General features: G+C 41.5%; 3 protein-coding genes and 1 long non-coding RNA gene across 4 annotated transcripts; 2 read left to right on the top strand and 2 right to left on the bottom strand.

The window, feature by feature from the left end:
- Window positions 1–17122: 17122 nt before the first annotated feature.
- Window positions 17123–52213, top strand: LOC135463483 (TPR and ankyrin repeat-containing protein 1-like). The gene is made up of 20 exons (XM_064740740.1): window positions 17123–17292; window positions 18738–19070; window positions 20114–20347; window positions 22469–22716; window positions 23180–23330; window positions 24023–24355; window positions 25858–26128; window positions 26490–26511; window positions 26717–27002; window positions 28158–28369; window positions 37865–38072; window positions 38496–40079; window positions 40592–42072; window positions 42662–42773; window positions 44251–44469; window positions 44847–45175; window positions 45491–45655; window positions 47006–47231; window positions 47432–50325; window positions 50749–52213. Exons 2-20 carry the CDS (start codon window positions 18746–18748, stop codon window positions 50899–50901), a joined length of 9453 nt encoding a protein of 3150 aa, XP_064596810.1. The 5' UTR covers window positions 17123–17292; window positions 18738–18745; the 3' UTR covers window positions 50902–52213.
- Window positions 52214–54532: 2319 nt separating this feature from the next.
- On the top strand, window positions 54533–82056 carry LOC135464207 (failed axon connections homolog). The gene is made up of 7 exons (XM_064741712.1): window positions 54533–54710; window positions 72883–73021; window positions 74140–74336; window positions 76798–76994; window positions 77138–77254; window positions 79485–79565; window positions 81766–82056. Exons 1-7 carry the CDS (start codon window positions 54598–54600, stop codon window positions 81807–81809), a joined length of 888 nt encoding a protein of 295 aa, XP_064597782.1. The 5' UTR covers window positions 54533–54597; the 3' UTR covers window positions 81810–82056.
- Window positions 82057–87540: 5484 nt separating this feature from the next.
- Window positions 87541–101493, bottom strand: LOC135464110 (failed axon connections homolog). Its single transcript, XM_064741601.1, has 7 exons — window positions 101441–101493; window positions 98127–98219; window positions 97118–97250; window positions 94755–94951; window positions 92915–93111; window positions 91756–91872; window positions 87541–87677 (listed from the first exon to the last, which is right to left on the bottom strand). The coding sequence occupies exons 2-7, from the start codon at window positions 98201–98203 to the stop codon at window positions 87577–87579; spliced, it is 822 nt and encodes a 273-aa protein (XP_064597671.1). The 5' UTR covers window positions 98204–98219; window positions 101441–101493; the 3' UTR covers window positions 87541–87576.
- Window positions 101494–104567: 3074 nt separating this feature from the next.
- LOC135463676 (uncharacterized) lies at window positions 104568–107303 on the bottom strand. The gene is made up of 3 exons (XR_010443574.1): window positions 107215–107303; window positions 106362–106437; window positions 104568–104698 (listed from the first exon to the last, which is right to left on the bottom strand). It is a non-coding gene; the product is annotated as an uncharacterized LOC135463676 (long non-coding RNA).
- Window positions 107304–134007: the final 26704 nt, after the last annotated feature.

Below are 134007 nucleotides of genomic sequence, written 5' to 3'. Positions count from 1 at the left end.
AAAAAAAAAAACAAAACCCACCTACCTGCCCTCTATGGTTATAAAAGCATGTAATATCAAACTAGCAATATTTTAATTTTGGCCCTGGATGATGCCGGGTTGAATACATGCAGATGTATACAGGTTTGGGTGTACACAACAAAAACATGGCGGGATATAACTGGGGAGTTGAATGTTCGCATTGTGCGCTGCGAAACATTGTATACTTGCACAACATACTTTCTTTATTAACCTCTTGTAACCATGGTTACGTGACCTGCACCTGTATGTTTCTGTCAGAGTTTTATAGTCCTACTCCAGAGACCCCACCCTCCAGGTTTAGACACATTCTGTGGGTGTTCAGCCCATTAGCTTTGCAGGAGACAGGATGCATTCAGTTTGAGGCATGTCCAGGTATAGTGATTTGGTGACCAGTTTTTGAGGGAGGAGAAGAGTGGGGGAGGGAGGGGGGAGTGGACTGTTAGGCAGGGATTAAAACACAAGCCAGAAAAATGGATGGTGGTAGGTCTTTCCTGTCAGGCTTCCTCCCACCTTAATGTTGGCCGCTGTCATGTTAGTAAAATGTTCTTGAGTAAGGCATTAGATACCAATCAAATAAATAAGAAAATGCCAGTAATGTGGGTAGTTAGAAAATTTACCAATCCTAGCTGTCAGAAACATCTTGAAAGTCATGTAGACAATGTGCTGAAAACACAATGAATTATGAGTGTTTTATGTTGTTTTATTGTGTGAAATTTATAGTGTAAGCAATAATTGTTAAGATCACATTAGTCTTTACTGGTAATCAACACAATGATGAGGCTAATCCCAATGATGAAGCCAGCAGTTACACCCCAAAATGCGAGACTGTAATCAGTACATATTCTGCCTCTTTGTAATTAGGTTGAATGGATATTAATGAAAACACAACACCAATTCATTCAAAGGAAATTTGTACTTGTTTACCGCGGGTATTTTGCGGGTAAGAATCCTTCATTGGCTAATACGGATTACATCACTAAATTTTCACTCTTATCAGAACACCAGGTGCCTTTTGACAGTGTGTAGAATCCATAGATTCAAATGGTCTGTCATGGAGAGAGTATACCGCGACTTAGTGGTCAGTGTGGCGCAATGATCATGGAGAGAGTATACCGCGACTTAGTGGTTAGCGTGTCAGTGTGGCGCAATGATCATGGAGAGAGTATACCGCGACTTAGTGGTTAGCATGTCAGTGTGGCGCAATGATCATGGAGAGAGTATACCGCGACTTAGTGGTCAGTGTGGCGCAATGATCATGGAGAGAGTATACCGCGACTTAGTGGTTAGCATGTCAGTGTGGCGCAATGATCATGGAGAGAGTATACCGCGACTTAGTGGTTAGCATGTCAGTGTGGCACAATGATCATGGAGAGAGTATACCGCGACTTAGTGGTTAGCGTGTCAGTGTGGCGCAATTATCATGGAGAGAGTATACCGCGACTTAGTGGTCAGTGTGGCGCAATGATCATGGAGAGAGTATACCGCGACTTAGTGGTTAGCGTGTCAGTGTGGCGCAATGATCATGGAAAGAGTATACCGCGACTTAGTGGTCAGTGTGGCGCAATGATCATGGAGAGAGTATACAGCGACTTAGTGGTTAGCGTGTCAGTGTGGCGCAATGATCATGGAGAGAGTATACAGCGACTTAGTGGTTAGCGTGTCAGTGTGGCGCAATGATCATGGAGAGAGTATACCGCGACTTAGTGGTTAGCGTGTCAGTGTGGCGCAATGATCATGGAGAGAGTATACCGCGACTTAGTGGTTAGCGTGTCAGTGTGGCGCAATGATCATGGAGAGAGTATACCGCGACTTAGTGGTTAGGGTGTCAGTGTGGCGCAATGATCATGGAGAGAGTATACCACGACTTAGTGGTCAGTGTTGCGCAATGATCATGGAGAGAGTATACCGCGACTTAGTGGTCAGTGTGGCGCAATGATCATGGAGAGAGTATACCGCGACTTAGTGGTTAGCGTGTCAGTGTGGCGCAATGATCATGGAGAGGGTATACCGCGACTTAGTGGTTAGCGTGTCAGTGTGGCGCAATGATCATGGAGAGAGTATACCGCGACTTAGTGGTTAGCGTGTCAGTGTGGCGCAATGATCATGGAGAGAGTATACCGCGACTTAGTGGTTAGCGTGTCAGTGTGGCGCAATTATCATGGAGAGAGTATACCGCGACTTAGTGGTTAGCGTGTCAGTGTGGCGCAATGATCATGGAGAGAGTATACCGCGACTTAGTGGTTAGCGTGTCAGTGTGGCGCAATGATCATGGAGAGAGTATACCGCGACTTAGTGGTCAGTGTGGCGCAATGATCATGGAGAGAGTATACTGCGACTTAGTGGTTAGCGTGTCAGTGTGGCGCAATGATCATGGAGAGAGTATACCTCGACTTAGTGGTTAGCGTGTCAGTGTGGCGCAATGATCATGGAGAGAGTATACCGCGACTTAGTGGTTAGCGTGGCAGTGTGGCGCAATGATCATGTAGAGAGTATACCGCGACTTAGTGGTTAGCGTGTCAGTGTGGCGCAATGATCATGGAGAGAGTATACCTCGACTTAGTGGTTAGCGTGTCAGTGTGGCGCAATGATCATGGAGAGAGTATACCGCGACTTAGTGGTTAGCGTGTCAGTGTGGCGCAATGATCATGGAGAGAGTATACAGCGACTTAGTGGTTAGCATGTCAGTGTGGCGCACTGATCATGGAGAGACTATACCGCGACTTAGTGGTTAGCGTGTCAGTGTGGCGCAATGATCATGGAGAGAGTATACCGCGACTTAGTGGTCAGTGTGGCGCAATGATCATGGAGAGAGTATAACGCGACTTAGTGGTCAGTGTGGCGCAATGATCATGGAGAGAGTATACCGCGACTTAGTGGTTAGCGTGTCAGTGTGGCGCAATGATCATGGAGAGAGTATACAGCGACTTAGTGGTTAGCGTGTCAGTGTGGCGCAATGATCATGGAGAGAGTATACAGCGACTTAGTGGTTAGCGTGTCAGTGTGGTGCAATGATCATGGAGAGAGTATACCGCGACTTAGTGGTTAGCGTGTCAGTGTGGCGCAATTATCATGGAGAGAGTATACCGCGACTTAGTGGTTAGCGTGTCAGTGTGGCGCAATGATCATGGAGAGAGTATACCGCGACTTAGTGGTTAGCGTGTCAGTGTGGCGCAATGATCATGGAGAGAGTATACCGCGACTTAGTGGTTAGCGTGTCAGTGTGGCGCAATGATCGTGGAGAGAGTATACCGCGACTTAGTGGTTAGCGTGTCAGTGTGGCGCAATGATCATGGAGAGAGTATACCGCGACGTAGTGGTTAGCGTGTCAGTGTGGCGCAATGATCATGGAGAGAGTATACCGCGACGTAGTGGTTAGCGTGTCAGTGTGGCGCAGTGATCATGGAGAGAGTATACCGCGACTTAGTGGTTAGCCTGTGAGTGTGGCGCAATGATCGTGGAGAGAGTATACCGCGACTTAGTGGTTAGCGTGTCAGTGTGGCGCAATGATCATGGAGAGAGTATACCGCGACTTAGTGGTCAGTGTGTCAGTGAGGCGCAGTGATCATGGAGAGAGTATACCGCGACTTAGTGGTTAGCGTGTCAGTGTGGCGCAGTGATCATGGAGAGAGTATACCGCGACTTAGTGGTTAGCGTGTCAGTGTGGCGCAATGATCATGGAGAGAGTATACCGCGACTTAGTGGTTAGCGTGTCAGTGTGGCGCAATGATCATGGAGAGACTATACCGCGACTTAGTGGTTAGCGTGTCAGTGTGGCGCAATGATCATGGAGAGAGTATACCGCGACTTAGTGGTTAGCGTGTCAGTGTGGCGCAATGATCATGGAGAGAGTATACCGCGACTTAGTGGTTAGCGTGTCAGTGTGGCGCAATGATCATGGAGAGAGTATACCGCGACTTAGTGGTTAGCGTGTCAGTGTGGCGCAATGATCATGGAGAGAGCATACCGCGACTTAGTGGTTAGCGTGTCAGTGTGGCGCAATGATCATGGAGAGAGTATACCGCGACTTAGTGGTTAGCGTGTCAGTGTGGCGCAATGATCATGGAGAGAGTATACCGCGACTTAGTGGTTAGCGTGTCAGTGTAGCGCAATGGTCTGGGAACCCCTCACCAATGCGGTTGCTTTGAGTTCTAGTCTCCAGCCGTATTTGGGAAGGTCTGGCAGAAACCTGTTGATGGTCATGGGTTTCCGTTTTCTCCCACCATGACCCTGGCCACTGTTGTATAAGGGAAATATTCTGAAGTACAGCGTAAAACACCAATTAAGTAAGTATTCCTTTATTTGTAGTTGTCAATCCTATGCAGGATCTAGTATGCCCACTCTGTCACCCAAGTCTGAGGGGTGTGCCCTGGAAGTTGACAAAGATCATAGAGTTTGTACAAGTGGACATCTCACCCTGGGTGTGGAGTTTGGGGGAGAGGGGATAAGATTTATTGCCTCTCTCTCTCTCTCTTTCTCCCTCTCTCCCTCCCTCACTCTCCTGCTGAAGTGCTAGGCAGTGAACACACATACATCTGTAAATACAGCTACTGTGGTTCCTTGACCACTAGCTGTCTTTAGAGGATGTAAGCGTATATACAGTGTAGGTAAGACTTCGGCCCTGGATGCATCAGCATAAACACTAGTCTTTATTTATTTATTTATTTATTTATTTAATGGTTACTTGAATCATTTGGGATCATCATGCCTGTATTTCCACTTTTTGTGTACAAGTGGGACTGTACATACAAACATGTAGGCCTACATCTACATATTGTATCTCACCTGTATCTCACCTGTAAAAGTTTAACACCAGGTACATGTATGTAAAATACGCTTTCAGAGGCACATATATAATGTGGTATTAAAATGATGCAGTGTACTTTTAGTGCTAACACCTAAGTTTTTAAAATAGTAAAAGTTCATAAATAACTCCGGTGGCACTCTAAGGTGGATGAATCTGTCAGAATCAAGGAAAATTTATCACTTAAAAGCGCTGAAGTTTAAGTGAATTACAGTAGGTATAGGTGCACCTGAGATCAAAATCTGCTGAAGGTTACTCTGTGTAGCGATGAGAGTAGACCGAGTGGAGCACACGGAGCCTACAGGTAGGGGTGCAGGGGCCGCGTAGGTCCTCCTAGAGCTGTAAACCCTGGGTTTCTAAATTGATGCGTTCAGGGTAAATTTAGTGATCAAAAAAATCATACACAGGACATTAACATTTTTGAGGGAAGAATGAAGAGTTAAGAATAAAAATTTAATGAAAAGGGATATTTTTGCTTCATTTCTTGGTCTGGTGCAAATGTAACCTATGACCTTTCACATATTTACACATTTATATGAGTGCTTGATACATGTATGTTTAAAATGAAAAGATAAAAACAGTGACAGTATTCCGAGAAAATTGATCGAGTAAGCCACACCCAAAGCTTAGCTGGGGTAGACTCGGACTGTGGCGATCAAGAGGCAAGCAGGGTTAGTTGACCTGTCTTTGTTGTGTCTAATGCTGGAATTATGCTGTCCATGTGTCTAGTGCTGGAATTATGCTGTCCATATTGTGTCTAATGCTGAAATTATGCTGTCCATGTATCTAGTGCTGGAATTATGCTGTCCATATTGTGCCTAATGCTGGAATTATGCTGTCCATATTGTGTCTAGTGCTGGAATTATGCTGTCCATGTGTCTAGGGCTGGAATTATGCTGTCCATATTGTGTCTAATGCTGGAATTATGCTGTCCATGAGTCAAGTGTTGAAATTATGCTGTCCATGTTGTGTCTAATGCTGGAATTATGCTGTCCATGAGTCAAGTGTTGGAATTATGCTGTCTATGTTGTGCCTAATGCTGGAATTATGCTGTCTATGAGTCTAGTGTTGAAATTATGCTGTCCAGCTGTCTAGTGCTGGAATTATGCTGTCCATGTTGTGTCTAATGCTGGAATTATGCTGTCCATGTGTCTGGTACTGGAATTATGCTGTCCATGTTGTGTCTAATGCTGGAATTATGCTGTCCATGTTGTGTCTAATGCTGGAATTATGCTGTCTATGTTGTGTCTAATGCTGGAATTATGCTGTCTATGAGTCTAGTGTTGAAATTATGCTATCCATGTGTCTAGTGCTGGAATTATGCTGTCCATGTTGTGTTTAATGCTGGAATTATGCTGTCCATGTTGTGTCTAATGCTGGAATTATGCTGTCTATGTGTCGTGTTGGAATTATGCTGTCCATGTGTCTAGTGTTGGAATTATGCTGTCCATGTGTCTAGTGCTGGAATTATGCTGTCCATGTTGTGTCTAATGCTGGAATTATGCTGTCCATGTTGTGTCTAATGCTGGAATTATGCTGTCTATGAGTCTAGTGTTGAAATTATGCTGTCCAGCTGTCTAGTGCTGGAATTATGCTGTCCATGTTGTGTCTAATGCTGGAATTATGCTGTCCATGTTGTGTCTAATGCTGGAATTATTCTGTCCATGAGTCTAGTGTTGGAATTATGCTGTCCATGTTGTGTCTAATGATGGAATTATTCTGTCCATGAGTCTAGTGTTGGAATTATGCTGTCCATGTTGTGTCTAATGCTGGAATTATGCTGTCCATGTTGTGTCTAATGCTGGAATTATTCTGTCCATGAGTCTAGTGTTGGAATTATGCTGTCCATGTTGTGTCTAATGATGGAATTATTCTGTCCATGAGCCTAGTGTTGGAATTATGCTGTCCAGGTTGTGTCTAATGATGGAATTATTCTGTCCATGAGTCCAGTGTTGGAATTATGCTGTCCATGAGTCTAGTGTTGGAATTATGCTGTCCATGTTGTGTCTAATGCTGGAATTATGCTGTCCATGTGGTGTCTAGTGCTGGAATTATTCTATCCATATTGTGTCTAGTGCTGGAATTATGCTGTCATGTGGTGTCTAGTGTTGGTTTTATGCTGTCATGTGGTGTCTAGTGCTGGTTTTATGCTTCTGAGCTTCTCCATGTGTGCTATTCTGCATATACTTTGAAGTGCAACATCTAACTTCTGCAACATCATAAAGACAAATATTTATGTTTTTAAACTTCATGTGGGATACTTTATTAATGCACGTGTAAATCTTCAACCTTTTCAACCACTAAAGCACTTCTTTCCGTGAAATTTATGCATAAAACTATTAGGAAATTGACACCAAAATGACTTGTTCTTGTCATTAATAATGAAAGCTGCATGAAACTGTGCAAATTGTTTCTCTACACTCAGAATGTTTCAAAATATTGGTTTAAGAAGTGGTTGAAAACATCACCTTAATACGTATGTGTACAGACATGTCTACCAATACATGCACTTACGTGTACATATGTGTGCACCAATACATTACATACATGTGTACCAATACATTACATACATGTGCACCAATACATTACATACATGTGTACCAATACATGTATATACATGTGTACCAATACATTACATACATGTGTACCAATACATGTATATACATGTGCACCAATACATTACATACATGTGTACCAATACATTACATACATGTGTACCAATACAGTGCATACATGTGTACCAATACATGTATATACATGTGTACCAATACATTACATACATGTGTACCAATACATGTATGTACATGTGTACCAATACATTACATACATGTGTACCAATATATGTACATACATGTGTGTCAAGGCCATTGTTTGATTTCCTTAGCACATATGTTTTGCCATAGTTTCACTTTCTGACCTTAGTTGTATGCTTTCATTGATCACTTCCGGATTCACTTCTCACTCACAAGATACATGTACATGTACTTTCATTTACCAGAAGTACACACAACCATTTGTCTGGTCATGTGATTAGGTGCACATGACGGAAAATTTGGCCCATTAATGGTTCCAATTTTTGAGAGTTCTTATGATTGCAGAAAGTTCTGAGGTTTGTGCGTATGTTACACTGTATCCTACTGGAAAAATTTCAGAAAGGTAATTTTCGATGACATGTATTTGCCTCTAAAAAGGAAGTTTTGAGGAGAAATTTTAGGGCAGTTATGAGTGATTTTGTTCCTGGGCTGTTTATGTGCTGGTAATACTGCCTTCACTGTGTCAGAGTTATAGTCCATTGACATTCTGCATTCTGTATGTTGGTGTTTTTGTTCCTGGGCTGTTTATGTGCTGGTAATACTGCCTTCATTGTGCCAGTTATAGTCCATTGACATGCTGCATGCTGATGTTTAGGGACTGGCACACTAACAACATATCAGATAAGCGAGACCAAGTCCGTCAGATCTATTTCTGTTAGGCCACCTCAGGCCATCATTAGACAATTCTTTGTTGGACATAACCTAACTGTGTCACAAGAAATGGGGTTGGTTCATTGGGATTTCTCTTTTATTAGGCCACAAAAATTTTAATTTTTCTTTTACGTGTAGAATGAATCTTTGTTTATTATCAGAGGAGGGAAGTAAAAGTAAGAATAAAACTTGTGGAAAATGTGGACTGTCCCAGTAATTTTACCTGTTGAAGACATATTTACATGCTCAGAAAACTTTGAAAAACTGGAAAATCATAAAAATATGAATACAGGACAAAATTTATCTTTTCAATTTATGGATTTTTGTTGTTGTTGTTGTGTCACCAGTAAATGGCATAAAGTAAAGATTGGCGTTGCCTTTATGGAAAAGATAGGGAGTTTAAATAAATTAATACCGCGAGGATGAGAACAAATTCTCATCAAGATGCCGAACGAAAACTTTAAAGAGTAGGACCCTTTTTGTGGAGGATGGGTCGGGTTTTGCCCATCAAACATTTATGTGTTTTTAATGATAGCCTTATCTGCATACACACGTATGTTGTACGTACTAATACACCTGTACTGGACTACTTTCATTTTCAGCCATGGCCTGCTTGCATTGATCTGATGACCTACAAGTACATGTGTCTATTTACTGGTAGTATTCATAGACATTTACCAGAAGAAGGTGGGAGACTTCAGGTGTGATCAATTCTTGATTGTATGAAGGTATTAGGTGACTAAGATACATATTCATGTAGTCCACAGCATACCTGGCTGTCAGCATAATGTAGCCTGTACATGTTGGTAGCTTTGTGCTTATGATCAGATAATTAGATGGGATTATCAGTAGGTGTAAATATCATATGGTACCAGTGCCAGACTAGTATTGCAGACAGATCTATGTGGAATATACGTCATACCCTTGGAGAGTCTCACAGGTGCAAAGTGGTTTTAATATCCCTACTTCATGTACAGAGGACTGATTGGGATATGATGAACAGGTACAGATCTGTTAACACCTCTCCATCATAATATGTTTATTTTTTGTTTGATTGGTGTTTTACGCCGTGCTCAAGAATATTTCACTTATACGACGGCGGCCAGCATTGTGGTGGGAGAGTCTGGGTAAAACCCACAACCGTCTGCCGGTTGCTGTCAGACCTTCCCAGGTGTGGCAGACCCTCATTATATAACCATGCTTTATGACACCATGCAATTTTATATAACACGCAGGGCTGATGTAGCTCCGGAAAATCCTTAATGCAAAAGGCCTCTAAAAATTGAAGTGGGTATCACTAAATAGACCACTGAAAATTATGCATAAATATACTTTTTTGTGATTTAGATGTAGAAATTAGATTTTTGTGAAGAGAGATAAAGGTGTTCAAACATTTGAATTCTAAGGTGGGTTTTATTGACTATACTATCAGAGCTTAGGAACTCTGATGTCACATGAAGTTTTTTCAACTGTAATCACCACACTGAATGTTGGAATAATTATTTTACCCATGAGAAAAAGATTGCTGATAAAATATTTCCCACAATTCCTTTCTTCTGGTGAACATCAGAAAAAAAGGTGATGTGAGGTCCCAATTCCTAGATACCATCAGTATGGCTCATAAAGCCCACCATAGTATCCAGATATTTGAGCAACGCTTAAAAAGATCTGAAAAAATGAATGAAGGTATTTTTACACACAGTTTTCAGTTGTCTGTATGATGAACCTTACTTCACGGTTTTCAATTGTCTGTATCATGAACCTTCCTTCACAGTTTTCAGTTGTATGTGTGATGAACCTTACTTCACACTTTTCATTTGTCTGTATCATGAACCTTACTTCACACTTTTCAATTGTCTGTATCATGAACCTTCCTTCACAGTTTTCAGCTGTCTGTATCATGAACCTTCCTTCACAGTTTTCAGTTGTCTGTATGATGAACCTTACTTCACACTTTTCAATTGTCTGTATCATGAACCTTCCTTCACAGGTTTCAATTGTCTGTATCATGAACCTTCCTTCACACTTTTCAGTTGTATGTGTGATGAACCTTACTTCACAGTTTTCAGTTGTCTGTATCATGAACCTTCCTTCATAGGTTTCAGTTGTCTGTATCATGAACCTTCCTTCACAGTTTTCAGTTGTCTGTATCATGAACCTTCCTTCACAGTTTTCAGTTGTCTGTATCATGAACCTTACTTCACACTTTTCAATTGTCTGTATCATGAACCTTCCTTCACAGTTTTCAGTTGTCTGTATCATGAACCTTACTTCACACATTTCAGTTGTCTGAATCATGAACCTTCCTTCACAGTTTTCAGTTGTCTGTATCATGAACCTTCCTTCACAGTTTTCAGTTGTCTGTATCATTAACCTTACTTCACACTTTTCAATTGTCGGTATCATGAACCTTCCTTCACAGGTTTCAGTTGTCTGTATCATGAACCTTCCTTCACAGTTTTCAGTTGTCTGTATCATGAACCTTACTTCACACTTTTCAATTGTCTGAATCATGAACCTTCCTTCACAGTTTTCAGTTGTCTGTATCATGAACCTTACTTCACACTTTTCAATTGTCTGTATCATGAACCTTCCTTCACAGTTTTCAGCTGTCTGTATCATGAACCTTCCTTCACAGTTTCCAGTTGTCTGTATCATGAAGCTTATTTCACAGTTTCGCTTTTACTTTGAAAGTCATGGTATTTGTGAGCATTGAAAGTCATGGTATTGGCAATTGATTGAAAAGAAAATTTCCAAACTGTTTATAATGTGCTTGTTTTTTAAGTTTCAAATATTTGACATTTTAGTGAGGCAGCATTTAATTTGTTATGTCATTTATGGGTAAAAATGATCATGCCACGGGGCCTACCCAGAGTGTCAGCGTCGAGTAACAGAGAAAGAAATGGTAAAGTAAAATTTTAATAAACTGCATGTATCGAGCTGAGCCTGCATTCAGGTAGAGCACAATATTAAAGACAAGGGGTACATGTATGTTCAGTCATGTAACTTCACAAAAAACTCTTGAACTTCTTTTGAACCTTTATGATTGAGAGATCAGTCAGAATCTGATAAAAGTAAAATCATTTTCCTTCAAGCGGTTTTGTTTTACAACTAAGAGAATAAAGCAGATGACGAATGTACCAATCTGTGGAGGGACATGCATAAGGCAATTCCAGCTAAGCTGTGGTTTACAGTGTTCATACTGTCAAGGTTTTCTCTGCCCGGGCATTAATTTCTTTTTACTAACTACCTTCATCTTGGACAAATGATTTATGCACATGTTGAAAACCTTGTTTGAAAGACGGAGACTGAGGAGTATGTTTCAAGTTTCGTCAGAAACCGGATTCTTGCTGTACATTACAGTTATATTACTAATAAAGTCGAGGCCTCACCACGTAAATGTAAACGGTTTCACAAGATTTTGACTCGCATGCTGGGATCTTTATGAATATCGTGGTGATGCCTCGACTGTATTTGTCATATTATTGAATCTACTCATGACTAGGAGTCTTAAACAGTATACATGTAACAATTGCCATATTTAAAACTGGCACGAGAAAAATTCCTCTTCGCTCGTATGTGGGAAGGTCTTGCAGTAACGTGCGGAGGGTTGGGGATTTCCCCTCTTCGCTGCAGGTCTTTCAAGTGAAATAATCTTGAGTACAGCGTAAAACATCAAACGAAAACATAAATTAATAAAAAAAAAAATTCTAAATTGAATTCTTGAAAACTCAGTGTTGAGAAAGTTGCTTGAAAATTCCTTGACATATGTTGACCGGCCCAGATAGCAAGTTGGTAGAACGTCCGCTTCCGGAGGCGATAGATCCAGGATTAATCAAGGTTGGCTCTCGTAAAAGAGGAAGTGGTAACTTCCTTGCTTGGCGTTCAGCATTAAGGAGATAGTGCAACAACTGGTTGACCCCTATCAGTATAATGGGGCAGGTGGAATCTCAGTGAAGGAGCACTAGATAAAAGAGCGATGGAAATCCATCCTGCAACAAGGAGGCACATTACATGCACTCCAAGGAAGCCTTCATCGTCATATGCCTGAAAAATTGTTAAGTACAACGCTAAACCCCGAGCACTCACTCACTCGCCATGGATAATGTTAATGATGAGGTTAATGAGTGGAGAAAACCGGGCTGGGCTCAGAGCCTGACCCAGGGCAGTTTTGAATATGTGAAAACAATGTGGGTGTCACAAGTTTGGGATCCCAAAATGCTACAATTTCACATTTTTTTTCTGTTATTTGCATGTGTAAGAATTGTGAAATTGACAGCTGACAGTACCCAAATTACTCAGCATGATCTAGCCCTAGCACCCCCCCCCCCCCCACACCCACACTCCAACCCACACACCCCACACTCCAACCCACACCCCCCACACTCCAACCATCCACACTCCAACCCACACCCACACTCCAACCCACACCTCCACACTCCAACCCACGCCAAACACCTGAGACTGCAACTACTTATACTCCTGAGTTTAGCGTTCTGCATAGATGAGAAGGTCTGTCAGAAACCTGCAGATGGTCATAGGTTTTCCCCATTTCCTGCCACCGAAATGCTGGACATCAGCATAAAGGTGAAATATATTCTTGAGTACAGTGTTAAATACCAATCAAATCAATGAATCAGTGATAAGTCTTAGAAACCTACATGTATTTCCGGTGCATTTCAGTATGATTAGGCATCTCCTGGCCGTCCGGGCGTTAACGGTTTAATACACCAGGTGCATGGTGCAACCTGCAACTGCTTCTTAAAACGAGCCATATACATACAAGGAAGTTGAATATTATATTAGGAACAGAGAGTGCATGATTGCACAGGTTGACTGTTATTGAAGACTGAGGAACTTCAGTATGTACATTAATACTGTCACACGTGTATGGTGTAAGCATTGTGTATGGGCACTGGGTACATTTGTGTTGCACGTAGTTGACCTACTTCTTATCGCCATATGGCCACTGTGATGTAAAGCCAATCATGTTGGGCCATTCACTTATACACCTGTCACGTAGTCAGTAATGTATACCTGGACAAATACGCCTGCCAACAAAACTGTAATAGATCTCTTCGCAATGAGTATCTCACAGTGGGCTATACGACACATCAAATCAATGTAACTACTGCCTTGGTGTTGGCAAATCTCTGGTTCGCCTTGTACAAGGAAGTTACATGTAGCAACAGTAACTACATGTGCCCACACAAATGTTGTATCTACCACACTGGTTGATGTAGTTGACATACAGGTAACTGGTTGATGTAGTTACACGTAACATTACATACATGTAACTACATGTACCACAGAAATGTTATAATGTCTACCACACTGCTGATGTAGTTACATCGAACATTACATACAGGTAACCACATGTACCACAGAAATGTTATAATGTCTACCACACTGGCAGATGTAGTTACATCGAACATTACATACAGGTAACTACATGTACCTCGGAAAGATCACATTAGCATATTTGTTTTGGGTTTTTTTTTCCTTTAATTCTGAAGTTTTGTTTCAATTTCATTTTTGAACTTCCTGTCCACCTGCCTACTTTTATGTGCACCTGTAGCCCTAGATGACACCGAAAATGGACTGAATACCTGTGTGTGTTTCAGATTACGGACTGAAGGCAGCATAAGGCTGTGACCCTGATGCATCCGGTGGCCCCCCTAGAGGGCCTCCCTGGGCCAACCCGTTTGAGCCCCCTTACAGACAGCCCAGCTTGGAAGATGTGTTAGCCTTTCAACACATGATGACTGGATCCATGGGGTTTGGTATGTTTCAAGACATAAAAATCCTGGAAATAGGCACCTGATATTTTAGAAAAAGCCACTTTGGCAAATTTGTTTATTTATTGGTGTTTTACTCTGTGCTCAAGAATATTTAACTTATTTGATGGCAGTCAGCATTATGGTGGGAGAGTACCACCTTAACCATGAAGGCTTACCATATCAACACGGCACAACAACCCAGGAGCCCCTCACCAATGCAGTTGCTGTGAGTTGGTGTGCAGCTGATGTAGGCTTCCTCTTCTAAGCCTACGTGGGAAGGGTCTGTCAGTAACCTACGGATGACCATTGGATTTCCCCTGGCTCTGCCCGGTTTCCTCCCATCATTATGCTGGCCGCCGTCATAGTACCATTGAGTGAAATATTTTTTGAGTAAAACACCTGTCAAATAAATAAATAAATAAAGTGTTGTAAACAAATTTCAGTACACATATAGTATATCATTTTCATGTTGATGAATGAATGAGTTAATGACAGCGGCAGTGAATTCATCCCTATTGTGGAGAGAAAATATTGAAAGCAGTTAAGTGTATCTAGAAAGAAAAGTCAGACATTTTGATGTTCCAGGTGGCAATAAGTGGTAGTGTCTGCGCTCTTATGTCATCTTTCTTAAAGTTCACTGGATACCAGTTGCTGTTCATCAGTATGATTTGTCTGTTTACTTATTTGCTTCATGTTTTGAGCTGTGCTCGAGAATACTTCACACTTTTACGGCAGAGGACAGTATTATGGTTGGAGGAAACTGGGTGGAGCCATGGGGACACCAACAACCATCCACAGGTTGATGGCAAACCTTGGCAGTCACACCTGGAAGAGGTTGGCAGTCACACCTGGGAGAGGTTGGCAGTTATCTCACACCTGGGAGAGGCTGGCAGTTATGTCACACCTTGGAGAGGCTGACAGTTATGTCACAATCGGGAGAGGCTGGCAGTTATGTCACACCTGGGAGAGGTTGCCAGTTATGCCACACCTAGGAGAGGTTGGCAGTGATGTCACACCTGGAAGAGGTTGGCAGTTATGTCACACCTGGGAGAGGTTGGCAGTTATGTCACACCTGGGAGAGGCTGGCAGTTATGTCACACCTTGGAGAGGCTGACAGTTATGTCACACCCGGAAGAGGTTGGCAGTTATCTCACACCTGGGAGAGGTTGGCAGTTATGTCACACCCGGAAGAGGTTGGCAGTTATGTCACACTCGGGAGAGGTTGGCAGTTATGTCACACTCGGGAGAGGTTGGCAGTTATGCCACACCTGGGAGAGGTTGGCAGTTATGCCACACCTGGGAGGGGTTGGCAGTTATGTCACACCTGGGAGGGTAGGCAGTTATGTCACACCCTGGGAGAGGTTGGCAGTTATGTCACACCTGGGAGAGGTTGGCAGTTGTGTCCACACCTGGGAGAGGCTGGCAGTTATGCCACACCTGGGAGAGGTTGGCAGTTATGCCACACCTGGGGAGAGGTTGGCAGTTATGTCACACCTGGGAGGGGTTGGCAGTTATGTCACACCTGGGAGGGGTTGGCAGTTATGTCACACCTGGGAGGGGTTGGCAGTTATGTCGCACTCGGAGAGCTGGCAGTTATGTCACACCTGGGAGAGGTTGGCTGTTACGTCAACACTGGGAGAGGGTTGGCAGTTATGTCACACCTGGGAGGGGTTGGCAGTTATGTCACAGCTGGGAGTTTGTTTGCAGTTATGTCACACCTGGAAGGGGTTGGCAGTAACTCACAAAATTTAAGTGGTTTACTCTGAGATTTCTTCACCAATGTTAGGAAAACCAAGCTGCCATTGTCTAACCTGACCTCTGGCCAGAAGTCTAAAGTTGCAGGGTACGAAGACACAATGCTCAAAAAAAGGGGCATGGTTCCACTGCCTGTATATTAACATTGTGCTGGACAAAGAAAGAGGGCATGGCACACATTTCATGGGCAGGTTGCAGCACCATTCTAAAAATTGCTAAGCTAAACATATGCCTAAGTGAAAGAGCCTTGATCATAATGATAAACATCCAAAAAAATTTATATAAAACACACACAAAGTCAGACTGTGAGAACGGGACTACAGTTATATGTGAATAAGACAGTGGTGTAGGATATATACTTTTTTTTCAATCATCAGCGCAGTACATGTTTGCATTGGCGGAAGACTCCGTAAAGTCGGGGAAGACAGCATTGCTTGCAGGTCGGTATGACGAAGCCGAGCAGCACCTGCAAAAGGCGTACGGTATATACCAGCAGCTGCCAGTCGAGGTGGTGGAGCAACAGATATGTCACGTCTGCTGACCCAGGTGATGCTCTACCAGAAAATGGGCTTGTATCAATTGGCGCTGGAGAAGGCTTCAGAGCTGTCATATAACAGGGCCTCAAGATTTCCAGGTAAACTTGGTTGTTATTGGTTTGTGCAACCTCATGTCACTGAATTTCCTCGTCAGATTGGTTACTATTATTTCTTGTGAAGAGCTTAACCTTTGTCATATAATCTCAACTGTGCATTTATTCTTGCCATGTGGCAGTTGTCCTTCCTTGTCTACGTCTACAACTTCTAGACAAAGCAGAAACGTCCATGTACTGTTTCCACTGGGTTTCCACCATCAGTTGTACATGCTAAGTGTTATTGCCTACTGTGTAAAAGTTTATTCAAATAAATTCTTGGAGAGATAAGAAATCAACATGTTTAATGTCATTTTTTTGTTTTTTTTTTTGTTTTACCTTTATACATGTAGCCACATATCCTCATCATGTACCCACAGAGGGGTGCCCCCATGGCCTAATGATCACTAAGAAGTGGTTTGATGATACAGAAGCCTCTCCCCAAATGAGGTAGTTGTGAGTTCAAGTTTACCTCATGCTGGCATCCTCTCCGATGGTACGCGAGAAGGTCTGCCAGCAATTCTGCTGCCTGGTTTCCTCCCACCATGATTTTGGCTGCTGTCCCTCTAAGTAAAATACCAATCAAATAAATGCATAAATATTTAATCCACCTGTAGTTTGACCATTATCAGAACAGTTCTGGTTAGTGTTGAACATATGTATTGGGGCTTTCTCTGTGTTTTTTTAGGCCAACTGGCTGGTTGCAAAGAGCCTTGCTTTGCTAGGTGCCCTGGACCAAGCACTGACCTGCTATTGTTCCAGCAGTATGTTGCATGGAGTGACCCAGGGGCAGAGGGTGGACTGTCCTGGTGGAGATCGCACAGCTAGCAACTAAGGTGAAAGGTGAGTGTAGGTGACCTCCAGAACTGACAAAGGTCACACACAAAGGGGCATAGAGTGGACTATCTGGTGGAGATCACACAGCTAGCAACTAAGGTGAAAGGTGAGTGTAGGTGACCTCCAGAACTTACAACGGTCACCCACAAAGGGGCATAGAGTGGACTGTCTGGTGGAGGTCACAGAGCTAGCAACTAAGGTGAAAGGTGAGTGTAGGTGACCTTCAGAACTAACAAAGGTCACACACAAAGGGCCATAAGGTGAGGTGTCTGGTGGAGATAACTCAGTCAGTAACAGCTGAAAAGTGAGTGTAGACGACCTCCAGAACTGACAAAGGTCACCCACAAAAAGGCATATAGTGGACTGTCTGGTAGAGGTCACAGAGCGGGCAACTAATGTGAAAGGTGCATGTAGACGACCTCCAGAACTGGCAAAGGTCACCCACAAAGTGGAGGAGAGAAGGACTGTCTGGTGAAGAACACACAGCTGGCAACCAAGGTGAAAGGCGAATTAGACAACCTCCAGAACTGACAACAGTCAGCCACAAGAAGCAGAGGGTGAAGTGCTGTGAGGAGAGCGAGTTGTCATTTCAGTAGGTTTTGACATCGGGTTTGCTGATTGGCCAATTTGGACCTGTCATTATGGATGTCAGAATTAGAATCCTACTTTAAAGGTCAACTGCAAAGGGTTTTGCTCTGAAACTGAAGACTTCATATTGTTGACTGTGTTCCATCTTTCCGTTATTTTATGTGCAGTTCGTAGCTTGTGTTAGGCCTCAAGCAAACTGAACAAATCTGGAATAAAATCAGATTGCAGACATAATTTGCTCAAAACATCATGGCCACTTCCTATTCTGTTTGGGGAATGTTGTGATGCCAAAGCAGCCCTGGTGCATTCATCTCACCATCAACGACGTCACAAAAACATGCTAAAAATTTTCCAAAAATTTTAATGAAGTCCTTTTTAATTTTGAATACACTTTTGACTCACCTGATAACGGTGTGAGTTTCCCCAAATCCCATAGATTTAACCAGAATTTGAAATCAGGCGGTCCATTTCCAATGTTCTCCTACTTTCCCAATCTCTCGTGTGTTAATTTTGTCAAAATGAGGTGTTTCAAGGACACTGAGACATTCCCCTGGATAAATCCACGCCGAATACTGTCTGACTGGGGCCTCCATGGCTAAGGTCATTAGCAGTGCCAGCAATGCGCAATGACCAAGGAGCCTCTAACCAATACAGTCGCTGTGGATCGCTGTGAATTCACATTCAACGCATGCTGACTTACTTGGGAAGGTCTTGCAGCAACTTGCGGATGGCCGAAGGTTTTCCCCTGGCTTTCCCAGGTTTCTTCCCACGATAATTTCGTGTCAGTGAACTAGCCTTGAGTACAGCTTAAAACACTGATCAAATAAGTAAATCCTGTCTGACCATTTTGTTCTCTGTTTCAGATAATTTCATGGTGGAGAGCATCCAAGCCTCTGCTGGTGAGTGGAAGAAAGTTCTTAAAAGACTGTCACTCCACAACAAATGGGAATCCGTACGTATGCTGATGGGGCTGTCAGCTGTATCCTATAGCACTTTGAATGGCGTAGCGAAGGGCTGCAAAGCAGATGGTATCAATGTGGGTGCGCTTCTCAACTCCCTGAGCGAACAAGCATTGAACAGCTGGGGAGAGAAACTTGCGGTGGTTCTACTGAAGGAAGGTGCTGACTTGAAAACGGTGTGGATGAAGAAGGACGACCTGCCCCTTTTGGCCGCACTCACAGTGGGATTAAGATGTGGTGAGTTTCACACAAAATGAGGACCTGTTAAATGACTGGCAGAATGACTTTCATGTCATTTTAATTTTACCTTTTCCAGTTCACCATTATTATGTCACATCAAAGACATTATGATGTAACCATAGAATCAAAGACATTGTAGCATGGTAGATGTTGCGCAACAATCCATTTTGACGTAACACATAATCAAAGTCCCACCTTGCTGTGTTCAAAAATATACCACCTCTCCATTTTTCGAGGCTTTTGTGTGGAAATAGTGACTACCATGTTATAACATCAAATGGGCAGGGATTCATAAAAGTCATTTTTCCACTTACTGACCAGCACTATGTGGCGAAGTTGAGTTTTTCTTTTAGCTGAAATTGAGTTGTTGTTTTTTTGTTTTTTTTTTGTTTCGACCGACCTTTCAAGATACTTTGAAGTACATAATTTTCACGTGGAACTAATTTTCGTGGATTTATTTACCGTGAATGGGGTAGGATCACCCAGACAACCAGGCATAGACAGATGGGGATTTAGGATCCAGTTAGCTTGACTCGCACAAGGCGATCTGAGACAAAATTGGGTTGACAAAGGACAACATATCTCTTATTTTAGGATTGGGACGTATTGTGGCGAAAGTGTCACTTATGTATTTCATTAGTGTTTGATTGGTGATGTACATATAGATTCCGTCACCTGCCAACCTTTTCACTCATAAACCTGTCTGCCATGACATATTAAGTCAAATTCTTTTGAGTAACATTGTGTGAATATGTGAGGAAGAGCTGTGTGAAATGAAATGACTAAACTGTGTCTGATTAGGAAGTGACAGTGATATGTGCTAGATCAATGTGTGAAAAGATGAAATCAATTAGAGGACAAGAAGAACACAGGAAGAATGTGCAGTCACAAACTGTGAAAAGATCAAGAAAAACATCGCCCCACCCCCCAAACAACAAGAAGAATAGTGCTGTCATCCATAAAGCTGTTTGTTGCAGTTAGAATATACCTGTGATGTGTATCAGTCTTAATTGGAAGTGCTGTTTTGGTTTTTGTCACAGGGTCATTTCAACTGCTCAAATACCTTTTGGAAAGATTACATGCGGATTTCGAGGCGAAGAACGGAGTGGACGGTAATGGGGACTCGGCATACCACATAGTGGTGAAGTCCGGGAAGGCCAATACAACAGTTGGAGAGACAGCCGTAAGACTTCTTCTGAACAACGGCTGTCGCTGTGACATCCGGGACAAGGCCGGCAAGCTACCGTGGAATACCTTAATCCCACAGACCAAGTGTACAGTTTGCTACAGCGGAAATGCTTCCAACCCAGGGGACACTACCCACATTTGCCCGACCCTGGTATGTTGTTGTTTCTAGGGATATTATTTGCAAGGATGTACATGAATTTTCAGAATGAGACAAAATAGAAGAGAACTAAAATTATGGCTTTTTAAATAATAATTTTTTAATTTTTTTCATCTTCAGATGAAACAGTTCCCTTCATAACTTCTAACTGTTTTTGAACTCATTGAGACAATCAAAACTGCCACCTTGTTGTAGGTTCATGCTGTAAGATATTTGTATAATTTATACCCCATGGCACAGAGGCTTCTGCTTATGTCACCCAAACCCAGACTGCCTTTTATCCAATGCCTTTTGTCCATTGCATTTTGTTCCTTTTATGAATGGTGCAACATCGTGTTTCTGTTCTAATATGACACATCTGGTGGGCTCAGAAGAGTTTTTGATTAAATGTTGATTTACCATTGCACATCAGAAAAAATATGTCGGCAGCCATTTAGTCTGTTTCCACGCCTCTTCCTGACTAAATATGTCGGCAGCCATTTAGTCTGTTTCCACGCCTCTTCCTGGCTAAATATGTCGGCAGCATTTAGTCTGTTTCCACGCCTCTTCCTGACTAAATATGTCGGCAGCCATTTAGTCTGTTTCCACGCCTCTTCCTGACTAAATATGTTGGCGGCCGTTTAGTCTGTTTCCACGCCTCTTCTGACTAAATATGTCTGTGGGCGTTTAGTCTGTTTCCACGACTCTCACTGGCTAAATATGTCTGTGGCCGTTTAGTCTGTTTCCACGCCTCTTCCTGACTAAATATGTTGGCGGCCGTTTAGTCTGTTTCCACGCCTCTTCCTGACTAAATATGTTGGCGGCCGTTTTGTCTGTTTCCACACCTCTTCCTGACTACATATATCTATGGACGTTTAGTCTGTTTCCATGCCTCTTCCTGACTAAATTTGTCTGTGGCTGTTTAGTCTGTTTCCATGCCTCGTCCTGACTAAATATGTCTGTGGCCGTTTAGTCTGTGTCCACGCCTCTCCCTGACTACATATATATGTGGACATTTAATCTGTTTCCAAGCCTCTTCCTGACTAAATGTGTCGGCGGCCCTTGGTCTGTTTCCACTCGTCTTCCTGACTAAATATGTCTGTGGCCCTTTAGTCTGTTTCCACATGTCTTCCTGACTAAATATGTCTGTGGGCGTTTAGTCTGTTTCCACGACTCTCACTGACTAAATATGTCTGTGGCCGTTTAGTCTGTTTCCACGCCTCTTCCTGACTAAATATGTCTGTGGCCATTTAGTCTGTTTCAACGCCTCTCCTGGACTAATTATGTCTGTGGCCATTTAGTCTGTTTCCACACGTCTTCCTGACTAAATATATCGGCGGCCGTTTAGTCTGTTTCCACGCCTCTTCCTGACTAAATATGTCTGTGGCCATTTAGTCTGTTTCAACGCCTCTCCTGGACTAATTATGTCTGTGGCCATTTAGTCTGTTTCCACACGTCTTCCTGACTAAATATATCGGCGGCCGTTTAGTCTGTTTCCACGCCTCTTCCTGATTAAATATGTTGGGGCCATTTAGCCTGTTTCCATGACTCTTCCTGACTAAATATGTCGGCGGCCGTTTAGTCTGTTTCCATGCCTCTTTCTGACTAAATTTGTTGGCGGGCCGTTTAGTCTGTTTCCACGCCACTCCCTGACTAAATATGTCTGTAGCCGTTTAGTCTGTTTCCACGCCTCTTCCTGACTAAATATGCCTGTGGCTGTTTAGTCTGTTTCCACACCTCTTCCTGACTAAATATGTCTGTGGCCATTTAGTCTGTTTCCATGCCTCTTCCTGACTAAATATGTCTGCGACCATTTAGTCTGTTTCCACACCTCTTCCTGACTAAATATGTGTGGAGCTGTTTAGTCTGTTTCCACTCGTCTTCCTGACTAAATATGTCTGTGGCCGTTTAGTCTGTTTCCACACGTCTTCCTGACTAAATATGTCTGTGGCCATTTAGTCTGATCCCATGCCTCTTTTTGACTAAATATGTCTGTGGCCGTTTAGTCTGTTTCCACGCCTCTTCCTGACTAACTCAGGCTATATGATTTGTTATCTTTTCTTTAATTTAGGTGATCTCCGTGGGAGGTTGGAAGAGCTAAGGGAAATTGGCAAGACTTGTATGAAAAACCGAGCGTACGCAGATGCCTTAAGCAAGTATTCAGAGGGAATCAAGCTGGCTGGTAACAGTGGGGATCTGAAACAGGATGTAGCCATCTTGTACAGTAACCGCTCTGCTGTTTACACTAAGCTGGGTAACCTCAAAGCGGCCCTGAAAGATGCCGAGACTTGTATTCTCAATAACCCGTCCTGGCCCAAGGTACTATGTTTGCTCTAAAAATTGGTCTCCAGAAATACATGTTTAGAAGCCAATTGGCCCCAAAATATGCATTTTTAAAATGCAATAAATGTCATAAAAGATTACCTTTGGGATTAAAGCTTTATAGTTGGGTATGAACGTGCCATCCAGACCAACCTCAAAATGCCTTCCTAAGATTAATGGAATCAATGGATCAGTGACTTTTAGCTCAAATATAATTGAAGCTGATGGTCATCATATAACCGAAATCTTGTTGAAAACTGTGTTAAAACACCAATCAGTCAATAGTCATAAAACTGCAATTGTTGAGATAAATGTACTGATTTTCATTGTGTTGCGTTGTGTCGTGTTGTGTTGTGGTGTTTACTTTACATGTTATGATGTTTGCTTCATGTGTCATTTCTCCATGGTGACCATTGTGGGATATTTTTGCTGCATTGTTTATATTTTGACAAACTTTTAGGGCTACTGGAGAAAAGGCCAAGTGCTGAAATCCCAGGGACGATACACAGATGCCTTCTTGACATACCGTGAAGGATTTGAATGTGACAAACGTTCGGAGGAGTCTGAATTGTGTCTTGTTGAAGCTGTGACTGTGATGAGTCAGATCAAGGGTGAGTCAGCTGTGTCTTGTTGAGGCTGTGACTGTAATGAGTAAGATCAAGTGTGAGTCAGCTGTGTCTTGTTGAGGATGTGACTGATGAGTCAGATCAAGGGTGAGTCAGCTGTGTCTTGTTGAGGATGTGACTGATGAGTCAGATCAAGGGTGAGTCAGCTGTGTGTTTTTGAGGCTGTGACTGTGATGAGTCAGATCAAGGGTGAGTCAGCTATGCCTTGTTGAGGCTGTGACTTTACAGTGTATTCTACATCATTGTTTCTCGAGCTCTTGTCAACATAATCTGTCCATATCTGCTGGAGCAACATCAGGAACACTTTCTTAAGTAACAATTCGTGAGCTCTCCCCAACATAAGGACTGGATCGTAATGTGACCTGTCTTTAGGGTTTGTTATAGATTGCTATAAAATCCACACTACCACATTACAATCTCTCGCCATTTTCGCTATCCAGACTTGTGTTCTTTAAAGACTTCTTGTCTTCCACCAATATCCTGCTCATACTGTATCTGTTAGTCTCACGTGGCAAAGTTTGTCAGTAACTTGCCAAAGGTCAGTGGTTTATGCCGATCACACTGGTTTCCTCCAGCCATAAAACTGATGGCATCATTACTTTCATATAACAGAAAAATTCTCAAGTATTTCAGCAAATCAAATTACACAAATACCATTCATGTTTTTTTTCTCCCAGATTACAAACCATTTCTGAAGATGCTTGGAAGAGTGGCAAAACCCATCATCTCGTCTGTGATAAAACGGCTTGCTAAGCAGGCTGATTGGTGTGCTCTGTCATTGTTGATAGTGGGTGGAGCTAAATCTTTAACCAAGGCAGCCCAAGGGGGGACAGCTGAAGAAGTGAACCTCCATGAATTGGTGAGCCTTGTGGAGTCCAAACCGTCCTCTGTACGCTGGCCATTTAACCTGCTGTTGTCTCTGATGTTCATGGGAGCATCACCAGACACCATGGTGTTGCAGAAAGGTGATACGAGATACCACGCCGCTCTCCGACTGGCATTGCATATGGGTAAGTTAACCACTCGTTCATTCCTGAGGTCACCACTTTCGATGTAGTCAGACGCATTGTTCGTAAAGCAGCAAACAAGACTTGACAGTGCAGGTCAGTGAACATGGGGACTGATTAAGTGAAATAGAGAAAATTGTTAATAGCTTTAAATCCCTGACGAAACAGAAACACAAATTATGTAGCTTATTTCGTACCCTGAGCGTCAGCATCAGCGTACAATAACAAAAAGAAAAGTTAAACAAAGTGTTAGGGGTGGTATCTTAAGAGTACTGTTCGTATTGAGATCAGGGTTTGCATGTAGAGCACAGTGACATGAGGGGAATATTCCAGCGTTGATATGGTGTGTGCATATTATTCACGGTGAATTACCAAATTCTCCACTTCGTGTATTGTGTGTATTACAATCAAAGTTAAACAAACTTTAAGAAATATATTTATTGAGCTGTTTTACATGCATATAAAGCACAATGCCACAAGGGAGATGTTCCATCGCTGATGCTCTCTGTGTATGTTTATTACTATAAATTACCAAATTCGTGATTTCAGTACTTAATCTTTTGAGCTGAAGTTTTGCAACCATGTACTTCCTATAGGTGAGCTCTTTGGTAGCCGTACTACCATTTCTAAGTTTTTGCGCACATTTGTTGTACGATATTTTGTATGTCATTGTTACTGTACAATTGTCCTGTATGTGCGATTATTGTATGTGTACAACATCTTTGTGACTCTGGGCCCTAGTTATGACAGATACCATATAGCAGTTAGTTATAAATATGGTCTTAAATACTTTTTTCGATTTTCTTTAACGAGAAAAAGACTTGAAAATAGTTTTTGTATGGTTGGTATTTTGAACCACCATATTTTTTATAATTAGGGTTTCTGAGAAGCGATCTTCCAGACTCGGATGTTTAATAAATATATTTGACAAATGTTTTGGTTTAACAAACTAGAATTTGGTCTTTTCAGCTAACAAATGTGTTCAACCTGAATTTTGATCGTATTTATGTATTAATATATTCATAAATATGATCATAATTAATGTTTGTCTGTAGATATATACGTAAACCACAAATTTACTCTGAAAAATTTTATTAGACATGTATCACATTCTTATTTAGAACATTATAATTCAAAGATGATATGTACTAAGCGGTGGTCCCAAATTCTGAACAAATATATTTTCGAATACCCTTTCTTGTGCAAGAAAAAATCAAAAAGAAGACCAGGGCCCAGTTTCACAAAGATGTCGTATATGTACGATGAACACACATATAGGCCACGCACGTAGGTACGGTAAAAGTGACATGCAGATTATCGTTCTAAAAATGAATAAGAAAAAATGTTGTACGCCTGTTTGTGACACCAGGCCCATATGTGCAAATGACTTTACATGCTCTCTTATCTGAAATTTGCATCATTTGTTTGTTTTTTCTGGAAGGCAAGCAAAATACACTTATGTCTAAATGCTGATAATGCCAGAAGTTTCTGTCTCCCACTTGCAGAGGATTTGACTATTTTGGAAATTGTCATGAAAACTCGTAAGCGTCAGGAAGTGGCAAAGTGTGTTAACGGCAACAAAGAAAATCTTCTTCATGCCTTGGCCAAATCTCCAAAGAAGAATTACCAGATCGGCCAATCAGCAGCTGACCTACTTATCCGTCTAGGTGTTGACCGTCACCAGAGAGACGAGCAGGGCAAAAACACCAGCAGATTACCTCCCCGCAGACTCCAATCTTGCCCCGATGTTTGGGAAAATAACCGCAGTAAAGAATGGTGAGGAGCATTGTGTTTACTTTGACCGCTGCTGCTGCCTCTCCTGTGACCTGTTGGGAATGCTATGAGGCATCTTCATTTCCACGTTTAAGATGTAAATAACATGTTAATTCAACAATTAGGGTAAATATTTAGTTATCAATTGTGGCTTTAATTTCCACAAGATGTCCACATTTTAGTGCATTAATCCAGGAGCTATGGCAGCATGAAATCAGAGGTCAAGTATGGTAGTTCACAGCATGGGTGATGCTGGAGAAGAGCCTGGAGTGGGCAGTGGAGTCATGAGATTGTCTTCACTGTTCTAGATGACAATAAGCAGTATACAGAGCTCATACAACAGTTCATTCATTTCTTTTTACAGGAGAATTGCCATCAGAATGGCGGTTTTCTGTGGGTGAACACCTTTGTGTGTCATAATTTTTATTTTAGCTTTAATAGTCTGGATGTATTTATCTGGTTCTGTCAAGATGCACCTTTTGCTACTTATTATTTCAAACTACATTCTAATAATTAAGAACTACATTTTTCATCATAGTATATTTCATCAACATTTATTATTGAAGCAGGTTTTTCTCTCTAATATAAAAGTGGCTGGGTTTTTTTGGTACATTTTTAGGCACAACGCAGAAGGAGCCATCACAGAAAGCCAAGAAGAAACCCCCAGTTAGATCTAGGCCAGCTGATCCTTGTGATCGTTGTGTCTCTCACCTAACAGCATGCCGCAGTCTCCATCAGAAAGGTGACAGTGTGGCCGCCATAGAGAGCGCATGCAAGGTCGTTTGTGAGAAATGGCACTCTTCAGAGCGTCACAAGAAGCTGAGAGGAGAAAGCGTGGAAGAAATTTTGACTATCCTGGATCACTCGTTTAGACCAGGTATGTGTGCGCAGGGGACCATGGTAACAATAAGTGGTCGGTGACATTCTGGTAGCCGCTTCTGCAGACTGATGTCCCTTGAAGAGTGTCTGCCACCAAAATAGTGTTTATATGGATACCTCGCAGGTAGGCAAGTTCCATCAGTAACTTGAAGTGATACTCCTGGTACCTCCACCAGTGAATTCTCCCCACACATAAAGGATGTGTGAAGTTCTTTTGTTGTCAGGTTTTATCCCCATCAGCCATGTGTGCATTCAACCTTTACATGATGTTGTTGTTGTTTCGTCTGCTGTCCAGCAGCAAAACAACTATTTGATTGGAAACTGTATATATCATACAATCCTGGAAAAAACTTCAGGGGAAGGACGGTGACCGACAGTAAAAGAAATATAACAAAGGCCAGATGTTTGGTGCAGGACAAATTGTAATTTTGGGGGGAGGAGCAAGGGGGGCTCCGTGGCTCCGTTGGTTAGAGTGCTAGCGCAGTGCTTGTCCAGCTCATGCTGGCTTCCTCTCCGGCCGTACATGAGAAGGTCTGGCAGCAACCTGCGGATGGTTGTGGGTCTCCCACCATGATGCTGGCCTCCGTCGTATAATGAAGTGTAACTTTTGGGTGGGTAGCAGGAATATTTTCCAGTTACGTTCATACCGAAAATTATTTCCACGCTTGATATATGGTTACTCATTAGGTAGGTGTTATTCCTGTATTTTTGATCAAGGCAGGAAACATAGCTGGCTGTAAAGTATCTGACTCAATAAGATTAACCTGACCACAGCCAGACTCCTGTCAGTCTCCTGCCCAATCAGTTGTAGCTTCACATCTGGTAACTTAAGATAATAGTGAGTATCAAGTACCTTCTGAGATGCAATGGTCTGCACTGTTCTCCTTATCCACAGTTAGAAAGCACATGTGTCATATAGGTGAAATAAACAGCTGTACTGAATTGTACTTGTGCTCAGTATAGTGTGCATGTGTTTAATCTGCCTTGTAGTTGTTGCCTCTATGCTGGTTGTGCTGGTATGTATCTGCTTTCAAAGGTCTCTGATAGGTGGCTTTGTTTCAGTTAGTGTGTGCCATGTTTGGTGTATGCTTTCACAGATCTCCTCCTCTATGCTGGGCATTTACTGTATGCTTTGTTTCGTGTTACCCCTCAGAGATCCCAGTCTGTATGCTTGACCTGCCCCAGGAAACATACAGGGGGCTGATCAGGCAGCTGGCTATACGAAAGCGCTGGCTGGTGGTGGAGAGACTTGTGAGTAAGTGGAGAGACAAGCAACCTGGTAACAAGGACATGGCTGTTGGACTGTGTGTGGGTGACGTGATTCGCTGTGACCAGCTGCAGAGCAATGCCCTCTACAGGACTGAGGTACATAATTTTTTGGCAGAAAAACAAGGCGAGCACTGTAAATGACATGATATTTCTCCCATGACTAAGTTCACTCATTCTGGGTGTTCTTTGGACTTCAAGACAAGTGTTTGAGGTCTGTTTGCAAGGCTGGATGATTTTCTACTTGTGTAGAATGTAATTAATAATTTTTTGCCTGTTTTTTCCTCTTAAAGTGCAAGTGGGGGCCTCCATGGCCGAGTTGGTTAGGTTGCTGTGAGTTCAAGTCCAGCTCAAGGTGGCTTTGCGCAAGAAGGTTTGACAGCAACCTGCAAATGGTTGTTAGTTTCCCCCAGGCTCTGCCCGATTTCCTCCGACGACCATAATGCTGGCCATTAATATAGGTAAAATATTCTTGAGTAAGGTGTAAAACACCAATGAAATAAATAAAACACACAAGTTGTTAGTCTATTGTTTGCTGTGATGAGCTGCATGAGCTTGCATTGGTTCAACTGTTGTACTGCTAAGATTCCATAGTTTGATACAACCAATACATGTGAGTTAGTGTATAGATATCAAGCATCTTGAGCCTTATATTTAAGGCATATATCCATACATTATCTTTTCAGGATTATTAGACTTAAGGGCATCAAAATGTCCCCAAAACTTTATTGACCCAGCTTCATTGAGATCATAGCCCAGCCGTTTGAAGACATGGATATAAATGAGTTTATTGAAGTTTCCAACTTTTACGGAAGGTTGAAGTTTTTTGTCCCTTTACCTCTTACTGTATCTTCAGAATTGTCCTATTTTTACTGGTCATTGGCTGAAGTATTTCGTTCCTTTACCTCTTTCTGTATCCTCAGAAATGTCCTACTTTTACTGGTCATTGGCTGAAGTATTTTGTCCCTTTACCTCTTACTGTATCCTCAGAATATTCCTACTTTTACTGGTCTTTGGTTGAAGTATTTTGTTCCTTTACCTCTTACTGTATCCTCAGAATATTCCTACTTTTACTGGTCTTTGGTTGAAGTATTTTGTCCCTTTACCTCTTTCTGTATCCTCAGAATATTCCTACTTTTACTGGTCATTGGCTGAAGTATTTTGTCCCTTTACCTCTTTCTGTATCCTCAGAATTGTCCTACTTTTACTGGTCATTGGCTGAAGTATTTTGTCCCTTTACCTCTTACTGTATCTTCAGAATTTTCCTCCTTTTACTGGTCATTGGCTGAAGTATTTTGTCCCTTTACCTCTTTCTGTATCCTCAGAATTTTCCTATTTTTACTGGTCATTGGCTGAAGTATTTTGTCCCTTTACCTCTTTCTGTATCCTCAGAATTTTCCTACTTTTACTGGTCATTGGCTGAAGTATTTTGTTCCTTTACCTCTTACTGTATCCTCAGAATTTTCCTATTTTTACTGGTCATTGGCTGAAGTATTTTGTCCCTTTACCTCTTTCTGTATCCTCAGAATTTTCCTACTTTTACTGGTCATTGGCTGAAGTATTTTGTCCCTTTACCTCTTTCTGTATATTCAGAATTTTCCTATTTTTACTGGTCATTGGCTGAAGTATTTTGTCCCTTTACCTCTTTGTGTATCCTCAGAATTTTCCTACTTTTACTGGTCATTGGCTGAAGTATTTTGTCCCTTTACCTCTTTCTGTATCCTCAGAATTTTCCTATTTTCACTGGTCATTGGCTGAAGTACTTTGTCCCTTTACCTCTTTCTGTATCCTCAGAATTGTACTATTTTTACTGGTCATTGGCTGAAGTATTTTGTCCCTTTACCTCTTTCTGTATCCTCAGAATTGTCCTACTTTTACTGGTCATTGGCTGAAGTATTTTGTTCCTTTACCTCTTTCTGTATACTCAGAATTATCCTACTTTTACTGGTCATTGGCTGAAGTATTTCGTCCCTTTACCTCTTTCTGTATCCTCAGAATTGTCCTACTTTTACTGGTCATTGGCTGAAGTATTTTGTTCCTTTACCTCTTTGTGTATCCTCAGAATTGTCCTACTTTTACTGGTCATTGGCTGAAGTATTTTGTCCCTTTACCTCTTTGTGTATCCTCAGAATTGTCCTACTTTTACTGGTCATTGGCTGAAGTATTTCGTCCCTTTACCTCTGTCTGTATCCTCAGAATTGTCCTACTTTTACTGGTCATTGGCTGAAGTATTTTGTCCCTTTACCTCTTTCTGTATCCTCAGAATTGTCCTATTTTTACTGGTCATTGGCTGAAGTATTTTGTTCCTTTACCGCTTTCTGTATCCACAGAATTTTCCTACTTTTACTGGTCATTGGCTGAAGTATTTTGTCCCTTTACCTCTTTCTGTATCCTCAGAATTGTCCTATTTTTACTGGTCATTGGCTGAAGTATTTTGTTCCTTTACCTCTTTCTGTATCCTTAGAATTTTCCTATTTTTACTGGTCATTGGCTGAAGTATTTTGTCCCTTTACCTCTTTCTGTATCCTCAGAATTGTCCTACTTTTACTGGTCATTGGCTGAAGTATTTTGTTCCTTTACCTCTTTCTGTATCCTCAGAATTTTCCTATTTTTACTGGTCATTGGCTGAAGTATTTTGTCCCTTTACCTCTTTCTGTATCCTCAGAATTGTCCTATTTTTACTGGTCATTGGCTGAAGTATTTTGTCCCTTTACCTCTTACTGTATCCTCAGAATTTTCCTACTTTTACTGGTCATTGGCTGAAGTATTTTGTCCCTTTACCTCTTTCTGTATCCTCAGAATGTTCCTACTTTTACTGGTCATCGGCTGAAGTATTTTGTCCCTTTACCTCTTTCTGTATCCTCAGAATTTTCCTACTTTTACTGGTCATTGGCTGAAGTATTTTGTCCGTTTACCTCTTTCTGTATCCTCAGAATTTTCCTATTTTTACTGGTCATTGGCTGAAGTATTTTGTCCCTTTACCTCTTTCTGTATATTCAGAATTTTCCTACTTTTACTGGTCATTGGCTGAAGTATTTTGTTCCTTTACCTCTTTGTGTATCCTCAGAATTTTCCTATTTTTACTGGTCATTGGCTGAAGTATTTTGTCCCTTTACCTCTTTCTGTATCCTCAGAATTGTCCTACTTTTACTGGTCATTGGCTGAAGTATTTTGTCCCTTTACCTCTTTCTGTATCCTCAGAATTTTCCTACTTTTACTGGTCATTGGCTGAAGTATTTTGTCCCATTACCTCTTTCTGTATCCTCAGAATTGTCCTACTTTTACTGGTCATTGGCTGAAGTATTTTGTCCCTTTACCTCTTACTGTATCTTCAGAATTTTCCTACTTTTACTGGTCATTGGCGGAAGTATTTTGTCCCTTTACCTCTTTCTGTATCCTCAGAATTTTCCTACTTTTACTGGTCATTGGCTGAATTTTTTTGTTCCTTTACCTCTTTCTGTATGCTCAGAATTTTCCTACTTTTACTGGTCATTGGCTGAAGTATTTTGTCCGTTTACCTCTTTCTGTATCCTCAGAATTGTCCTACTTTTACTGGTGTTTGGCTGAAGTATTTTGTCCCTTTACCTCTTTCTGTATCCTTAGAATTTTTCTATTTTTACTGGTCTTTGGCTGAAGTATTTTGTCCCTTTACTTCTTACTGTATATTCAGAATTTTCCTATTTTTACTGGTCATTGGCTGAAGTATTTTGTCCCTTTACCTCTTTCTGTATCCTCAGAATTTTCCTACTTTTACTGGTCATTGGCTGAATTATTTTGTCCCTTTACCTCTTTCTGTATCCTCAGAATGTTCCTACTTTTACTGGTCATTGGCTGAAGTATTTTGTCCCTTTACCTCTTTCTATATCCTCAGAATTGTCCTACTTTTACTGGTCATTGGCTGAAGTATTTTGTCCCTTTACCTTTTTCTGTATACTCAGAATTGTCCTACTTTTACTGGTCATTGGCTGAAGTATTTTGTCCCATTACCGCTTTCTGTATACTCAGAATTTTCCTATTTTTACTGGTCATTGGCTGAAGTATTTTGTCCCTTTACGTCTTACTGTATCTTTAGAATTTTCCTACTTTTACTGATCATTGGCTGAAGTACTTTGTCCCTTTACCTCTTTCTATATCCTCAGAATTTTCCTATTTTTACTGGTCATTGGCTGAAGTACTTTGTCCCTTTACCTCTTTCCCTATCCTCAGAATTTTCCTTTTTTTACTGGTCATTGGCTGAAGTATTTTGTCCCTTTACCTCTTTCTGTATCCTCAGAATATTCCTACTTTTACTGGTCATTGGCTGAAGTATTTTGTCCCTTTACCTCTTTCTGTATCCTCAGAATATTCCTACTTTTACTGGTCATTGGCTGAAGTATTTTGTCCCTTTACCTCTTTCTGTATCCTCAGAATTGTCCTACTTTTACTGGTCATTGGCTGAAGTATTTTGTCCCTTTACCTCTTCCTGTATCCTTAGAATTTTCCTACTTTTACTGGTCATTGGCTGAAGTATTTTGTCCTTTTACCTCATACTGTATCTTCAGAATTGTCCTACTTTTACTGGTCATTGGCTGAAGTATTTTGTCCCTTTACCTCTTTGTGTATCCTCAGAATGTTCCTACTTTTTACTGATCATTGGCTGAAGTATTTTGTCCCTTTACCTCTTTCTGTATCCTCAGAATTTTCCTACTTTTACTGGTCATTGGCTGAAGTATTTTGTTCCTTTACCTCTTTCTGTATCCTTAGAATTTTCCTACTTTTACTGGTCATTGGCTGAAATATTTCATTCCTTTACCTCTTTCTGTATCCTTAGAATTTACTTAAGCCTGATTTAGCAACAGTTTTATGAAATATTGACAGATTTTGTGCAAGTGATTGGTTTAAGTGCACTGCAATTATTGGAGATCATCACTGTAATCACGACAATGGTTATTTCCATATTTGTACTATGATTGAATATGGGCCATGGTTTCATTGATGATATGGTCGGCCAAGTCATTTGTTTTTTACATTTATTAGCATGATAAGAAGGTTTAGACTCAAGTATTTGGCAGACTTGGTCATTGGGTGAAACAAAAAATTTTTAGTTAAATTTTTTTATGTTTTAGTTTCATGAATTGTTGTGTTGTGTTATCACCATTCTGGCACCAGTTAATGATAGTGTTACCCTATCAAGATCAAGTTTAGTGAAACGTCATTTTGACACAGCTTCAGCACATCTCCATTATCGAGGGCAAGGTGATGTAATGTTTACTCTAGCTCTCTAACATTGAAGGTATTTTCCGTATAATAGTATAAGCAGTAGCCTATGACAGATTAAAGTTGTGGAATTTGGCGATGAAGGCAATGAAGGTGATAAATATCGTTTTCTGCAAAATTGGGCGTAGTGGATGAAGATTTCAGGAGGCCTACATCATTTACAAGGAACTCCATGGACCCTGTTTCAATAGCCTAGCTGCAGATGTAGCTTCGGTTTTGTAGTGGTGGCTTCTAAGATGAAGGAAGTGCTGACCTAGTTATCATGGACATCAGAGAAAGCACACCGGCTTAGACACATTCCAATAATTTTACTGTGTTGGCCACAGACCCCCATTAATTTTTTTCCATAAGCGACAATGTTAACGTTTTGCACTGTAACTCAGCCCCAAACATTCCATGGCCAGTAAGCTTTGGTGCTTACCTGCCCCAGCCTGTGAGAAAGAAGCCATTAAAATCTTGACATAGGTTGACCGTCAAAATCTGGACCTTTGCCGGCAGCTGGGAGAGGTGCATAGTAACGCCAAGGGGACATCACTCGCAGGCTCATCACCACCTATATCCTTGTGTCCTCTCGCCCAGAATTTCAAACTTTCATGAGTAAAACTCCTGCCTGTCCAAATCTTAGACAATATTCAGCATTTTGATAGCAAGCATGCACCTGTGCACCAAAAACAGCAGGCTGGCAGCAAAAAAAGACTTTGCACCCTAAAATACACAGAATTACGTTCGTCCCTTCCGAAAAAAACGGAAGTTCGAATGGGGGTCTGTGTCCTCTTCTGTCAGACGTGTCGGAAGTTGGGGTCAGGGGGTCCACCCTTTCCTGTTTAAGACAAAATGGCCGCCAACTGTTAAAGCATTGGGGAAAGGTCACTTTTTGCCCCTTCACTAGTGACCAGTAAGGCCTAGGTGTACAAAATAACATCATGAAAGCTCTGCAGAAATACTCAGACTATCTGGAAAGCTAAAAATTATACAAATCAAACGGATACAAGATTGCTGATAGCGATTCAAAAATACGAATTTTCCTATGCAATCACGTTGGGAGGACTGTTTTCTTCATCCAGGCCCTTTGTTACTAAGGAGGTCACATGGTCTCCAGCTTCCAATCTGTCTTGCAGAAATTCTACAAAAGAAAACAGAAAAAACATCCCTTGTATGCGAGAAAGACAAAGGAGCAAAAGTTAAATTCTTCTGTTTTAATAAATGCAGAAAAAAAATTATACAACATTTTTAATTCATTTTAAGCGTTGTCTGGTGAGCTGCCATCTTCTCATTCCCATAAAACCTGGGCTTCCCTAATGAATTTAGCACTGACTTCGATTTTTGTTTTTTAGAAACTGCTGACTAAACGCTAAAATGAACAATTAGAAATGTATTCTGGGACATGAATGCGTTTGAGCCTAGACAGACTTGCCCCACAACACTGTGAAATTTCCCTTCGGCTGCACGTAAATAAATCGTTGTGAATGATCTCAAAATGATTGTCTTATGCAGTAGTTTTGTGTTGTAATATGTCACTTCATGGAGTCCGTGGGTAAAGTCTACGTCACAGTTTAGGCCGCGTAACCGGATAGCAACTTGTTTCATTGGATAAAATTCTCAAAATGGCTGCCTCTACTCACGCCAGCCGTTTGTGTTGCATTATCATTTTGTTCTGCATGTTATTCAGCGTAATCTCATTCAAATAATAAAGTGTTATACATTTTAGAATGCTTGAGTATCCTGCTTTCGATTGAAATGTGTTTTAGCCAGGTGTTGTCTTGTCCTTTAAAGGAGAAGAAAATTTAAATATTAATCAATACCATTGAAAGAGTATGCTTTCCTCACAGGTGCATACCATAAAAAAATTCTAATATTTAACTCAAGTTGATAAATTATAAATAAAGTCGGCGCCAAAATCCGATGTAGGCGACTCCATTTTGCCTAAGAACTAGTCATGAAGTCTGTGTTAGGAGGAGAATTGCCATCGGAACTGCCAAAGTGCAGTTCGCACATTTCCGGTAGAACTCTTCTGCCCTTTAAGTTAGTGAACAGTACAGTTCGTTTTCCGCTTGACGATTGGGAAACCGGAATGTTGGACATAGGTTCCAAGTTTACACGAACAAGCTGGCAGTTTCAACTACTTTCGTTGGCTGAGAGGCAACACAACCCCAGCATAAATTACAGGGTCTTAAAGATGGAGGACGTGATGGACTCACCGATTTATGCCAGCTTTGCCATTTTCAGACGTTACGTGTATGGCGAGGAAAATGGCCAAAATTATGCAGTAGGCACCACCAGAAAGAAAAAATGTGCTCTTTTCAGCCTGTAGTGTCATGTTTTAAGTTTTCTTCTGCTTTAAAAAAAAAGAGTCCCAACGCCTTTATTTTCATACTAAATGTTCCTAGACAATATTTGTGCCATGTTAGTGTGTAAACTGCCTTTTAAAACATTATTTTTACTAGTTCCACTTAAAAAAGCCCATTAAAGTGGACTGTCTGCCAATCTTATGGGCCGCGAAGCCCTGGTTGGTTTATGGCCAGGGTTATGTGTTGACAAGCCCTACAAAGCATTGGTAAATCCACCCATTAGACCATCTCACTGTGAGCTTTTTCTGAAACTGTTGTGTAACTAAATCTGTTTTTACCCCTACGTGTACACCTCTTAATTGGAACCCTGACGCACTCCTGGTTTGTCTGACACAAATTGGACATCCATGGAGTTATGGTAATATCCGTGGAGAATTTGGCGCGGTTATAGCCAAGTCAAGCGATAGGCTTACCGACTGCGACACGATGATCCATGCAGTCGGGTCAGCTGATCGTGATTTGCAGTGACAGAGAAAAGTTGGTCGCTCTACACCAGTGAAAGTAACAGTCGAGCCAGTCCTTCTATGTTTTAAAAAAGTGTCACAGCCAAAAATAAAGTTTGAATTATATTGAATGGAAACAGCGACTGGTAACACATAGAAATGCCAAATAAAATTTTTCTGAGTTCCCGTTAAAGGGTTCAAAGGCCTGTGGGCGAGGTGTAAACTGAGCTGGAGAGCCTGGCTTTGAAGGCAAGCTAGCAGTTCTCTGCAGTTCCTGTCACAGCCTGCTGTTTCAAACAAGCAAGTAACCTAACAACATATGCTTTCCAGGAGTGAAAATCTGGACTTTTCTTTTTCATTTGGGATGGGAGGGGATTGGGGGGGGGGGGGGCGGTGTAAGCCTCGTCCATCGGCCTTTTATTTCAGTAGGCGCAGCTGAATTAGCAAGTCTCAGACGACTGGTCGAGTCTGGTGTAATCAAAGGAACGGATTAGTTTGTTATGAGATCTGATCCATATTTTCTGAATCTGTGGCATTTTAGGCCATGTATGTAAGTTTACAGGATCCTGCGTTGTGTTACTGTAGTCGCAAACCACAATTGGGCTTGGAATAATCTCGAAATTAGTTGTAAAATTATAGCAGTTGTCTTCTGTGGTCTGTGCACATAGAGAAGCCTCACATGCCTGCAGGGGAATTTTCCGCCGTGAAGTCACAAGGGCAGTGTTGGCTCGATCTTAGTGGAGTAGATTTTCTGATGTTTGATCACCAATTTTGCTGTTTTTCTTCTGTTTTCGACGTTTTAAACGATCGGAATGGATTCAGGGAACTTAGCAGTATCTATATTCAGTTCAAAAGGTCCAACACTGGAGTTCTACATTAACAGTGGCTTCAGGAATGATGGGATCACCTTGTGTCTTTAGCATCTGACCCCTGTCTCAAATCCTGATTGTGAAAAACTAAGCACACAAAATCAGGGGCAAACTTTACCTTTCAACGACTTGTATGAAGGATAACCACTGGAAAATCCCACATGCTTATGAGCTACCATGAAAGCAGAAACCACTGGTCCGAAAAAATGTTACATACCGCTGGGCATGTTCCAATTTCATAATCTGGTAATGAATGACATCGTACAGTACTTGATGCCACTGGTAAAAACGAATGGTATACGAATGTCGGACATGACGCTTATATCATACAGTACTTGATGCCACTGGTAAAAACGAATGGTATACGAATGTCGGACATGATGCTTATATCATACAGTACTTGATGCCACTGGTAAAAACGAATAGTATACGAATGTTGGACATGACGCTTATATCATACAGTACTTGATGCCACTGCTAAAACTCCATGAATTGATACTAGTAATACCTGATAAAAACAGCTGTCCTGTTGACCGGGGAAACTTTGTCCTATTGATGCAAGTCTTACCCAAGGGGTTTCGATTTTCACAGCTTTATGGTTGGGCTTGTTTCTGCTAACTGTGTTGTTGTTGTTGCTTGACCGGATTTTCTGATCGTGTTGCTTTGGCCTGGTTTCAGGTAATCCGTATCCTGCTGGATAATGGAGCATTTCTGCAAGCCACCCCCGAGATCACTGATGAGCCAATTAGCATCGCCCTGGAGAGGAAATATTTCCGAATCATACCGGTTCTTCTTCAGCACGGTGCTCAACCCAAGCGTGTACGCTTGACACATGGAGATACCCCTCTTCATGCAGCACTTAAGGTGGCCTTAGAGTTGGATAAAGGTATGTGAGATACATGTAAGTTCGGTACCTGTATAGTTTAACCAAGCTCTGCCAGGTTTCCTCTTCCATTAATGGAAGGTCGCCTTATAAGTGAAATGTTCTTGAGGCGTAAAAAATAAAAGTAAAAAGTAAACTGAGTTTATTGCCAAGCTTATTGGGCTCAAATATTTGTGAGTTTCTTCCACATGGTTTTTTACTCAAATTGATGGTAACTGCCTAAGTGACATAAAATCTCTAACAGTCTATGTTGACCATTATCTTGGAAATAGGTCATTCAGAAGTTTACTGGAACACCCATGAGGGTTTATGATTGGTTTATGAAGTGTATGTGGCTACACCTATAATACACTTAGTCTCAGGTTCCAGACCCCAGTTCTCTATAGAGCAGCCTTTTTGGTAACTCTTTTTTGTATTGCTTTCCAGGTAATTTTGACTTGTTGGAAAGACTGCTAGAGATGTACGACCAGGATCAAGAAAAGTATCCCTACCTTGACCCCCGCTCTTTGGACAAAACCGGTAGCTCGCTGTACCACATGGCAGCAAAATGTCGCTACAGCTGTCACGCACAACGTGCCGTGGAGTTACTGTGTGCACGACGATTACCCGCAGGAGGAAAGGACAGCTCTGGGCGGGTTCCTCTGGACTACATCAGCAAGCAGAATGACCGCAGGAGAGAGTATCTGAGGATGGCTGCAGGCTACAGTCTGCCCTCAAAGAAAGCTACGTTCACACCCATGCCATCCAGTTCTTCAGAGCAATCAATGGATCCTTCAGGAGAACCCTTTTGTCCATCGCCGACCGCTGAGAAGGGCAAGGAAATGCCAGAGAATTCCGCACAGATCAAGCTGCGGAAGTCAAAGAAAAGCGAGAAGGAGCGATGCAAGGCGGCGTTGAAAAAGTGGATCGGAGAACTCAGTGACTTTGTCTTTCAAGAAGAAGACGATGATTCCTTTAAAGATAAGGTAGCAGAGAGAACTGGATTGGGCAAAGGTGGTGATGAAACAGAAACAAAGAGAGCATTGTCCTCTGTAACTCCCGATGAGAGTGGTGATGGATTACATATTGTAGAAGACATTGAACAAGGTTTGGAGGATTTGGATGGAGAGGATGTCGTTCAACAGGACGATGCCAGTGACGAAATAAATGCCGACATCTTTGACGACTTGGATTGGGAAGTGGAATGCACTGCAGATGTGTGGAAATTCCTGAAAAATAAGCGCATGCCGATGTTTATGAAGCAGCGAGCCATCAAGCGGATTCAGAAGCTGGCACGAGGTGAGTGGACTGATTCTCTGACAAAAATTGTCCACAACATGCCGGACACACTAAATCTGTTTGAGGCCAAGATTTCCAAAGGTGCGCGGATTCTCTGGGAGCGAGCCATCGCATTTTCACCGAAACTTTCTGAAAAGAATTCCACGCAAGCAGACATACCTGTGGAAGAACAAGCACAAATTTACACGGAGGTGATTCGCGTGTGGGACATTGTGGTCTTGCACGACAACCTGTACCATCGCATTCAGCGAATCGCACGATCCCATGCCCGCGGCAGGGACAGCATTTTGCTCCAGAAACTTGTCCGCATCTCTACTCAACAGACAACTGTCCGCGACAACATCAATTACTGTATGCCAGAACTTTTCATGGTGTCAGAAAAGAACACTGAACAAGCTTTAACCTTCTACCCGCCAGCCAGTCCGAGTGAACGCGAGTACCACATCGTGAAGTTCTACTCTTTCTCAGCTGCTTTGGTCAACCATATTCTTCATCAGACCGACACCAAGGTTGACTTTCCGTTCAAGGTCACAGACATGGAGCATGCCATCATCAGTCTGCAGTTGGGAGCCCCAGTGCTACTCTTGGGACGCAGCGGTACTGGAAAAACAACTTGTTGTCTCTACCGCCTGTGGCACGCTTACCTAAGGTACTGGACACAGGCCAGCCAGACAGGTGACCCACTGCTTCCACGCAGTGCCCACTTCACCAGGTGCAAGACTCCAGTCACAGGTAAGTGGATGATTATAGTGTACCTCAATACCAACATACTGTGCTCATTGTTTTGCTGTAACCCAAGTCATTGACTCTAGTGAAAGGAATATTTCACTTGTTTCCAAAAAAAGGCAAGTTAATTCCCAGCGACCACTGTTCTGAAAAAGGGTGATTCTGTTTTCAAACTTGTCCTGTCCTGATCTAGACCAGTTTGGAACCCTGTTGATAGAGTTTGGGCATCCAGGCAAACAGTTACACCTATTGTAATTACAAATTGCTTTGTGAGGAAGTTTTTCTTGAAAAGGCTCTAGTAGGATATGTTACAATATTCTCTTGTCTTGTCTAAAGCAAAAATGGCTGACTCCTTATTCAATAAAATGTTGATGTTAGAAAGTTTTGTACCGATGGCCAAAGTTTTATCCTAGCTTATTTTCTGCCAGCTCAGGTGAGAGTTCTAAGACAGTGGCATTGTAACTCCGGAGTTTGGTGTCTTGTTAATTGTGTTTCATGTGTTTTGTGGTGTGTTTCAGATGGCGAGGAGAGTAGTGAGGAGGAAGAGAGTGATGAGGAAGACTTGGAGGAGGAAGAGGATGACACCAGTGAGTGCGAGAAAGAGGAAGGCCCAGAGAGGGAGGATGAGGAGGCTCCCGAGGGGGAGGTCCATATTCTGGACCACCTCCAGCAAGTGTTTGTGACAAAGAATGGAGTCCTCTGTAATGAGGTCATGAAGAATTTCCAAGACCTCAATCACGCGTGCAGTCTGACAAACAAGCGTGCCGAAGGAGAAGATAGAGCCTTGCCCAACAGGCTACAGGACATCCCAAACCATACCTACCCATTGTTCCTCACCTCACAGCAACTCTTGCTCTTATTGGACGCATCGTTGCCAAGCAACCCGTTTTTTGAGAGGGAGGAGGATGGGAGCTTGAAGAGGGACATTCGAGGGTGGACCGACGCAGACAGCCCGTTAGCGGTCCTCTCCGATCTTGACTCGGACTCTGAAGGGGAGGAGGATGAAGTGGTGGGAGGAGCAGTGGGCAGTCCTAATGCACACTCCACCCAGCATCTGGATCCCCGCCAGGAAGTGACCTATCAAGTGTTTGCTGAGGAACTGTGGCCAAAGATAAAGATAAAAGGGTACCACCCCTCGCTGATCTGGACCGAGATCAACTCCTTCCTGAAAGGATCCTTCGAGGCTCTGCGTTCGTCGTCCGGAAAGTTGACATTGGAAGAATACCAGGAACTGGGACGGAAGCGAGCCACGAATTTCACAGGTGAAAGGGCGAAGGTGTATACGGTGTTCAAACGGTACGAGGTGCTAAAGAGGCAGCGTGGTTTGTTCGATGAATGCGACTTCCTATTGAATATTTATCGGCGCCTGTGTAAAACGGAGAAGCAGAACTGGGTTTTTCACCAAGTGTATGTGGACGAAACTCAAGATTTCACTCAGGCCGAGCTCTGTCTGCTGATAGGCTTGTGTCAGAACCCCAACGAGATGTTCTTCACAGGCGACACAGCACAGGGCATTATGCGCGGCATATCCTTCCGTTTCAGTGACCTCAAGTCGCTGTTCTTTTACGCAAGCCGATCGCTGAGAGCCATGGGCAAACACCAGGCTGTAAAAGTACCAGAGAAGGTGTACCAACTGACTCACAACTATCGCTCTCACGCCGGGATCCTCACGCTTGCCAGTAGTGTCGTCGACCTCATGGTGGAATTCTTCCCCGAAACCTTTGACCAATTGGGCAGGGATCAGGGTCTGTTCTCTGGACCTCTTCCTGTCCTGTTGGAATCCTGCAGTTTCTGTGATCTTGCAGTTCTGCTCAGAGGGAACCGCCGGCAGACCTCAGAAATTGAGTTTGGGGCCCACCAGGCCATCCTTGTCGTGAACGACGCAGCGAGAGAGGCTCTTCCAGAAGAACTGCGACTTGGGGTTGTGCTGACCATCTTTGAGGCCAAAGGTCTGGAGTTCGACGACATCCTCCTTTACAACTTCTTCAAAGATTCCCAGGTAAGGTTGAAATTTGGTTTATAGTACATGTATGTGGTTTTGCCTTACTTGCCTTACTCTCCATGCTGTACCGCTTTAATTATATTATATTCCTGCATAAACCAGGATTCTGCTGGTGGAATAAACATCCCCAAGGCCTGGTCCCTTTACATTGTTTCAATGTGATCGAATGTTAAATGTGATCACAACGCAGTATTTTGAGTAATTCTAGACCAGTGATGTTTAATAAGATGTATCATTGCATATTTTTTTAACCTAATTCTGCTCCAGCCTTGGCTCTAGGGGATGTGTAAATTGCTCCTATTTATGCATTTAGAGGTATGGTAAGAATAGAACCCTAACTGAGGTAAATTGATAACAGACCGGTTACATGTGACCATTTGCCAGCTTTCACACTATCGTCGCTGCACTGGTCTTACTCTCTATGCTGTATGTCTTTAATTAAAAGTACTGTACATAGGAAATCCACAGGCTCAACTGATGTTCAGAAACTGTACGTTGAATTCGTAATTATAATTGGAAAAGTGCAGTGGCTGTTGTCTTGGAAATTGAAAAGAAACTGAACTTCTGTTTTGTCTTCTTTTTTCAGGCCAAGAAGGAGTGGCGTGTAGTGACAGAATTTCTTCATCGTCTGTCAGGAGATGAGACAGAGAATCCGTCCCAGACTGCAAGTAGTCATGGTGTGATGGAGATAGACACAGGTAGGGAACTACCCTCTTTGTCATATTCCCTCATATCCTGTTTCTCTGAAGACAGTGCCAGAGACATATGCACGCCTGATTTTATACTCTTTAGCGGCACTCAGATTAAGAGCTGCTCAAAATAATGCTACAAAAAAATACAAATTACAAATATAAGCGTCAAGTCCGACATTCGTATACCATTCGTAGTCCGTAAAAGGCGTTCCAAGTCGATAATCGCAAGATCCATTTCCAAAACAGCGTTTAACACTAACTCCCAAAGACAAAGGTATGTAAGAAATTATACAAATAAGAAATAAAGCCGGTAACACACAAGAGAGAAGCGATCATCAGTTTTCAATGATGCCGGGCAGACAATGAATATTGCAGGCATGAATTCCATATCAAAGTTCTCAGTCGCGCTTTAATTGCAGCTGTTCATAAAGGTATCATGCTGATGTAATGAGCATGGCTACATTTACGACCCCTAGCCCCAGGTTAAGCAGTATTAGGTACAGTTTGAAAATGACGAACGTTACAGACCTTAACCGATCAGATTGTGATTCAAAAGTAACCACCATTACGTCTTTCCCGTTAATAAGTAAAGATCTCATGCTACAAGAGGCGCCATCTGTGATGTTACACATGACATGCAAGAAAAACGGTTACACTGGGCAACCAGCACCATCTATGTTGTTAAACACCATGTACGTGATAGATATGTACATAGGGATAACACCGCTGTCTGTGTGGTTGATCATAATGCAGATCGCCAGAGATTCTGAACGCTCTGTCCATACCTGCCAACGAGAGTGTTATAGTCATTGTAAAATTTGAGAAACTTAGAATGAAGGCGTTTGATAGAGCTCAGCTGATTAAAATGGGGACAGACAAAAGGTTTAAAACATGTAGTTAATTCACTGAAGGAGGCGATATTCCTAAACTCAAAAAATATGAACATTTTTTGACAAGGACACCGAAGCCACATTACGTTCGGAACTTCAGCAATGGAACTATTAACTCTGCACACAATATCTGCTGTATTTGTTTGATTCCCTCTGTTCATCATGATGTAGACAGACTGGCGTATCTAGTACTTCAGTAGAGATTATAAAAGTCGCAAAATGAAGACTCAGCCTGTAGCCAGACCAAAAATTCAACTGAAAATGCCACAAATCACTCCCTATTTCTCTGTTAAGTCATTTTTTGATAACTGTGTGGAGAACTGATTTCCGATTCATAACCGATAGATTGGTGATCACGCCCTGCTAAGAAAATTTTCACTAAGAATTCTATTTTGTGTACAGTGGGATGCACATACATTATCTGCATACACAACGTAAAAGTAGCAAAATAATGACTTTTAATATGAGTGAATGAACAACAAATTTGCTCTTGTAGATAAATAGGAGGTTATTTTGTGGAAATGGCAACAAACATACTGGGTTCAAATTTTATACAATATATATAATATCTTTAAGTTGTTGGTATTCCACAGAACTGTTGAGTGCCTCGTCCAGCCGACCTTTACCCTTCAACCCTGACCAGCACAAGGTGTTGTGCTCAGAACTCAAGCACCTGTACACGGCACTGACCAGAGCCAGGGTCAACGTCTGGATATTTGACGAAGACGCGGAAAACCGTGCTCCCATGTTTGACTACTTCAAGGCCAGACGTTTAGTCCGTGCCATTTCTGCTCGTGAGAACCAATCCGAAGGTACAATCATTACGACGTCTCGTGTAGGCTGATTTGGATAAGATGTACATTCCTGTTACAGGCGAACGACCTCTGACAATGAAGGTCGTAAACTCAATTCCAGCTTTTACTTCTTTCGCCTGGGTCTTTATGGGAGAAGGTTTCTGAGTTACATGTATGTCGCACAAGGTTTATACCTTCTCCATTGGTTTCCTTCACCCATATTCCTTTGTTATCAAGCAGATGGCTCATTATGCGATTCGCATTTTCACCACAGCTGACCACTGATGCATTATGTCGCAGACTTGACTCAGGGCCCACTTAAAGATTTGCCAGTTGGTGTGTCTTAATCCTACCAGGACGGAGATTTACTGTGATAATTTTTCTCACATTTGCAGGTCTGACAGACGAAATGTTTGCCGAAAGCTCGAGCTCTGCAGATTGGCTGAAGCGTGGGGATGACTTTATGAAACACCGTCTGTATGAAGTGGCCGCCAAATGCTACAGGAAAGCCAACGTGGAAGACAAGGAGAATATTGCTTTGGCCCATGCAGCTGCACTCAAAGCGACGCGCCTTCAGGAGAACCCTGTGCGGATGAGAGAGGAGTTTCTGTATGCCGCAGAGCAGTATCTGATCAAGTGCCACATGAAGGCAGAGGCGGCGCGGTGTCTGAAGAACGCTAAGGAACGCGAATTGGCAGCACGTCTGTACGACAAAATGGGAGAGGTGAGGAAGCCAGTAGTTTTTAGTTGACATTGCTGCTTTGTGTTGTTCAGGGGTTGTGTATTATCAGTAACCAAGGGATTTTGATTTCCACAATTGCATATCATCAAACATGCCCTTTGGAAGGCTATTTAGAAGACAGCTGCATCTTGCCTATCTCTTTTTAGTGGGCGCAATGTTAATAGATGAACAGTGGAAATCGCAACCGCGAGACTTTTTTTGAGAAGCGGACGTTTGCTAATGAAATAATGATAAAATGGAGGGAACATGTTGAAAGTGGGTCTGACACTAACATTCCCGGTTTTGGGTTGTATTTAGATGGAGAAGGCAGGAGGATTGTACAAGATGTGCAATCTCAACTACGAGGCGAGTCGGTGTTACGAGCAGCAGGGATTGTACCGACAAGCCATCAGCACACTCTGCGAGATGAACAGCTACGACATGGCCATCGATGTTCTCAATAGATACAACATGAGGCTGAAGGTGAGTCAGGATCAGGATGTAGATCAGCAAGGGACCATACAACACAACTTACGCGTGATCGTTTGCCAACTATATAACCCTTTTCATCGCTGCTCTGGTTTTACCCTCTATTGCCATAGTCTTTTATATTGTGTGTGAGGGGCCTCCCTGGCCGACAGGGGTAGCAGGCCAGCTTAGCGCAATGACCCAGGAGCCTCTCAGGAATGCGACCACTGTGAATCCAAGTCCAGCTCATATATAACGAGTAAAAAGATGTTTACCCACCTTCGCTGGATTTGAAAGAAACCACCGACTCTGCAGATGGTACATCCTTTCTGGACCTATGTTTGTACAAAGACGGTTTCCACTCTTACAGGCTGTAGTACAAGAGGGATAATTTCACCTGCATATGTCGTGCACATATCTCGCCTTGTGACATTTGTTAGATCATATGGTGTCACGATTTCAATCAACGTCACAAGCTATTACAGCAAAAACTAGTAAAACTAGTAACTAGAAACTTCAGTCCAAGTTTCTTAAATTTTACAAGCAGTATAATTCTCTTCTCTCTCAGCATATGATCTAACAAATGTCACAAGGCATGGTACACGATTTGAGTACTGATTTCACTCAGTCGCCTAGAACATACCTCTCCTCTATCATTGAAAACTGTTGACTGCTTCTGTTTGTTTGATTCCATCCTATTTTTGTACTTTATATACTTTCTTTGCTTTTCTCAGTCGGTTAGCGCGCTAGCGCAGCGTTATGACCCAGGAGCCTCTCACCAATGCGGTCGCTGTGAGTTAAAGTCCAGCTTATGCTGGCTTCCTCTCCGGCCGTAAGTGGGAAGGTCTTCAGCAACCTGCGGACGGTCGTGGGTTTCCCCCGGTCTGTGCCCGGTTTCCACCCACCATAATGCTGGCCGCCGTCGTTTAAGTGAAATATTCTTGAGTACGGCGTAAAACACCAATCAAATAAATAAATAAATTCTTTGTTCTTCGGTAGTGTGTGTGTTAAACGTCGTATGGGTAATTGGACTTGCGATTATTGACCCGGATCGTCCGTTCTGCTGGCTTACAGCTGGTATACGAATGTAGGTTTCGACGCATAGATTCCTCTCCAGCTGTAGGTGGGAAGGTGTGCCTGGGTTTCCCCCGGGCTCTGCCCGGTTTCCTCCCACCATAATGTGGCCGCCGTCGTATAAGTGAAATACTCTTTGAGTACGTCGTAAAACACCAATCAAATAAATAAATAAATAAATTTTATATTGTGTGAGATGAACGGCTTTGATATGTCCTTCCATGCTGTAGCAGTCGGAAAACAAAATACCATGTCACTGGTTAAAAGCATTGTTCCTCTTTTTGTTTGTAGGACTACAACTCTAAGGGAAAACCCTTACCTAAGGCTTTGGCGGAAAATCGCCCAGAACAGACCATGGATCGCCTGACGTACAAGGCCGCCGAGTTTCACCGGAAAAAAGGAGACGAGCAAAGAATGTTGGCGTCTTTAGAGCGTCTGCGATCACCGGAAGATCGCATCAACTTCCTAATGAAGCACGGGAGACCTCTGCTGGCAGTTAATGTACTTAAGGAACTGGGTATGTGGATACGAGCACTGTGTTTTGGACGTCTGGTTATGTAAAACAGAGATAAGTTTGTAATATTTATTGTTGTACTATGTACATTAAAGTTCAGTCTCATTTCAAACATTCAAATAAATTGTTGTAGAGAGAATAGCCTTCCAGGTAAATTGAAACATCTGATTGTTAAATAATTCTGTGTATTTTTTTTATTGCAGGCCTTTACTCACGAGCGGCCTCTATTCTTTTCGAAGAGGGCCAGTACGATGAAGCAATGAAGTTCGCTGAAATGGCCAAAGATGACGGAGTCGTAAATCAGTGTCTTCTGGCTTCTTGTCGCAAGAAGATCGTGGATGAAGACTTGACCAGCACTCTCCCAGACGACAGTCAAATAAAGGAGAAGGAAAGCGTTGTCATGAACTTGAAGCAGTTGATCACATACTTCACCTTTACCAGGGATACCAGTACTGTGGCTGAGATTCACCTGTTGTTAGGCCAGCTCAACCGGGACGAGTCCATGGTGAGAGAGTCCTGGTGGAAGTTTGGCAAGTTGACCCCAACCCCTAATGAAGCTGGGCAAGTGGAATGCTCTAAAGCTCTTCTGACCATGGTCAGCCTGAAAGACGACAGTAAGGCTTGCTACGAGTTTGCAAAGAATGATCTCCTCCGCTTGCTGATGGCCTTTAGAGCCAGTTACAGGCCCAGCAATAACGAAGAGCGGGAGAAAGTCAGGTTGTATCGGAGGTACTATGGGCTGAAGAGCGCTAAGATTGGGTATTTGGAGTACTATCCCAAGCACTACCCAAACTGCCGTCTCTTTCTCAGGGAAGACAGGGAAAAATCTAGAATAGATATTAAGGTGGAAGACGCCAACAGCCAGTTCCAAGCGTATCTCCTGAAGTTGGTTGAGCTGTGGGTGTTGGAGATAAGGTTAAGTGTGGAGCTTATACTCAGTGAGAACCAACAATGTCCAAAGTTTCTCTCAGGTGAGGGTTGTCAAGAGTCAGCGACCTGTCACTACCTCCATAAGCCTCATTCCAAAGAAACTTTCCTCAATCTGTTCCACTGTCATCTGAGCCAGGCACATATCTGCGCAGAAATACTTCGAACCTGTCAGGTTGTCACTGATGAAAGTCTTCGACATCAACTCCTGAAACTCCTACCGTTGCGAAATGAACATGCATCCCTCGACGATCTCATCCATTTCATTTTGCCGAATACGACACACTGGAAGCATTTTTGTAGCGACGGCCAGCTGCTTGCCTACGTCTTCAGCTCTTTGAGCCACCAAGACCTGCGCCACACGGTGGATCGATGGCAGAATGAAATGTGGAGGAGTCTCAAGTACAAGGAGAAGATCTCAACAACATCTGTGTACGTGGAGGTTTGTATCTGCTCGGCAATTTTTCTGCACGAAATGAATAAGGTGGATGCGTGGATGAAAGAAGCAGAAAAAGCCCCCTCATTTAAGGCCAATCAGAAGACGGATATGGAAAGATCCCTTAGCCAGGGTGCAGCTATGATTGGAGATAAATACAAGGGCCAAAGCTGCTTCATCTGTTACGCTCGCAGATTCTTCGAAGCGTTGAACTTAGTATACCGACCTCAGCCTGAGCCAGTTGAAGCGCTGCTCAAATTCGGCAAGTTTTTGGCAATGCTAAGGAACAAAGGTGACACTAAGGTTTTCCCACATTATGGCCAGCTTCTGTTTAGCATGGAGTTTTTTCTGATGCTTGATTTCTCGTTGGGTGCCAAGCACATGGGGCAATATTTGATAGTTCCTGCGAGCTACATCTCTGTGGTACGCTTTATGGATCAATGTTTTGCAAAGCAAAAATGCCAGTCCCTCTTTAACGTGGTCAAATCTTCAAAGCTTAATAAGCGTCACCAGATTCTCCTGGACAAAATCAGCACCATGGTGGATATACTAATAGGTAAGGAAACGAAGGGGAAAGGACAGGGATTCAGTTTGCTAAAGGATATGTTGCAACCGTCAAGTCCCCACATTGAGTCTGGTATCGCTGAACGCGGTATGATTTTCCTCTTGACCTTGCTGAGCAATGTGTCTTTGATGGTCCTCGAGGATCATCAAAGTGACCTCTTACAAGCAGTGCACAACTCTCTTCCTGGCCAGACCAAGCTACCCCAGCGTCTGTTGTCAGTCATTTCCAGGACTCGCAAATCCGTGGGGCAGAAGGACATTGTCAAGACGCTCCGCGATGCGCTGAGAGAAAAAAACGACGAAGATCTGCTGGTGTGCCGATGGGTGGTCGATGCAAAGAAGAAAGAAAGTCTCAGTCTGGAAATAGTGGAAGAAAGCACTGTTTGGGATGAACTGCCGAGTGAGTTTGGGACAGGCCAGTGGCAGGAGAATACATACAACTTCAGTGACCTGAAAGTGAAGGAGCCTACTGAAGATGAAGGACTGGGAATGAGTCCTGAGGAAATGGAGAAGCAGATGGAAGAAGAGAGGAAAGAGAAAGCAGCACGAGTCTTGTTGAAGTTCTTTAAGTTTGTTCGATTCAAAATGCGTGCACAAATGGTCAGTGTCTGCTTACAGGATTATCTTGGAAACCATGTTAGCAATCCCAGGTTTCCAGCGTACTTACAGGAAATTTTCCAGCGATGCACAGTGGATGAAAGTATGTGTGGCATATGTGGTGTTCAGTTCCGACCTGTTGACGACGTTGATATGAATGATATGACAGAACAAAGTCCAGTGAAAATGCATGGTTACAGCAACCCTTTTGCACCTAGTTTCTCTGAAGCTTTGTCCGGGAAACAGCGTCCGACACGAACGATGCATATTGGATCGGAAGATCACCTCGCCAAGGATCATGATTACCGGCTTCTCTGTGAATTCATTCATGCTGAAGTCACCCCTGTGTTGGGTAAAGTCCGAAAATACTTAAAACGGTCTGGGCATCTCGACAGTGAACTCGACATAAGTCGCCTGGCCAAACTTCAAGATGAACTCTGGCAGGAAATAAAACAGTTGTCGGAGTCTCGCACGTGGAAAGAGACAGAGAAATTGAATCGGCTGACTAGGAAACTGTCTATGCAGTTCACCAGCATGGGGCATGACGTTCACGTTGACGCCACAGATGGCAAGGTATATGTAAGATTTAAATATTTGATATTTCTTTGTATGAGTTGGGTTGAAAATTGTACTCCAGAATACTTTCATTTATATCGGCCGGATTAATGGATGGAAGAAACCTGTTAGATCCAGTTGAATACATCCATCCACCATCAGGATAGCAATTCGCTGCGCCACGTACCTGTCATTTAGATCGTGTAGCTCAACTCTTTCTGGTTTACTGCAAAATCCAGTTGAGGAAAACTTTAAACTGCTGTTACGTTGACCTTGAACCTGTTCTCTTCGCATTATTATTTGTTACTCCACAAAACCTTTAGATTCCAGGCATTTCAGTACTGAGAACATTTACGTAATGTATTTTGTTTCAATCGCACGCCAATCTCTAATTCGTAATGCATATTCATGAGTTATGTTTGTGTTTGATCTGATCCTCAGCCCTCCGAGAAAGAGAAACGACCTAGCCCGTCCGCCGCAGACGCGTCTTACACTGAAATAGAGCTAGTTGTCGACGGACCGGAAATTTGGGAACCCAAAGGGCGCCGTGCAAAAAAGAAGTTGGCCAAGAAGCGAAAGAAAGAGAAAAACTGACCACGAGGAAGCATCAGTGCCATTTTCCTATTGTTGTTTCTTTATTCAGTCAAATGACACATTTGTTACTTCATACGCACTTGCTTTTGCCACACACTTGTTTGTCCAGCTATTGGTTATGTCCATCTAGATCTAGTTTTGATGCTGTATGCTAGAATATGTTTTCAGTGTTTCTTCGACAGGCTCAGTGTGCACCAGAGGCTACAGACAAACTACCTGTGAGCCCCAGAGAGCCTGCTTGCATAACACTGTAGTCCGCACCGCCTGTGTAACATCTTGCTGCCAGGTGCTATTTCTCGTATTCCCCAAAAAGCTGTGTTATTTTTTCAGCTTAAGACAGGTCTGCAGCTATACACTTAGTCCCAAAGTAGGATAGGTTTCTAGTTCCTTATCTAGAGCATCAGGCATTGGTGTTGAAAAGGTCGTGCAAGCACGTTATTTAGTGACAAGCCATTTGTATATTTCCTTTCTTTGAAGACAACTTCAAAAAACTGGGTTTTTCAGCCCCAAAACACAATTTTCGCCGCATTGTTACTCTTGATGGACTGTGTAATATTGTTTAGTCCCATAGAACTTTCTCCTTACGGTAACTCATTTAATCAAGCATGTCATTCTCAGAGAGTTGCGTGCGCATATCCTCCACTAATTAAAATACATTTTTGCTTTATACACGATAATGCTAATTACGACAGCTATAACACATTGTGCCTTCTAGAAAACTTATTTTCAAGGATTTTGTGCCTTTTTACGCTGCTGTTTTCTCTTTGTACACTGATACATATAGATTTTTGTTTTCAGTGATACACTTCCGTTTATCATTTGTACTGTTTTTTTACATCAGTTTTCCTCTCCTTTTTTTTTTGCTGTGCTCACATATGCGCTTAATGATTTGGTCTCTCCTTTTACTCATGAAGGTAAGGTTTTATTCTGCATCCTTAGCTGAAAGGTCTGGTAAAAGATTTGCTTAGGGGAATGGGCAGTGTTTCCATACACACGTGTTACATGCTAGGTGCATTTCGCTGAACTTGGTAACCTCCAATTGTAATTATTGTTCAGAAATTACCATCACTTGGTGGTGCTACCACAAGGCGTTGAGACTTACGCAAAAAGAAGTGGTTTACAAAAGAAAAAATTCAAAAGAAATTTATGAAACGGTTGTTGACTGATGGAAGTTTTATGGACGTGGGTGTAAGCTATTTCTCACTCTGTATTGCTTCATGCTCAAATCACAATGCTTTATGGTGATTGTGTCTCTTTTTGTATTTACATGATACTGCAATGTCATTTTCTCAAAGAAATAAAACTATTTTCCTACCTTACAACTTTCGTTCAAATATTTTTTTTTCATCGAATTCTACCAAAGGAAGAATTATCGTTTTACCTTAAGAAAGGGTGGTCTGTGAAACAAACAAGGCTGTTTAGCTTAGTGTAATGATTGTTGGAAGTTCAACAGAAAACTGTGCTAACGTTCCTTTCAGTAATAGATATGAAGTAGAACATGTGTCGAAGCAGTCATTCGTATACCGGCGCTCAACCAAGATGACCGCTCTAGGTCAATAATCACAAGGTCAGTTCACAAACGGACAAACCACTGTGAAAATATATACAGCACTAAATTAGGACGGGATCCTGCAAAGAGAAGCAGTCACCGGTTTTATGATGTTGGAAAGGCCAGGCGAATAAGTGAAATCAGTGTTCAAATGGTTTGTAAATCTAGGCCTATATGACTAACAAAATGTGCATCTCGTTGCTGTTTGATTGCAGCTGTTCATATATCTAACGCGGCGATCAAGTTAACACAACGAATATACATTGCCTAGCCCCAGGTTGAGGGGAAACAAGTAGCAGCACGGCGACATCACACGCGCATGAGGTGCATTTATTTGATAGATACCAGTGATACAGTCTGTTCATTTAGAAGAGCACTGGAGCTATATGTAATACCAGACAATTATTATCGCTTCACCCCATCGGTAGCCCCCCTTGTTTTAAACATCGGTATTCTCTGACACTGTGAGGACTTTCATGCTTAGTGTGTGGCCAACCTCAGAGAAGCAATCATGCAGGGCAGTTCACTTAGCTCTTTTTGCCGCTATATGGTTGGAACTGGCTGTACTTGAAGCGGGTAACAAACATGAGGTCAGTCATGTTGCCAAGCCTTTGTGACATGTCTCCGGCAAGAAAGCAGTGCTTAAAGCATCTTTGAAAGAGATTCACATGCGTGGCGTGTCATCTCCCTTACAGATGGATGGAAATGTCATGGGGGGGTGACTGGAGAGGACTGGAGCAAGCAGCCCATTTTCAAGGACGACAGGGCGTCAAAATGTATGCTCGTGAAATTTTTTACAGCTCAGGGTGGCGTTTCTCGAAAGAGACTTAGGACGGTCGTAGACTTAGGCCCGTCTTAAGTCATAAAATTTTTGACGTCACCGTTTCTCAAAACCATTTACACCCTTGACAGGTCGTGTTGTGTTTTTGACATTTGTGCTTGACATTTTGTGTTGCATGCTGTTTATCTTCTGACACCACTTTTTCAGTCCGCGCCTTATGGTTAGAGCTTTCGCCTCTGGAGACCCTGGGATCAAACTCGGGTCGGGTCATATCAAAGACTTTAAAAAATGATACTTACTGCTGCCTCGCTTGGCCTGTTTGGTGTCTTCCGCATGATGCTTCAATGGCTGCATGCATGGACTCGCACTGCCACAAAGAGAAACAGTATGTGTACACGCACCTAATGGCTCCTTGTGGTCATAATTGAAAGATTAAGTACGATGTTTAACCCCAAGCATGCACACGCATACTGTTTATTTCCCGTTCCACGAGAAATACATATATGTATAGTGTCAGTATACTTGGTTGTGAAAAGGGCTCACATGTAGTTTCAGTCTAAATAAGATAAAAGAGTCAAATAAGTCCATCTAAATGCTGTTAATGTCACATGGATACGCATGAGAAGGGTTAATCATGTATTTGTTTTGCTTGGGTTTTCCTTTTATTTGGAGAGGAGCGGCAATTGTATCTAATAAGGCCTACATATTTCCTGGTCACCATATGGCGGTGATACTACACAGTGGCATGTAGCCATAATCATACATTCATCCCGATGCTTGATGTACTCATATCTGGTCATTTGAACGGACGGCGACATTATCATCATAACAACCTAACGAGGTTGTCAGACCATGACGGAGGGCTGCGAACAGCTGAATGAGGCAGACCGGTTTATGAGAGACCGCAAGACGTTGCACTTTGACCTACATATGCACAACTGAGTTTTCGTTGTAAAACGTCACTTGTGCGATCCACTCCAACGACCTAGATATGGGGTCAGAAAACTAGTCAGTCTGGACTGGCTGCTATCAAAAATCTATGGTGTGTGTGACCACCATTTTTTCGCAGACTAGGCGGAATAAGCTCACGTCCAGTTGCATTAGCGCCAAGTAAGAGTTAATTCCCTTATATGTTACTTTCAATATGGCTGAGGAAAAGCTTGCGAGTCGCTTTGTGGTGTAGGCCCTACTGTTGGCGAGTCCGAGGACTCCCCGTTTATAATGAATCAGACAGCGTAATCGTGCACAGCGCGCTTTGCAGCTGACTTGAGGAGGCTTACTGGGTGTGTGGAGGAGAGAACCACAAGCCTTAACTCCGCTCTCTCCGGAATCGACACTCGTTCTGATCACCCTGTAACCCGCCGCGATGGATCTGAACTGGGCACTGGACCACCTGTATCAGTATCCATGGTTACCAGTCGGTACTGGATTATTGATCGTCTTTGTCGGCTTGATTGCGATCCAGAGACTTCTCGCAAGGTAAGATCTGGGATCAGGTAGATTTGGGATCAGGTAAGAGCTGGAATCTGGTAAGATCTAAGACACGGCAAGCTCTGCATGGGATCCGATAAGCTCTGTCTGGTATCCGGTAAGCTCTGTCTGGAATCCAGTAAGATCTGGGACACGACAGGCTCTGCTTGGGATCCGATAAGCTCTGCCTGGAATCCGGTGAGCTCTGCCTGGGAACCGGTAAGATCTTGATTGCGGAAAGATCAAGTGAGACTTAGACCGGGTGAGATCTACTGTAATGTCCGGCCGTGTATGCTAGACTAGAATATATTCCTTGCAATGTGTTTAAATCAGTTAAGAAACATTAATTTTTCACACAAAATCAACAGGTACATGTAAAGGGACGACCCTGAGAGCCACTTGTTTGGCTGGTATGAAACTTGAGTGGAGAAAAAAATCATCGCCATAGTAGGCGTTTGACGGGTTTTCACTCATTTACATATGTAAAGGGCCACTGACTGAAAAGATTGTATACAAAGCACTCAGGCTAAACGTTAATGTGACTGTATATGCTGAACCGAAGCTAAAGGCGTCAAACCCTGTTCGATTCCCAGCGTGAACAGCCGAGCTTTTCTTTCAAGCAATTCTTTTCGACAGCAAGCTAGGAAAGTGATATAAACCTTTCCTGTATCTGCTTGAATACATATATACAGCCTACCCAGCTCATTCTGCCCCCCCCCCCCCCCGGCCGTACGTTGAAAAATCTGTCAACAACCTGCGGATGGTCATGGGTTACTCGTGCCTGTGCCCGGTTTCCTCTCACCATAATGTTGGCCTCCATCGTATAAGCGAGCTATTCTTAAGTACGATGTATATCTTCAATAAAATAAATCAGTAAATATTGTGGCGATTTTGCTAGAGACAGTATATTATTTCATATAATTGCATGGGAGGTTAGGGGTTAATTTTCTGCCTTGTCCATAACGTAGACACAGGTTTTACCAGTAAAATGTAAATTTTTATGGGTTAGACATATCCTCAAATTAAATTAGAATTTTTGTGGAATATTTTGAAATATATATATGTTTTTTTTGTAACGTATAGAGACAGGATATTTTGTGGACTCATGAGAGCAAGTTGTTTTTGGCGCCTTAATATAACTTTTGAAGGACACAGTTTCCGTGGACCCCTGTCCCTTCCAACGTAAGAATTTTAACATTTGATGACTTAATTAGAACACCATATTTCACGTATAATACACTGACATGTTGAAGGAGTTTCTCTCCAAGCTTGGTGATCGGATATTGTTTGGCTAGGTTGCTAACAACATTTTTTGTAGCGACCTTAAGTTTGGCGAAACATCCGCCATTGTTAATATTTTGAAGTGACAAATTCGAGTAGAGTTTCCATTACTTTTGGACATATTCTTGCTGTAACAAACCACGTACGGCATCTTTCCAGTTAAAACAACATTAGTACTCACTGACTGTGGCATGATTTTGGCATAAAACGTCCTTTATACCAAGTTTAAGACACTAAATCATTTTTTTGTGGTTGTTGTTGTTGCTTCGCCGCGCACGATCGTCGTTCACGGTGAACTGCCGCTAGACGAGGTTGTCTACTTTACGACATCCTTTAGTGTTAAACTCATATTGAAGAGTTTCAAAAGGGGCATTAACTTGTATTTGCGAAAGTAAATAGTTTCACTCCACAGGCTCATCTCCTTTCTACCTACAAGTTATTGTTCATCTTTCCATTATTAAGAAAAAGAAAGAAAAATGTGCCATGACATTAGATACGCATGTACATGTATAGTATTTCTATACACAGGGTCATTCTACCACAACAGTATATTTTATGTCCTAAGGCTCAGACAGCGCTAAACAAGACTATTTTCTTCAATATGAGAATGAAGATTTGCAGGAGTATGAAATACAAGACAATAACTGCTAAAATGTACTAGTTTGGCTTTAAAAAAGAGGCAAATAACATGCTTTATGCATTGATTTGGTTTTGTGGTGTTGGTAAAATGACATGTCCCACAGTGAGTTTTGTATTAAAACCTTACTTAAAATGCTCTTTTTTTGTGGAATTTCTATCTCCAGCCAAAATCAGTTGTTGCCGTTAGCATTGAATAATATATGTAATAAGAAAACTACGTTGAAAATGTACAAATGCATTAAATACAGCCTGTGAAAATGATGTCCCTTAGTGCTGTGTCAACTACGTTACCATGACACTTTCTGGTGAGCTTAACAAGAGTTACATGCCCTTGATGACAACCAGATCCCCCAGGGCAAAGGCGGGAAATTGCTGATCTTCAAAGTCAGGTTTGGTAAGTTTTTATGCATTTTTCGCCAAAAACTGTTGATTAATGGCTCAACCTAAATGGTCTGTCACTTAAATATGTCAACTATGTTACCATGATATTTTGCCAATCAAAGGTTTTACCTGAAAAAGTAATTAACAGTCTAATATATCTGATGTAATCAAATGCCTTTCACCTTAAGTAACTTCCATTGTCTGTGTACAGCACGGAGTTCTTGTTGTTTTTGTGCATTTCTGTCAACAACGTTACTGTCAACTACGCTACCCTGTACCTGGTAACGTGGGTGACATATGGTAACGTTGTTGACATTTTAGATTAAAAGCTAAAGCGTAACCTAATACTATTTATTCTTATCAGAGCAGTGCGTCATAAAAGTCTGTTTTTGTTGCAGAAGAACTTTTCAAGAAGCATATACGGCAGGAATATGCCTCTATCTGCTGCAGAAAAACAGCGTCGATATAGACAACGTCGAGATGCAGATCCTGAGCGCAGAAATAACTTCTTACAGAAGGAAAGACGGAGATGGCATGATAACAAAGGAAAGTCAGCATCCAGACTGAGTGTTGATCAGTTGACTGACAGGGAGAGGCGAAATAGACGAAAGTACTGGAGAAAAAAACAACAAACTCATAGGGCAACGCAGAAGTCAGCACGAAATATTATGACCCCTCCATGCAGCCCTGACGATAATGGAAACGGCAGGTATGTGTAGCTGATTAAGTTGTATTGTCTTCCTGTGAGATAGGCCCAACGTGTGTATTACAAAAGCTGACAAATGGCAGATATGGCAATCCAAAATGAATTCTTGATTTTGTTACAGTTAGAGTTTTAGTATATATGTGCGCACAAAAGCTAAAGTATTATTTCTCATGGTTGTGTTTCAGAAGAGAAAGTGGACTTAGAAGGCGAAGGGCTCGGGCTAAACGCTCTAAGGACATGAAAGACTTGATAGAAGCATTACAGCAGGAAAGGAGGCGTGCAGAGCGCTACAGAAAGCGATACAACCGTCTTCTCAATCGCACATCAGACAGCCCTAGAAGTAAAACTCGTCAGTTACTAAGGAACTTTCATGTTGGGAAATCTGTCAGACAAACATTAAATTTCCACTTTGCCCTAGTCAGCGACCTGAAAGCCAAATACAAGGCGTCGCATCATGAGAGGAGGAAACAAATGGTGGCACGACTTTTGACTGGGAAAATAGTCAAACAGTATCGATTCCAGAAATTTGCGGAAGAAATTTTTGGCTTTTCCCAAAGAAGATGGAAACATCTAGTCACTGGCTCCACGTGTAATGTAGACCCTTTTGATTTTAAGAAACGGAAGATGGCAGCGTGGGCCTCAAAGTTTGCATCACGAGTTCGATCCTTTTACATCCGGGATGACGTATCACGTATAACTGCTGGGAAAAAGGAGACAAAAACCCGAAATAAGCAGAAAATGCAGAAACGCTTTCTATGCGACAGCTTGAAGGTGCTTCACATGAAATTTCTTTCAGAGAGCCCAAACATGAAGATATCATATTCTCTCTTCTGTCGGTTGCGACCGTTTTGGGTAATTATACCGTCCTCAAAAGACAGAGAAACCTGTCTGTGTAAAACACATGAAAACTTGAACCTACTTGTCCAAAAATTGCGTGACTTAAAACTTTTACAAACATCCGACTTATGTCAAATGGCAGACAACATGGCTTGTGACAGAAATCAAAAGGCGTGCATGTACGGCGAGTGCGCATCATGCGTCTCGGCTCAAGTTCCAGTGGCAGAAAACTATGATGAGTTACAACAGGTAGAATACTGGCAATGGGTTTCCAAAAAGACAGAGAGAGTGCTGAAGTCCTCGGAAGTGAAGCAACAGAGGGTGACGTCAAAGGATAAAATTTCAGAAAGACTGGTGGATGTGGTTAATTTGTTCCAGAAACAGATGAAGCAATTTCAGCGCCATTTATTTAACATACGTCACCAGTTTGCCTCTCTACGACAGTTGAAGGAAAACCTTAAGGATAATGAATGCATAATCCAGCTTGATTTCGCTGAAAATTATCTTTGTCAATATGCCACAGAAATACAGTCAGCACACTTTGGAGCCTCACACCAGCAAGTTACCTTACATGACGTGGTGCTTCAGGTAGGAAACATTCCAGAGGCAATAGCTATGTGCACTATGTCCCCATCGCTGCAGCATGACCCACCTGCAATCTGGACATACCTAGAGCCTGTTTTTCAGTACATTAAAACTGAGTTCCCAAAGGTAGACACGTTGCACTTCTACAGCGATGGCCCGTCCACCCAGTACAGACAAAAGAAAAACTTTTTCCTTTTCTGTACCAAAATATACCAGCACGGTTTCTCATCAGCAACGTGGAATTTCTTTGAAGCTGGGCACGGTAAGGGCGCCCCTGATGGAGTAGGTGGGTCCATCAAAAGAGCAGCAGATCGCCTTGTTAATGCGGGCATAGATATCCCTGATGCTAAAAAAAATGTTTGGTGAACTAACGAAGTCAGAAACCAAAGTGAAAATGTTTTTCACTGACAGTTCTTCTGTTACCAATGCTACAAAGATGCTTCCCGAGAACACAGTAACCGTTCCTGGTACAATGGGCATTCATCAGATATGTACAACAAAGATGGGGTCAATGTATTACAGACAGATAAGTTGCTTCTGTAGCCATCCAGACACCTTACGCTGTTCTTGTTATGATGCCAAAGAGTTTGTGTTTCCGACATCTGAAATGACTACTCCTCAACAACCGACTCATGAGCTTTCACACACCGGCCTGACTCCTCTCGACATCACCGACCCTGACGTTATCGGAAAATGGTGTGTGGTAAAGTATATGTACGATGGGAAATATTACCCGGGTATTGTGACAGGTGTGGATGAGGAGGATGTGGAAGTGAAGTGCATGTCGGCAGTTGGGGAAAACAGATTCTTCTGGTCAAGGTTTGACGATGTCGTCTGGTATCGCCACGAGGACGTAATCTGCACCATTCCCGAACCGTGTAAAATTGGCACACGTCACCTGCAGATTGATAAAGAAATCTGGTCTCTTTTATTCTCTTCAAATGAATGAAACCTCAATGCGGAATTACCAACCCCGATAGCTCAGTTGGTAAAGGCGCTCGCTTCAGGTCCGGGAGATCCAGGATCAAACCTCTGTCAGGTCACACCTAAGACCTTAAAAGAGGTAGTTGCAGCTTCTTTGCCAAACGCCCGGCATTTAGGGGATAGTGAAACGACTGGTTGGCCTTACCAGTATAATGGTTTGGATGAGAGGGTTTGTTGGGTGCCTTTGGCAAGTCATCTCGGTGACACAGTACCTTATAAAAGAGCGGTGGAAATCTGCCCTGCAACAAGGAGGTACATAACATGTGCACATACCCTAATGACTCCTCGTCGTCATGTGACTGAAATATTGTTGGTACCAGTACGCCGTTAACCCTAAGCATTCATTCATTCAATGTAGAATTCTGCTATTTTTATATCGTTTCGATGTTAATTGGTGTTATAATGTTTGGAAGACTCCCACCATGAACAAGATCGCAGTTTCAGTGTCCAAAGTTCCTCTGCTTGAAATTATTTTTGGGCCTGAATCGCAATATACATGTATGTGTTGGCGCTGCTCTGCATGTGGCTGTACGTGGAGTTGTACTTTAACAAGGTCCATTGCACATCACGTGTGGTTCATAACTCCACTTTCCAGATACACTGGTCGCTATCATGTGAGACTCCGTGAAAAATTGTTGTTGTGGTGTAAAATAACAACCAATCAAATCAATAACCTGTTGTATGTTGAAATCTGTTTGGTAAGAAAAACTGTGTTACTTTTGTTAACAACGTTACCGGTGTCAACTATGTTACCAGAGCTGTCCACTACGTTACCACACATAAAACGCTTATTCAATACTAATGCATAAGCGCACATTGAACGCTCTGGTGTCATTTACAGCGTCTCCGTACAATGCTTTGTTTGTATAAACATCTTTGTCAGAATTGACATTGTATGCCTTCTGAGTGCATTGACTGGGTGCATATATTGGGTTTGGGGTCCTGAATTGGGTATAAATAGTCAAAATATCAAAACCATCCAAAATCCCGGTTACATTATCATATGATATCTTGCTAAGGACACTTAATTATTAACATCATAGGGTATGTAAATATGCACTATCGACGTTTGGCATTCTCTCAGGTAGAAGTTTGTCGGTAACGTTGTTGACAGAGTTTTGATCTCAAGCGGAAGGAAAGTTTGTAAAAAATCACTAGATATGGAGTTTGATGTTGCACATTGCGGCATATGAATGAGTAAATATATACAAATCAGGGAAATGAAGTTCAATCAGTTCCTTCAGCCAAAAATTATGAACTATTGGCCAGACTAAAATATACCCTTACGGTAGAATGACCCCACAGATGTTGTTACTTTGGTATTAGTCAATCAGTGCTCTGAGTACCATCCTTGGTACTCATGAATATTTATGAGCGGAGACTATAAATACCGGGCAAATTCCCACTTTTAGTCCCAGATGATCTCGGACCACCGTCGTGTTAACATCTAAATTTCCACCTAGTTAGCTTTCTAAGGCAGGTATTTTACATGTATATAAGCAGTGTAAAGTGGTAGCTAGATAAGTTGTCAGCACTGAAGTGGGATTTCAGCTTTAGAGCATACCTAGAGACAGTGGGACTGCTAGTTCTAAATTGTGACACAAGTGTTCCCAGGCTGTGGGACTGACTTTCCCAGGCTGTGAGACTGATATTCCCAACCATGATTGAGACAGTATATCTCAATAGTTTGTCACTGGAATTTTCTGGACCAAAATTTTATAATTCCCAAGTATGAGCTGAAACATTTATACTGGGAGAATTTGTGCATAAGTGCCCCTGAGCAATCGTGGGACTGGGATTCCCAGTTTCGGCACAGTGAGACACCGAGTCCCAGAATTTGAAACTCGTTTTCCCAAGTTATTACTGGACCAATTCTGGAACTGTTACTCCCAGAGAAGACCTGAAAGTATTGTTTACGGACAATGTCCCCACACATGGCTGACATATTGTCTATATGACACCAGTAGGACATACCACTATCACAGCAGTACTAGGTTTAATACCTCCCTGAGATATCCCTAACACAGTTATCTGAAGTACAGATGTTGTGCTTGTACACAGTACTGGCACTTTTACCTATATATATATATCAACATACTCCTGTCACTCTATTTTAATAAAACTGTTGCTGCTGTTTGTTGAAACTTAAAAATCGGACTTTTCTTGGTTATTCGAAGTTCAGAGCTAACTAGTGGTTTTCCCAAACATACTACTGAATGACACGGACTGACCGAGCTGACATTCAAAAGAATCCATAGTAGCGAACGTCTCCAGCAGTATACAGATATTGTTCCAGAGTTCGACACTGGGTGATTCACGCTACCAATATTGTGCTTTCCCCTGTAGTAAATGGTGTGATTTGGAACTGGGATATCTGTATCGTTAAGAAGATATATATATATAACAACAAATCGCTACAACTTGGTGGCAGCGGTGGGATTCATTTGAAGTTCAGTTGTCAGGGACCTGCAACTTATTCACAATGGAGGAAGACAGGACAGTTGAAACAGACGGGAGCGATGAAGAAGTTTCGTTTCGATTACCACAGAGAGAGGACACCAGAGACCATGATGAGGCTCCGAGATCATCTCCACATGAGTATGCATCCGGCGACGCTGCTTATGTGCCTAGAAATACAAGTCGTCGTCAACTAAGACCAGAAATTTACAACGGGGAAACGTCTTGGGAAGAGTACCTGAAAATATTTAATACCATTTCCCGAGTCAACTGTTGGACGAAGAGAGAACAAGCAGATTATCTCTTCACACATTTAAAAGGGTCTGCTCGACAACTGGCCTGCGCACTTACTGTTGATGAACAAATGAACTTTGATTATCTTGTAGAAGTCCTGGGAAACCGTTTTGGTCGACGAGATCAAGCTGAACTGTATCTGGCTGAACTGAGGGGTAGACGTCGCAGAGACAAAGAGGGCCTTCGAGAAGTAGGTCAAGCCATTTTGAAGCTGTCAACATTAGCTTACCCAGGGATGTCGTCTTGTCACCAGGAAAGGCTTGCCAAGATCCACTTTATTGACGCCATTGAAGATTACGAAATGAGGATGCTAGTACAGCAAGGAAAGCCCAGTACCTTACAGCAAGCGATTACTTTGGCTCTGGAGATTGAAGGATACTGGAAGATAGAAGCTCAGCGCAGAGACGAGATTCCACGTAGACGACATGTGAGAGAAATTACAGCGGTACCAAGTGCAGATAATACCGACTTGGGAAAGAGAATTTCAGCCTTGGAGAAATTAATCAAGGAGATGTCATGTAAACAGAAGTCTGTCAATAATGACCGGTCTTGGGAAAAACCGTCATCGCCAAAGAGAGATGTTGAATGGTTCCAGTGTCACCGATATGGACATTACCGACGTGAATGTCCTCTGAACAAAGGGAAACGTCAACACTTCTCGGGAAAGGGGGACAACCGACCCAGAGGGGCGAGGACCGGTTGTAAATTCCAGGCTGCCCCAACAACAGATATCAACTTCACAGAAGTTAAACAATACAAATTTTAGTACTTGCAGAGAGAAGTCATCAGGGTTGAACATCACTATGAAATCTGTGGATCATCCGAAGTCTTCAAGTTCAGAACTGGTACTTGAGATAGGGATGGAGAATCTAGGTAGTGGGATGTTTGTTACTGGATCTATAGGGAGTAACATGGTTTCATTTCTTGTGGACACCGGTTCTTGTGTCACAATAATTTCGAGTCAAGTCTATAGCAGTATTCCGGAGATAGAACGACCGAAATTGGTACCCACTGACCTGAGATTACAAGGTGCAGATCATAAGCCACTGAAGGTGCTCGGGATGTGTCAACTAGATATTAGGATTTTATCCAGTCCCACATACATAGATGTTATCATTGCTGATGTCATGTGTGAGGGAATAATAGGGATGAACTTTTTGACTAAATTTGATTGTGAAATTCACCCGAGAAGGAGGTGCATTACCTGTGAAGGACAGCAGCTTTTATGCTCTAGGTTGTCAGATGTAACTAGTTGTTGTTGGCTGGTTATTGATAAAACTGTTACTGTTTCTCCTGGTCAACAGATTGTCATTTCCACAAAACCATTCAAGGATCAGAAGTTAGTGGGAAAATGGGCAATATGTGAACCGCTACAGAAAATTTCCAAGAAAACAAATTTATTAGTTGGGAGGACATTAGTGGACACTGAGACAGAGAAAATTCCAGTGTCAATTATAAATTTGGGCGTGGAAATGGAAACTATATACAAAGGTACAACAATAGCCGAACTGAGTCCAGTGATAAACATTAACCAGGTATTAACTCAAGAGAACTTGAGTGATGAAGAAATACATACTGTACACACCATACATGTAAACGATAATAGCACTGAAGACATTCCTGAACATGTGACAAACTTGTTCGAGGGAAGTACAAAACATATGAAGCTTGAAGACAAGATGAAAGTGAAGTCACTACTCCTGGCCTATGCAGACATCTTTGCTAAGTCTGATGCAGATTTGGGTAGAGCAAAGGGAATCAAACACAGTATTAATACAGGAGAGGCATTACCTTTACGTCAACCAGCTCGTAGACTGCCAATGCAGAAACAAGATGAAGCAGATAAACAGATACAGGACATGCTGGAAAGAGGAATAATTGAAAGATCCTCCAGTCCTTGGGCATCACCAATTGTTCTTGTCACCAAGAAAGATGGGACTTTGCGTTTCTGTATTGACTTTCGACGCCTTAACCAAGTAACAGTGAAGGATGCTTATCTTTTACCCAGAATTGATGATTCATTAGATTCATTACACGGAGCCACATGTTTCTCTACGCTTGATCTTGCAAGTGGATACTGGCAGGTTGAGTTAGACGATGAGGCTAAACTGAAAACAGCATTTATAACTAGAAGTGGGTTATGGCAGTTTAAAGTTATGCCGTTTGGTTTATGCAATGGACCATCCACGTTCGAACGTCTGATGGAACTGGTACTGGCAGGGTATCAATGGGAAATATGTCTGATCTATATTGATGACATCATTGTATTTGGTAAAACTTTTGATGAAGCTATCACCAATCTACGGAAGGTGTTCCAACGTCTCAAAGAGGCGGGACTCAAACTTAAACCAAAGAAGTGTCACCTGTTTCAAGATGAAGTAAATTATTTGGGTCATATCATTTCTGCTAAGGGTGTTTCCACAGAACCACAGAAAGTTCAAGCAATAAAGGATTGGCCCACACCAACTACAGTTACTGAAGTCAGGAGTTTCTTGGGTCTAGCCTCCTACTACAGACGTTTCATCCAAAATTTTGCGACCATTTCCAAACCACTCCACAAATTAACAGAAAATAATAAAGAATTTATTTGGTCTGAAGGCTGTGAAACTTCATTTCGGGTTTTACAACAAAAGTTGTGCAGTGCACCCATACTCGCATTTCCAGTTCTCACGGAGACTTTATACTTGATACAGACGCTAGTAATTTTGGGATAGGTGCAGTGATATCCCAAATACAAGATGACCAAGAAAAAGTTATTGCATATGCCAGCAGAGCGCTAAGCAAGTCAGAGAGGAATTATTGTGTCACCCGTCGAGAATTTTTAGCTGTTGTTACTTTTGTGAAATATTTCCAACACTACTTGTATGGTCGTCATTTTACAGTCAGAACAGATCACAGTGCATTACGTTGGATGATGAATTTCAAGGAACCAGAAGGACAGTTGGCTAGATGGTTGGGGTTACTCAGCACCTATGACTTTGAAATCGTTCATCGTCCTGGTAACCGTCATGGTAATGCTGATGCTTTATCCAGAATTCCATGTAACTGGTGTGATAAGCATGGATACCCAGTTGCATCTGTGAATGTTGTTGAACAAGTTTCAGGGTCAGCAGCTACTCCAGTAGATGTTGAAGTTCAAACAGAGCATTCCGGGGCAGTTGGAACTGTGGTAACAAAGATTAAATGGATTCCAAAGAATTGGACGTACAAGCAGCAGAAACAAAGGCGGTATAAGGCCCGTCCAAAGCGCACCCATGTAACAGCAGTAATAACACGAAAACAAAGTAAACTGAAATCCAACAGAGAACCCATCGAGGTAGAATTACCCACATCTTTGCAGACAACGAATCGGACATCAGCAGAGAACAGGTGGTCAAATGAAAATCTTGCTACTCTGCAGCGAAGCGACAGTAATCTGAAATGGATAATAAAAGCGAAAGAAGAAAATCAAGAACAACCTAATTGGACAACAGTCTCTGATCAAAGTAGAACAACCAAGTATTATTGGGCACAATGGGACAGGCTAGTACTAATCAGTGGAGTTCTACATCGCAGGTGGGAAACAGAAGATGGACTAAACTGGCACTACCAGATAGTTCTTCCAGCGGAACTGAGAAAAGAAGTTTTCCATGAATTACATGCTTCTAAAACAGCAGGTCTTTTAGGCTGTGGAAAAACTATCCCTAAAGTAAGACAACGATATCATTGGTATGGCTGGAGTAAAGATATTCGACTGTGGTGCAAACAATGCGACAAATGTAATTCGAGGAAATCTTCAGGAGGGAAATCAAAGGCAAACTTGAGACAGTATATAGTTGGAGTTCCAATGGAGCGAGTAGCAATGGATGTACTGGGTCCATTACCAAAGACCAAGAAAGGAAATCAGTATATACTAGTAATACAGGATTACTTCACCAAATGGGTAGAGGCCTATGCAATTAGAAACCAGGAAGCTGAAACTATTGCAGATAAACTAGTGAAGGAATTTATTTGTAGATTTGGTGTACCTGAACAAATACATACAGACTTAGGGACAAAATTTTCAATCCAGTATAGTTCAAGAGGTATGTCATCTACTTGGAATACAGAAGACCAGTACTACACCATACCATCCTCAATCCAACGGAATGGTTGAACGTTTTAATCGAACCTTAGAAGATCGACTGGCTATGATGATAGACAAGGACCAACGTAACTGGGACGAGCAACTACCTTTTGCACTGATGTCTTACAGATCATCACTTCATGACGTAACACAGCAATCTCCAACTATGATGATGTTAGGACGAGAAATAAACTTACCTCTAGATTTGATCACAGGCAGACCAACACAGATGCCAGCAATAGAGGGAACAGACTATGCTGTTGAACTGCGTGAGCGCATGGAAATCGCACATGAAAGGGCTCGACAGGTTCAACGGAAAAGTGTTGAGCGTCAGAAGCGGAATTATAACGTCGGCAATAAAGGGAAGACATTTAAAATAGGCGATGCTGTTTGGCTGTACGATAGTGCACGTCACAAAAAAGCTATCTCCAAAGTTGGCATGTCGTTGGACTGGACCATATCAGATTATTGGTAAACTTGATGATACAGTATACCAGGTCCAACAACACCCCAGAGCTAAGAAGAAACTGGTCCACTATGATCGACTGAAACTGTATGAGGGATCACTTATAAACCGTGGACTGTTGAGACAGATTAAGTGTGACCTCACAAATGAGCCAGCAGGAACACCAATATCAACGATCACCACCCCAAGGGAGGAGGGAGAACCGCATTACGCCCATGTACACCATCTGAAAACCACCACCTATGAGGGAGGTAAGGTGACCACGGTCAAGGAGGAGATTATCAAGTCGCCGGTGGCATTCCGCTGCGTGCTGTGTGGGAACAGAAGAATCCTTGAAGAGTGAACATTTTAGGACACAAAATCGAAATTTCATTATTAGTTCTTACCCTATTCATATTAAAGTTTAGAATTGTAGTTACATAATCCATACCCATGCTTGTATATAGAGACAAGGGTCTAGTCAGGACAGATACATGAACTATGAACATTATTTGAACATTTCAGGTTACCAAGGACTGTTGAGATACAGTTTATCTAGAACTGATAATTGTGAGTTTCAGTACTAATGTATCTTGTTCCACAATTATATACATATGGTTTATGATTATGATACTGATACAGTATTTTTGACAGGTGATAATAACTCACCTGTTACCATGTGCGATGTCCTTTCCATGATGTATTTTGTCTCTAGTACTGCAGTGCTCGGGACGAGCATTATTTGTAGGAGGGGGTGATGTGGCGATTTTGCTAGAGACAGTATATTATTTCATATAATTGCATGGGAGGTTAGGGGTTAATTTTCTGCCTTGTCCATAACGTAGACACAGGTTTTACCAGTAAAATGTAAATTTTTATGGGTTAGACATATCCTCAAATTAAATTAGAATTTTTGTGGAATATTTTGAAATATATATATGTTTTTTTTGTAACGTATAGAGACAGGATATTTTGTGGACTCATGAGAGCAAGTTGTTTTTGGCGCCTTAATATAACTTTTGAAGGACACAGTTTCCGTGGACCCCTGTCCCTTCCAACGTAAGAATTTTAACATTTGATGACTTAATTAGAACACCATATTTCACGTATAATACACTGACATGTTGAAGGAGTTTCTCTCCAAGCTTGGTGATCGGATATTGTTTGGCTAGGTTGCTAACAACATTTTTTGTAGCGACCTTAAGTTTGGCGAAACATCCGCCATTGTTAATATTTTGAAGTGACAAATTCGAGTAGAGTTTCCATTACTTTTGGACATATTCTTGCTGTAACAAACCACGTACGGCATCTTTCCAGTTAAAACAACATTAGTACTCACTGACTGTGGCATGATTTTGGCATAAAACGTCCTTTATACCAAGTTTAAGACACTAAATCATTTTTTTGTGGTTGTTGTTGTTGCTTCGCCGCGCACGATCGTCGTTCACGGTGAACTGCCGCTAGACGAGGTTGTCTACTTTACGACATCCTTTAGTGTTAAACTCATATTGAAGAGTTTCAAAAGGGGCATTAACTTGTATTTGCGAAAGTAAATAGTTTCACTCCACAGGCTCATCTCCTTTCTACCTACAAGTTATTGTTCATCTTTCCATTATTAAGAAAAAGAAAGAAAAATGTGCCATGACATTAGATACGCATGTACATGTATAGTATTTCTATACACAGATGTTGTTACTTTGGTATTAGCCAATCAGTGCTCTGAGTACCATCCTTGGTACTCATGAATATTTATGAGCGGAGACTATAAATACCGGGCAAATTCCCACTTTTAGTCCCAGATGATCTCGGACCACCGTCGTGTTAACATCTAAATTTCCACCTAGTTAGCTTTCTAAGGCAGGTATTTTACATGTATATAAGCAGTGTAAAGTGGTAGCTAGATAAGTTGTCAGCACTGAAGTGGGATTTCAGCTTTAGAGCATACCTAGAGACAGTGGGACTGCTAGTTCTAAATTGTGACACAAGTGTTCCCAGGCTGTGGGACTGACTTTCCCAGGCTGTGAGACTGATATTCCCAACCATGATTGAGACAGTATATCTCAATAGTTTGTCACTGGAATTTTCTGGACCAAAATTTTATAATTCCCAAGTATGAGCTGAAACATTTATACTGGGAGAATTTGTGCATAAGTGCCCCTGAGCAATCGTGGGACTGGGATTCCCAGTTTCGGCACAGTGAGACACCGAGTCCCAGAATTTGAAACTCGTTTTCCCAAGTTATTACTGGACCAATTCTGGAACTGTTACTCCCAGAGAAGACCTGAAAGTATTGTTTACGGACAATGTCCCCACACATGGCTGACATATTGTCTATATGACACCAGTAGGACATACCACTATCACAGCAGTACTAGGTTTAATACCTCCCTGAGATATCCCTAACACAGTTATCTGAAGTACAGATGTTGTGCTTGTACACAGTACTGGCACTTTTACCTATATATATATCAACATACTCCTGTCACTCTATTTTAATAAAACTGTTGCTGCTGTTTGTTGAAACTTAAAAATCGGACTTTTCTTGGTTATTCGAAGTTCAGAGCTAACTAGTGGTTTTCCCAAACATACTACTGAATGACACGGACTGACCGAGCTGACATTCAAAAGAATCCATAGTAGCGAACGTCTCCAGCAGTATACAGATATTGTTCCAGAGTTCGACACTGGGTGATTCACGCTACCAATATTGTGCTTTCCCCTGTAGTAAATGGTGTGATTTGGAACTGGGATATCTGTATCGTTAAGAAGATATATATATATAACAACAAATCGCTACAATATGCACTCTGTCTTATGAATAGCATGCAACAGCTGGAAAAGAGTGGTTTCTGGCCAGGCGGACTATTATACATTACAGAAAACCTTCAGGGTATTCAAATGTGACGTTTGTCAGGAAATGTGCAGATCTGTACATGACAATTTTTGGCCCTATTTTACAAAGTATTTTATGAAAATAACACTCAGATATAATATATCAAATAAAACACACTCATTAAATTCTTTTAACTGTGTTATGAGCTAGAACATACAGAGCCTTTTAAAAGTTCTCAATTAACCACTCAATGTGTGTCACGAAACACGTCTGTTATGCATTTCTGAGCTCCGTGTCCACAGTTTGGAGAATTTCTGACAATGACAGTGTTAACTCAGCCATTCAAAGTTCACTGTTTATGTCCTTTACTAGTCTTAAGTCGTTCAATGATATACACTGTGATTTAAAGAAACAAAGAAAAGCTCAGGGAAATTTCAAGAAAAAATCACGAACACATGAGGATTGCTACACATAATAATTTATAAAATTAATGTATATTAGAAATTAAAAGGCATGTGCAATTTTTAGACCATGATATTGTTTTAGCACATGATTAGGTTAGTCGTAGTCTCTGATCAATTTTTATGTTGTGTATATTCTCTGTTACATCGGGATTATTTTGAGCGTTATTTTTATTCTAAACAAAGAAAGGCCTTGCAACAACCTGTGGATGGTCATGTGTTTCCCCTGGCTCTGTCCGGTTTCTTCCTACCATAATGCTGGCCGCCGTTGTCTCGTATGACTGAAATATTCTTAGGTACAGCGTAAAACACTAATGCAATAAATATACAAATAAATGCATTATGTAACCATTAATGGACGCGATCGCTTTACATTTCCCGCCTAATATATAAATCCGCTGTAGCTAACTTTTATGAAACCACATCATTTTCTGCTGTTGCGATGTATTGCCTGTGAGCTATGTCTTAGTTTTACTATACAACTATAAAAAGCCAGTGGCGTTGTCCAGAAAAGAACAATAGACTCCACTGCTACTCAATTGTTTAGGCGGACGTAAATTCCCATTTCCTACATGGGTTATAGCGGACCTACGCAACATGTACACGTGTTGTCCATAAATTGGAAATTTGCTGATGTCCAGGGTGTCGCATATCGTCAGGGATGCGAGCACCTCCACTGTCTTTGGGTTATATTTTTTCGATGACTCACTGGAACAATAGATTTCATTCACGGAATGCCTCACACATTGAGTACACCCACATGCAACATGCATGTGGAAACTGAGACATCAAGTTTATGAGGCTCCCTGCGTGGAAGTTTGTACATCACGAGCGTATACGTCACGAGCGCTTGGTAGTTGACTACATACGTTACGAGCGCTTGGTGGTTGATTGCATACGTCACGAGCGCTTGGTGGTTGACTGCACACTTCACGAGCGCCCAATGACTGACTGTACGTCATGAGCACCTGATGTCTGCACACGTCATGAGCGCACGATGACTGACTGCATACGTCACGAGCGCTTAGTGGTTGTCTACATACGTCACGAGCGCTTGCTGGTTGACTGCACACTTCACGAGCGCCCAATGACTGACTGTACGTCATGAGCACCTGATGACTGGCTGCATACCTCACGAGCACCTGATGTCTGCATAAAACATGAGCGCCTGCATACATCACTCGCCCCTGATGATTGCATACATCACAAGCGCCTCATGTCTGCATACATCACGGGCGCATGATGTCTGGTTACGTCACGAGCACCTGATGACTGACTGACTGCATACGTCACTGGCGCTGGTTTAGTGATTGCATATGTCACGAACGATGGCTTAGTGACTGCATAGGTCACGAACGATGAATTACTGACTACACAAAGCCATAGGGGCTGACTCCACACTGCCAGTTTTGAATCAAAACCGAAAACCTCATTAATATATTCAGGAATGGAAAATGTAAGTTCAAATTGTGAAGAATTGCCTTAAAATAACAAAGTTGTCGGAATTTGAACTCTCAAGATCCGAATACCTGTCTCTGACAATGTTTTATCATGTTTCTCTTTGGTTTAATTATAAACTGGTTACGTGAAATTGACGTCAGGGTGTATGTTGGTTGTCATAGATAATTATCTCTGTCGTTCTATATCTGCATGACCTACCTGCCTTTCCATTTAAATGTACTATATCTTGGACTTTGCACTGTACAATGTGCCTTCCGAATATCTGTATTGTTGCTTTTGTGTCTCGCAGAGAACAATTCCACGGTGTTTTCAGGCATCCAATAAATATTGTCATCGAAACCGATGTAAGATCAGCGCTACCCCATAGTTACGACTCCACTTAAGTCATAAAGGCAAAGCAACCTTACTCTCGACTTTTAAACGACCTGTCAATATAAGGATACCTGGCGCTGGTTGACTGTATTGCGCTAATATCACTGGTTGATTGATTGTCTTACGTCACAATGGCTGGTTGACTGATTATTTTACGCCACGATTGCCAGGCGACTGATTGTCTTACGTCACGAGAGCTGGTTGACTGGTTATCGTACGTCAATAGAGCTGGTTGACTGGTTGCCTTACGTCACGAACGCCTGACCCTGCGTAACTCTCACCCTGAATAACTGGATCATATAACAATACTGTATTACCACATGAATGGCTTTTTTTTCAGTGGGTCCGATTTCTGTCCAGAAGATGTCCCGAATACCGTTATCCTGTACCAGTTCCAAAGAGGCCCCTATGCCCCCAGCTTTTCCCCTTACTGCCTCAAACTGGAAACTTACCTGAGGATGGCCAACATACCTTACCAGGTAATGCACTCACCACCCCCACCCCCAGACAATGCTCCGACAACTGTATCTCAAAATACGCAACAAGTTTTGTATAGTCAGTCTAATTTTGAATGATCTTCCAAATTTCACTTTACGCCTTTTTACCACAATAAATACATTAATTCCGTATTTTGTCTTTAAGGTAAATATATGCAGATGAGATAATTGACAAGGTGCAATGGGGTACTCCGACGAGCTTACACAAATGGTTCTAAATTGCACTGAAAACATATCGTCATCGGTTGCAGCGTTGCACTTTTGTGTGCCGCCTAAGTGTTTCATAAGCTGACGTACTGCAGGGCAGAACAGAGGAGTACAGAGCATTGAACCGCTTTGTTAAATACGGCAAGGAGTTTTATATGTTTCTCATTGCCTTCCAGTGACCTTCAAAGTATGTGCACATGTACATACTTATAGGCTACCTACACTCAAGACCATTAGTATTCTTAAAAAGTGTAACTCTAGACAATTGACATCTAATAAATTGCAGTTAACATCACTGTCTCTTTTTTTTACCAAAATATGGTTAAGCCATACTGCTAGGGGTCGTGTAATTTGCTACTAATCAAGCCCTGAACATGAAAGGTTAGAATAAAACCTAACTGAGGTAAATTGACGTAAACTGAGGCCGTATTTCATCGGTTACGTGTTTTGTCAACTATAACCCTGTCTTCGCTGCTCTGGTTTTACTCTCTGTGCTGTACGTCTATCACACTGTCATCGGTGCTCTGGTTTTAATCTCTATGCTGTACGTGTATCACACTATCGTCGCTGCTCTAGTTTTACTCTCTGCGCTGTGCGTCTATCACACTGTCGTCACTGTTCTGGTTTTATTCTCTATGCTGTAAGTCTTTAATTCTATCTCTGCTAGAGTGTGCCTTTCACTGCGCACTTGAGAGTGACAGTCTTTAGTTACTGAAGATTCAACATGGTTGCAAGTGCGAGTCACCTATTCGAATCAATTTACTTCACATCTGTTATAGGTAAGCCTGGCCTATTAAATTAATCAGACATCCCCGAGAAGGATGTTAAACAAAACCGAAATGAATAAACAATTGTTTTTCATCATACGTATTTTTGTTGCTTGCTCTACACAGAACGTTCACGGTATGAAGAAATCGAGTAAAGGGAAGATTCCCTGGATTCGCTATAACGGCGTTTCCAAGGCGGACAGTCAGTTCTGCATCGACTTCCTGAACAAGAAATTTGATGTCGACCTCAATTTCCGTCTAGATCGAGCCAATCAGGCCGTTGCACGGGCATTTTCAAAACTTTTGGAAGAATCGTTGACGTGGTAAGTGTGTAAGATGGTATCGTATTTTGAACTGTTTATGTAGTTCACAGGAAAGTCCACACAAAGTTTCCGCTTCACAAGGTAGTGCCTTTCTGGGAATCTGCATGATATATGTTTATTTATTCATTTATTTTAAGTCGTACTCAAGAATATTTCACTTATTCGACGGCTGACACATTAAGTTGGGAGGAAATCGAACAAAGTACGGCCAGAGAGGAAACCCACATAGGATGGACTTGAACTCATAACGACCACACTGTACATTGAATCATTGTGCTGCGCTGGTACGCTCCCATTTCGTCCGGAATTTGGAAGAGTTCACTGAGTGAGATGCACCACTCTCTATCACGAGTCAGCTCAGATGGTGGATCAATCCCGGCCTTGGACAAAGGAATTTCTGACGGATAGACGGATATATCTGAATCCAGCTTCACAACAGACTTAAAATTTCTAAACTGATCTGAAAAGCTTAACACAATCGTTTTATTATTTTAAAACCATTCGGACGACATTTAAATATTCCTTAATGAAATAGATGTATCTATGCGTTGAAACAGACATTCGTATACCAGTCGTCACCCAAAAAGGACGTTTCAGGTCAATAATCGCAAGGCCATTTCCTTAAAACAGCGTTTAACACAAACCACCAAAGAACTAAGAAAGTATATAAAGTAAGAAAATGGGACGGAATCATGGAAAGAGAAGCAGTCAACAGTTTTCAATGATGTTGGAAAGACGCAAGGCATGTTGTAGGCGAGAATGTTATAATGTGATGATAAATGTGATGACAACACAGTATTTTGAGTGATATTCTAGACGAGTGACTTTAAGTAAATTGTAATTAACAACCCTGCGTTTTTAACCAGATTCTGCTTGAGCCGTGATGCTAGTGGGCGTGTAGATTGCTACTATTTATGCATATACATGAATAGTTCAAATAAAACTCTGCCTGAGCTAAACTGACAGGAGGTCGCGTTTCATCGCTTAGGTTTGACCGTTTGCCAACTATCATACTGTGGTCGCTGCTCTTGGTTTTACTTGTACGTCTGTAATGATTTTATACAACTCAGACTGATAATAGACCACTGGCTATATTATTCAGACTAATAATAGAGCACTGACTATACAACTCAGAATGACAACACAGCGCTGGCAATAAAACTTAGACTGATAACAGAGCGCTGAATATACAACTCAGACTGACAATAAAGCACTTGCGATACAACTCAGTCTGACAATAGAGCACTGGGAATACAATCAGACTGACAATAGAGCGCTGACTGTACAACTCAGACTGACAATACAGCGCTGGCAATACAACTCAGACTGACAATAGAGCACTGGCAATACAACTCAGACTGACAATAGAGCACTGGCAATAGAATTCAGACTGACAATAGAGCACTGACTATACAACTCAGACTGACAATACAGCGCTGGCAATAAAACTTAGACTGATAATAGAGCGCTGACTATACAACTCAGACTGATAATACAGCACTGGCTATACAACTCAGACTGACAACAGAGCGCTGGCAATACAACTCAGACTGACAATAATAGCACTGGCAATACAACTCAGACTGATAATAGAGCACTGGCAATACAACTCAGACTGACAATAGAGCACTGGCAATACAACTCAGACTGACAATAGAGCACTGACTATACAACTCAGACTGACAATACAGCGCTGGCAATAAAACTCAGACTGATAATAGAGCGCTGACTATACAACTCAGACTGATAATACAGCACTGGCTATACAACTCAGACTGACAACAGAGCGCTGGCAATACAACTCAGACTGACAATATAGCACTGGCAATACAACTCAGACTGATAATAGAGCACTGACTATACAAATCAGACTGATAATAGAGCACTGACTATACAACTCAGACCAATAATAGAGCGCTGACTATACAACTCAGACTGATAATAGAGCGCTGACTATACAACTCAGACTGATAATAGAGCGCTGACTATACAACTCAGACTGATAATAGAGCATCGGCAATAGAATCAGACTGACAATAAAGCGTTGACTATACAACTCAGACTGACAATAGAGCACTGGCTTTGTTATTCAGGTTGATAATAGAGCGCTGGCTATAGAATTCAGACTGAAAATGGAACGCTGGCTATACATCTCAGACTGACAATAGGTCACTGGCTATATTATTCAGGCTAATAATAGAGCACCAACTATACAACTCAGACTGACAATAGAGCACTGGCTATATTTTCAGACTGACAATAGAGCACTGGCTATATTATTCAGACTTATAATAAAGAACTGATTATACAACTCAGACTGACAATAGAGCGCTGGCTATATTATTCAGACTGATAATAGAGCACTGGCTAAATTAATCAGATTGGTAATAGAGCGCTGACAACACAACCCAGACAGACACTCAAATCTAACTTTAATCACAATTTCTCCTCTACACCGCAGGTACATGATAATAGAGCGCTGGCTATACAACCAGGACAAGCCCTGGATGTCTGAGGCGGGGATTCCCCCCCTCGTGCGATGGTTCATAGGGCGTAAAGTGCGGACGGCGGCGTATTATCAAGGCATGGGCAGACATACGCGAGAAGAGCTCCATGACGTCATGAGGAAGGATATTGAGGCCTTGTCGGCTTTTCTTGGTAACATTCTATGACTTCTGTTAGTATTTTTTATTTTATTGATTAGAGTTGTCGTATTCCTTCGTGACAGTTAGCTGTTATACATTCAAATCTATGCTCCTGAAAATAATGTTACTGTCTGTTACTTTGTGGTTTTAATGCAGGGTCAAAGAAGTTTCTTATGGGGTACCAGCCGTCAGAAGTGGACTGTATCGCGTTTAGCCTGATAACTCAGCTGACAGTCAACATGTCGGGGTCGATAGCTGACGTTTTCATCACAGGTGAGAAGTATACAATCGTCTGTTGTAGTTCTTTTGAAATGTGGGCTTTTACGTCCCAGCCAAACAAACCGCGCATGTAAAAGGGGAAAACGGAATGTCTATGATTTCCGTAAGGTAGAAATTACGAGTAACATTCCTTAAAAAAAGATTTCTTACTTTAGAATGTAAGTATGTATGCTTGAGGTTTTACGTCGTACGTAACATTTCTGCAGTCATGTGAAAACGAGGAGTCATTAGGAGTGCGTACATATTCATATATACATACAGTATGCGAGCCCATACTGCCTCTTGTCTTAGGAATGTACAACTATGAGTACTGATCTCGCCTTAGGAATGTACGGTTATGAGTGCTGCTCTTGCCTTAGGAATGTAGGGTTATGAGTACTGATCTCGCCTTAGGAATGTAGGGTTATGAGTGCTGTTTTTGCCTTAGGAATGTAGGGTTATGAGTACTGATCTCGCCTTAGGAATGTAGGGTTATGAGTGCTGTTTTTGCCTTAGGAATGTAGGGTTATGAGTACTGATCTCGCCTTAGGAATGTAGGGTTATGAGTGCTGTTTTTGCCTTAGGAATGTAGGGTTATGAGTGCTGCTCTTGCCTTAGGAATGCAGGGTTATGAGTACTGATCTCGCCTTAGGAATGTAGGGTTATGAGTGCTGTTTTTGCCTTAGGAATGTATGGTTATGAGTGCTGTTTTTGCCTTAGGAATGTAGGGTTATAAGTACTGATCTCGCCTTAGGAGTGTAGGGTTATGAGTGCTCCTCTTGCCTTAGGAATGTACCGGTAATGAGTGCTGTTCTGCCTTAGGAATGTATGATTATGAATGCTGTTTTTGCCTTAGGAATGTATGGTTATGAGTGCTGCTCTTGCCTTAGGAACGTAGGGTTATGACTGATGTTCTTGCCTTAGGAATGTAGGGTTTTGAGTGCTGTTCTTGCCTTAGGAATGTACGGTTATGAGTGCTGTTCTTGCCTTAGGTATGTAGGGTTATGAGTTCTGATCTTGCCTTAGGAATGTATGGTTATGAGTGGTGCTCTCGCCTTAGGAATGTAGGGTGATGAGTGCTGTTTTTGCCTTAGGAATGTAGGGTTATGAGTGCTGCTCTTGCCTTAGGAATGTACGGTTATGAGTGCTGCTCTTGCCTTAGGTATGTAGGGTTATGAGTGCTGTTCTTGCCTTAAGAATGTACGGTTATGAGTGGTGCACTCGCCTTAGGAATGTACAGTTATGAGTGCTGTTTTTGCCTTAGGAATGTTGGGTTATGAGTGCTGCTCTTGCCTCAGGAATATACGGTTATGAGTGCTGCTCTTGCCTTAGAAATGTACGGTTATGAGTGCTGTTTTGTCTTAGGAATGTAGGGTTTTGGATGCTGCTCTTGCCTTAGGAATGTAGGGTTATGAGTGCTGTTCTTTCCTTAGGAATGTACGCTTATGTGTGCTGTTCTTGCCTAAGGAATGTAGGGTTATGAGTGCTGTTTTTGCCTTAGGAATATACGGTTAGGAGTGCTGTTCTTGCCTTAGGAATATACGGTTAGGAATGCTGTTCTTGCCTTAGGAATGTAGGGTTATGAGTGCTGTTTTTGCCTTAGGAATGTACGGTTATGTGTGCTGTTCTTGCCTTAGGAATGTAGGATTTTGAGTGCTGCTCTTGCCTTAGGAATATACGGTTAGGAGTACTGTTCTTGCCTTAGGAATGTTGGGTTATGAGTGCTGTTCTTGCCTTAGGAATGTACGGTTATGTGTGCTGTTCTTGCCTTAGGAATGTACGGTTATGAGTGCTGTTCTTGCCTTAGGAATGTAGGGTTATGAGTGCTGTTCTTGCTTTAGGAATTTAAAATTATGAGTGCTGTTCTCGCCTTAGGAATACACGGTCATGAGTGGTGCTCTTTTCTTAGGAATGTACGGATATGAGTTTATCTTCCTTTTTTCTTAACTTTGCTTAATACACACGAAAGCTTGAAAGTACTAATCTAGCTGAGCTGTCGACTAAAAAGTTCCAACTCTAGAGACGCAATTAAAGCTGGCGAGCTAGATTCACTCTGTCGACCACCAAGAACAAAACATAATGACCTCAAAAATCAAACCATAGAGCAGTTTCATCGTCCTGAGAGGAAGAGATGCAGTCAGTCGATTCCAACATAAATTTGTGTTTCATTAAATGCAAATCTTCAAATATTATCTATTGCTTAGTAGCAGGCAAACATGTGATCCAGAATCCCTTTTTTCCACAGAAAAACACCCTGAATTATTGGACTACTGTGATCGGATGAGGCGCCGATTTTGGCCAGATTGGGAGGAATGCACTACAAGAGGTGGGAAAACCATACCCACCAAATAGAGGGAAAACCATACCCACCAAATAGACGGAAAACCGAACCCACCAAATAGAGGGAAAACCAAGCCCACCAAATAGAGGGGAAAACCATGCAACAGCCTCAATTATCTTTCCACTGTTTATTTTCGAGAATTAAGATGTTCTCAAGTATGGGGTGACATGTACCTAAACGCACCAAGTCAGAAATCTAGGCGTTGAAACAGACATTCGTATGCCAGCTGTCAACCAATCAGGACGTTCCGGGTCAATAAACGCAAGGTCAGTTCCCAAAGCGACGTTTAATACAATCTACCATGAACCTAGAACATGAGAAAGTATATAAAGTACGAAAATAGGACGGAATCATACAAAGAGAAGCCGTCAATAGCTTTCAGTGATGTAGAAAATGCGCAAGGTATGAGTAAAATGAGTATTCAAATCGTGTACCACGCTAGAAAATAAGTTATCGTGTCTATAACGCAACTAGTAATGAGTTATCATGCCTATAGGGCAACTAGTAATGAGTTATTGTGCCTATAACTCAACTAAAAATGAGTTATCGTGCCTATAGCCCAACTAGTAATGAGTCATCGTGCCTATAGCGCAAATAGCAATGAGTTATCGTGCCTATGGCGCAACTAGTAATGAGCCATCGTGCCTATAGGGCAACTGAGATAAATATTTTATTATCGGCAACTTATACAATAACATGGTATACGATTTGAATACTAACTTCACTCATTCGATTAGGTCATCACTGAAAACTGTTGACTGCTTCTCTTGGCATGAATCTGTGCTAATTCGTGTTGTTTAGTTTTTTGGTGGTTTGTATTAAATGTCTTTTTCGGGAATTGGCCTTTGCGATCATTGACCTGAAACGTCCATTTTGGTTGACGACTGGTATGTGAATGTCTGTTTCGACGCCTAAATTGGACTAGAAAACTTTTACAATTCCCTTTAGGTTAGTGACGAAAACGGTAATGTTACATACTCTCAGGAAGGTGGTGGTAAAGCATTGGGCAAATTAAAACATCGACTTTACTCGACGGTAGATTAAAGTTGGATACAATTACCCACAGCTGGACATTAAAGAGAAATCTCCCTTTAGCTGAAGTTTACCATTTGTCTTGTCATTTGCGGAATAAAGTACTTCTTCATGGCAGAGAAGGCTTCAGACACTTTAACATAAGCTTTAAAATTGTATGTGTTATACCATCTTCACCTAGGGAGGACGACACTGCCTACATAAGGCTGACCAATGGAAAACTATCAAATATAACCAAATCGTCATCAGTCATGTTGTTTAAAATTTCCCAATTAACCCTCAGTATGCTTACATTTTACACTGGAGAAAACCTGGGTCGTAATTGTCATCACTGCTTACGCGGGTGAGTTAATTTGCTATAGGGCTTCACATTCCTCTTTACTGGAAACAAGCATGTGATTTTTTCTTCATTTTGGGTGGGAATTACTTTATTGTTTTCGGCGACAGACTGAACCCACTTCTATGCCTCCGTTACTGGTTTACCCTGTGCTATGCCAGAATCCGTAGTACCTTTAGCTTTTACCCAGGGCCGACTATAACTTTCTGTGTTTTTTGCCTTTGGCTGTTTGTTCCAAAAGAATATCATTTTGTAACCAAGGGTACTGAAGTCCCAGCAAAAGAATGTCGGTGAAATGAAAAAAAGATGACACGATTGTGACGATCGCACGCCCCAGCCACGGATCATGAAAAAAATATTCAAAATATTAACACCTTCATCATTCTGACAAATTACTATAACCTGTCATTCTTCAGGTCTGGAATCGGTTAACTCGGTTAAGAACTGCAGGCAACACCTTGCTTGATATGGGAATCTAGACTAAAGCACATCATCTATTCTTTGATCATTACGCAATGCCTCATAACCGGACAGCATGAAGCTAAGGTGTGGTTTTACAAGATCACCTGTACACATAATGTGTCAGGTATAAAGGCCATGCTGCGCGCAAAAATGTTCGAATTCTTGCCGTTATGGTTTCAAGCTGAAAACATTCCGGTGTCGGACAACCCTTATCATAATTAAACATTAATTATTTTTTATTTTATAATTAGTATTTTGCCGCGGTAACCAAACAGTAATAACTTCAGAATCTAGATGTTTGGCGGCATGTGTAGAAATTTCCAATATGTTGTCAGTTTCCTTGTCTACTTTCAGACAGGAGAACACTTCAGAAATATGGCTTCTTACATTCGCAATAACCTGGTCGTGGATTACAGACTCTTGTCCGAGTGGCCAATGACTGAATTGCAGTAGGTTTACAGAAATATAAGAATATAACAGCCTATGTCCTGTACTGGTTATACTCGAAAAGTGCAACATTTTAATGAGAAACCGACGTTCCACTATTACTTTCAAGACCCATAACTGCTTGTGAATACGGCTTCCATTCTGATAAGACTTCCCACTGTGCGCTGCGGAATGTCTCCTGTCACAATTACAGCACACGGGTTTAGACTTGTCGTACATTCATCTTATGAGCAACACCGTACCCAGGAAACCTGACATGTGGAAGCTATGTGCCCTATACGCTGACATTCATAACAGCGAACCACTTGTGGAGTATACCTTTCTTTGCGAACATTTAAAATCATAAGTTTTACTAAGATAGGCAAGGATTCAGGCTAAAGGTAAGCAGGATGGAGTTAGTTGGAATTTCGTCCTTGCCTCTGGAGAGACTTTTCCCATCAGCGTGTGGGAAATCAATCTCGTGGCATAGTGGTGAGGGGGGGGGGGGGGGGATCTATACAAATAAGACAAGCTCATAGAGACCAGAGCAGCAACTACACCGTGGTAACTGGCAAATGGTCACACGCAACCGGTGAAATCCGATGTCTTGTCAGTTTGCATCAGACGAGGTTTGACTCGGGGTTTATGTATATGCTTTAAAAATACCAACATAGCAACCAGACTTAAGCAGGGGTAAAAAATAAACGTCAAAATAGTCGTCAATTTCATAGTACTCAAAATACTGCAATACGTTTAATAAACAAACACATGAAAATAATACAAGGAAAATGAGCAGAAAATCGCAACTATCAAACGGCACGGGGAGGCAAACCAATTGCACTGATCACAGCGTAGTATGACCTTAACATATAGACCTTACATTACCATGGGTAGGCAAACGAATAACATAGTTCGGCGATATTTTATATATTGTATGCAGATTTTAGTAGTCAACAAAGTGATACAGAAATCTGTAGTTGTGTAAGTTGATGGTCATGAAAACTGCATAGAAACTCGTGCCCATGTAAGTCGTACAGAAATCTGTAGTTGTGTAAGTTGATGGTCATGAAAACTGTATAGAAACTCGTGCTCATGTAAGTAATACACAAATCTGTAGTTGTGTAAGTTGATGGTCATGAAAACTGCATAGAAACTCGTGCTCATGTAAGTAATACAGAAATCTGTGGTTGTTTGAGTTGATGGTCATGAAAACTGTATAGAAACTCGTGCCCGTGTAAGTAATACAGAAATCTGTAGTTGTGTGAGTTGATGGTCATGAAAACTGTATAGAAACTCGTGCTCATGTAAGTAATACAGAAATCTGTGGTTGTTTAAGTTGATGGTCATGAAAACTGTATAGAAACTCGTGCCCGTGTAAGTAATACAGAAATCTGTGGTTGTTTAAGTTGATGGTCATGAAAACTGTATAGAAACGCGTGCCCGTGTAAGTCGTACAGAAATCTGTAGTTGTGTAAGTTGATGGTCATGAAAACTGTATAGAAACTCGTGCTCATGTAAGTAATACAGAAATCTGTGGTTGTTTAAGTTGATGGTCATGAAAACTGTATAGAAACTCGTGCCCGTGTAAGTCGTACAGAAATCTGTAGTTGTGTAAGTTGATGGTCATGAAAATTGTATAGAAACTGGTGCCCGTGTAAGTCGTACAGAAATCTGTAGTTGTGTAAGTTGATGGTCATGAAAACTGTATAGAAACGCGTGCCCGTGTAAGTCGTACAGAAATCTGTAGTTGTGTAAGTTGATGGTCATGAAAGCTGTATAGAAACTCGTACTCATGTAAGTAGTACAGAAATCTGTGGTTGTTTAAGTTGATGGTCATGAAAACTGTATAGAAACTCGTGCCCATATAAGTCGTACAGAAATCTGTGGTTCTGTAAGTTGATGGTCGTGAAAACTGTATAGAAACTCGTGCCCATGTAAGTAATACAGAAATCTGTGGTTGTTTAAGTTGATGGTCATGAAAACTGTATAGAAAATCTTGCCCGTGTAAGTCGTACAGAAATCTGTGGTCATGTGGGTTATACAAAAATCTGTTGCGTCATAATTTATATAGCAATCTGTGGATTTTGAAATTGTGTACAAAGTTAAGCTAATATAAGTTGTACAGAAATTTATGGTCACGTGGGTCATACAGAAACCTGTGGTCGTGTTATTTATACAGAAATCTGTGGTTGTGTTATTTATATAGAAATCTGTGGTTGTGTTATTTATACAGAAATCTGTGGTTGTGTTATTTATACAGAAATTTGTGGTTGTGTTATTTATACAGAAATCTGAGAATGTGTAATTGTCTGAAAAGCTTTGGTGTTATAAGTTGAACAGAAATTTGTGGTCATGAAGGTTGTACAGAAATCTGTAGTCATGTGACTATAGGTTTACGAGGACAGGCGAGGAAGACTTCAAGCAATGACAAGGAAAATGTCCTGAACGTTGATATTTGTGTTGTGTTGTGGTCAACTAGATAGGCCTTTGTGAACCAATGACTAAAACGCAAAGAAAATGTCTCCGATGTTTTAGTCAAGTGAATAATTAACAAAGCGCTCAAACAGATCTAACTATATATGAACTCCAGAATGACTGGTCTGGGTGATAATGTACCAGTTCTTGGTACAGCTCAGTTGAATGTTGAGTTTTGCTAAAAATGAAACAAAACTGAATATCGGTACAAATACATTTTAAAGATCCGGACACTGGTGCTCTTACATTTTGTGCACTGTTTGTGGGGTGAACGTTCCTAAATGATGTTTCTCCCCAGTGTAGGTTCATTCCTTGATTTACAACTTAGTCAAGGATGGTTGAATATATTAATGATAACCACAAAATATCTTACAGAAATCTTGTTCATCCATTAGGCAGGTTGAATCTCAACTGCGAAAAATAAATTTTACACACTCATGCCTGACAATATTTGGCTTCTTTGTTGTCTTTTCATAAGATCACCAAATATCATTTTGGTCGTGTACCATTTTTATGTTTCCATGCTTTATTACCTTGTGTTCCTTTATGTCTGAGAGGTATCATTTCGTTTCGTATAGCAAGAGGAAGTTCCGCTTTCTACAACATTTTGTATTGGAATTTGTTTAGCGCCAGAGCGGTTTTGGCATTATTACCCCCATCAGTGTTCATGAGGTCTTGGTTAACGGTAGACTATGACCACTATGTGATCGCTTGCGCAGTCTAACGTTCCTCAAAGATCACTTGTCTTTCAATATTCACATCTTTACGTCACATGTGAAAAAGTTCGTCAGCAACTCGTCAAAGGTCGGCGGATTACCCCGGCCCCTCCTGTGCCTCCACCCATAAAACTGATCGCCACCGTAGAAGTGAAAATTTGTTGAGTATGGCACTAAACAACAATTAGCTAAATAAAAATTTGGTACCAATTCTCGAATCCATTTTAGTGTTCTTACAAGTTCAGTTTTATCGGCAGTGTATTGGCTACTGACTATTTATTTATGACCAAATCCATCAGCATCGCCTTGTCTGCGATCAAGTCTGGTGGCTTCGACATGGTATTTCAGTTAGTCAGCACATCCCATGTAACTCGGTGCTTACACCGGCCCAACGCAAGGAAACACTGTGACCTTGTCATCAAAATCATATACGTGGTGATGAAACAAATAAACAACGTATGTCTGTAGACTGTAGTATTTGCGCAAGTATCTTGTCGCCCCATAGTTTGTATGTAACAAGGATGAATAAAGACTTAGAGAACTTTTAGATTACCCCGACCCCACTGATTGTTGGACCTTGGTGACAACCGTTTGCGCAATTTTACGTTCGTGGGAGACGACTCGCCTTTCACAAATATTTTGTACATATCTGTACGGCACGTGGCGAAGTTCGTCAGTAACTTGCCAATGGTCGGCGATGTGCGTCAAACTCTCTCCACCATAAAACTGACTGTCATCGTATAATATTTTTTAATCAATTAATCAATCAATTAATTAATTAATTAATTAAACAATCAACAAAGAAACAAGGAAAACACACACCTGGCCCCATCGCTGGTCGAGTGATATAAGGGGTTCTCCATGCTGACGATAAGATCGTCACAAATGAGACCACCTTGTTACGCTGGAATCGTCTGCGTGTTCGAAGAATTCATTTGTTGGTCTGCAGCAGTTTTCAAGTGTGGAAGTTAGTCTCTCCAGGCTGTTTACTCCACCAATAATCCCGTCCCTAGATGAAATGTTTGTTTGTTTATTTGATGAGGATTTAACGTCGCTTTCAAACTAGTTCGGTCATATTTCCTAGTAGCAGACCGCGCTCAATGCCAACATGCTCATGGTGCTGCCTCACTGGATAGCCATGTCAAGAGGCTGTGTGAGGAGACTAACATTCATCAAAGGCCACTTGTCTTCCACCAATATGTCGTGGAAATCGTTACGAATTACGTGGGAAAGCTCGTCAATAACTTGCAAAAGGTACTTCAGCTTTTTACAAGCCTTTAAACAAAAGTCACACAAATACATAAACATATCTTCTTTATGCGTCCATATGTCTAACCATGTGAAAACAAAGTAAAACTGATAAGGCTTACCCAAAAGGGTATTAAACTTTAAAAAAATGTTTGAAAAAGCAACGTGTACTTATATGCCATACAACGGTTATATAGAATTGATCGATAAAAATTGAATAAAATATGACTTACACTGCTTAATGCAGTCTAGATAAACAACTGGCAAGGAAGTTTGAGTTTTTTATGGACTTTAGGCTGATGAAACGCGATAAAATATAAAACGTATAAATGGCAACATTAAAATGATGATAGTATCCAAGAAATAGTTAATCAATATGGAATCCACTAGTTCTTCATAACCTTTGCCCTCCCATCCTCCATTATTTGATATTTCGCCATATCTCTTTATCCCAGACGTCCAAAGGTAGAATCCAGCAACGAAATAGACAAACAGTTCCGAATACAGCAACGACACACACAGTGTGCCTCTCAAATCTAACTGGCTCTCCGTCACCTACCTTGCGCTGTGATTTGTCTGAAATTTTGCTGACGTCATCTTTATGTTGGTCGCGTATTTTGAACTTCTAACAGCTTCATTACACCTGGCTGTTCGCTGCTGTCTACAAATAATCTGTTAGGTCTGATGCTACATGTTGAATATATTCTGTTACTGTAGCAGATTGTTGTCAATATTACACGTATTCTATTCATTCAACGTAAATATTGTATTAGACTACCAGTATCTCGAGCTCAACATGACAAAGTGTTATGTTATAATGACGGAATACATTCTAGCATCAGCCAGACTTTCTGTAAAAAGTTACAGATTATTTGTTTGAGTGCATGAGGGTAACGCAAGACAGGTGAAGATGTACGAAACTAGGTTCTATCCCCAGTGCAAGACATACATTTCCACCAGAAGTGCGAACTTACAGCTCAAGAAGGGTCTAACACCCACAGACAGAGCGACAGCCAGGTTTGTACCCAAGAGAAACACTTTGTTCAGTAAAATAGGCCTTCCTGTTTTGTTGTGTAACTTTCATTTCTCTCATTTTGTTTCTTCCGGAAATAGCCAATTTTACAAGGACTGATGCGTGGGTTGCTGTTTGTTTCATAACGAACTACTTTCTGTAGCTCTGTAGGCTTTCATCATAACTGAAAGTCGATAAGCAGATATTAGCAATTTAGGACTCGTCAATGATTCCTGTCCGTTGTGGCCAAGGTCGCCTTTGCGCCCTTTGGGAGCTCCCGGTGCTCGTCTACTTGTCCTGTTTGCGGCCCATCAGAGTGTGTTCATCCCAGTCGGGCCAGTACCGTTCCTTCATACGCTCGCAGTAAGCACTCAGGTTGGGAAAAGTCTCTGAAAATATCACCAAAATGTGAGTCAGTAATTGAGTAAATTACGGCACGATAATATGTGTTTGTCTATTGTCTATATGTTGAGTTTTAAATTCTAAAAACTCAACGCCACGGCGTGACAGAAAGGACCAACGTGACAGGAAGGACCAACGTGACAGAAAGGACCAACGTGACAGAAAGGGCCAACGTGACAGAAAGGGCCAACGTGACAGAAAGGACCAACGTGACAGAAAGGACTAAAAGGACACAATGATTGAGATCACCGTGAGATATACAATCCAACCGATGTGTTTTGCGCTTAGACTATTTATTTGACTGTCGTAAAAAGAAGCAAGGGTTTACTTATGGTAGTTACACGCTTATCACCTTGGATATACAAAAACTCTTTTTGATGGCAAAAAATAAAAAAATTTTAAATGTAGCTGTTAAACATATAGACCCCTACTCAAGGTAAAAGAACTGAAATGGGCTTCAATGGGAAAACACTATCAAAATGTCGACATTGCTGCCAGGAGACAGCGATGGGAAAGAACGTTTAAACTCAAAGAAAGAAAGATATATATATGTTCCCTAAAGCATATCCTCTGCAATGTGCTACTCAAACAGCATATCTAATGTGGAACCTAGAATGCTAGAATTGCAGCGGATTATTCTGTCATTGCAGTAGGTTATTCTGTTATTGCTGCAGGTTATTTTGCGATTGCAGCAGATTATTCTCTTATTGCAGTAGGTTATTCTGGTATGGCTGGGGTTTATTCTGTTTTTGCACCAGGTTATTCTGTTATTGCAGGGTATTATTCTATCGTTGCAGCAGGCTATTCTGTTATTGCAGCAGGTTATTGTGTTATTGCAACAGGTTATTCTGTTATTGCAGCAGGTTATTCTGTTTTTGCAGCAGGTTATTCTGCTGAATATAGCATACATAACATGAAGATTGTATGGCACTAATAGGATTTGGGTCCTCACAACATCAGTTCCATTTCACGTTAGCGTTTTGGACCAAAGTTCAGCTATACCGCCTTCTGATTGAGTTTTAAGTAGCTGTCTTAATATAATATTTATAACAATTTACAAATTTATGTTGTTCATCACACTTATTTTCATTCGTAACTGAAAAATGTTTTGATTAATAAATTGATTGATTACCGGTAGTTGATTGATTGATTTGTAAATTGATCGAATGATGAATGAATGAATGAATGAATGATTAACTGACAGACTAATTTCATTGGCGTTTAACGTCGTTCTGAAGAATATTTCCATTTATATGACGGTTCCAGGGCAGATTTCTGGGTGAAGGAAACGGAAGTACACGAAACAAATTACCAACTTTTGCCACGTACCTGAAAAACATCTTGACTTAAAGCAGTAGTTGAAACATGGAACGCGAGGCAGCGAACGCTGGAACGCTACAGGTACGTCATGAGCCAAGGGCTCGGTAGTCAAACCCAGGCAGCGAACGCTGGAACGGTACCAGGTACCTCATTAGCCAAGGGCTTGGTAGTCAAACCGAAGCAGTGAACGCTGGAAATCTACCAGTTACCTCATTAGTTAAGGACTTGGTAGTCATACCGAGGCAGTGAACGCTGGAACGCTACCAGGTATCCCATTAGCCAAGGTCTTGGTAGTCACACCACTTTAGCGAACCCTGAAAAGCTACCAGGTACCTCATTTTGTCAAGGTCTTGGTAGTCACACCGAGGCAGCGAACGCTGGAACGCTACAGGTACCTCATAAGCCAAGGGCTCGGTAGTCAAACCCAGGCAGCGAACGCTGGAACGCTACCAGGTACCTCATTAACCAAGGGCTTGGTAGTCAAACCGAGGCAGTGAACGCTGGAACGCTACCAGGTACCTCATTATCCAAGGGCTTGGTAGTCAAACCGAGGCAGTGAACGCTGGAACACTACCAGGTACCTCCTGAGCAAGGGGCTTGGTAGTCACATCGAGACAGTGAACGCTGGAGAGCTACCAGGTACCTCCTTAGCCAGGGGCTTGGTAGTCACATCGAGACAGCGAACGCTAGAACGCTACAGGTACCTCCTGAGCCAGGGGCTTGGTAGTCACATCGAGACAGCGAACGCTGGAAAGCTACCAGGTACCTCATAAGCCAAGGGCTCGGTAGTCAAACCCAGGCAGCGAACGCTGGAACGCTGCCAGGTACCTCATTAACCAAGGGCTTGGTAGTCAAACCGAGGCAGTGAACGCTGGAACGCTATCAGGTACCTCATTATCCAAGGGCTTGGTAGTCAAACCGAGGCAGTGAACGCTGGAACGCTACCAGGTACTTCACTAGTTGAGGACTAGTTAAGGTACTAGTTACTAGTTAAGGACTAGAACGCTGGAACGCTACCAGGTGCCTCCTTAGCCAAAGGCTTGGTAGTCACATCGAGACAGTGAACGCTGGAGAGCTACCAGGTATCACATTAGCCAAGGTCTTGGTAGTCACATCGAGACAGCGAACGCTGGAACGCTATAGGTACCTCCTGAGCCAGGGGCTTGGTAGTCACATCGAGACAGCGAACGCTGGAAAGCTACCAGGTACCTCATAAGCCAAGGGCTCGGTAGTCAAACCCAGGCAGCGAACGCTGGAACGCTGCCAGGTACCTCATTAACCAAGGGCTTGGTAGTCAAACCGAGGCAGTGAACGCTGGAACGCTATCAGGTACCTCATTATCCAAGGGCTTGGTAGTCAAACCGAGGCAGTGAACGCTGGAACGCTACCAGGTACTTCACTAGTTGAGGACTAGTTAAGGTACTAGTTACTAGTTAAGGACTAGAACGCTGGAACGCTACCAGGTGCCTCCTTAGCCAAAGGCTTGGTAGTCACATCGAGACAGTGAACGCTGGAGAGCTACCAGGTATCACATTAGCCAAGGTCTTGGTAGTCACATCGAGACAGCGAACGCTGGAACGCTATAGGTACCTCCTGAGCCAGGGGCTTGGTAGTCACATCGAGACAGCGAACGCTGGAGAGCTACCAGGTATCCCATTAGCCAAGGTCTTGGTAGTCACATCGAGACAGCGAGCGTTGGAACGCTACAGGTACACCAGAGCTTTAACCATCTCAGCCAGTGAAGCACCTAGACATTTCTGTACCCACTCCCACGGTTCCGTGGACTACGAAGAGTTAGTAGAGACTGGTAATATCCGCAAGAGTAAGTAAACCTGGCGTTAATTCTCCATGTCTGTCACCCTGAGCTCAAATGACGTAATGTTGATCAAGATTTGTATCTTTGTGGTTTTTGTTGAGAAATTCCTCAATGTGAACTGAAAGGGGACGGAGCATGCGCTGTACAGAGTTTATGAGCAGTAATAACCAAACATCAACAAAAATCGTTATACGGTCATTCAGAGCAAACATGAAATTAAACTGTAGCGACTGAAAAACATCATCAACAAATAAAAAATAAGGCAAGCAACCAAAGAAATAAATAACTAATTTGAGATCATTACTCAAATATACAACCAGTGAACTAAAAGTCACTTTGAAAGCACAGACTTGGGCCACAGCTGAACGCGCAAACTGCAGACACCGAGATAATACATTTATACATTTGTCTATCGGTGAATAGCGAAGAATCGTTTAAATAATTCTTGGATCCGGATTCCGATCCACATCTCTACCAGAATTTATTAACTTGGATTGGGCTAACCTGTGAACACAATTTAATCAAAATCAGTGCCTAACATTGCTGACTGACAGCCAAATAAACGCCAGCAAACACATAACCTCCTCTGGCGGAGACAGTAACTAAAGCCGAATACATTAAAAAAATTAATCTATTAAATTCAACAAAAATTCTGTTGTTATACCACAATATTGAGTCATACTCAACGTAATATCGTGTTAGTCTAATAGAATCGTTATGTTGAACTAACAGAAAATGTGTGTTGTATTTAACAGAGTAATGGTAGAAATGCTCTGTATTTAACAGAATAATGGTGGAAATACTCTGTATTTAACAGAATAATCTGATGCAGAAACAGAATATATTCCAGCATCACTGAGATAACAGATTTTCTGCTAAATTTTACAGATTATATTTTATTAAAGTTCTCAGTGGCTGTCGAGTCTCACCCGTGACGAGTGTGTTGGCCAAACAGCCGTGCATGTTCCACTTAAACTGGGAGAGCTGACCAAACACAGCACAGTCCACCTGGCTCGGCTCCCGACCCAGAAGGAACGGTTTAGTACCTGGAAAATACATATACAACTGTGACCAAGATAGCTGGCCCAATTTGTGCGGCCTCGGAGTAGCGAGAGACACTGTTGATCTTCTTATTTATCTGATTGGAGGCCTTCTTTAAGAATGTTTCACTTATATGTATAACACGACGGATAAGTTTATACCACACGGATAAGATTATTGAAAACCTGGCCCCGGGATCACGAAGCGATCGTAGACTTACAGGTGGGAAAAACATAAAAACGTTCAGATGAAAGAGTGCGAACAGTTATTCCTAAATGTGGTCTTCATTATTTTTTCCAATTTTTCCTTAAGCAGAAAAAGACACATGAAAGTAATTTTTGTATGGTGGGTACTTGGGTCCACCTTTTGGTATTTATAGTCTTTGTGTAATAATGTCATAAATGAGGATGTAACACACGTTTAATAAATATTTTTTGCACTAGAATTTGTTCTTTTCAGCTAACAAATGTATTAAACCTCAATTTGGATCATATTTATATTTTTAATATGTTCATAAATATTATCATAATTTAGGTAAAATGCATGATTCGATATAAACATCAAATTTACATTCAAATAAAAAATATACTCGGTGGAAATGAATAAGTACATTTCACATTAAATTAAGGTACAGTCTATATCAGAATACATACACTGCATTCTATATGTCATAAGATGTACTCATTTGCTTTGTGGTATCTTTTATATTGTATTATTATAATTGTGTCGGTAGTTAATTATTAACGGATTACAGGTGGTGTTATAAACGATTTCCGTGAGTTGACAATGACACAATACCTGGCATAACGCGTTCAATGATTGGTTAAGTCCGACTGTCTTCGGGCGGGTTCGGATTTGTCATCCCTATAGGTACCAAGGCGGGATTGTCCCCGTCCAGGACGTTGGCGCCAAAGGTGGGCAAACCGGTGTTAAGGGCTTGTGAACTTTTAATTTCAGCCTCACTAAGTAACTGACCTTGACACTACGTCAGAGTGTTTTTTCTTCTTCTTCTTCTTAACTCTCCATTAACACTGTTTTGCTACTTACCTAAAAACTCTGATAGTGCCTGAAGGTCGCTCTGCAATATCCGGTCCACCTCTGCCTGGCTGTGCCTGCCGTGGCCCTGGGACCATGTCTGACGCCGGGTAAACCGCGAGACGTACCAGCGGAATAAGACGGGGATCCGAGCCTCTTCTAGCCAAGCCTCGTTCACACGAAACACCCATCTGTACAACACTAGACACCTGCGAACCGGCAAAAGATTTGTTTTCAAACTATCGGATTCAGTCGAATTTATTAATCTACTGAAGTACTTATTTCTCTTGCCCCGGGAATCAGGAAGCGATCTCAGACTTGACTCAAAATTTTAAACATAAAGTTTGGCATATTTCTTTTCGTTATTTTGGCTGAAATTTATTGTACAAAAACTTACATAGAATGGATATTTTGATCTTGCTACATCAGAAATAACTACTTTAATCTAATTTAAAATTTCGGCTTAAAGTCTAAGGTCACATTTTGATCCCGGGACTTAGTGCTTTACTAATTCCTCAAGAATATGTTACTTTCTATGAAGGCGGTCAGGCATATGGATGGGGGAAACGGGTTAGACGGCACCACAGTGAAACCGACAAGAGGTCGTACTCTCAAAAAATAATATGTTAAATTTAACAGAAAATCTGTTACTTGAGTGTTGTCGGAATGTAGTCTGCTATTGCAACAGATTATTCTGTCAAATATAACATTCATATTCTATTAATTCTACATGAAGATTCTATTTGACTAACAGGATACTATGTTTAATATGACAGAACATTATGTCATAATAGCAGAATACATTCTAGCATTACACAAAAAACAAACTTTCTGTTAAAATTAACACATCATTTAACGAAGGTACGAAGTAAACCTCATAATGTAGCACACCGCTGACCACGGCACATAGTCAGGTACGAAGTAAACCTCATAATGTAACACACCGCCGACCACGGCACATCGTCAGGTACGAAGTAAACCTCATAATGTAACACACCGCTGACCACGGCACAGTCAGGTACGAAGTAAACCTCATAATGTAACACACCGCCGACCACGGCACATCGTCAGGTACGAAGTAAACCTCATAATGTAACACACCGCCGACCACGGCACATAGTTAGGTACGAAGTAAACCCCATAATGTAACACACCTCTTACCACGGCACATAGTCAGGTACGAAGTAAACCCCATAACGTAACACACCGCTGACCACGGCACATCGTCGAACCATCGTTGAAGGGTGAGGTTGTTCTGCTATTTTCAGTAAACCAACTCAACCTCCGGGTGATAAGTGCTGCCAGGCGGAGCCTGTTGTTGTTGTTGGAAGTAAGTGTAGTGACTGTATTCACCTTTACATAATATGGGTTAGTATTTTATCTGTGCCCCTAGTCATATACCCTTTCAATCATTTACAGCCACCGTGTAATACGCGCTACAAGTGATGATTACTCATTGGCTGAATACGTGTAAAAATTGGGCAGGCAACTCCTCAATTCACTGCCTTTTTATGCTCTGACCAATGAATAACCTGGGCATGTGAATAAAAACAGAACAAATGTTATCAAAAAGAAGGCTCTTCGAACACCCAAGTTTCGAGATACCACGTAACGACACCACAGTGACGTCCCTTTCCATCGTAAAGTTGTCGCTTTACGGCACAATCCCCATCTTGCCCTAAAGTGACGACGTCATTTTGCACAGGGGCGTTGCTCTGTTAATTGTCGTAGTTACGTAACTCGAAAACTGAGTATGCGTTAAAACAGGTGTCCGCATATATAAATGTATCAATGCGCAACGTTGGGAGTAAGCCTTTCAACACTAAAACTGGAAACACCAGCACCACCCTACCAGTAGAGACTATCTTCAGCAAGCCTCTGGAAAGCGACTCCTGTAGCAAGGTCCACTCGTGACACACCAGCATTTAAGTCGACGTCAAACTTCTTGTTCAGGAATTCAATGCAGAACTCAGAATCTGCGATCTCTTGGCCATTCAGCTCGATCCAAGGGACTTTACCCTTGGATGACATTGTTCGGCCGCAGACATTCTGAAAAGACCATGTTTGAGTGGTGTATAATATGCTAGACCGTCTAGGTGGCCTAATGGCCTTAGAGGTTAGAGAAAGGAAACAGTTTGGTTTGGTTTGCTCGGTGTCGGTACAATGTTACTGAGTGTGTCATGTCTGGTGTCTTTGACATGATTCTTCAGTGGCGGCAGCACTTTGACTCTATAGACTTGCCCTGCCACAAGAAAACACGGTACATGTACACACACCTAATGACTCTTCGTCGTCAAATAACTGAAAAATTGTGAAGTACAACATTAAAACCCAAAACATACATACATATAATATGCTTGAAATATGACTGACCGCATCGGATTTTGACCATTACATGCAGCTATGCAGCATTTCAGTCGTATTATGATCGCGGAGTGTAAGGTTCTACAAGTAGTGTGGAAAAGGACACAGATACTTTAGGTTTATACTGAACAGATGTAACTTCAGATGTGTTGCTTCATGTTTCCAATTACAACAAATATATAAGACAAGAGCAAAGCAATGTTGCTTCATTGACTGCCTAACACCGGTGAACACAGCATTAGGCAACCTGCGCCACTGATGCACCAACATGACACCCAGCTCTTGAACATTCTTAGGTTGACGTCTCAGGGCACGAAGACTTCTTCCAAGATCATACCTGTTCTATGGGATTGAGGTCAGGTGATGCTGATGGCCACTCAACAACGTCAATACCCGCATTTTACTGGAAATTTCTGGCCAAAACAGCTGTTTATGGTGTCGCATTGTTACGTTGGAATTAGACATGAAGTTACCGTAGAAAGTTCAACAAATCATTACGCTACCGCCACAAAATCGATCAACTTCCTGTGCGCAGCATCGGACTTGTTCATCGTATCGGCGCCATGCTCGCACTGTTCCGTCCGCAAATCGCAGCGTAAAACGTGACTCGTCCCTAAAACACAGCCCTGTTCCATTGTCCATGGTTTCAGGCGAAATTGTACCTAGCGTCGACGTTCAATACGGTTCACCTGTGTCAGAATGTTGAACGTTGGACAGGAAGATCTACAGCGTGCAAGCAGTTTTGCACGGTCTAGACAGTTACGCGACCACTAAACAGTGCGTTACTCGTTGACGTTTACGCAAATAACGAGACCGAATGTGATTGTCATCGGCATGTGTCGTCACACGTGGCCGTCCTGACATTGGACGATCAGATGTCGAACCCGTTTGATGCACATGTGTTCTTAGGTCGCGAATTGTCCATTTACTGCATCTCACGGCACGTGCAAAAGCTACAATAGACTGGTCAACCTGGAGCATGCCAACAGCACGTTCACGTTCAACATTTGTAAGGCGTGGCATGAGAAATGTTTATCTCTCAAGAATTGTTCGCGTGTTTTTTTTTTAAATCAGCAAATTCTGCACAAATCTGTGTGTTCAACCACGTGAAACTGTGGACACGTGACCTCGCAAAAGGTCGGAGTCGCGTTCTCACAAAAGACTACCTTGTACTATACCCATTTTCAATATAATTCATTTCTCCAAATATGAAGTTTCTTTTCTTGTTCAGTATATTTGCCATGAATTCCTGTCCACCATAAGAGACATTGGCACGGAAAGAATAGATCCTATAATGCGAAGATACTCACCTGTTTCTTGAGCTTTTAACATCCTCAAGTAAGTTTCTAGCTTAACACAGAAGGAACAGATCCTATTTTGTGAAGACACTCACCTGGTGCTGGAGTTTGACCATCCTCAGGTAAGTCTGTTGCTTAACACAGAAGGAATAGATCCTATATTGTGAAGATACGCACCTGGTACTTTAGCTTAGCCTTCCTCAGGTAAGTCTCTAGCTTGGCACAGAAAGGTGAGATGCTGGGAGCGTACGGTCCCCGTCTTATCTTGACACAGAAGGAACAGATCCTGTATTGTGAAGACACACACCTGGTGCTTGAGTCTGGCCATCCACAGGTAAGTCTCTAGCTTGACACAGAAGGAATAGATCCTGTATTGTGAAGATACTCACCTGGCGCTTGAGTTTGACAATCCTCAGGTAAGTTACCATCTTAACACAGAATGAATAGATCCTGTATTGTGAAGATACTCACCTGGCGCTTGAGTTTGACAATCCTCAGGTAAGTTTCTAGCTTGACACAGAAGGAACAAATTCTGTATTGTGAAGATACTCACCTGGTACTTGAGCTTTGACATCCTCAGGTAAGTCTCTAGCTTGACACAGAAAGGTGAGATGCTGGGAGCGTAAGGTCCCCGTCTTATCTGGTGTAACACAATCGTGTCCTTAGGGTAATTACCCACAACGGATCTGATGAAAAGATCATTTCTTTGATATAATCGGTATTTTACGATGGGCCTATATACGGTATAATCAGCAATATTTAAAGCAGGTTTTAGATGAAACCCCCGCAACTCGCCAAATTTACCTGACAACCCCGCTGAAATAAGGCCGCAACTAAACCGACGGGAGAAAACATGCAACTTCACTGCCCAAAGTTTTCCACTGCAGGTTTACACTATTAAAGGTGGTCTATATCATTTACACGTTAGGACATCTGATTTACGTATTCCTTTATTTATTTGATAAGTCTTTTTCAGTGTACTGAAGAATGATTTTCTTATATGATGGCGTTCAGCATTATGATGGGAGGAAATCAGAGAGAGCCCGTTTGAAACCAACGACTATCCGTTGGCAGACTTCCTCACGTGTAACCGCAGAGGAGTCGCGACCTTTGCGGTGCTTAATGAAGTTACTCCATAGTGACAGGCCACAGAATCTGCTGCTCTGCTCTGCTCTCTGCTATCAGCAACTGGAAAGGTGCAACAGTTCCTATACCGCCCACTACATTGCGCAAGACTAAGTCAATTAAGAGAATTATTACAGGTCTTAAAATGTTATATTGGTACAAAATTACATTGCTCCGTTCAAGGAACCAATATCTTCAAGGATCCCCGTATCCTCAAAGAACCAACTATCATCAAGGAACTAAGTATCCTCAAGGAACCAAGTACCCTCAAGGAACCAAGAATCCTCAAGGTGAACGTTTGGATGACACGTTTTCAGAGCAACAAATCACTGAATCCAAAACTGAGTGCTGAAATAACTTTTTAACGTTGAAAACTGAAACTGGTGTAATGGCAGAAAGACGATGTAAACTTAGCGCTGACTAACGTTGGTACTTACCTCTTCTTACAGGTCAACCACATTGCGACGATACCCAGGATTAAGGACGCTACACTGACCACAGCAAAGAGCTCCATAATTCCCTGTCCACTTCTGTATAGAACCGATAATTAGATATCTCTTCTCGACATCAGTTAGGATCTATAACCTAGAAATCTATAACCGGGAAATGACTTCACTGATTTAGTCGGTCCAAACCTAACAGCCAATACACAAACCTGTGTCCAGTTGCCACATCGCACTCTGAAGACTTTTCAGAATTTGATGTTAATGGTGACCGAAAACCATATTAGAGCGCACGAAAAATACCAAGATTGTACATGCAGAAGAAAAAATATAATATAGCAAATCTCACGCGCGTGCTTATTGTTTTCCAGCCTCCATCCACCTATATATCCTCCCCATTTGTCTTCTCCATCCACCTGTATATCCTCCCCAATTCTCTTGAACATCCACCTATATATCCTCCCCAATTCTCTTGTCCATCCACCTATATATCCTCTCCAATTCTCTTGTTCATCCACCTATATATCCTCTCCAATTATCTTGTCCATTCACCTATATATCCTCCATATTTCTCTCGTCCATCCACCTATATATCCTCCATAATTTTCTTGTCCATCCACCTATATATGCACCCCATTTCTCTTGTCCATCCACTTATATATCCTCCCCAATTCTCTTGCCCATCCACCTATATATGCACCCCATTTCTCTTGTTCATCCACCTATATATTATCCCCAATCCTCTTGTCCATCCACCTGTATATCCTCCCCAATCCTCTTGCCCATCCACCTGTATATCGTTCCCATTTCTCTTGTCCATCCAGCTATGTATCCTCCCCAATTCTCTTGTCCTTCCACCTGTATATTCTTCCCATTTCTCTTGTCCATCCACCTGTATATCCTCTCCAATTCTCTTGTCCATCCACCTGTATATTCTTCCCATTTCTCTTGTCAATCCACCTGTATATCCTCTCCAATTCTCTTGTCCTTCCACCTGTATATTCTTCCCATTTCTCTTGTCCATCCACCTGTATATTTTCTCCAATTCTCTTGTCCTTCCACCTGTATATCCTCCCCAATTCTCTTGTCCTTCCACCTGTATATCCTCCCCAATTCTCTTGTCCTTCCACCTGTATATCCTCCCCAATCCTCTTGTCCATCCACCTATATATACACCCCATTTCTCTTATCCATCCACCTATATATTCTCCCCACTTGTCTTCACCATCCACCAATATATCCTCCCACTTGTCTTGTTCATCCACCTATATATCCTCTCCACTTCTCTTCACCATCCACATGTGTATCCTCTCCAATTCCCTTGACTATCCATCTGTATATCCTCCCCACTCCTCTTGTCCATCCACCTACATATCCTCCCACTTCTCTTCACCATCCACCTATATAATCTCCCCATTTCTGTTGTCCATCCACCTATATATCCTCCCCAATTCTCTTGCCCATCCACCTATATATGCACCCCATTTCTCTTGTCCCTCCACCTATATATTATCCCCACTTCTCTTCACCATCCGCCTATATATCCTCCCCAATTCCCTTGTCCATCCACCCATATATCCTCCCCTCTTATCTTGTCCATCCACCTATATATCCTCCCCAATTCCCTTGTCCCTCCACCTATATATCCTTCCCACTTGTCTTCACCATCCACCTATATATCCTCCCCACTCCTCTTGTCCATCCACCTGTATATCCTCCCCAGTTCTCTTGTCCGTCCACCTGTATATCATCCCCAAATCTCTTGTCCCTTCACCTGTATATCGTTCCCATTTCTCTTGTCCATCCACCTATGTATCCTCCCCAATTCTCTTGTCCTTCCACCTGTATATTCTTCCCATTTCTCTTGTCCATCCACCTGTATATCCTCCCCAATTCTCTTGCCCATTCACCTATATATGCACCCCATTTCTCTTGTTCATCCACCTATATATTATCCCCAATCCTCTTGTCCATCCACCTGTATATCCTCCCCAATCCTCTTGCCCATCCACCTGTATATCGTTCCCATTTCTCTTGTCCATCCACCTATATATACACCCCATTTCTCTTATCCATCCACCTATATATTCTCCCCACTTGTCTTCACCATCCACCAATATATCCTCCCACTTGTCTTGTTCATCCACCTATATATCCTCTCCACTTCTCTTCACCATCCACATGTGTATCCTCTCCAATTCCCTTGACTATCCATCTGTATATCCTCCCCACTCCTCTTGTCCATCCACCTACATATCCTCCCACTTCTCTTCACCATCCACCTATATAATCTCCCCATTTCTGTTGTCCATCCACCTACATATCCTCCCCAATTCTCTTGCCCATCCACCTATATATGCACCCCATTTCTCTTGTCCCTCCACCTATATATTATCCCCACTTCTCTTGTCCATCCACCTGTATATCCTCCCCAATTCTCGTCATCATCAATCTAAATGATACATACACAAATTTCCCTGAAACATTTATCATTTACTCAGTTCTATAACCCATCCCCATTCATTTCTCGCGACTCACCCAGCCACTCAGTTTATCCCTACATATATACCATACTTTATTATCTCCCGATTTTACCGACACTTCACATGGGCTAATCTTCATATTTCTTGAGTCAGTCTATTCTATTACTCCCGCATTAAATCGTTCATTTAAAATTCCTTGCGCCCACCAACATGTACATATACCTTGTTGGTTCTCTAATCTAGTTCATACACAATTATCTCTGTACACATAAAATTACAACTGATCCACGTGTATACCGTGCGGAAGAGGACCTGTTGCCAAATCAAGCAATATCTCTGCAGACCTGATAACCTGCCAAAGGCTACTTTTAAGTCGCTGTTCCCAATACAAACCAAGTACTGTATATATAGGCCTATAGACTGGCTCTAGGTGTTGACCCGATGGAAATGAACAAAATATTACACGTCGATAGCCCTCTACCGGTATCTATCCAGATCTATGTATACCTTGTCCTGAGTTTGTATTGTACTGTATTGTCTCAGGAACGTATCAAGAATCACACTGTCCCGGAAAATATGGACGTAGTTATTTATTTATGTATTTGACAGGTGTTTTAAGACGTACGCAAGAAATATTTCACTTATACGGCTGCGGCTAAAAGCGGCCATTTGCTGGTAATATGGACGTACAGGAAGGTGTGCAGTACTAGCCCGCACTTTGACGTGTCTGACAGGTTTACATTAAGCATAGATACATCTAGACTACACATACCGTTACAACAGGGAGAGCTCATCAACTTCCAGTTGGCAAATACTACGCCTTACCGGTATAGGTTACCCCAGCTGTTCAGGGGAGAGAAAAAGACAGTTTCCTCGTTTTCGTTGGTTTCCAACAAGTTGTTTTCAGTGACTATCACAGGTAATGAGGCTTACGTAAAGGGGGCGGGCAGGCAGACAGGACCAGAGGGAAATCACCCTAATTCCTCAACCTTTTCACATATAAAAGAGCAATTTTCAGTGTGCTTAATTCACATTTTTATTATGATTTTGGAAACAAAACTACATTGGTTTGGCCAGTTTCAGGGCTTAAGAAAAAGTATAATTTTATCAGCTAACACAGAATAATGCCCTCAGCATAAGCTTGAATAACTACCTTGCAAACATGCCAAAAGGTTGAAGAATTACTGTATGATGTATTCAAGATCTAAAACAAGCAAAAACTGCTCACTGTCGATATGTTAATATTATCAACTTTTCAGGAGTTTCAATCTTCTAAAAGTATGTCCTATAACACCTGTCAGTTTAAGGACATCCTGTTGATAACTGTAGGGGAGCTGGTGAAACAGAAATACACCTGTATTCACAAAAGCTGGTGGCCCTAATAAAGCTCCAGTCACAAAAGAACTAAGACGACCTACAACCTGAGCGATTCATCAACATTTTTTGATAAACTTTATGATACCCTGACTGAAACCTAACAAATGTTTGCTGTCACACCTTTTCTGACCTATCGACAACAAGTCTCCTATAAACCCATGGTAGTCACATGGTTGTATGAAATCATAGGCACTGTGACAAAAATAGGCATACCATTCATGAAGACCGTTTGTGAAGATCGTTTGTAAAGCCCGTACATAGCTCATACAACAAGACCTGACAGGTTGGTCAGAACTATGTAGATTATAGCTGATCGCACCTGGATTTTGTGCCTGTGACCTCTCTGAGTGCCTTGCGATCCATGGTGATATCTTCAGATTCATCAAGATTTGCTAAGATCTCCACCAATTACAATCGTATGATCAAAAAAGATTTACGACAATTACCTCTGATTTTTCAATCGCAGACCTGTGTCTTAAGTCGTAAGTATAGTTGTGACTTGAGCTTACAGTTACAGTGTTACAATGTTACTGTCACTCACTTTTAGAAATGCATGTTGCATGCAGTTATTTAATAGCTGTGTGACATAGTTACCTTTGGCAATATCATCTTCTTCTTGCTGACTTTGAACAACATTAGGGTCTGTGCTGACCTGAACTGTCTTTGGCTGTGAAAAATAAACACAATATAAAGCATAAAGAAATGTAACCGAGAATTGTTCAATTTTTTAAAGAGAGAAACACTGTTAAATTTCAAGGAAAAAAATGGTAAAATGTTCAATAGGCTTTTTTTATACATCCACTATATACAAGACAGACTCATTTTTTACCTTCATGCAAAAATGCACAATTCCACAAAATTCAGCGTGAAATGGAAAAAAATACTTCTTACCCTGAAATTTACACAATAATGCCTTTTTTAGGGGCAGGCTGAACGTTGATCAAAATCTACACAACATGCCTACTTGACTTATTTATTAATAATTTCTGAATTTCTTCAATATTCTGGTGCATACTGTAATTCTTCAACCATTTTGCATATTTTGCTCAGTGTTTATTCCAGCATATTCTGAATGCATTATTCTGTGCAGACTGGTAAAATTTTTGTGAAGGGCTGAAATAGGCCAACCCAACCAATGTTGTTTTGTCTCCAAAAGCAAATTAAAAATGTGCAAAAACAGCACTGGAAGTTGTTCTTTCTTATGCATAAAGGTTGAGGAAATAGGGTATCATAAATGACCTAAACAAAATCTGACCCAGATTTTTAGTAGCAAACAGAAAGTCAGAAAGTATTGTCCTTTGTGTTAAAAATTACATTTTTAAGTAGGACATCCTACCTGCCAAACAAACTGAACTTCAAATCACCTTTCTAAGATCTGAAGAACTCACACAATCAGAAAAAATGAGAAACATGGCCTAGAGCCGAAACTTCCTTCACCCTAATTCCTAAACCTTTTGGAATATTAAAGGATAACTTTCAGTGCAATTTATGAACATTTTTAAGTTGATTTTGGAGACAAAACTGCAGTGGTTGGATTGACCAGTTTCTGGCCTTAACAAAAAGTATTATTTTACAAGTCAACACAAAATAATGCCTTCAGATTATGCCTGAATAAATACATTGCAAACATGTGAAAAGTTTGAAGAATTACAGTATAATAACTTTGGTTTTCGCAAACTACTGACTTGAAAAAAAGTGTGAAAAGTATGATCACATCAAAATGTCATCTAGATAAAATTCAGAAGCTGTTCATCCATAAGTAGAGTTTATCATCTTATTGTGATACAAACTGGTGACTGATCATGTAAATGGCCTTAGTTCTGGTGTGTCAAGTGAACCTTACCGTTGTGCTATCTAAGTCAGCAAAGTCTTGACCATCATCCTTGAGGCTTTTGTAAAACGAAGGGATCAAACTGAAAACAAAATACAGAAAATAAATTAAACACGGCTGATTTGAATTTTCTCGTTTCCTGTCAAGTTCGCAATACTGTGCAGTCAGACTGTCCTGATGCAAACGTATTCACAGACAAAGAACATCCACTGTCCTCTGCCCAGTTACACAGTAACACTATACTGAAAATTGCTAACGCCCACATTCACCAATATGCTGTGCCTCCAGCAAATCTGGTTACAATGTTAAATTTGTACACAGTTTGACTGAACAATTTTGACTCATGAAAGAACACAAACAACCGACATGACACAGGTACTCACTTGAGTGCAGGGTCATCTTTAAATTCTGACATCTCTGCCCACTTTTTTGTCAGCAATTTCAACTTCTGTGCAACCCTTGGGTGTGCCTGATTTATAGAAAAAGTAAGGGTAAATAAATAAGATGCTGAAATTATATACAGTTGCAAATATATAAAAACACACCATTTTTTAATTTCTTTGAACACCATGAATATGACTTTGGGGGAAATATGAGACCCTTTTGCCTTTCATGATATTCATTTACTTATTTATTGCAAACAACCACAGTTTGTGCTCTTTTACTAATAGACAGCAAGTCAGCACATAAAATAACTCCATGTCAATAGGGATTTTCCTCTGTATGTTCTTGATGTCATGTAGTCCTTGATAACAAAAAAAGAGAAAAAAAATGACCTTCTGTCCTATCAAACTCCTGCACTCCCCGACGAAGTCACGAGAACAAATCTCCAGGTGGAAGTTCCTGCCACAATTCTTCACACAGGCATCCAACAGCTGGAACCAAAACAAAAAACTATTAAATAAAGCCTCATACCCTGCATTTATGTGATTATTAAAAGATAAATGGAAACTCTCAAATGAATCTTATAAGAATCAAGATTTTGAGGGGCTTTTTTTATTTCATCTGTTGTTATTCATTATCAGTTGTTTATTATCATTTTTTGTAAGCATTACTGCACATAGTAAATACAAGTAAAATACATTGCATACAAATACAAACAAATGCATGGACACATGCACACTGGTAGCGACGTTTGATTGGAACACACAAACCATTTATGTACATGTAGTTAGTCTCAGAGAAGGTATAAATATTGAGTAGCCTTCAATAGATCTCAGTATTCAAATCCCTTGTCTCGCCACAATATGGCTGAGATATTGCCGATGTGGCGTTAAGCCATAATCAATCAATCACTCATTCAAATCCCTTGTCTCACCACGATATGATTTATATTGCTGACGTGGCGTTTAGCCATAATCAATCACTCATTCAAATCCCTTGTCTCACCATGATATGCCTGAGATATTGCCAATGTGGCGTTAAGCCATAATCAATCACTCATTCAAATCCCTTGTCTCACCACGATATGGCTGAGATATTGCCAATGTGGCGTTAAGCCATAATCAATCACTCATTCAAATCCCTTGTCTCACCACGATATGGCTGAGATATTGCCGATGTGGCGTTAAGCCATAATCAATCACTCATTCATTCAAATCCCTTGTCTCACCACGATATGGCTGAGATACTGCCGATGTGGCGTTAAGCCATAATCAATCACTCATTCAAATCCCTTGTCTCGCCACAATATGGCTGAGATATTGCCAATGTGGCGTTAAGCCATAATCAATCATTCATTCAAATCCCTTGTCTCGCCACGATATGACTGAGATATTGCTGATGTGGCGTTAAGCCATAATCAATCACTCATTCAAATCCCTTGCCTCACCATGATATGGCTGAGATATTGCCGATGTGGCGTTAAGCCATAATCAATCATTCATTCAAATCCCTTGTCACAACAACTGCCACATGTCAGCTAACACAGGAAGCATTTTGTTCCAACGAACATTCAGCTGAGCAAGACAGATAAGCAGTGAAGGGAAGTGGGAACACCATGGGCTACAGTACATGTATTCAAATGTACTTTGCATCTACTCTTAACACAAGAAATAAAGCTTTGTTTTACAGGCAAAATGGCAAGAATGTTGACACAACGAAATTCAATGACATCCGCAGAGTATATGTACATGATTTTGTATGTTGTCAGTGGTGAAGTAGGAAGGCCTGTGCTGATAAATTGTGGCAGATTGCTGTTTGATGAATAAAAGTACATGTAACTTTTTCTAACTAAGCTTACCAGAAAAGAATGCATCAGAATATGGTAATACACGGATTGTTAAGAGCCTTCATTTAAGCCCTGCATTGTGATTTATATATTAATTTATTGATTTATTTGATTGGTTCTTTACACTGTACTCAAGACTATTTCATTACGGAAGCCCACAATCATCCACAGGTGACTAGCAGACTGCCAAGGAAGCCAGGATGAGCTGGAGTTGAACTACAGATCGAACTTCAGAAGGATTGGATGACAATTACACCCTCGGGCATTTGCCTGACAGGGAGCTGGTCTTACATGGAGGGGCGCCTTACCGTCAGAGCCTGCATGGAGACGTGAGGGACACGATGGTTCATTCTCTTCACTATGGATCTCAGACAGTCTTTGGAACTGCAACAAATTCTCTCTCTGTTCAACATTTGTCTATATTAAATGCAACTTTTAACATACAATCTCTCCACTTCCTCATTTCACATTTGAAAAGTTAGAACATCACATGACATCTTTCATTTCTCCACTTACAATAATCCAGGGCAAACCTGTGACATTTATTTCATAATACAAGGTACCAAACATAAGGTGACAGTTACCTACAGCATTTCAAGCCTATTTCAGTGAACTGCTGTCAGTTGTTCTCTCCAAATTGAAAACTTTTGCATTTTAAGATAAAGGTTAAATGACAAAAAATGACAAGATAACCTGGACTGCTTTTCATACTCACGGTAAAACTAATTTGTGGGGTATCCATATGTAGAAATCTTACAGAAACCAAAAATACATGTACAACAACAAGAGACACTGCACTGAAACACAAACGGCTTGTGTAAACATTATCATATTAAATCTTGAAGGAACCAGAGAATCAGTTCTCAATGGTATTCTTTCATATACTGTAATTCTTCAACCTTTTCACATATTTGCAAGGTGTTTATTCACGGATATTCTGAAGACGTAATTCTGAGTTGACTGACAAAATTATACTTTTTATGACACCCTGACACTGGCCAATCCAACCAATGTAGTTTTGTCTCCAAAAGCAAATTAAAAATGTGCATGAATTGCACTGAAAGCTGCGCTTTCATGTGCCAAAAAGGTAGAGGAATTAGGGTACATATTATCATATAAAGTGCAGTACATCCTACATGATGAGTGTGGAGATAAGCTTACCCTGATGATGACCTTGTGACCTTGTCACACACCTCCATTATCACTGCCCAGTCCTCCTGGGTATTCATTTCATTTGTGGCTTTCTCTACAACATATGTCAAATTAAAAACCAATTATAAGATCAACTTAACTGATTTTGTTTATTTATTGATTGATTTATAGCAATTCATCTATAATTTTCATGTAACTAGTCGGTGAAAGATGTGAAGTTTACTGTTCATAAGATACAATGGTAATTTTCTTACCAAGTTGGTCTTGCATTTTTAGTTTATTTATTTGATTGGCGTTTTCCGCCATACTCAAGAGAATTTTACTTGTACAAACAGCAGCCAACTTTATGGTGGGAGGACACTGGACCGAGCCTGGAGGAGACCTACCACCACCTGCAGGTTGCTGGCAGGTGTTACAATGCACAACCGGAGATGAAGCCACCATGAGCTAACTTGATGCATTTTTAGAGCAAGGTGAGTAGTTTATAAGGCATTCCATCAAATTATAGGTCACTTACTGTAATACTAATTTCATTTGACTTTACTGCCGTAGAACATTTCACTTAGTTTTACAACAACGTTCTCTGGAGTAAACCATCCACCATTCAGGAATTATTCGACTTCATGCAATTCATCAAAGGTTAATCAGAATACCAACTTTCATCTTTATTCTTGATTTTATTGTCTTGTCTTCATAATGAAGTGAGGAATGCTCCATGTGGCTGCAATGTATGATGCTTATGTTTAAGGCAGTGCATGGCAGAAAAGAAATCCTCAAAAAAATCAGCAAAGTTTCAAGTATGAGTCAGGGAGCAGACATTGAGTGGATTAGCATTAATACATGTAAGCTGGAACTGCATAATGGAAAATGGAAAAACAAATACATGTAGCTTTGACACATACAGATGCAAATGACCTAAGCAAATGTGTCCCAAAACTACACACTGTGCAAGGAATGTTTATTTCAAAAAATTATGGTATCTTCATTACAGTGTAATCTATTGTACCAACATACCCTATTTCTTCGAAAATTTGGGACACTTGGTCTGCTCATTTTAGCCAATATATATGTAACTGTAGTAGGAATAATGAGTTTCCTTTTTCTCACATGGCTAGATCATCTACTGAAAAACACGCTCATACCCTTACTTTTCCAAAAGGCTGGTAAAGAAATGTAATATTCTACTTTCAACACTAAGATCTGTTCAAAATTTAACAAGAATTTGGGTACCTTAAGCATCATGCCTCAATGTTTTGCCCTTGTTTACCACCTGTTAGATGTGATCCCACTTTCACCCAGTGTTAATTTTTTAATTTCTACCTTCCCTTTGACAGCCCATATGAAAGCTCTGTTGGTATAACTTCAACTATTCCTTGGGCTTATTAACTTTGGAAATAACTCTTTTTGTTAACTTTGCATATTACATACACTGTGCATTCATCTTATGAGCACTGCTGATGACAGTAACAGTTATTTCAAGCTAGCTGATCCCTAGTAGATAGAGTTCTGCCGCACTCATAATTAACTTCACAAAGAATTATATATAAGATTGCAACTTGAATCCGCCCTAATGTTTGGTATACATTTAACCCCAACTCACCATGTGCTAAAAATGTCAAAACTGACACTGACGATCCCTCCTATAGCAATAATCTAGTCTTTGAAATTTTTGAGTCGAAAATTCAGACTGAAGAACACCATAACACATAATCAAACCTTGGGAAAGGTACAGGCTGGTGGTTCAAAAATTTCTTCTAAAAATGGCAGTGTTTGATAGCTCTACAAGCCGGCTGACTTTCAACATTAATGTGTACCAAACATCTGGAAGAACTAATTTCCTGCTACACTAAGTACCCAGCTGTTCAATGCTGTACATGGTAAGTAGAGCACTGTTCAAGTGGGCAATTCTTATAAGAAAGTTTATGTGGACCATGTGTGCCATTACTGAGTGGAATATACCTGGGATGTTGTGTGTGCAGGTGCGCTGAGAGTTAAGAGCCACAGATGACTCCTCTTTTGGACTACAGACATCGTTTAGAAAGGATTTATCGGACATGACGTGAAACAATGTATGGTTTACCATTGGTTGCCCCTGTAGCTACTTACTCTGCCACCCCAGTATAAAGAGAGGAGTTGAAATGGCCACTTGGGACTAGGTGACACCACCCCCTCCCCCACCAACCCCCAAACTCCTCACCTGCAAACTTTTCAGACACACTTGTAACAGATATTGTACAATCAAGGACATCATCTTTATGGGGTAAGCAATGGAGGTACAACAATGCTGGAAAGGCCATCGGAACTGAGCAACCAACAATGGCGTGTCAAGCTGATTGGAGTTTTGTGTTTTGAGAAGAAAAAAAAGTCCAAACGAAGACTCAGTCCCTACGAAGCGGACAGATTGGTTCAGTGTTCGTGGAAATCCGATACAGATACACCGACTGATCTCTGATCTGATCACTGCATAAGACCCGTTGGTTCTAGTGTTTAAATATGGTGGTATATGACTGTACTAAAATGACAATTTCAACTCTCCCACTTACTGGTACTGTACTAATATAAACCACAAAGACTACATGAAAATCATTACTTCTTCATAAAATAGATTAAGTACCTGTATTTATTTATTTATAAATGCGTCTGACCAAATAAATAACTTTGCATATACAAGTTAGATCTAGATTTTCTTTGGTTTTCACAAATAATGCGAAGTAAGGAAGTATTCAAAATTATATTAAGAATTTTATCTGAGTAGGCTCTTTTACCGACTGCTTTAAACGTACACAATTAAAAATACCATCAAAGATGTTAATCCATGGTTGCCATATAAGCTTTTAAACTCGGAACGCCCTTTTTTAAATTTGGAATCCCGACTCCTAAACTCGGGGCACTGTCGGCAGCACGAGAACATGGCGATGATTAATCGCCGACGGTCCACCGTTGGTAGGAACCGGTGTGGTTGAAACGTGTTCAACTTTCCTGGTCACGGAAGGTACGCAATATCATGAGAACACTCGAGCCGCTGGCTCCGATGCACTCAACCGTCAGCCACCGGCGATCATCCTGGGTGCATGAGAACTTTAAACCTCGTCTTCACAGACCCGGTATATAACAGTGGACCGGCGACTCGAGCGTTCTCGTGGCGTTGCATACAGGCGGTGACCAGGAAAGTGGAACGTGTTTCAAGCTCACCGATGCCACCCTTCATGTTCTCATGCAGCCGGCGGAAGCCTATGAGAACCAAAGCTTAGTATGCTATGGGGTTTTTTTTATCTTTAAAGCTACGAATTTAATCTTGTATAACTTCCTGCCCAAATCTTACAACATCTTTTAATGTCTTTCACAATATCACCTTTTCAGCTGTATACGCCAAGAAGACAATTTAGGAAAAACAGCTCTGCCACAAAAAACTTGAGATGTGCAAAATGTGTTTAAGCATCTAAGAACGTTATTTCCTCTGGAGATTTCCCTGAAAAACCTAATCTTAACGTACAGTTTATAACGATCTTCCCTGCTTGATTAACCGGGCCGGGTTGCCAGGCACTCCATCTGTTTGATACTCAGATTATGAAAATTGAGGATGATATGTGTTTGTTTCAAATTGTTGACACCATAAGACTTGATTGACACATATAAAACCGTTAGAACAGTCGATATTTATACGAGATGGGCATCTGGATGTTGTGAAGCAATAAAGCTAATCTTCAGAGAACTTACGGATTAAGGGGGAACAACTCTCAGCTCCTTGTTAGCTATACAAGCTTTACCATGCTGTGAGCAGAGGCACTTATCCGTAGATGTATTAAATTTGTTCTGGATAAATCTTGAATTGGTACACATTATTTCATGTTCATAGCACAAGGAGTGCTGCTATTTCTAAAAACTAAAAAGATAAAACTAAAGACATTTCTATATCTTCAAATTTGCTCTGTATTATAGGCGATCCAGTGAAAATTTGTTTTGCATTTGTTTTTTATATCTCTTAACAAATCCTCTATTGCATATATACCCTCCGTCATTGGTCCATGAACTTCCTGGGAACGTGGGATCGGAGCCCGGCTTCACGAAGCACTCTTAACGTTATATTCACTTAACTACGAGTATTGTATATCCATTAAGTCGTCATGGTAGTTGCGATCTCGTAAAGTTAAGAGAGCTTCGTGAAACTTTGCCCAGATAATAGCACCTGCATTCAGGTGCTTCCCCTATACCAGACAGAGTTGTTTTGACAACTACACGTATCATTGTTGACGTCTCGACTGCAGAATACTGGGTTTCCAAAATGGCTGCTGTGGCCTTAGCAAACCTACATGTATTCTCCTCGTGCACGGCTCGCAGCGTCTCGTCTACTAAGGATCGATAGATTCGAATGGTCTGTAAAATCTCCTGTGCGTAATGTACAATTTCTTAATAGATTACCGGGCCTCAGGATCACGAGACGATCTTAAACTTAGGTCCAAATTTCAAATCACTTTAAAATTGTTATTTCTTATGTAACAAGGTTAAAATATTGCTTGACAACATAAATGCTGGGTAAGTCATTGTAATTAAAACAAATTCCAGCTGAAATAATGGAAAGGAACATACCAAGTTTGATGACTGAAACTTTGACTTAAGACTAAGATCACTTCATGATCCCGGGGCCAGGTATTAAAATTTAATGGAAAGAAAAAGTTTAACTGTTGTTTTTCGTAATCAAATGATACATGTAGGTGCATTTTTTTATTTCTTTTTATTTCTTACGAAAAACAAATATACCCAGCTTATTTACCCAGGAGCCTCTCACCAATGCTGTGAGTTTAAGTCCAGCTCATCCTGGCTTCCTCTCCAGCCGTACGTGGGAAGGTCTGGCATACCACCTGCGGATGGTCGTGGGTTTCCACCCACCATAATGCTGGCCGCCCTCGTACAAGCGACCGGCCCGGATAGCACAGTTGGTAGAGCGTCCGCTTCGGGACCGGTAGATCCAGGATCAATCCTTGATCGAGTCACACCTAAGACTTTAAAAGAGAAAGTTGTAACTTCCTCGCTTGGCGTTCAGCATGAAGGGGATTGTGCAACGACTGGTTGACCCGTATCAGTATAATGGCTCGGGCGGGGCGGCTTACTTGCCTTCGGTAAGTCGTCTCAGTTAAGCAGCACTAAATAAAAGAGCGGTGGAAATCCGTCCTGCTACAAGGAGGCACATTACACGTACATGCACCCTAATGATTCCTTCGTCGTCATATGACTGAAAAATTGTTGAGTACGACGTTAAACCCCAAGCACTCACTCACTCGTACAAGCGAAATATTCTTGAGTACGGCGTAAAACACCAGTGAAATAAATAAATAAATAAATCTAATCATATACTGTATAAAATGGATCTTAATTTATTATTACATGGTCCTAATGAAATCAAAACTAATTAAAATAGTATGTGAACAATGGTCTGAATTATAAGTAATATTTGAATATGGTTTATATGTAGGCCTATGTGTACACTGACATGTTAATTTTAGGTTCGATATTAAAGCCAGACACGCAGGCCAATACAGCACGGTCAAAGACATGTACGTCAACCGGTGTGATTTCTTCCTAGAAAAGAATGGAAATGAACTGTGGTATTTACAGAGCATTTAAATTGTGCCTTACAATATGTTATAAACATATTTATGTTCAAATAATACGTGATCAAATAACCTTAATTGTTACTCGAGCCAAACCAACGCACTGTACAGGCATCTGACTCGTCAATAATTTAAACAATTTCCCGCGCCCATGGAGGGGCGCGCATTTGATTGGACCCATGTGTCACGTGCTCCACGGAGGGAAAACGAAAGAGAAGAGAGAGGAAGGAGAATGCACTACAGCAGCAGAAGGACTGTGCTAATATTTGACACTCATTTGTTGCTTTCCAGAGAGGTAAGCTGACTTTGTGTGTTGACAAAAGGCTGTTATAATGGTAGACATATGCTACCCACGTGATGTCATAGTATCGATGACACTGAGCTTGCGATATATTGTTGGGTTTGACAAGGCGTTTAAAAATAGAAAAAAAATAACAGGAATCGACCGTCGTACAGGTAAGTTCGATATGAAATCTTGAGAGCTGAAGGTAATGTGACGGTGCAACAAGCTGTCAAAGCCAGGTAAGCTTCTGAAGTTCATTATAGCTGAAGTATATGGACTATACGATATTCAGAAAAGCCTAGAGTGTCTAACTTGTCAGTTATAGATGTCGACGGGCATATACGCACATACGGCTGTAATGTTTTCAGGTTTGGACAAGAAAACATAAAATTTGTCCTCCTTTTAGAGGAATTCCTCTTTATTGAAATGTTCAGAATTTAATTCAGAAATGCTGAAAAATGGCTAAATTATGAGTATGTATACTTTCTTCTTTTTCACCCCAGTGTCTGTCTCGTCCTCGGTCAGATGCAAGTCGTAAGATCTCGACTACCCATCGCCACACACAATTTTATTATACATGAACATTTATTACCACGTGTATAGTATTAAACAAATATCAAATATTGGATATATTCTATAAAAAATTAAATTATAAAAATATTCCACGTATTACATTCTGATGACAGTAAAATTCACTGTGTACATGTGCTAGTGACATTTCTGTTTACATAGTTAAGGTATACTTCTCAGAATATCACCCATTGGTGGGGATTAACTAAACCCTTTTTGTGTACAGTAACTTTCACCTGGAAATTCTGGTCTGGAATAGGGTAACCTGCTCTGTGATTTGTGATTTGAAGGAAACAGTACTGGTTAGTCAGGTGTCAGTATAATGTGACTGAGTGGGTTCTCATGATCCCTCAGCATTGACAGCACTAGAGAAGCATGGAGTCGCCCTGCCACAAGAAGACACAGTATAGGTACACACACCTAATGATGACTCCTCATCCTATGACTGAAAAATTGTTAAGTGTGACGTAAAACCTAAACATACATACACACTGGATCACGTGTGTGGACTGTGGGATTGTGGCATAGCCTTTACTTTAAGAAATTTGTCAGTTCGTCACCTGCAGAGATGGGGCAGTTTGCACCATGCATGAAACTGACAAACATCAATTCTGTTGATAAAACAGAAAAAATTCAAGGCTTCTTGAGCCTTCATTAAGAAATTTTATAAAATGTAACTCAAAATGATACTTTCTGTGAAGGAAGTCTGTAAAGGAAGAAATTTCTCCTCTGTATATGTAAATAACATCTTTTGTTCAGTTTACATGTTAGTTTGAGTACAGTTTGATTCGTTTGGGGACCCAGCAGTTTTGAAGCACTAACAGTTTCCGGAACTAAAATGACTGATCAAGATATGAAACACCAATCAAGTGTATAAATATACGGAGGTTGGGTGCAATTCAGTGGGGTTTGGACAATACAGAAATAAATCACTTTTATTGGCTGATCCAGGCATTCGACTGTCGCTGGATTTTATGCTTCGGTTTTGTAGTGTAGGTTTCAAAGATGAGAGCAGTGCTGACCTAGTTATCGCGGACATTAAGCACCTTGGCTTAAACACAGGGTCTCAATAATTTTACTCTATTATATTTAAAAAACACAGGAAAAACATCCTTTGTATGCAAGAAAGATGAAACAAAATTGTTCATTTATAATAAATTCAGAGAAAAAAATTATATCATAAGATTTAATTAATTTATGCATTGTTGAGTGAGATACAGTTTTTTCATTTCCCTAAACCTTCAGTATCTCAGTGGTGTATCTTAACACCTGCCCGCATGCCAAATGCAGGCAAAAATCGCTGCGGGCATGCTATAGCCTCGCGTAGCCTGCCCGATCAGGCAGCCACTATTTCTCTATACCCAATCTCCCCCTTTCACATAAAGTCAATTCCAGTAATATCCTCTGACACACATGAGTTCAACCAGTCGAAGGGGAAGTTTTCTGTGTTCTTCGTGACTTGGCTCCATGTGGTAGTGTAACCATATTGCTTACATCCAGTTCGATAAGCTGGACAGAGGAGAGTTTGTAATTTTAATGTCAAATCTGTTGCTATCGAGAAGCCGCCATTTTGTCGCAATGCACCGTTTTTTAACCAACCTTTCTCCAAAAAAGATAAAGCTACTATATCGTCTGATTGTAATAGGTTGTATGACCTAATAGGTTGTATGAAAATGTCAAACTCAATCCATCACCAAACGATCTGAAGGAAAACACTGTTTTCTACAGATCTGTAGCCCGTCAAAGAAGTTGATTTGATACGGACAGCACATGTACAAACCACAAGACATTTGTGAAAAGATTCAAAAATGAAGCTTTGAATGAGCCTTGCAGAACTAAAATTGTCAGTGGCTTTTCTGAAGTTGAGAAACAAAGACTGTTAATCCTCTTCAGAATATAGTACGCGGTGCTGAAAGCTGGTAAACCATGGACAGACTTTTCTGTGTGAACTGGACAGAACAAAGGGACTGGATGTTGGGAACACATACATAAACAGAAATAGTGGTATGAACTTTGGCAGATAGATTGCCCATATCGCTCTCAAAGAACTTTGTACATATTTCTGGGAAGCTGAATTTTTTACAGTCATTATTAATGAGGCCACAGATGCAAGTCAAAAGGAACAAGTTGTTGTTTACGAGCAGTTTTCGTTAAATGGGAGAATATTTTCAAAGTTTTGTGGAATTTTTACTCTAGATCGAGCTAATGCTTGTCAGATTTGTGATGGTCTCAAGGTGAACTGAAAACTGAGGCTAGGGTCGGAGGCAAACAAACAGATTGTAAGTTAAAATGGAACAGCAGAGAATGGAACAGTGATGGTTCAGGAGAGAACAGAGGCGACTGCAAACAGGCATTCATGTAATGACATTACAGAAGACAATGAAAACAGAACTGTGGACAAAGAGATGACAGCAGTGGATGTTGAGGGCAGTAACACACACTTGGACAGCAGTCATGAGCATCCAGAGGATGTGCTACAAATGGATATGAAGTCTGGGGATCAAAACTTCACAAATGATGATTCATCAGCATTTGACTCGGTGATCATGATGATCCAGGTCAGGAATATCAACTTGCAAATGTCGATCAACCCGCAAATGTCGATCAACCCACAAATGTGACATACACTCCACTTTTGGTGGGTATGGTTAGTGATGGGGCGAGTGTCCTTAGTTCAGGCAGTATTATCAGTTGAGGTGAACTGTCATCTTTTGTATATATGGTGTGTATCCCATCATTTACAATTAGGGATGAAAGATACACTAAGTAAATGTAAGCTTTTTAATGAACTGTATGAATTCCTACTGTACCAATACCATACCAGTGTAGTAAATGCTGCTTTTAGGGCAGTTATTAAAGTCAAACAGCGCAAGGCTGGTTGTGCAGTAACCCGTGTAGATGGCGACAGATGGATTTCCCATATGTGCAATGCATTAAGAAACTTGCTCAACACCATTGACTGTCACCTTGACCACCTAAATGCCATACAGGTGGCAGAATGCTACATTGATGCTCAGAAAGGGAAGGCTGACAGATGACAGCAGTGGATGTTGAGGGCAGTTCTCCAAGAATTGTCCAAATTTTCACTTTTCTCTCAGAAAGCGAACACGAGCATTACAGCCATTCAGTATGGACACTCTTTACACTCTTTTTGACTGCCTTACTCACTTAAATACTGAGCCTAGAAAATCTTAGACAGCCTATGTGTTACAAAAAACATTGTCACAGTCTGGAAACCCAACTGCTCACCTGGACAATCAAGTGAAGCGTTACACCATTGACAGTTTGCTGACATGCATTAAACAAAGATGTTCACTTTCTATCTGTGCAGAATTAGCATCCAAAGTCCCTATCTTGCACCTAGCCTCTTGGAAAAAGGACAGTTTATTTCATCTTGTGAATGTTTGCACCAATGGATGTAAAACCTTCGCAGCTGAAGAGTGGATGGATGGAGAGCTGCAGGAAACTCTCAAAACTAAATGGGTTAGTGATCAACTTGTGTATGCTGGTGCAGACGTTGAGGAAGTGCCTCTTGAATGTACATCTGCAAAACCCTACCTACCATCTCTTACCTACCATCTCTCAGATTCCAAATCTGATTCTAACCGAACCTCACCAACTTTATCAAGGGCAGATATCCTTTCCAAACTGTCAACCAACACATTTGTGAACCTGAGCATTTTCCTAGATTTTCTGAGTGCATTTGGCTTATCAAGTGCAGAGGCAGAACGAGGATTCAGTCAGCATAAAGTTGTTAAGACTGATAAAAGAACAGTTCTCCAGCAATCACCATTGCAAGATGAACTACTGGTGAAATCATGTGGCCCAGAACTATGCAAATTTGACCCAGTTGTTGCCATAGAAGCTTGATTAAGGAGTGTTTTGGACAAGTCTGTTAGAAGCAAACGGCCCTCTTTCTGGATTGTCACACAGGACATTTTGGCCTAAAACCGAAACCGAGAATATATAAACAGTATACTAGTCTACACTAATACTAACTAATATGCTTGGATCGTCAGAAAATCATATCGATACCAATTGTTGTATAAAAGGTTTTTTTATTTTTTTTATTTTGTCATTAGGCAACAATCAATCAATCAGTCACACAGTTTGTTTACCAGATAACTTTGGCGGTGTATGAGTAAACAATGGAGAAACTAAAAGAACACTAATACATGTACTTTCAGGTATGATCAGTGTATTTAATATATGTTATGCATATGCTTCATTGTGTCATTCATTCCGTCGAAAGCATTTTAGGTGGTAATGTTGGACTTTTTCACACATTGGCCGTGGGCAAGTAGATTTAGGCAGTTTGCTTGCCCTGATGGCAGGCCCTTTCCAGTGAGGGCAGGCTGCCCTGATGGCAGGCCCTTTCCAGTGAGGGCAGGCTGCCCTGATGGCAGGCCCTTTCCAGTGAGGGCAGGCTGTCCTGATGGCAGGCCCTTTCCATTGAGGGCAGGCTGACTTAAGGTGCAGGCTGCCCTGTTGGCAGTCACCAAAAAAAATTAAGTTACACCACTGCATCTGTGATGAATTTCCATTGAATGATAGTTGTTATTTAGCAGCTGCATGCTGACTATACGCTAACATGTATAACACAAATGTATTTGTATAATTTGAACCGGCCGTTTAAGTAGGCCTAAGGTCTACTGGGTAGATGAATGCGGTTTGAGCAAAGACAGTGTGCTGCTGTCTGACATAATTTGTGATACCGTCGTTGAATATTACACGGCTTGTAAATTAACTGATTTTACGTCGGTGGTGGCCCGTAAATGATCTGTCCCACAACACTGTGTGAAATGGCCCTTTGGCTACATGTAAATAAATTGTTATAAATGATCTTAAAATGGTGTCTTATGCAGTAGCTCTTTGTTATCATAAGCCACTTCATGGAGTGAATGGGTAAAGGCTATGTCACAGCTTAGGCCACGCAATCTTATAGCAACTTGTTTGATTGGGTAAAATTCTCAAGATGGTTGCCTGGACTCACACCAGCCATTTGTACAGTATCGTTATTTTGTTCTACATGTTATTCGGTGAAATCTCATTAAAATAATAGAGTGTGATACTTTTTAGAAAGCTTGACTATCCTACTTTCGATTCAAATATGTTTTAGCCAGGTGCTGTCTTGTCCTTGAATATATGCAATAATTATTTTTGTCAAAGGCATTGCCTACCTACAAGCATCGCCTGCTCACAAGCATTGCCTACCTACATTGCCTTCTACACACCTTGCCTACCTACATTGCCCGCCTACTTTCAGGCATTTCCTACCTACCTACAACCCCTGCCTACCTACCTACATTGCCTGCCTACAAGCATTGCCTACCTACATTGCCTGCCAACAATCATTACCTAACTACATTGCCTTCTACACGCCTTGCCTACCTACAAGCATATATATATATATATATATATATATATATATATATATAAATACTGCCTGTTAAGTTATCTGTCGTACTAATGACAGCTGGGTCATATCAGTGTTTGACAATTTCTCTTTGCCAATCTGTCCGTAATCTTGTGGACTGGCTCCGATACTTTAGTTGGTAGAGCGTCCGCTTTGGGAGTGGTAGATTCAGGGTAAATCCTGGGTCAGATCACACCTAAGACTGTAAAAAAGAGGAAGTTGTAACTTCCTGGCTTGGCTTTCTGCATTAAGGGGATAGTGCAATGACTGGTTGACCCGTATTGGTATAATGGCTTGGGCGAGGCATTTCAATGAAGCAGCACTAGATAAAAGAGCGGTGAAAATCTGTCCTGCAACAAGGAGGCACAATTCATGCACATTAAGGATTTTTTCAACTGAAAAATTGTTAAGTAGGACGTTAAATCCCAAGCACTTACTCACTCCCTAATAATAAAAGTTCACAGGCGATTCTTTGGCTTACGATTTCCTCTCTCGCTGCTGAACAAAGTCGGTCTTATAGAGCATCGAGGGGAATAGGGATCCAATGCTGGTAGATGGAAATACCTGTGAAGTGTTTTCACCCTTACCTGTTTGGATACCCAAATAGATAACGGCGAAAATGATGCTGTAAAATAATGTTGCCATATTTTTGTGGGATGTATACTTTACTGAACTGATGACCAGTGTCCTTGTGTTTCCACACAGGGAGTCAAGATTTCAGTTTAGTGACTCATTTTGAGGGATAATCATTGAAAGATGTTCAAGGAAACAGGTCACCACTGCCAGATGCTGAGAAAACTTTGGTGGATAGAAACGGTATCTGTTCAGTGATACATTGTTATGAATTGGAAATGGCATTACTGACATTAGAAAGGGCAGGTGCATTTCTAAATGGATATAGGGAAGTTTTCATACAAACTCAAAGCTGATATGTTACATCCTTTAACCTTCGTGCAACACAACATGATTTTGGCTGTCCTCTTCCTCATGTAGTAATGTTTTGGACTGTAAATTAGCTCAAAGCTGGTGATCTGAGCTGAAGCCTTCTTGGGTGCTGACATTCTTCAGGGTTTTGGACAGTATGTAAATTGAATGATGTATTGAAGATAGAAGAAATGTTTGATTTTTCACATGAAGGAAGAATCCCCTACATTTCACAAAGATAGGAAAGCTCAAAATTAGGAAAATGGAAACAGATTTCTCAGTATAAATTTTATTTTACTATGTCATCAGGTTCCGCTTCACTTAGTCAAAAGTATCAGCTGGACTGGATTCTGGTTATATTTTCACACCCTAGCCCCCTTTTGGGCCTGAAAATGCTAGCACAAACTGTTGACTTCAATTATGCAGTAGTACTCATAAAAATGTTTAACAAATTGTCTGCCTGTCAGCTTTATCGCAAAGGTCTAAGAATACTTGTTTTGAGAAATGCTAAATGTAGGGTGATATAATTTAGTACTGTGTTCTGATCAGTGTTGAGGAAGTTTAATTGTGTTCAATCTGTTGAACAGGATTCTACCATTGTTCTTCCCATATGCGAAAAAAAAAAAAAAACCCACCTACCTGCCCTCTTTGGTTATAAAAGGCATGTAATATCAAACAAGCAATATTTTAATTTTGGCCCTGGATGATGCCGGGTTGAATACATGTAGATGTATACAGGTTTGGGTGTACACAACAAAAACATGGCGGGATATAACTGGGGAGTTGAATGTTCGCATTGTGCGCTGCGAAACATTGTATACTTGCACAACATACTTTCTTTATTAACCTCTTGTAACCATGGTTACGTGACCTGCACCTGTATGTTTCTGTCAGAGTTTTATAGTCCTACTCCAGAGACCCCACCCTCCAGGTTTAGACACATTCTGTGGGTGTTCAGCCCATTAGCTTTGCAGGAGACAGGATACATTCAGTTTGAGGCACGTCCAGGTATAGTGATTTGGTGACCAGTTTTTGAGGGAGGAGAAGAGTGGGGGAGGGAGGGGGGAGTGGACTGTTAGGCAGGGATTAAAACACAAGCCAGAAAAATGGATGGTGGTAGGTCTTTCCTGTCAAGCTTCCTCCCACCGTAATGTTGGCCGCTGTCATGTTAGTAAAATGTTCTTGAGTAAGGCATTAGATACCAATCAAATAAATAAGAAAATGCCAGTAATGTGGGTAGTTAGAAAATTTACCAATCTTAGCTGTCAGAAACATCTTGAAAGTCATGTAGACAATGTGCTGAAAACACAATGAATTATGAGTGTTTTATGTTGTTTTATTGTGTGAAATTTATAATGTAAGCAATAATTGTTAAGATCACATTAGTCTTTTCTGGTAATCAACACAATAGTGAGGCTAATCCCAATGATGAAGCCCGCAGTTACACCCCAAAATGCGAGACTCTAATCAGTACATATTCTGCCTCTTTGTAATTCGGTTGAATGGATATTAATGAAAACACAACACCAATTCATTCAAAGGAAATTTGTACTTGTTTACCGCGGGTATTTTGCGGGTAAGAATCCTTCATTGGCTAATACGGATTACATCACTAAATTTTCACTCTTATCAGAACACCAGGTGCCTTTTGACAGTGTGTAGAATCCATAGATTCAAATGGTCTGTCATGGAGAGAGTATACCGCGACTTAGTGGTTAGCGTGTCAGTGTGGCGCAATGATCATGGAGAGAGTATACCGCGACTTAGTGGTTAGCGTGTCAATGTGGCGCAATGATCATGGAGAGAGTATACAACGACTTAGTGGTTAGCGTGTCAGTGTGGCGCAATGATCATGGAGAGAGTATACCGCGACTTAGTGGTTAGCATGTCAGTGTGCTGCAATGATCATGGAGAGAGTATACCGCGACTTAGTGGTTAGCGTGTCAGTGTGGCGCAATGATCATGGAGAGAGTATACCGTGACTTAGTGGTTAGCATGTCAGTGTGGTGCAATGATCATGGAGAGACTATACCGCGACTTAGTGGTTAGCATGTCAGTGTGGCGCAATGATCATGGAGAGAGTATACCGCGACTTAGTGGTTAGCGTGTCAGTGTGGCGCAATGATCATGGAGAGAGTATACCGTGACTTAGTGGTTAGCGTGTCAGTGTGGCGCAATGATCATGGAGAGAGTATACCGCGACTTAGTGGTTAGCGTGTCAGTGTGGCGCAATGATCATGGAGAGAGTATACCATGACTTAGTGGTTAGCGTGTCAGTGTGGCACAATGATCATGGAGAGAGTATACCGCGACGTAGTGGTTAGCGTGTCAGTGTGGCGCAATGATCATGGAGAGACTATACCGCGACTTAGTGGTCAGTGTGGCGCAATGATCATGGAGAGAGTATACCGCGACTTAGTGGTTAGCGTGTCAGTGTGGCACAATGATCATGGAGAGAGTATACCGTGACTTAGTGGTTAGCGTGTCAGTGTGGCGCAATGATCATGGAGAGACTATACCGCGACTTAGTGGTCAGTGTGGCGCAATGATCATGGAGAGAGTATACCGCGACTTAGTGGTTAGCGTGTCAGTGTGGCACAATGATCATGGAGAGAGCATACCGTGACTTAGTGGTTAGCGTGTCAGTGTGGCGCAATGATCATGGAGAGACTATACCGCGACTTAGTGGTTAGCGTGTCAGTGTGGTGCAATGATCATGGAGAGAGTATACCGCGACTTAGTGGTTAGCGTGTCAGTGTGGCGCAATGATCATGGAGAGAGTATACCGTGACTTAGTGGTTAGCGTGTCAGTGTGGCGCAATGATCATGGAGAGAGTATACCGCGACTTAGTGGTTAGCGTGTCAGTGTGGCGCAATGATCATGGAGAGAGTATACCATGACTTAGTGGTTAGCGTGTCAGTGTGGCACAATGATCATGGAGAGAGTATACCGCGACTTAGTGGTTAGCGTGTCAGTGTGGCGCAATGATCATGGAGAGACTATACCGCGACTTAGTGGTCAGTGTGGCGCAATGATCATGGAGAGAGTATACCGCGACTTAGTGGTTAGCGTGTCAGTGTGGCACAATGATCATGGAGAGAGTATACCGTGACTTAGTGGTTAGCGTGTCAGTGTGGCACAATGATCATGGAGAGAGTATACAGCGACTTAGTGGTTAGTGTGTCAGTGTGGCGCAATGATCATGGAGAGACTATACCGCGACTTAGTGGTCAGTGTGGCGCAATGATCATGGAGAGAGTATACAGTGACTTAGTGGTTAGCGTTTCAGTGTGGCGCAATGATCATGGAGAGACTATACCGCGACTTAGTGGTCAGTGTGGCGCAATGATCATGGAGAGAGTATACCGCGACTTAGTGGTTAGCGTGTCAGTGTGGCACAATGATCATGGAGAGAGCATACCGTGACTTAGTGGTTAGCGTGTCAGTGTGGCGCAATGATCATGGAGAGACTATACCGCGACTTAGTGGTCAGTGTGGCGCAATGATCATGGAGAGAGTATACCGCGACTTAGTGGTTAGCGTGTCAGTGTGGCGCAATGATCATGGAGAGAGTATACCGCGACTTAGTGGTTAGCGTGTCAGTGTGGCGCAATGATCATGGAGAGAGTATACCGCGACTTAGTGGTTAGCGTGTCAGTGTGGCGCAATGATCATGGAGAGAGTATACCGCGACGTAGTGGTTAGCATGTCAGTGTGGTGCAATGATCATGGAGAGAGTATACCGCGACGTAGTGGTTAGCGTGTCAGTGTGGCGCAATGATCATGGAGAGACTATACCGCGACTTAGTGGTTAGCGTGTCAGTGTGGCGCAATGATCATGGAGAGAGTATACCGCGACTTAGTGGTTAGCGTTTCAGTGTGGCGCAATGATCATGGAGAGAGTATACCGTGACTTAGTGGTTAGCGTGTCAGTGTGGCGCAATGATCATGGAGAGAGTATACCGCGACTTAGTGGTTAGCGTGTCAGTGTGGCGCAATGATCATGGAGAGAGTATACCATGACTTAGTGGTTAGCGTGTCAGTGTGGCACAATGATCATGGAGAGAGTATACCGCGACTTAGTGGTTAGCGTGTCAGTGTGGCGCAATGATCATGGAGAGACTATACCGCGACTTAGTGGTCAGTGTGGCACAATGATCATGGAGAGAGTATACCGCGACTTAGTGGTTAGCGTGTCAGTGTGGCACAATGATCATGGAGAGAGTATACCGTGACTTAGTGGTTAGCGTGTCAGTGTGGCACAATGATCATGGAGAGAGTATACAGCGACTTAGTGGTTAGTGTGTCAGTGTGGCGCAATGATCATGGAGAGACTATACCGCGACTTAGTGGTCAGTGTGGCGCAATGATCATGGAGAGAGTATACAGTGACTTAGTGGTTAGCGTTTCAGTGTGGCGCAATGATCATGGAGAGACTATACCGCGACTTAGTGGTCAGTGTGGCGCAATGATCATGGAGAGAGTATACCGCGACTTAGTGGTTAGCGTGTCAGTGTGGCACAATGATCATGGAGAGAGCATACCGTGACTTAGTGGTTAGTGTGTCAGTGTGGCGCAATGATCATGGAGAGACTATACCGCGACTTAGTGGTCAGTGTGGCGCAATGATCATGGAGAGAGTATACCGCGACTTAGTGGTTAGCGTGTCAGTGTGGCGCAATGATCATGGAGAGAGTATACCGCGACTTAGTGGTTAGCGTGTCAGTGTGGCGCAATGATCATGGAGAGAGTATACCGCGACTTAGTGGTTAGCGTGTCAGTGTGGCGCAATGATCATGGAGAGAGTATACCGCGACGTAGTGGTTAGCATGTCAGTGTGGTGCAATGATCATGGAGAGAGTATACCGCGACGTAGTGGTTAGCGTGTCAGTGTGGCGCAATGATCATGGAGAGACTATACCGCGACTTAGTGGTTAGCGTGTCAGTGTGGCGCAATGATCATGGAGAGAGTATACCGCGACTTAGTGGTTAGCGTTTCAGTGTGGCGCAATGATCATGGAGAGAGTATACCGTGACGTAGTGGTTAGCATGTCAGTGTGGTGCAATGATCATGGAGAGAGTATACCGCGACTTAGTGGTTAGCGTGTCAGTGTGGCACAATGATCATGGAGAGAGTATACCATGACTTAGTGGTTAGCGTGTCAGTGTGGCACAATGATCATGGAGAGAGTATACAGCGACTTAGTGGTTAGTGTGTCAGTGTGGCGCAATGATCATGGAGAGACTATACCGCGACTTAGTGGTCAGTGTGGCGCAATGATCATGGAGAGAGTATACAGTGACTTAGTGGTTAGCGTTTCAGTGTGGCGCAATGATCATGGAGAGAGTATACCGCGACTTAGTGGTTAGCGTGTCAGTGTGGCGCAATGATCATGGAGAGAGTATACCGCGACTTAGTGGTTAGCGTGTCAATGTGGCGCAATGATCATGGAGAGAGTATACCGCGACTTAGTGGTTAGCGTGTCAATGTGGCGCAATGATCATGGAGAGAGTATACCGCGACTTAGTGGTTAGCGTGTCAGTGTGGCGCAATGATCATGGAGAGAGTATACCGCGACTTAGTGGTTAGCGTGTCAGTGTGGCGCAATGATCATGGAGAGAGTATACCGCTACTTAGTGGTTAGCGTGTCAGTGTGGCGCAATGATCATGGAGAGAGTATACCGCGACTTAGTGGTTAGCGTGTCAGTGTGGCGCAATGATCATGGAGAGAGTATACCGCGACTTAGTGGTTAGCGTGTCAGTGTGGCGCAATGATCATGGAGAGAGTATACAGCGACTTAGTGGTTAGCATGTCAGTGTGGCACAATGATCATGGAGAGAGTATACCGCGACTTAGTGGTTAGCGTGTCAGTGTGGCGCAATGATCATGGAGAGAGTATACCGCGACTTAGTGGTTAGCGTGTCAGTGTGGCGCAATGATCATGGAGAGAGTATACCGCGACTTAGTGGTTAGCGTGTCAGTGTGGCGCAATGATCATGGAGAGAGTATACCGCGACTTAGTGGTTAGCGTGTCAGTGTGGCGCAATGATCATGGAGAGAGTATACCGCGACTTAGTGGTTAGCGTGTCAGTGTGGCGCAATGATCATGTGTCTAGTGTTGGAATTATGCTGTCCATGTTGTGTCTAATGCTGGAATTATGCTGTCCATGTTGTGTCTAATGCTGGAATTATTCTGTCCATGAGTCTAGTGCTGGAATTATGCTGTCCATGTGTCTAGTGTTGGAATTATGCTGTCCATGTTGTGTCTAATGCTGGAATTATGCTGTCCATGAGTCAAGTGTTGAAATTATGCTGTCCATGTTGTGTCTATTACTGGAATTATTCTGTCCATGAGTCTAGTGCTGGAATAATGCTGTCCATGTTGTGTCTAATGATGGAATTATGCTGTCCATGTGTCTAGTGTTGGAATTATGCTGTCCATGTTTTGTCTAGTGCTGGAATAATGCTGTCCACGTATCCAGTACTGGAATTATTCTGTCCATGTTGTGTCTAATGCTGGAATTATGCTGTCTATGTTGTGTCTAATGCTAGAATTATGCTGTCCATGAGTCTAGTGCTGGAATTATGCTGTCCATGTGTCTTGTGCTTGAATTATGATGCCCATATTGTGTCTAATGGAATGATCCTGTCCATGTGGTGTCTTTGCTGGTTTTATGCTGTCCATGTTGTGTCTAGTGCTGGAATAATACTGTCCATGTTTTGTCTAGTGCTGGAATAATGCTGTCCATGTTGTGTCTAGTGCTGGAATTATTCTGTCCATGTGGTGTCTAGTGCTGGAATTATTCTGTCCATATTGTGTCTAGTGCTGGAATTATGCTGTCATGTGGTGTCTAGTGCTGGTTTTATTCTGTGATGTGGTGTCTAGTGCTGGTTTTATGCTGTCATGTGGTGTCTAGTGCTGGTTTTATGCTGTCATGTGGTGTCTAGTGCTGGAATTATTCTATCCATATTGTGTCTAGTGCTGGAATTATGCTGTGATGTGGTGTCTCGTGCTGGTTTTATGCTGTGTCGTGGTGTCTAGTGCTGGTTTTATGCTGTGTCGTGGTGTCCTAGTGCTGGTTTTATGCTTCTGAGTTTCTCCATGTGTGCGATTCTGCATATACTTTGAAGTGCAACATCTCACTTCTGCAACATCATCAAGACAGATATTTATGTTTTTAAACTTCATGTGGGATACTTTATTAATGCACGTGTAAATCTTCAACCTTTTCAACCACTAAAGCACTTCTTTCCGTGACTTGTTCTTGTCATTAATAATGAAAGCTGCATGAAACTGTGCAAATTGTTTCTCTACACTCAGAATGTTTCAAAATATTGGTTTAAGAAGTGGTTGAAAACATCACCCTAATACGTATGTGTACAGACATGTTTACCAATAAATGCACTTACGTGTATACCAATACATGTACACATGTGTGCACCAATACATTACATACATGTGTACCAATACATTACATACATGTGTACCAGTACATTACATACGTTGCGGTCGCTGTGAGTTCAAGTCCAGCTCATGTTGGCTTCCTCTCCGGCTGTACGTGGGAAGGTCTGGCGGCATCCTGCAGATGGTCGTGGGTTTCCCCAGGGCTATGCCAGGTTTCCTCCCACCATAATGCTGGCCGCCGTCGTATAAGTGAAAAATTCTTGAGTACGGCCTAAAACACCAATCAAATAAATAAATAAATAACATTACATACGTGTGCACCAATACATTACATACATGTGTACCAATACATTACATACGTGTGCACCAATACATTACATACATGTGTACCAATACATTACATACATGTGTACCAATACATTACATACATGTGTACCAGTACATGTATATACGTGTGTATCAATACATTACAGACGTGTGTACCAATACATTACAGACGTGTGTACCAATACATTACATACGTGTGTACCAATACATTACATACATGTGTACCAGTACATGTATATACATGTGTACCAATATGTTGCATACATGTGTACCAATACATGTATAAACATGTGTACTATTACATTACATATATGTGTACCAATACAGTGCATACATGTGTACCAATACATGTATATACATGTGTACCAACACAGTGCATACATGTGTACCAATACATGTATATACATGTGTACTATTACATTACATACATGTGTACCAATACAGTACATACATGTGTACCAATACATTACATACATGTGTACCAATACATGTATATACATGTGTACTATTACATTACATACATGTGTACCAATACAGTGCATACATGTGTACCAATACATTACATACATGTGTACCAATACATGTATGTACATGTGTACCAATACATTACATACATGTGTACCAATATATGTACATACATGTGTGTCAAGGCCATTGTTTGATTTCCTTAGCGCATATGTTTTGCCATAGTTTCACTTTCTTCCCTTAGTTGTATGCTTTCATTGATCACTTCCGGATTCACTTCTCACTCACAAGATACATGTACATGTACTTTCATTTACCAGAAGTACACACAACCATTTTTCTGGTCATGTGATTAGGTGCACATGACGGAAAATTTCGCCCATTACTGGTTCCAATTTTTGAGAGTTCTTATGATTGCAGAAAGTTCTGAGGTTTGTGCGGATGTTACACTGTATCCTACTGGAAAAATTTCAGAAAGGTAATTTTCGATGACATGTATTTGCCTCTAAAAAGGAAGTTTTGAGGAGAAATTTTAGGGCAGTTATGAGTGATTTTGTTCCTGGGCTGTTTATGTGCTGGTAATACTGCCTTCATTGTGTCAGTTATAGTCCATTGACATTCTGCATGCTGATGTTTAGGGACTGGCACGCTAACAACATATCAGATAAGCGAGACCGTCAGATCTATTTCTGTTAGGCCACCTCAGGCCATCATTAGACAATTCTTTGTTGGACATAACCTAACTGTGTCACAAGAAATGGGGTTGGTTCGTTGGGATTTCTCTTTTATTAGGCCACAAAAATTTTAATTTTTCTTTTACGTGTAGAATGAATCTTTGTTTATTATCAGAGGAGGGAAGTAAAAGTAAGAATAAAACTTGTGGAAAATGTGGACTGTCCCAGTAATTTTACCTGTTGAAGACATATTTACATGCTCAGAAAACTTTGAAAAACTGGAAAATCATAAAAACATGAATACAGGACAAAATTTATCTTTTCAATTTATGGATTTTTGTTGTTGTTGTTGTGTCACCAGTAAATGGCATAAAGTAAAGATTGGCGTTGCCTTTATGGAAAAGATAGGGAGTTTAAATAAATTAATACCGCGAGGATGAGAACAAATTCTCATCAAGATGCCGAACGAAAACTTTAAAGAGTAGGACCCTTTTTGTGGAGGACGGGTCGGGTTTTGCCCATCAAACATTTATGTGTTTTTAATGATAGCCTTATCTGCATACACACGTATGTTGTACGTACTAATACACCTGTACTGGACTACTTTCATTTTCAGCCATGGCCTGCTTGCATTGATCTGATGACCTACAAGTACATGTGTCTATTTACTGGTAGTATTCATAGACATTTACCAGAAGAAGGTGGGAGACTTCAGGTGTGATCAATTCTTGATTGTATGAAGGTATTAGGTGACTAAGATACATATTCATGTAGTCCACAGCATACCTGGCTGTCAGCATAATGTAGCCTGTACATGTTGGTAGCTTCGTGCTTATGATCAGATAATTAGATGGGATTATCAGTAGGTGTAAATATCATATGGTACCAGTGCCCGACTAGTATTGCAGACAGATCTATGTGGAATATACGTCATACCCTCGGAGAGTCTCACAGGTGCAAAGTGGTTTTAATATCCCTACTACATGTACAGAGGACTGATTGGGATTTGATGAACAGGTACAGATCTGTTAACACCTCTCCTTCACAATATGTTTATTTTTTGTTTGATTGGTGTTTTACGCCGTGCTCAAGAATATTTCACTTATACGACGGCGGCCAGCATTGTGGTGGGAGAGTCTGGGTAAAACCCACAACCGTCTGCCGGTTGCTGTCAGACCTTCCCAGGTGTAGCAGACCCTCATTATATAAACATGCTTTATGACACCATGCAATTTTATATAACACGCAGGGCTGATGTAGCTCCGGAAAATCCTTAATGCAAAAGGCCTCTAAAAATTGAAGTGGGTATCACTAAATAGACCACTGAAAATTATGCATAAATATACTTTTTTGTGATTTAGATGTAGAAATTAGATTTTTGTGAAGAGAGATAAAGGCGTTCAAACATTTGAATTCTAAGGTGGGTTTTATTGACTATACTATCAGAGCTTAGGAACTCTGATGTCACATGAAGTTTTTTCAACTGTAATCACCACACTGAATGTTGGAATAATTCTTTTACCCATGAGAAAAAGATTGCTGATAAAATATTTCCCACAATTCCTTTCTTCTGGTGAACTTCAGAAAAAAAGGTGATGTGAGGTCCCAATTCCTAGATACCATCAGTATGGCTCATAAAGCCCACCATAGTATCCAGATATTTGAGCAACGCTTAAAAAGATCTGAAAAAATAAATGAAGGTATTTTTACACACAGTTTTCAGTTGTCTGTATCATGAACCTTCCTTCACAGGTTTCAGTTGTCTGTATCATGAACCTTACTTCACAGTTTTCAGTTGTATGTATCATGAACCTTACTTCACGGTTTTCAATTGTCTGTATCATGAACCTTACTTCACAGTTTTCAGTTGTCTGTATCATGAACCTTCCTTCACAGGTTTCAGTTGTCTGTATCATGAACCTTACTTCACACTTTTCAATTGTCTGTATCATGAACCTTCACACTTTTCAATTGTCTGTATCATGAACCTTACTTCACACTTTTCAATTGTCTGTATCATGAACCTTACTTCACACTTTTCAATTGTCTGTATCATGAACCTTCCTTCACAGGTTTCAGTTGTCTGTATCATGAACCTTACTTCACACTTTTCAATTGTCTGAATCATGAACCTTCCTTCACAGGTTTCAGCTGTCTGTATCATGAACCTTCCTTCACAGTTTTCAGTTGTCTGTATCATGAACCTTATTTCACAGTTTTCAATTGTCTGAATCATGAACCTTCCTTCACAGTTTTCAGTTGTCTGTATCATGAACCTTCCTTCACAGTTTTCAGTTGTCTGTATCATGAACCTTACTTCACACTTTTCAATTGTCTGAATCATGAACCTTCCTTCACAGTTTTCAGTTGTCTGTATCATGAACCTTACTTCACACTTTTCAATTGTCTGAATCATGAACCTTCCTTCACAGGTTTCAGCTGTCTGTATCATGAACCTTCCTTCACACTTTTCAATTGTCTGAATCATGAACCTTCCTTCACAGTTTCCAGTTGTCTGTATCATGAACCTTACTTCACAGTTTTCAGTTGTCTGTATCATGAACCTTCATTCACAGGTTTCAGTTGTCTGTATCATGAACCTTACTTCACACTTTTCAATTGTCTGTATCATGAACCTTCCTTCACACTTTTCAGTTGTCTGTATCATGAACCTTACTTCACACTTTTCAATTGTCTGAATCATGAACCTTCCTTCACAGGTTTCAGCTGTCTGTATCATGAACCTTCCTTCACACTTTTCAATTGTCTGAATCATGAACCTTCCTTCACAGTTTTCAGTTGTATGTGTGATGAACCTTACTTCACAGGTTTCAGCTGTCTGTATCATGAACCTTACTTCACACTTTTCAATTGTCTGTATCATGAACCTTACTTCACACTTTTCAGTTGTCTGTATCATGAACCTTCCTTCACAGTTTTCAGTTGTCTGTATCATGAACCTTACTTCACACTTTTCAATTGTCTGAATCATGAACCTTCCTTCACAGTTTTCAGTTGTCTGTATCATGAACCTTATTTCACAGTTTCGCTTTTACTTTGAAAGTCATGGTATTTGTGAGCATTGAAAGTCATGGTATTGGCAGTTGATTGAAAAGAAAATTTCCAAACTGTTTATAATGTGCTTGTTTTTTAAGTTTCAAATATTTGACATTTTAGTGAGGCAGCATTTAACTTGTTATGTCATTTATGGGTAAAAATGATCATGCCACGGGGCCTACTCAGAGTGTCAGCGTCGAGTAACAGAGGAAGAAATGGTAAAGTAAAATTTGAATAAACCGCATGTATCGAGCTGAGCCTGCATTCAGGTAGAGCACAATATTAAAGACAAGGGGTACATGTATGTTCAGTCATGTAACTTCACAAAAAACTCTTGAACTTCTGGTGACCCTTTATGATTGAGAGATCAGTCAGAATCTGATAAAAGTAAAATCATTTTCCTTCAAGCGGTTTTGTTTTACAACTAAGAGAATAAAGCAGATGGCGAATGTACCAATCTGTGGAGGGACATGGATAAGGCAATTCCAGCTAAGCTGTGGTTTACAGTGTTCATACTGTCAAGGTTTTCTCTGCCCGGGCTTTAATTTCTTTTTACTAACTACCTTCATCTTGAACAAATGATTTATGCACATGTTGAAAACCTTGTTTGAAAGACGGAGACTGAGGAGTATGTTTCAAGTTTCGTCAGAAACCGGATTCTTGCTGTACATTACAGTTATATTACTAATAAAGTCAAGGCCTCACCACGTAAATGTTAATGGTTTCACAAGCTTTCGACTCACATGCTGGGATCTTTATGAATATCGTGGTGATGCCTCGACTGTATTTGTCATATTATTGAATCTACTCATGACTAGGAGTCTTAAACAGTATACATTTAAAAATTGCCATATTTAAAACTGGCACGAGAAAAATTCCTCTTCGCTCATATGTGGGAAGGTCTTGCAGTAACCTGCGGATGGTTGGGGATTTCCGCTCTTCGCTGCAGGTCTTTCAAGTGAAATAATCTTGAGTACAGCGTAAAACATCAAACGAAAACATAAATTAATTAAAAAAAAAATTCTAAATTGAATTCTTGAAAACTCAGTGCTGAGAAAGTTGCTTGAAAATTCCTTGACATATGTTGACCGGCCCAGATAGCAAGTTGGTAGAACGTCCGCTTCCGGAGGCGATAGATCCAGGATTAATCAAGGTTGGCTCTCGTAAAAGAGGAAGTGGTAACTTCCTTGCTTGGCGTTCAGCATTAAGGAGATAGTGCAACAACTGGTTGACCCCTATCAGTATAATGGGGCAGGTGGGGCGGCTTACTTGCCTTCGGTAAGGCATCTCAGTGAAGGAGCACTAGATAAAAGAGCGATGGAAATCCATCCTGCAACAAGGAGGCACATTACATGCACTCCAAGGAAGCCTTCGTCGTCATATGCCTGAAAAATTGTTAAGTACCACGCTAAACCCCGAGCACTCACTCACTCGCCATGGATAATGTTAATGATGAGGTTAATGAGTGGAGAAAACCGGGCTGGGCTCAGAGCCTGACCCAGGGCAGTTTTAAATATGTGAAAACAATGTGGGTGTCACAAGTTTGGGATCCCAAAATGCTACAATTTCACATTTTTTTTCTGTTATTTGCATGTGTCAAAATTGTGAAATTGACAGCTGACAGTACCCAAAGTACTCAGCATGATCTAGCCCTAGCACCCCCCCCCCCCCACACCCACACTCCAACCCACACACCCCACACTCCAACCCACACCCCCCACACTCCAACCATCCACACTCCAACCCACACCCCCCACACCACACTCCAACCCACACCCCCCACACCCACACTCCAACCCACACCCCCCACGCCGAACACCTGAGACTGCAACTACTTATACTCCTGAGTTTAGCGTTCTGCATAGATGAGAAGGTCTGTCAGAAACCTGCAGATGGTCATAGGTTTCCCCATTTCCTGCCACCGAAATGCTGGACATCAGCATAAAGGCGAAATATATTCTTGAGTACAGTGTTAAATACCAATCAAATCAATGAATCAGTGATAAGTCTTAGAAACCTACATGTATTTCCAGTGCATTTCAGTATGATTAGGCATCTCCTGGCCGTCT

Source organism: Liolophura sinensis, chromosome 3 (assembly GCF_032854445.1).
Source record: "Liolophura sinensis isolate JHLJ2023 chromosome 3, CUHK_Ljap_v2, whole genome shotgun sequence".
Taxonomy (NCBI): Eukaryota; Metazoa; Mollusca; class Polyplacophora; order Chitonida; family Chitonidae; genus Liolophura; species Liolophura sinensis.
Note: the sequence above shows the minus strand (reverse complement) of the source record. Positions and strands in the feature narration are given on the sequence as shown.

Coding starts and splice junctions, on each gene's coding strand:
- LOC135463483 (XM_064740740.1), top strand. CDS start 18,746: ATGGTGGAGAGCATCCAAGCCTCTGCTGGTGAGTGGAAGAAAGTTCTT. Junction 38,073..38,495: donor GGCCTTAGAGTTGGATAAAG/GTATGTGAGATA, acceptor ATTGCTTTCCAG/GTAATTTTGACTTGTTGGAA. Junction 50,326..50,748: donor TTGACGCCACAGATGGCAAG/GTATATGTAAGA, acceptor TCTGATCCTCAG/CCCTCCGAGAAAGAGAAACG.
- LOC135464207 (XM_064741712.1), top strand. CDS start 54,598: ATGGATCTGAACTGGGCACTGGACCACCTGTATCAGTATCCATGGTTA. Junction 73,022..74,139: donor TGGCCAACATACCTTACCAG/GTAATGCACTCA, acceptor TGCTCTACACAG/AACGTTCACGGTATGAAGAA. Junction 79,566..81,765: donor GGAGGAATGCACTACAAGAG/GTGGGAAAACCA, acceptor GTCTACTTTCAG/ACAGGAGAACACTTCAGAAA.
- LOC135464110 (XM_064741601.1), bottom strand. CDS start 98,203: ATGGAGCTCTTTGCTGTGGTCAGTGTAGCGTCCTTAATCCTGGGTATC. Junction 94,952..97,117: donor TGTCAAAGCTCAAGTACCAG/GTGAGTATCTTC, acceptor TGGTCTTTTCAG/AATGTCTGCGGCCGAACAAT. Junction 93,112..94,754: donor GCTGAAGATAGTCTCTACTG/GTAGGGTGGTGC, acceptor GCCGGTTCGCAG/GTGTCTAGTGTTGTACAGAT.